Below are 144,179 nucleotides of genomic sequence, written 5' to 3' on the forward strand. Positions count from 1 at the left end.
CGGATGATCTGCAGGTTTTTCTATCGTTTCATCCTGGAGAGTTCGCTACCGCGGTTTTAAAGCTAAATGAGGATCTGAAACGACTCTCAGAATGGTCCTCTGCGAATTGCTTGGTCCTTAATCCTATGAAGTCTAAATATATGGTGCTTGGATCATTAAATCAAACTAATGCCATCATTGCAAAACAACCAAACATTAGGATTGATGACGTGAAAGTGGATCGTGTCGACGCAGCAAAAAATCTTGGACTCTTGCTGGATACAAATCTGCGTTTCGAAAAACATGTGGTGGACATTGTTCGAAATTGCTTTTATCGTTTAAAAGTCCTATATAATATTCAAAATTTTCTTACTATAGCCCTGCGAGTGAGACTATGTGAAGCTCTTGTTTTATCAAAACTTAATTATTGTCTTGCAGCTTACGGTTCTTGCCTTCACGCTCGGTCGTGGCGTCTTATTCAAAGGGTTCAGAATGCTTGTGCCAGATTTTGTTTTAAAATACCCCCTCGTACGCATGTCACACCTTTCTTGAACAATGCAGGTATGTTAAAAATGGCTGCTCGCCAAGAGCTTATGTTCGCTTGCCTGCTGTTCGACACAATTCAAACCAAGCAGCCGTCTTATCTCTATAAGAAACTCCTATGGTTTTCAAAAAGTAACATTCACCACCAAATGAGAGCGTCACGAGCGATAGTGTTACAGGTTCCTCAGCACCGGTCTGCCGCTTTTAAAGGGAGTTTTCGGTACCGCGCAACCAAATGTTGGAATAATATACCACCACCAATTCGTCAATTAAAGAGCAAAGCGACTTTCAAAATAAAACATCGACTTCAACTTCTTAACCAACAAAAGCAACAATTTTAAATAGCATATGCCTTAAGCTCACTCTTGCTCCCTTCTTTTTCTTTTTCTCCTTAAATTACTTTTTACTTAGCCAACCGCACTTTTTAATACTATAACGTAACCAAATGTCCAAAGATACACACACACACATACACTCACACAATAATGTACACATCACACACAAATTGCACAGTAGTTTTTTTTGTCTTATATTTCTCGTACCAACTGTTTTTTAAATAAGCGTTGCATATTTGTATGTAAGGTACTGGCAGAATACCAGCGATGTGGCTTGCCGCATCACAATGCTGAGCCAGCGCCTTTTCTGTGCCACGACACATGGCTTCATAATTTTTTAGTGTAATAGTTAATAGTTTTTAGTAATTAAGTTGTTTTGCATGTTCTTGTCTTGTACTTTTTCAATGCCGTGTATGTTGTGGGTATGAATAAAGAAATTATCTATCTATCTATCTATCTATCTATCCGTAAAACTTATTGAAAGGCGAAACAATGCGAAAGCATCAATTTATTTCAATTTACACGATGTGCATTGTTTTGTTAGGGCGGCGTTCCCGCGCTTCCGCTCTTCCGACACGTGCCGCGCCATCTTTGAATTGCACCCTACAATACCGGTGTTGCCAGTATAACATAAATAAACATTTATTCGAAAAAAAAAGCTACGCAATTTTCGACCATAGACAAGTATACTAAAGTTCATTATTGTAAATTTAAAAAATGTTAGTTACGTTAACGTTTAAAAAGTAGATTGTTTTATCTGTGGCACTAATGCTGTTTGGTAATTATTTGAAACGTGTTGCCGGTACGTGTATAGTATTACCGGTCGTGTGTCGTTTTTTGGAAAGCTGTTATTTTTGGTGAAAGTCAATTTAAAGTAATCAACGGCTACTGTTTATTAAAATATTGTATGTAATAAGAATCTTCCTTGTAGGTACTTAGGTACGTAATTACCCAAGTAATAGTCCTGAAACGCAGTACTTAAACCCGTAAGCATCGTTTTAACTACTTAAAATAATTATATAAATCCGTTATTTTACAAGAATTTCGATTGTAAATCAATTACCTAATAGACAAATAATCTGACCTCGGCTCGCGGTTAGATAGAGTCAGATCGAGAAAAGTCTGCAGCGAAATTATGCCATGAAATTATGACGTGTAAATAACACTTGCACTGCGTGGGCTATCAACATCGCTGCAAACTTTTGTTGGTCTAACTCTAACTAGTCGATACAATATAGGGACAAACAAAATATATACTTAGATGTATTAAGGAAATTCGAGAATTCCGTACACTTATAATATGTATATGACTCTAATTTATTTTAATTAATTACTCTTTTATTTTAATTAATTTACATTTGGATAATGGCAAGAGACTAATTTTGTGTAAAATAAACATGCGAAGAACGAAAGCATTAATTAACGTGATCCAACGTCATCGCCGGGGACAAGCAAACTAAAAATACATGAACCTTCCTCAAGATCATGATGCAATGGACTTTTTTTATTGAATAAATGCCAAAAGTCAATGTTACCTGAAAGGTAATGACAATGTATAGTGTCACGTATCGCTCGATCTACCGTGCGTGGCGGGCGCGGCTTCGCAAATGTTTGCGGGTGTACGCCTCTCTTGGCCCCGGTCTTGATTGACAATTTACTGTGAATACAGTAATTACAGTAGGTAAGGTTGAATTATGACAGTCAATCAAAAGCGTAAAAACTAGGTAAGGCTCACATTTGGACAATTAGGATAGGCCTACCCCGCGATTTGTATTCCGCGTTGCATTCATTGTCGTTATTATTTAGCTTTTTTTTTGTTTTTGCCTTTTGATATGAATGAAGCATGTTAGTTAAATTATCAACGTTATTCTTACTTGTGAAACAGCGGCGCAAGACGCAACACTATCAACAATTTCATCGCTATAATAACCGGTCAATTGTTTAGCCCTTACTTTATTCCTTAGGTTATTACATACAGGCGTCATTAGTTGGAAAAACTGGTAATTGTACGTCGACAACGTAACAACCAAGTTAATAAAAATATGAAATGCAGGTAGTTTGTAGTTTGAAAAAATGCGACTAGAAGATGTTACAGTATAAATGCCTTTCTCCAGGACTCTCCTAGGACCATGAAGTGCAATGTCGCGATCGAAGCATCGTCGGGAGTTATTTATTATAATTTAAATCTGATCAAGATCTATAATTGTAAAAGTTCACCACTAAATAATGCTTTCATTTCATGGCCTGCTGTAAGCACTGTTCCATTACAACAAAATCGACGCAGCAAGGGTGATGTGATGCGGTGCATCGATGTTTGTTCTATTTGTTACTATAATGGCGGCAGTAATTGCTCGCCGTCAGGTTAACTGCTGTTTGACTAGGACGCGTGATTTGCTGTGTCGATGTTGTTTGTATCTCAGGGGCATGGGCTTGGTTTGTTCAGTTATTTCTCTATAGCAATACTGCTTATATCGCGGAGTGAAAAACTTATCAATATATTAATTTTAGCACCGATAGCGATTTTTCACAGATCGGGTCACAAATTGTGGTGCGTTGCTGTGTAGGTACATTTTTATGGACAATTTGGCCAGTAAAATTACTAAACGTAACGTACATAGCGCACTTAAAACTTCCATAAGATTCAATAAAACGGATAGTTTGAAACAACTTTTACAGACTTCGTTCAAATGTGTTGTTTATTAAACTTGTCAGTTCAGAAAGTCTGCACATACTCTTCGAGTATTACTTCGAAAAAGTTTGTTCTAACAATGTGTAATGTTGCCATTTGTATGCCGGGCCCCGGCGGAAGTACCCAGAGGGATTGCGCAACTTGCCATTGTGGCGCCATCTACAACTGTCCGGCTACTGACGTGTTTCCGGCTCCTTCAAGTCGTCTCGAGCTGTCACGTCTGAGGGGATGTCTGCTAGTTTCCTTGAGGGTCTTTTTATTCAATGTTCGAGATTTATTTGTTTACGAAGTCTGTGAGAGTAGATAAAGGTATTTTGATGATAATAAAGTGTCTTAAATTATTCCGGTTCTAATAAAATGGGTTTCCTTTGATTATTTTCATCTCACTCTACGAAAGTAAATCTATGAGTGATTCATTTGCTTTTAGTTAGACTTTCACGTTTTGATCCAAGAAACCTGAAGTAGTAGGCATGTACTAACTCTTGTCAACTGGCCAGGTGAAATAATTGCATTCACCTAAATACGTAAGTTTTACTGCTTATTTGTCGTCTCTTAATTACAAATTCCACCTTGACTTGTATAGCATAAAGATAACTTTCAATAAATAATACGAGTTCATGAAAGTGTTTGTAGTTTCGCAATGTGCTTCAATTTAGCGTGACTATTTATTCGTCGTGAAATATTTCTAACCTAATACTGAAGTATCATGCTCTAAAACGCCACTAGAAAATTGCAGTAAAATTGAACCAGTGAAAATAAATTGTGTATTAAAATGTCTCTGGTGGATCCCGAAAGGTTTACAGTTAAATTTTATCATTTTCGTAGCGCTTGCTACGGGCTACGAGATCCTTAACTTAATACCTATAACATTTTCTAAAAGTAAGTAAAAAATGTACGTTAATTACTTACTTCTATTTTATCATATAACGGTCATAGATAAACTCCTTAAACTGCTATCAAATTGTACTCATTTTTACTTTTTTTTATAAATTCTTAGGAAAAAGAGGCATAACAATATTTGAATGTTTTAAATACAATCATCGAATCAAGACACGAGATTGGAAGTGTCCAATTAACGCGTTTAAGGCATTACGTGATGAAAACAAAATGTGACAAACGTGTCAGAAAAAACTGTTCGTTATCGCCCTGTATACGACCGTCATGGCTTGCTGAAATAATAATCAAGCCTATCAGCATAAAAAACATTGCAAAAAACTTTATTATCCGTAGACATATTAGCGCGTAAAAGTGACTTATGGCGCCTCCGATTTACATTATAAAATTGAATAAAAACTGTCTGTTTATCCGGTAAAGAATGACGCGTGTCGATATACGTGGGTGCTCCCGACATTGGTGATCTCTCTGTTCCGCGAGTTTAGTCATCCTTACGATTCCAGAAAGTCGAAATTACCATTGAAATCCTTAGGATTATGGTTCTTTTTTAAATCAGTAAGGTAGTAGAGGGAAATACATGAGGCGGGGAAAGGCATTAGATCGCGAAGGTCTAGTTAGCTGGTTGAAAGCTTGTTACTAGTTAAATAGCTAGTAGCATGAGGGCGAATTTGCACGAGAAGAACCAGTATAAAATTTGATTGCCTACGTAGTATAAGTTGTTAGGGATCTCGAGTTATAGTTACACTGGTTGAACCGAGTCAAACATTCGATGGGACCGGGAATGGGCCTGTAACACAATATCGCCGACCTTGCCACGAATAGCGCACGCCCACGCGCCGCCTCAATGTTAGTTACTCTTCTTTATCTTTGCGAGCTTATTAAAACCTACGCTAGGGTTTTTGTAAGCATGAGATAACACTGGATTATGTAATGGGTTTTGGGCACAATTTGTTTTTGCATCGCTGGTAGAGAGCGGAAGATCCCGCGGAAGAGCCAAAGGACTTAGTGTAGTGGCGCCAGTAGTGACCGATAGGAACCAAGAAAATAGGGGTAGGAAACCGATCTCCCAATACGGCAACACTATGTACCTGCCCTTATTTTCTTGGATGAAAAACAAAAGCGTCGGTTATTGGTTCCTGTCGGTCACTGGTTCCACTATGTTAGAAGCCTGCTCGCGAAAAGAACGCGGGAAAAGCCGAAGGCATGTTTTTGAGAAAAACTTGGGGCTTCTGGACTTGGGGCAGTGAATTTCAAACTGAAAAAGATGTCATATGGGAAAAATATTACCAAGGTGAAGACCGAATGACTATGTCTTTAGCATTCGCGGCTGATGCTATAACCTCGGATCACGGCGGTACCCGTCAGTCCAGTGTAGTTTGACCGAAATATGAATAGATACTTATTTGTCACCATTGTGCTGCAAAAATATCTCTCAGATATATTATGGTGAAACGCAGTAGAAACTAAATACAGGAAATAAAACTATAATTATAATGTGGCTTTGTTAATTCTTATTTTTGCAATTAGGATTGTTCATTTTTTTTAGACCCCCATTTTTATTTTATTTTCTGAAAATATAGGTTAATTTAAGATACCAATTTGAATGATTTAGTAATTCGTGGCTCGGTTGAATATTTATAATTTATTGAAAATATGAGATACGACTTCTCGTAAATTACATGTCGTCGGCTGATTAGGATAATGCACAAGCAACAACAAGCATTAAAAAAATAGTTGTCATTGTCAAATTCAAGGCCCCTACCTTTATTGTTCTATTTGACGGCGCAGCAACTAGTATCATTTCTCTCTCCTCGCTCTTTTAAAATGCCATTTGTCAAAAAAGGACAACTATACTGTTGACAAGATGGACTTCAAATCCAAGTGGCCCCTTTTTAGGCGACCCGGGTTGTGCATGTGTGCGTAAAAACGTATATGTGTGCTCTTTTAGGGATGTGAAAAGTCGATTTTAATCATGTTATATATCGATAAACGCTACACAGCGGAACAAAATAGCGATTAATTGAAGCTTCAATATCTTCGTTAAACATAAACATAATTGAAATGCTAATAGATAATGAATATATTATAATGTAATAAAATAATTCAATTATTGAGGACCACCTATTTTAATAGGTATTTATGTATTTTAATTAAATATCTGAACTTTCCCTTGGTTCTCTCCTGGGGCGTGACTACAAAATTGTGATCTGATAACCACAATAAAGAAAAAAAGCGTTTTTGTTCATTTTAGGTATAGTTAAACCTTTGAAGTAAAATTAAAATTGCAAGAAATGTCGGTAGTTTATCGATATGACTTTATCGACATGGCTACAGCAAAGTGGGTCGCTTTGTTAATCGTACACTAAACAAAAAGTGGTCCCACTGACAGCTCGCTTGGAAGGCATCTGTATATATTCTTATATCTATGGTCAAATTGATTGTAATGTCACCTGTCGACAATGTCAGTGTCACGTGTTTCTATAAATAACAATCTTCTGGAATGGAAAACTCGTTTATTTTGAATCATTAATTTCAAAATACCTACGCTATAAATTTGAGAAAGCTGATTCCAGAAATCTGCCTAAGTTATATAATATAACTTAGTTTTATTGGAGTATGTATCCATATAGCATCCAACTCCAACCATAACTTGGCTGAAATCAAGGGAGCAAAAATACAAATGTAAGTTACCTACATCGTATATATTTTAACTGATTCGATTTGTAAGAAGATTGGATTCATAAAATCGTTACAAGGGTCCATTGCTAAAGGTAGCTTAGCACCCAGTGGGTGCTTTCTGCCGGCTTGTTACCATTGTTTGGATATTGTACTACATACTTATACTACTATATTAGGAACATGCCAATTTCGCTAATTATATCCTATTATTTCAGGTCATCGTGATTCCTATTTAGATACAGCTGTGAGATATGTAACTGCACTTGGGCCCAGAACAAAGTTGAGCATTTTGTATTGAAACGAACGTCATATTAATTATTAATCGTCGTAATACTTTACGACCGTAAATAATGCCTGGGAACATAGTAAATAACAAACCATACACTTCTCTTCTGGATGGTCAACAACAAGCCATCATTGTCAGATGCTCATGCAGAACATGATAAACATACATTTAATATTAATTTACTATTTTTTTTTGGAAACATATATAACATATTTCCCAAATTAATAAAAAAGTAGGTAAACAAAAACATGTTTTATTATTCACAACTCTTTATTAAGTCTTGTCCACCATGATATCAGCAGCTTGAACTGCAACATGTACCTGGAAATTAGAAATTATATCTTTTTAAAGCAGTTTCAGGCTGAATTTTGAGTATGGCTATGTATTCTTGTATATTCCTTCTTTCTACTAGGCACCATCTCTGTTTAACGGTTTGCCTTTAGATACTCTGGCTACATTACCACAGAAAATAAATAGATACCACGACCCTACCAATAAAGTGAGCTTTTAAATACTTAATTGTAGTAAATTAATATTAATTTTATACTTACATCGACGTGATTCTCACAGCAATACTGTGTGTAACACGTGAAGTAGGTAGGTATTCCAAGTTTAATTCACGGCACCATCTTTCACGTCGTAGGTCTTCGTGGATTCGAACTATTATTTTTGTGAATCATTCCCACACATAGGAACAAGGTTTTTGATATATTATTAAGCAATGAAATCTACTGTTTAGGTATTAATTATAAATCAAATTGTAACAAACAAGCGCAGCGGTTTAACTGAAAAATTTTGTTATGACAATCGATGACAATGATAACTTTGACAATACGTGAGTGACGGATTTATTTACTATGGTTCGATAACTTTTATTATGCAATGACTTTACATTCAGCCCAGGAGAAGGTCAAACTAAGGTCATAAGGATATTTGTTGAAATATCTTCAATCCTCAATTATTATATCGCAGCAAATGTCGGAAACTGTTTAAAAACCTTATATCTCGAAATGGTTTTCGAAATAGAACATTTGAAAAAAAATGAACAATCCTAATTGGTTAAATAGTTCGCGAGAGTGATCGAAATGTTTCACAAGCATTCAATAAATAAAATAAAACTACAGTGTAAACTCCATATATAAAACGTCACTCGATATAACTATTCACTCCCTATAACATTGACAATTGTTGGCCGTAGTTGCTTTACTTTCATATTAATTTCTCTTCATATAACGAAAACTCTCTATTTATAGGCCCCCGTGCATGAACTATAAGGGGCAGCATAGGACCTGTCAGATTTTTGGAGCGAGGCGTAAATGTGTCGTTTATGATTCGTCGAGAACGGTAGATGGTAGCACTAGCTTTGGCAATATGTTTCCTATTCAGTACATGCGCACATATGTTTCCTATTCAGACCACAAGATGGCAGACCCTCCAACGTGCACAGTCCCTATAGCGTTAAAAACATCCGGTCCCTAGAGTGTCGCTATATAGAGTTTACACGTTGTATGTTTGTAAAAATAAACATTAATCATTATGCGTGTAGTGTAGATCATGTGAAAATTTGTTTCTGGCACAAACAAAATGCTAATTATAACCCGTTCGTGCTAATAAAACAAAATCCATCATTTGCCATGAACGAGAGCTTCGCCATGAAATGACGATGACACGTTTCGTCATCGCTATTCTCAAATATCTAAAACGTGACTGAACGTGACCAACGCCGTGCCAAAACCAGACAAATGCAAAGTATACAAACACCCTTAGCGCGGCGTTCCATTGATGCGGTCTCTGTGATGACGATTGTTTTTATGTTTGTAAACAATACTCGAATGTGGTGAGATTTATTTGTGGAGATTATGGAATTTAGACGCTAGAGCGATGGAAGAAATCAGTTGCTATTAACATCGCCTGTCCAGTAAATAAAAAAAAAGACAATCGAAATAAATTCCTATCGTTCCCATGAGAAATATGGAATATATTTTTATTAATTCATACTTACATTGATGTTCTTTTTGTATCTTGGGACAGTTTTTTCAAATTAGATTTAAGAATAACTACAGTTTTGCTGTTTCAAGGTGGTATGTAAACTTACGGCGGTTATTAAATATATTAATATTAAATAAATATGTATTCCAGAACGACCAAAGTTTACTTACCCAAGTTTACTGTACTGAAAGAGTCTGTGCGTAAAGAGAAGAGTCGTGAAATGTATGGGATCCAACGGAAAAATAGTTACGACTCTTCTCTTTCAGAACAGAGTAAAAGCTTTATGGGCTTGTGAATTGGCAATCTTTATATGTGTTTTTTTCGACGGGATATAGGTATTTTAAGTACGTGTTATTATATCTGTAAGATGTCTAGACTGTGCGTCCACATTGTTGCTCTAATATACGATGCACGCGTTCAACATACATTTATTGGCAATAAATTCTGTAATGCACTCAATCTGCTTGTATATTTTTGGACGGATAATATACACTAAATAGCTTCCTTGTCTCTTCTGTATTAAAAAAATATTAAAATGACTTTATATTTATACCCAGTATTAGTAGTCGTAGCATTTCGTTAGCACTTGACAGAATACCTACTGACAGGTTAGTGATGCGACAGTGTGTTTCACATGTGTTTCCTGCAAAAGTTGAAAAGGAAAATAAATAATTTAATCTTCTTGTGTGTAAATAAGATAGTCGTGGTTTCGTGACTCACAATAACTATTTATTCTAAATTATTAGTAGTTAGACTAGCCTAAAATGTAGAATCTGTATATATGTCGATAGTTATTTTATTATGTATGGGACCCAAAACATTCCACGACTCTTCTCTTTTCGTACAGACTCTACCTACGTATATCTAAAAAGTTTGACATTTAAATTAAAAGCGGTTTTGATTATCACAGTTACAGGAATAAAATTTATACCGGTTCTCCTGAAAATATGTAACAATGACTTTTGTTGCATAATGTATGATTTCATTATCAAGCTTTGTGTGAGGAAGGACAGAAAAATAAATAAAAGCCATAGTTACCTTCTTACTTTTCAATTACTTAAGCATTATGACTTTGTGAGTGAGGGATCGATCACAATTTCAAACCTTACGGAATCTAGTAGGTATTTGACATATGCCTTCTTGAATCTTCGCTTTTGAGAGTAATAAAATGATACTAATCCTTAAAGCGGTAGCTATTCTCATATTAACACTAAATCATTCGTAACCATTAACTCCCGGTTCCGGGAAGCGCCAAATGCAATGAAACTGCACGAATCGTACTAAGACAAGCTGTGTATTCATTATAGATACATAAATAGCATTATAAATGTTGAATCACATGGATTGAATGGGTCTTAGACTTATACACGGTGTAACATGAGGAAACCGAATAATTTTAACAGCGTCTTCCTGATCATATTTAGAGACAAAAATGTCCTATAAACTTTTTTGAAATTCGCCTAGTTTCGGAGATAATATTAATTAAAACAAAAACAAGTTTTTATTGTTACATAGTGTAAAAGGCCTTTTTGATGGTGATATTGTTGCTATGGGACGTAGTCTAAATATCCTTATTGATAGATGTCAAAAAGTGGCAAGTAACACTTTGCAAAAAGTAGGTTTTACGAAAAAAAAAAAGTAAAAATCAATTTTAAGTGACAAGTTTACCGATTTGTTATAAAGTTGTAAAAATGTTATTAAATAAAATTTTTTTTTGGTGAAATTGACCTAAACTCATATTACTTTTTTTTCCTTCTTTTGACCTCATAAATGCGTGGTTAAAATTATTCGGTTTCCTCATGTTACATCGTGTATATACGGGTTAAGAGATCAAGTAGGCACGTACGAGTAAAACTTGCAACAATCGCGCGTGCTTAAATTTATTTTCGTAACCTATTAAACGCCTCATTTACTTTATGTTACAACTTTAACAACGTAGTTTTTTATTTAAAGAGAATGTAGGATATTTCGCAAATATGGAAATTTTCCATTCAGTTAATAAAGGTAATTATAAATTACCTTTACTTTGATTGAAGCTTTTCAGTACTTAAGCAATTATCACACGCGCACCTGGCAAAGCACATAAAAGAACAAGAACGCCTAGCCAAGACCAGGTAATGGATGACTCTAATAAACAGTAACAAATACGTCCATCAAAACAATATAAATTACATTCGACATTGGAACGGCCCTAAGAATTAATTATTTGAGACAATAATGAATTGCAGTTTTAATAATAATACAACAATTCGTGGCGTACATAGTTAATTCAGAATCGCGATTACAACCCCGGTTGAAGCCATATCGTTGTTACTTTATTTAAGGCCATGTCACCATAGGATTGGTTTCGCTATGATAGGTATTGACAAGTTGCGTTGCGTATGACATGTTTCTAAGCGTACAAATTTCAGGGTGAAGATATCATAATGCATTGCATACGTTGCGTACGTGGGATAAGTGTGTCCCTGCCTTTAATATTTCGTTTTTATCTACCCTCCATTGAAGAAGATTAAACTTCAAGGACGTCGCTCCGATCGAATTAAATACATAGCATCCATCGTATCTATCTACCTAGTCCTACTTGTTAATAAAGTTTATAACGTAACCTACGTCGGATTCACGTGGCAATTAATTGCCTCTGGGCCTTTTATATTTTGCAACACGATATCAAAAACTTTTTTGTTATAATGATTTATTTAAATTTAAAAATATGTACGACTTATTTGAATATGTGAAGTCTCTATCTAATAGATATCTTATTAAAGTAATACAACACAGAACATGAGTCTATTTGTCTAATTTACATTTGGAAAAAAAGTATTTACCTTTAATTTTGCAATCATTCGAGACGCTTCACTAATTACTCTTGACAAAATCCGAGACTATTATTAATGAACGGATAATATTTACAACGTGCTACGGATGATTCCAATCTAAATATATGTCTCGTGTTTTGGCTAACACATCCCCGCGTCATAGAAGGCATAATGTATGGCGTACAATTAAAGCGAATGGCAACAACATAACACGATCCACGTTGCCATCTAATTCCTAAGACAATATCTTGAATTGAGCTCTGCTACAGTAAAATGAGACCTCGAAATCCCTAACAACTATGCGTATCTAAGAGATCTCACATACTGGGTACGTTATACGAAGCGCATAATAAAAGTTTTAAATAACAGCCCTGGCTGAAGCCAATATGACGTCATAGTTTTCACTTCCAGTGTCTGGTCATGTTTACATTTAGATTCCGATTCAAGACGTCACAGGAAACACAAGAGTGTTGCCTTTTTAGGCTGTGGTCGATAAAATTAAATTATCAATATTTATCTACGACTGGCGATAAGCGTTTGACTCGAGAGTAGTAACTGTAGTAAGTGGTTTTCAAAATATTTAGATTGGGTAATGTGCCAAAAAACTCTTCTGAGATAATTCTACTTCTCGCTATCACTTATCGCAAATTGATAAATGTTCGATCAAAAGTATTAATTATTATTCAGACTACAGTACATTAGGTTCATGTTGTATACCTAATAATATAATAAAGATGCAGAAGGCGGATATTTTTTTTTTGCCGGAGTGGGAATGCGTTTACGCACGGTGTGTGGGACTCGCCGCTCCTTTCCCCTCTCCTGACAAGAGAGGGGGAGAATTTGGCCCTACCCACTAAACCCACTCCGGCGTTTCACCCTCTCTGCCGTTCGTGAGGGCGCACTGGGATCGACTAGGATGACATTCCACCACGGCGCCCTCCGGCAGGGCTTATCGACAGGGCCCCCTCACATTGGGGGAGGATCAGAAACGCTTGATCCCCCCCCCCTTTTCCGACGTTCAGTACCCGCTAGCCCTACTGGGGCTCGAGGCGAGCATACGCTCTTCGCCCTCGACCCTGCCGTCTACGTCGGAGAGGAAGCGCGTCAGCAGCTGCTTCTCGCATCCTCTCCGCCGCCTCCTTCTGTGACATGATTTCTTCGCAGAAGGAGACCACCGCTTCCCATTTCCTCTCGCTACCCAGCATCGCCGCTATTATGCTGCGTAGCGAGAGGTCCGCTACCCCCGTGGTCGCCCTGAGGGCAGCTCTTTCCACGGCCCAGCGATTGCACTCTTCTAGAGTGTGCTCAGCCGTGTCGTCCGCCGCTCCACATTCGTGGCACTGGGGCCCCGGCTCCCTCTGTATCTTGTGCAGGTAGTGTCTGAAGCAGCCGTGTCCGGACACCACCTGCGTCACCCTATATGTCAGGGCCCCCTTGCCCCGATCCACCCACTCATCCATTACCGGGAGAATAGCCCCTATGGTTCGGGTTCCATAGTGGCTATCCTCCAGGGCATCTCTCCATCGATCTCGTAGGCGCTCCGCGGCTGCCCGCGACACCCTCTCGGCCTCTTCCGCGTCTGGGGGCTCCCCACGCCCCCTCGCTTGGACCCTGCCCCGCTGCCGGCGGCACCCTAGGTTAGGTTTTTTTATAATGTGTTTATATATTTTTGTAATGTTTTGTGTTTTTATATTTTACTTTTATACTCACATTGTAAAATCCTAACCTAAGACCCTATTTGAATAAAGGAAATAATAAATATTAAGGAATAGAAATAACACCCTATATTCTTTTGAATTTATATAGAATAGTTAATTGTGACCCAATAAAAAGTGACATAAAAATTAGGTTCTCTGAACATTATAGTGACCCAGACCTACTTAGATAGGAAATTTGTAATTTCGTTGGCGTCAAAAGCAAATTAATCAAACGTGTTTTTGAACAAGTTTGAATTTGTTTAATACGACAGAGGAAATGACATTCGTTTCAGGGGATTTCGCTAATATCAAAGTCTGCTCTTGAGATTTAAAACACTATTTTTATGTATTTTGGTCCTGAGCCAAAATTCGATAAAACGTAGTTTTTCGTGGTATTATTATCGTTTTACTTTCCTAGTGGCCGGACGGCCCATATACCTAAATACGTCATACCTACATTGTAAACGTAAATAAATGTGCTTCGCGTATTATTTGCGTGTTGGCTCAGACATAATACACTAACCAGAGTTTTCAATTGGATAATATGTAATAGGTATACCTAATAATGAAATGGAAAATTGAATTCCGTTAGGTCGTAGTCCCAGCCCAAAACTCGAACCCATTTTCCCCAGTCCCCAGGTATTCCGGTCACGTAGATAGGTAAAAATGTATACTTTGGCAATTCTTTCTTAGCGAATCAAAATGTCCAAAAAAAGGATTGGATAGGTTTTCCAAATTTCCACCCTCGGTTCCTTTATCAGATTCGGATAGGTAACCTATTAATGATTACACTACACTTAATTATTCTAATACAAATCATTTTAAAGGATCGGCCGGTTCGAATTCGGCCCAAAAGCGTCCGGCTCCGGGTTCGGCTCCGGGTCAGCGGTCAGCGATCCACGCACCGGGTCGTCCGTATAGCCAGAGTATAGCGAACGAGCGTGGATCGCTGCCCCTATTTCTATGCCGTCGACCAAGTTCCTTTACATGTGAGTATAATTAATAAATGATGTCATTAGATTACTTAGTTACATTATACCGGGTGTGGCCTGTAACACGAGCAAATAATTTAAAATTTAAACATATATATATATATATTGTACTCCTCAAACGGTGACACTTTTGACCAACAAACAAAATTATGAAGTATTTAGACTCCCTATTTTTCATACAAAATAAATATTATCTTCAATGGACGTCATCGCCACGCATTGACGTTGCTTGTCACGCCTTAAACATAACAAAATTCGCAATACGTTGCGTCTTAGAATAAACTTTAAAGTGTATTAAAAACCAAACCACAAGTTATTTTTAAAAGTCGCTGAACAAATGTTGATCAGTATGAGGAGTACAGCCTACAGTAAATTTTTTTGCTCATATTACAAGCCACACCCGGTATAAACTTAGATCTGGATTTTGTAAAAAGATCACCCTCGCGATATTATAGATATTATTATATGACGGTATAAAATAGATTATAAATAAGATAAGTTGACAATGACATTATTAAGGTTAATCGATGATTCTGACCTTGCTGGCGCTTTTACGAAAATAAAATGTATCTGAAAAGAAATATATTATCTCGTCATAAATTATTTTAAAACAAAAACCACAACCGGTGCTATATCAAACCTATGACGGGCTTTGCAATTTATTATACATGATTTTAGACATAAATTGTTTTATAATAGCGTAGATACAACCTCAAACTTTATCAGTTTAGTTGCAAAAACGGTAAAAAAAACCGTTCTTCGTTTTATTCAAGCGGTTCTAAATCATGCATATACTGCAACTGCGATGAAATAATGAAGTAAATAATGATTAACAGTTGTGATAGAGTTGATTATTACATTATTATACCATTCAAACTTGTTCAAAAACACGTTTGGTTAAAGTAGGTTTTAATTTCTTAAGTTTTGTACATATTGTAAAATATTGTATCCTTTGTGAGATAAATAAATGTTTTTAAAGTAGGTATAACTATATACTGCATAGAATTTCCGATATGAAGCATAGTTATTACTGCTGACTTCTTTCTAATGCAAATCATCCCAAATTGCAGCTTTCTAGCACTAACGATCACGGAGCAAATGCTCGGTCAGACAGACAGACGGATATAGCAAAACTAAAAAAAAAACATGTCTGTTGATAGGTAGGTACATGTGGTTGTGGACCTATATGTAAATTTTTAAGCAGATATATAAACCGCTTAGGCCTACTTATGCTACGTATTACGTTGCTCATTTCTAAACGCACCTATGTTAAGAAATGCTCCACACATTTGATCTATCGGTGCCATCCTCTTTGTGTTGTAAACGACCTCCTGGTATATTCCAGTTGAAACCAAAACAGCCATATCACGACCTCGGAATGTTTGTGAGTCACGCGTGAACTTGGGTCCATTTTCATGACTTTCAGATGAAACATGGCTATTCTGGGCTGTCATCATGAGTGGGAGGCCACGGTCATAGCGGTTGCACAAAGTTACACACCTCTCATTACCTCATTATGTCTTGGTAAAAAAATGCTCTAGCTCGGTTGTAAATAAGATGGATTAAAAGTACCTACGCTACGTATGTACATTCATACCCGGTTAAGGACTTTGATTCTTCCACGATTTAAGGAGTCATGTTAGACCGGATCAGGTCCGAGCCGGAGCTTCCGGCGCTTACTTATCTATGACAGATGACCGGTGATCACGTGATACTTTCCATAGAAACGAAGCGCCGGAAGCTCGGGACCGAACCCGGCCAGGTCTAATGTAAGTCATTCTTTAGTCGATTCCTATGGGCAATGTGTAACGACAGTTATCCTTGTAAACTGTGACTTATTTTCGTTAAATATAAACAAAATTGCATTGTAGTCGAATTAAGGCTCAATTGAGACTTACTCTATGTCACCATGGGGCTATTTCATATTTGAAAAGTCATAACGTTTTACTAATGGGCATTTACCACCTTACGCGCATAAGCTATTATAGGATAGCGTAGGTATTTCAGAATACAAATTAAGAATTCTAGTACTTAAAACAATTGTGTGAGAATAAATTCTGAAAGAATTAATACGTTTTAAAATTAGTCAAGATACAAAGTTTAATCAAAGTTAAAAAATTAATGTGACTTTCACTTAAATATAGCTCAAAGACAGCAAAAGAACACTAATAAATCCCTACAACGACGTCATGTTTACGCTTATAACGTGTCCTTTTTGTTATTAAATAAGCAATGACGGTTAAGAGAACGAGTGCAAAATAGACAGTTATTTTCTTTCAGCACAAATACAAGTCGCTTTTAAGAAGATTATACTTTAACAGTATGGATCAAGGTCTGTTATAGGATGGTAGCGTAAAACAGATACGTGATTTAGATAGCAACGTGTGAAGTCTCGGTATATCGCGTCCGGGAAGGCGTAGTGCGTGAGCGCAGAGGAAAAACGTGACTTGACGTCAGAGCTTAATGAAAGTTTATGTAGTACAGAATCTGTCCCTAGTCAAGTAGCGTTTGAAAACTTTAATCCAGACTACAGTTTATGTCAAAGCCGTAACGATAAAACGCCATCATAAAATGAATCAATTGACACCTCATTCGTTAACATTGAAATAATGCATTATATCTAGTATTCGGATCTATTAGGTAAACGGCATAGGTTAAGGAACAAAACCACAGACCAACCCTCCAAAACTAACTCGTCCTCGCATATCTTTGTTTAGGAGTGAATATTATTTGAATATCGCAGTTAACAAAATACCCAGCAGGCAACAATAAAAAGAAAATTGGTATTGTGACCATAGATAGTAATTACATATAATATTACTGGCGTATAATTGGGTTTTATATTAAACATTTTCTTTATATTTTTATTTTTTTTTACTTATGGAAACAACGGTTGACATACGAATCCGAAATCTTTTTACAAATTAATTTATGCGTTTTATAAATAGGGCGTTTGTCCAGTCATGTTCTCTGTTTATACTTAACAATTTATATGTATTGTATGAGTAAAAGTAGTGCACATCTGTACACAAGAATAGGAGTCAAGGTTGACAGTCTGCCTGTCTAATTTTATTCCTATTTCTAGGACAAAGTCTAATTTCCGCAAGCCAACCGCAAGGCCGAGGAAGGTCGCGCGACTCGATTAGTGTTTTTTTTTGTTCCAACATCAAACAATAAAAAAATATGTTAGGTTTTTGTAAGATGTTCGAGTAATATTGCTATTAATGTACCTATAGATGTCAAATACATAGTGGTCAGTTTTACTTTTGTTTTCAACGTAAGGCTGTGGCTAGAAGTGCAGCGGGTTTTATGTATAATGTTTAATGATTTCATTTTAGGTATACTGAACCGTACAATAGATGTGCGTGGAAAATTTACCCCATCTATCTATTTCCATAAGAAACACAGATGATTCAAAGTTATTCAGATGATTAAAAGTGTAGCAAATATTTTCGAAGCTCGTATGTGGCTCTCAATCTGAATTTTTTGTTGGAATTTCAGATAAAAAAGTTCTTTATTGCACTTGAAGCATTAAGGACCCTCCTGGAAAGCCGCATACCTATGTGAATCTAATCAATACTTTCGATGGAGTTTGTGATTGAACTGATTGACGTACTTACGATAATACTTACCTACCTACCTTTATGAGTAGGTACGATAATAATTTTTTAGCTTGTAAGATTTTACTATTGTATGTATGTTAGTTTGTAAGGTATGTATCTATGGGCCTTAGTTGCCTGATAATAAATGATATTTGATTTGATTTGATTTGATTTGATAATACCTACTCATAAAGTATCCGTTTCAATAATCATAGTGGATTTTTTTACAATATCGTCTTAATTTTGTTTATGTTTGTTAAAAGTTAGAAAATTAAATGTATGAAAACAATCAGTCCATCACAAACTAGAAGTATTTAATAACCGTTTTCCTCGGAGCGGCGATGTTCTAAATACACACATGACACACATCAAAGTTTGCGTATAAAATGTATATTCCGGAACTCGGAAGCAAAACACGAGATGTTATCAATTGCGACGGTCAAGCGTCCAATCGCTGACGGCGGGGCTCAGCCTTGGGCGCTGGGCGGGCGGCGTGGGGGCGGGCGGAGCGGGCGCCGGCCAGGGCGGCCGCCGGCCAGTGCGCGCCTGCCCCGGTCCGACACTCGACGTCGGCTCGTCCACGAATACACACTATATACGACCAGTTATCTATCGGTAAGGGAGTGTTACCTAAGCTAAAGTGTCGCAAGTAAGTCTAATTGTAAAGTGAATCGGGACCTGTGGACGTGACCCCATTTTAGAGCGTCATTCGAAAAATGTGCCGTATTCTAAACGGAACTGGATTGCTCGGGACGTTTTGTTTTCGTCCGATTTTGTGTATGAAAAACGCCCGGTTGTATTGTGTAGTTCAATTTTAGTAAATAATTACATTTATAAATCAAAATACAATCACATCTAAGATTTAATCTTCTTGATCATATAACACGAAGGAGTCTTAAAGCATCAAGAAAAAATCGCGTTAAAATCGCTCTTCTCAATCCGGTCTGTGAACGTACCGGATTCTTCTAGCGTTTTAAACACTACATTATTAGGTACTGCTCCACCATGGTGGTGTATATTTAGTTTGTTCAACTGAAATTTTCTAGTAATTTATGCTGCTATCACGCCATTGCCATTCTTATCAAGACGGTGTTGTTTTTTCTTATACTTAAATTGAAATGAAGCGTTTGAAGCGCTTAAAAAACGCCGGACATGACATGTTTCAGTTACCTGGCTCGTAATTTCAGATTCCCGAATGTTTGGTATAGGTCGGACGTCTCGCTATCGATGCACCTGTCGCGCGAGAACTCGATACGATCTATTTCGAGGCGCGGCGCGCGCGCGCCTAATTTGCGATCCCGCCAAATAGACGCCCTGTGTATTTTTGTAACCGTTTCACAACCACACTTTTAAGTACAGTAAATTGGATTTCAACGCTTGAAAAAACGCACACTCCAAGACGACACAAAGTAGTGTGAGATAATTGTTAGTTTTATGTTTTTATTACTGTTTATCAAAGACGTGCCCTTAGCTCTTCTATTCGTAATTTTCTAAAGGAATTAAACAAATGAAAGTATAAGTAGTTTTTTAGGTATGTGTTGCTTCCTGGCTTTCTATGGCCACACAATTGACATTGGCCTTCATTCTTGACCGAAAATAAGATAAAGTATCAGTTAGTGAGTCATTTGACACATTTAAAAAAGGAAGTGATGACCGATGATGTAGCTACGTGCGTCTAGACATATTGTTTGTGTCAACAACTTACAGCTAATTTTATTTAGGTACTTTTTGATACTTAATTAACGGTATACGATAGTAATAATTGAGACACATTAAATTAATTATTTCTTAAATATGATTTACTCTAATTTATCTAACTTTTAATGTACCTACAATAATTTAATATTGTTCAATAAGTATTAAATGATAATATTTTTTTTAATTACATAGTAAAAATATCCGTAGAGCCTTCTTGCATGTCGCGTAGAACCCTAATTTCGTAGAAGCGTAGCACTTCCGTAGTCTGCTACGACGAACACTTTTTCCATAACACTTTCATTTGATAATTTTATGAGTTGGAAAACGTTAAAGTAATAAATACATAAATATTATAGGACATTTTTACACAAATTGACTAAGCCCCACGTTTAAATAGCAACGTTTTCGTTGGAATATTACATATTTTTGATATTTCTACGAAAATTATTTTCAATCTACGCTCACTTTCACTCGATGTCGACGTTACGGATTACATCAGACAGTCTTGCTGGCATCTTACAAACTGTTTTGTAGCGAGCTTCATTTATACAATAATTCAAATATTATGAGATGAGATGGAATGTAAAAGCTTCCAACCATACAATACATGACACACAGTTTACATTAGGTGCATGCTTCAAGAGCACACTGGATGCTTCCAGACCCGCTAGTATCTATTGCACAGTTTCGACTCGAGACTGATGAATGGCACAGCCGTTCTAAATTAGAACCAATGACGTTGGTTCCGTGTAATAATCTTGCGAATCCATGGTTATGGTTAGCATTACCCGACGTGAGCCAGAAATGCTGGCATTACTGGCCGTTTAGTTAAAGTTTACGGATATTTCCGTAAGTCTAAACACTTTTATGGCTCAATGAATACGATCAGTGCATACGAACTTGACGTGAGGCATAAACAAATGAGAATTGATTATGTTTATGAACGCAGAGTATAATTAAACATCAAGTGCTCGTTAATGAGATTTCAAACGTTTTATTTAGCAAAGTTTTAAACAATGTGTCAATGCGATGTACCTATGTCCTGATATCTACTGCAATTTAATGATAACAATCTTAACTTGAGAATCCAAATGACAATCCCAATCCATCTCGCTCAATCCTGAAATAAAATCTAAACGCTTTAGCGAGCCCTCTATAAGTTTGTCATCGCGTTAAAACCGGAGTTTACGTAATCGAAATTGCGGCAGGCCGCTGACTTACCCGCTGAGAAACTCGCTGCAAGGTCGCCACAATCTCGAAAATAGCCGAGCGATGAGCAGACATTCGTAAAAACGAATTTTCAAGTTTCTCCTCGACACGGCGAGTTGGCGGCGGCCCAAGTACACGGGCTCAGCGGCTATTTGCAGTCCCGCGACCACTCCACGTCATTGCTCTATTTACGAGGAACGAGCACGCTATTGTACTCAATTATGTCACCTGAACACAGACGCATACCCGAACCGCCACACAAGGTTAACGACTCAAAGTAACCCACTAATCAACATTAAACAAAACAAACTTCAAAATACATGAAATGCTTTCTGTTTGTTGCAGACCACGAGCACGACATAAACCATCAAAATGTTTAAAAATCATTTAGAAATGATTGGCAGAAATGAGACGGCATCGAAGAAAGCCAGATTTTGGCAATCGTTCGTCCGATCTCTTAAAGGTAAGGTTTTATAATTATTTGGACTTATAACTATTTCGTTGTTTACCTTTAATATCATTACAATATAACTATTATAACAATAATATAATCAATCATCGAAGCGCTGGTGGCCTAGCGGTGAGAGCGTGCGACTTGCAATCTGGAGGTCGCGGGTTCAAACCCCGGCTCGTACCAATGAGTTTTTCGGAACTTATGTACGAAATATCATTTGATATTTACCAGTCGCTTTTCGGTGAAGGAAAACATCGTGAGGAAACCGGACTAATTCCAATAAGGCCTAGTTTACCCTCTGGGTTGGAAGGTCAGATGGCAGTCGCTTTCGTAAAAACTAGTGCCTACGTCAAATCATGGGATTAGTTGCCAAGCGGACCCCAGGCTCTCATGAGCCGTGGCGAAATGCCGGGATAACGCGAGGAAGAAGAAGAATATAATCAATCATCGCTAAACAAGCATACAGGCTAAATTGATCTGTAGGAATGCTTCAAGCAAACACCTGATTAATAAGTAGGTAGCAATGTGTAAAGCTACGCACGTGACATGACAGTTCCATGCATTCATAAATTTCATAATTCATACTCGTACAAAGGTGTGAAAGCAAATTACATCACAATTATCATACTTTATTCAAGTAGGCAGCCTAACATCACGATCACTCAAATCATCATTAAACGAATTATCAGAGCAATTTATTAATACCATAATATATTGTCTCAGGATCGGAAGACATCAGAGCTGAGGAGAGGTACAGGCCCACACGGCGCAGCATTTTCCCCGAGCTGACTTACCCGTACAGCACCCATTACACGTCTATGTACGACGACCCCGTCGCCGCCGCCGCGCGCATCAACGTCCCTGGCTACCGCTACCTGCCGGTCCACCGCGAAACATACGGCTACTCTCCCCGCGCCATCTACGCGCACAACTACCCTCGCTCCCTCGACCGATACAGGCCAGGTTAGTAGCTTTATTGGGCACACATCAGTAGCTTTATTGGGCACACATCAGTAGGTGGTGAAGATGCTTGTTGGTGTCTTTGTAGTAATCTTATCGGCTGTGCACTACCGCGATAAGCTTGCTAGGAAAACGTTATTTGAAATAATGAGCGATGCCAACAGGAATCTTTAACTGATGAAACCAGTCTGCCTAAATGTAGATAAAACATGGTGATAAGTATATAACACGAGCCTTGGCAATCATTTGTCGCGCTTTCATTGTGTAGTGTTTACTTACGTTGCTGAGATGATTAAAGAGTAAAATACAATTCCGTAGTTGCAATTTAACACTTCGATCACTGACAATTTATCAGAATAATGGATAAATTCTTACAGGAAATATACCTACCTTTTTACTCACATAAGTAATATGGTGAAAATTAGATTCATAACTATCATGCAATCAGTATTAAATAAAGCGTTTGAAAGAGGATCAACTATCGATTTCCTCATAAATAGTACGTTGTCAACGATGCGTTACTATCGACTCGAAACAAAAGGTCAGACTGTATGTAAACACGTCCAACACGAAAATAGAGCTTGGTATTGAAGTGATGAAAGATAACCCATTTTCAATACAGGAAGCTGGTAATTGATTGGCAAGTGCATCTTAACAAGCAACAATATACATTCGGTATTTGGCAATCGACAGAGCCATTAACACTATTTATCTTCTGAAATTTCCGATCACATTGATGGGAGGTTGTTCTAATCGTAGATAAACAATCTAACAAACAATTTTTAACTGTACAAAGCTTTTGATTGTAAGCTTGCTTGAGCAATTGTATTTAACCGGCCTAGGTACACACACCACTATTAACCAAGTCTATTAGTACACATTGGCATTTGACTTTAATTGTTTCAGCATAAAACATCTACGGCCAGTAATATTGTAATTTGGAACATCATTTACGGACGCCGCATCACTTTGTTGTCATTTTTGTGACTATATTGAATTGGAATCAACTTGTTATTTGATATAATTAACATTCATTTACTTTACGTCAAATACGCGGCTGTTATGTTACAACGCAAGACAATTATAATATGAGGTAGTCCTCTATAACACTGTGGGTTATTCTGCAGTTAATATTTTAATTTGTAATAATAATTTATAAATAAATATTTGGAAATTTTATATTGAAGCGAAACCTGCCGAAGGCTCGAAGAGACAATAATACAAAGGATCGATTAACACTACATGGAAACAACATAATCACAAACATAAAACTAAATACGCCTTTAAAATATTGGATCAACTGCAATGTTTCATGTACATACGTTCATACGTTATTTTTCTACTTTGGTAAATGTGAAGAGTCATAATGTCGAACAATTTGTCCGTTTTATTCGCTGATGGCATCGCTTCGCCGGTTCTACGTGATAATGCATATATGTTGGCATTAGATGTTTGCTTGCCGTTGCAACTTACATACTTATATTTATGCTATCATGGCTAATAATCGCATGTGTCATATATTAGAAATCACCTCTTATACATAACAAAACTTCACACATAATCCATGTATGTTATATCGACCTCATAGTTTATATCTACCGATCTTCTAGCATTTGTCAGGCGGCGCATTTTGTCTATCAATGAATCCCCCTATTCATGTAAATATATTATTAATGCCCTCCATAATTATCGTAACATGTACTTCCATGGATGTTGAAGAGGTGAGTTCTACGTTGCTGTATATATTTACGCACAGAATTTCATTATCATTTATTCTAACGACGCTTATGCTATGAAAGCCTCACTAACTTTATATATTTTATTTATGTACATCTCCATATAAAAATGGTACAACAATCTATGCAAATCTTAAACATTTAAAAGTGACTTTTTTACCAACTTGCAGCACCAAAAAACATTTTAGCGTAACTTCAAAGTCCTACTCAAAGGACGCCCTACTATATAAGTGTGTTTTGACAGAACCTTCTTCTTTGTTTACGTTTTGTTAAACTTCCGTTTGAATAATAAGTTAATTTGTGTCCAGTGTACCATGTGCCGAGGCGCATCCGACGAGGCGTCGATCCCTTCGACGCGCACAAGGCGTGGCAGGACCATCTTGACCGCCTGGCCGCCATCGACCGCCTGGTCCCCTCCCGCTACGGTCTCTACCTCAAGGACCGGGCATACCCCATCACCGACCTGAGCGCCCCCATCATCGACCCCCTGTCACCCAAGAGCCTGAAAGGAATCGAATATGAACCCGACAACAAGCCTCACTGGGGATCAGGTAAATATTACTAAACAAATTTATGCACGACACGCCCTAGGATAAGGCCTAGCTGCACGCGTTAGCCTCGACGACGATCGACCTGGGACGGCCGCTGGTCTCAACACTTCTTATTTGAACGAATATTAGACATTCCAGCTTACGTTGCGCGGCCGTCCTGCGGAGTTTTTGCGGGTAATGTGTAAAGCTGACATTAGAGTAAGTCCCGCCGCAGTTAGACTGTTCGTTATTAACAAGAAAAATCCATGCCAAGTCTTTCTTGGTGTCTCGGAAAGACTGATTACATTGTTGAATTACAAACAGACTAACTGTGGTTAAGGTTCTGTTCCACATTATGAGCTGTGGTACGACACCAGATGCTCGCATCTAGTTAGATGATTTACTAAGATTGTATTCAACTCTGCATGTACATTCAATGTAGATACACTAAGTGTACAAGTCTTGTAGGTACAGTCGCATCGCAGTGAATCATGTGGAAACAGCATATCGTTAATACTAAAATAGCGACACCGTTCACCTGTTCGGTTCGATCATCATTGAATCTAATTTGAGTTGAATGATAAAGTCCGCATTAATTTAAGAAAATTATATTTACAACAGAATAAAAAAATTATGAATGTAAATTATTAAAGGACATGAACAGGAATATAGAATTACAACAGTGTTATGATCGTATCTGAATATTTTTTATATTTATATCCCCATCAATAAAATATATTTGTAAAATAGAAAACTCATAATTATTTTTGTATTTATCATTGTAAACTAGTTCACCATTTTGTCAGTTTATTTTTTAAACAACTTGAAAATGCTTGTTAATGTACATACCTCAACACATCATACAATACATTTATTCTATAGTACAAAACTTTATTACGTTAACTAACCCGAAACGAATTTGTATTAAAACATAAAAGACCAACCCGTGTTTTGATTTAGTAGTTTAGTACCTTCCAAATTATACATTAATGGAAACACTAGCACACAGTCAAAAGAACAGATGACTACCAAAGAGAAATGTCCTTCAATCAAAAGATTGAACTTAACGTAATTAGGTATTTGCCTACATACTGTTAATATAAGCACATGCATGGAAGCTGCATTGTAAAAAGCTATTTGCATCTAAATTTTAATTTCAAATTTACGAAGAACAACTACACTCAGAAAATATTTAATGATTGACATTTAAATACCTACATTAGAAACCTTTGGTATACTGCATTTTTGGCAAAGTTCCCAACTCCTCAAGATCCTTTGTATTGGAAAACATAAACTTCCAGCTATTCTTACTCTCGTGCCTTATCTCTGAGCCAGTGATATTCTGATCGGTACTGATTGTAAGACTTGCCATGAAGGAGCGAGCCCGGAGCGGATATCGGACGCGTTCAAAAAGGATCCCTTTTTCGCTGACGCCGAAAAATGGGCGGATTTTGATCGCTCGCTCCGAGGGATGTCACCCACACCCGTGAAGCCGAGGATCAGCCCTCCGAGGGACTGCGAAGTCGCTTACGACGCCGACGGTAAGGGCCGCAGGCACCCGAGCACTCTGTACCTCGTCAGCTCCCCTATCTGAATGCTCCTAGTTGAGAAACTTTACAAAACAACTAAAGATTAAGCCCTGTTGAGTACATAGTTGGTTTCACAAACTATACCCGTATATATGCTTCCATTTCAGTAGTTAGATATAAATCCTTTTCTCAAGTAATCTTAGTGAATGAGACCCCATGACATCTTTATTCACGTTACTTATTCTTCTGTAACGTTGTATGTTACCTATGTCATTTTATCCTTCGAGTGTATGTGTTCTTTCAAAGGAAAATGTCTCCGATCAGCATAACTTCAAGCATGATGCATGCATACTCATCATAGGTGTAAGATCATCATCAGCATGCGAGTCCACAAACGGGAAACCATTACAAATATTTATAAAAATCTTCTTCAATGTTCCATAATCACTTCAGCCATGTTGGTTTCAGCTTAACGATGGCATGTGTTCGTCAATGTAGGTAAATGTAAGGCTTATTGGCTTGTAACACTTGTGGGCTATGACGAAGTACAAAGTGTGTGTCTGTGCCGTTACTGACGTGTTGTGCCGCGGCGTGTAGGTTTCCCGCTGTACACCGCCGGTGGAATGCGCCGCCGGCCGTGGGCGGACATTTTCAACCCGAGCCCGTCGCTGCCGATCCAGGCGATCACGAGGGACCCCTTCTGGTACGACTGGCCGGAGCTGAAGCCCCTCGCGCGGTGGGACCGCAGCCCTTCCTACATCCGGAACTCGTATCTGTCGCCAGTGAAACGCACCTTCCTCTGGGACAAGCACCCCATCAGGCCGCTAGGTTAGTGGCCCGCTGTATATACGCAAAATCACGCAGCTTGCCAAGAAGCTGTAAAAAGGCCGCTAATGCCAAATCGTTCATTATTAATCAATTATTGTGCGTTACTGTGCTGCGAAGTTGAATTTTAAAGATAATATTTTTTATGTCATGGCAGATTTAATGGTCGCTGACGCACTCACCGTGGGTGACCTAAGCAGCACTATGCCCTTCATGCGTAGTCTATAAAGTACACTCAGGTATCTGGCGATGAGATTATGGAGTCTTGCAACAGTATTTCTTTAGAAGTAGTACCTTTCTATAAGAGCAATATATTGTCTATACATGCCCTTATTAGCTATAATTATCTTCTGTTCCTATATTCCTGCACGCACCTGAAAAACCTTAATGAACAAAAGGTGTCCATTTTGAATGAGTAGAAGTCAACTTATACTTAGTTTCATTGATAAATATACACACAACAGTATATCAGTCGCCAGTACCTACCTATACCACCTTTAATATTCTTAGTTTCTGTTTTATTTTATTAATGGAACATGTGTTTCATTGAAATCATTACATATTAATGCAGTTAAAACAGTAATTATTCACTTCTCCATTTACCCGAACATTATTCACATCTCCATTCTCATAAAATAATTTAAGTACGTTAACTTTACATTGTAAATACCTACTGCAACGAAACATGTTTGGGGTGATTACATCCTATAATAAGCAGTCATGCACTTTATCATTATCAAACAATAAGTACAGGGATTTTAGATAAATTCTTTAAGCTCGTTCACCTAGGCCCACTTGCACCATCCCACTAACCCGGGGTTAAGCGGTTAAACCGTTAACACAGTGTCGAATTGTACTGGTAACCATGGTAACTCCAGGTTTAACTGGTTAACCCCGAGTTAGTGGAATGGTGCAAGTGGGCCCTATTCATCTAAAGAACACACGGCGCGATTCGGGAAATTATTTAAAGATTCACTCATATGAAATAGTAAAAATATGTGACGTTCCACGACAAAAGGTACCTTATTGGCGGCTGGCGCTTACGTTACGCTGTTATTAACGCCGCTCCAATATTCAGCCGGGGCAATGCTTACTTTTGCCGTAAAACGTCACATATTTTTACTATTTCATATCTATATAGTAAATATCTAATTCATTTCCCGAATCGCGCTGACAGTTTAGCACAAAGGTCAACCTACAAAAAACATTATATTTTACATATTTTTGCACGTAATATAAAAATTACTCCAAGTTTAGAGATAGGAATTAGGAATACATATTACTTTTATAGATAGCAAAAGAAGACAATCTTTTACATATATCTTTCTTTATAATAGTAAGGTCATATATTCGGACTATTCGGGGTACGAGTAGGTAACTAATTCTTTCTTCCTTGAATGTTGGGGAGTTCCGAAAATGGTCTCTAAAATAGTAATGGCATTTTTGATGATTTATGGAATCACCCGACGTTGCAACATATTCGAAATCACCCGAATATACTAAATGAAAATTGGGAAAGAACTAAATAAGAAGGTAACGTTTAGAATATTTCTGAGCGAAGATCGAGAATTATTCTCATTTGTCTCCAATACGGACTGAGACAATTAGTAATTTTCATTGAATGCTGTGTTGCTGATAAATCATATTTAAGAATTAAAATAAGGTATGCACTAAGCAGAGAATGTAGCAAAAATTATTGGCCAGGAGTTTAATTTACGATTTAGATTTAAAAAATGTTTTTTTTAAACCAACATAAACACCACTGGTGAAAACGGTGGACTCTACAACGGCACACCAAAATCAGGAATAACATTATGATTATATGTTTTTTTTTCAGCTGCTGCTTACTAAGGAGCTAACCATCGAACCTTCTACTTTAAGAATATACCTATGAGTACATTATACAATTTTTATAATAACTATCTACATAATAAACTATGTTTCATGCGTTGACTATGTTATCGAAAACATGACAACATAATTAAGTAGTATTCAAGGTCGCATTGCAATACTAAATTTTTAGTATTGATAACTAAATATTTACTTAATTAAAGATCTCAAAGACTGCTATAACATAGTCACTGCCGCGGAAATAAAAATATTTGTTACACAAATCTTGTTTTTATTATAAATTATATTTTTATGTATTTCGAAACTAAAAAAAAAAGCTAAATAAACACTAAAATACAATAAATGATTTACTTCCTCCCATTCCTTTTTCCCCCAAAATTTGTTATTGATAGATATACTAAGTGCCTAGGTATATGTTAACATGTAGGTACCTACTTGCAGTCGCGGCGCACCTTACCAATACCTACGTATAAGTACGAGCGATACACGATCGAGGTAGTGTACACGGGCGAGTTCAGTCCAGATGAGATCAAATGTGACGTCCCACGGTTAAAGGTACCTTATGGCGATTGGCGCTTACGCTATTATTAACGCCGCTCCAATATTATTGCAGCGCTGAGCGACGTAAGCGCCGGCCGCCATAAGGCACCTTTTGCAGTGGAACGTCACAAATTGACTCATCGTAAGTATCTATAAATTGTATATGCAGATATCAATCACAGTTAAAAAATCAACGATGATCGTTGATTTTTTCACTGTGATTGATATGATCCTACTGCCCAACGTGGGACTCGGAGCCACATCTTTGCAGAATTGGTAACGCATAGGACCGGCAATCCAAAGATGTGGGCTCCACGTTGGCCAGAGTTGATCATCGTTAATTTTTAAAACAATTATGTGGTACGTCCCACAATAAAAAAGGAAAAATATATTATCATCTTAAGTAGTTAGTCTAATTAAAGTGGCTTCTAACGTAGGATTAAGATGGTCGCCTATTCAGAGCGGCTACCGCGAAAACCGAAATTCGCAAATTGCGGGGATCTTCCTCTTTACTCCAACGAAGGCGTAATTAGAGTGACAGAGAAAAATCCCCGCAATTTGCGAACTTCGATTTTCGCGGTTATAGGCCAGAGTCTGCGACCATGCCTGTCACGTTCTAAGAAGTGGGTAAGTACGAAAGTGACGCATGACACGACAGGCGATGAAACCGCGACCATGATATCAGGGCTGTAATGTTGAACCCATTCTTTACCGACGAGTCAGGGCTATAACCGCGAAAATCGAAGTTCGAAAATTGCGGACATCTTTCTCTGTCACTCTTATTACGCCTTCATTGGAGTAGGTAAACGAGAAAAATCCCAGCAATTTGCTAATTTTGGTTTTCGCGGTAGGTTAGGACAAAGAAAATCAAGCCATATGCTCTAACTACAGAAGTTTCAAAAGAAACCAGTCACATCTTTCGAAAAGTGTTATTACGTATTTATCTACACAATAATGTGGCGTTCCATGACAGAAGGTACCTTGTGGCGGCTGGCGCTTACGTCGCATAGCACCGTAATAATATTGGAGCGGCGTTAATAATAGCGTAAGCGCCAACCGCCATAAGGTACCTTTACCCGTGGGACGTCACAATTTTCATAACCCTACGATGCGTTCAAAAAAAGCCAGCCAGCGTAGCATAAAAGTTGACAGAGAAAAAACTCTTATCTGAGAAAATGTTATTAATTCGTAATAATAAACCCCTTTATTCATTAACCTTTACCGACCTGATTAAGTTAAATTATGTTTTATCCTTTTCTTACAAATATATAAGTCAAAATCATAGATAAGGACAAACGATTATTAGCTAATTGAGGTTAAGAATAAGGTGAGGAGGTGAGGAATAAGGGGAGGAGAAAGTCGATATCGATATAATATTGACATAAAAATTTCGATCACCTCTGAAAAGCAAAGGAATTTGCCTTGACCTCATTTCTAGTAATTAGGCGTATCTAGTGGGTGTTTTATTCGCAATGAAATGTCAATTGGACACAGTGTGATCAAATGCCGCCATGGCGGCCGTAACTTGCGGTTCCTGATCATATCATGGAGAGCTTATACTATGTATGAAGATAGAGTCTGTTCGGAAAAAGAGAAGAGTCGTGGAATAGGCCCTATACATTCCACTACTCTTCTCTTTCCGCACAGACTCTATTTAAAGCAGAATAATGTCACTCCACATAATCTCCAAACCACTTGCTTATTTAAAATGACTAGAACGGTTAGACTAAGGCGTGCAATCCGGCTCGAAGGACTAAAATTGGTATGTATCAGACCGACTGAATTTGATTTGAAACTTTGAATGAACTATTAGAATTAAAAGATTCAAATCAATAGAATTCAAACCCCTGTATTTGCGTCCGCACCTCCTGAATCGATCGGGCAAATGAATCAGATTGGCGAAAAATTTACTAATCTGGATACGCCTTGAGAATACATGAAGAGTAGATAAAGAGGCATTAGTCTGTTCGAGAAACGGAAAACGGTGAAAAATAAAGATAATACTCCTAAAAATACGTGTGATACCTCATTAAATTCATAATGATGTCTAGAAAAATGTAAATAATTCGAAGTGTGTAGCACATAAAAAATTACAAAAGTTATTAACAAGAAAAGGGAGAAAAAAGTATATTTTACTTATTACCCAAATATCTCAAAAAGTATTAATATTTAAGAAACCATAATTGATATTATAAAAGAGGAGGATATTTACAATCAAATATTCCATACTTCCAGAACTGTATCTCCATTATTTATACTTTTTATTCAACGCTGAACACAGCCCTCCGCGCCTCATTTTCGGGAAACGCGCGCGGCGTGAAAAAACGATTACGTAACATTAAATATCATTTTAAATGTATTATCCATATTTTTCACCGATTTCCGTTTCTCGAACAGACTACATAGAGAAGAGGCAGAGTGATAGAGCAGATAGGTAACGAAATTTCGATTTTTGTGTTTCGCGGTAGGTCCTCTAGTACCTTGGACACAGAATAAATAGTTATTTGTTTTACAAGAGGGAAAAGTTGTTTAACCGCTCGTGCTAATATTGATACCTGAGCAAGCGAAAGATTCCAAAATTGAACACGAGCGTAGCGATTGGTTCAAAAAATGGAATCTTGAGCGTTGCGAGGGTTTCAAAGCACAAGGGTTAAACAAAATTTGCCCCCGAGTGAAACACAGGCAGGCGTGTTTCACTCCGCGATTTCGTCGCTTTGCTACAGGTAGCTAAAAGTGCATCCGTTCGGCCCCAATTTTGGGGTTTGCCATAAGCCGCGCGTGGCGCTGTCGCCACCTAGCGGCCATCTTCTTCTTGTCCTTGCCCATATTCCCAGTTCATCTGGGGTCGGGCCTCCTTGTGCAGCGGCGCCAGGACCTTCTGTCCCGGGTTGTCATTGGCGAAATGTCTTGGGCCTTTAGATCCCTCTCGACAGTTGACCACCACGTGGCTGGTGGCCTGCCTCTACCCCTGGGCTGTGTTTTGATGTTGAGCACAGTCTTTACAGAGTAGCTCTCCTCCCTTCTCATTACGTGGCCATACCAGCGGAGTCTCCCTTCTTTCAGCTTGTCGATTATTGGGGCTACCTTAAAGGATCCTCTGACGTATTCATTTCGGATTTTATCCAAGCGTGTTACCCCACCTGCCCATCTCAGCATCTTCATCTCTGCCGTATGCACTTGTTGTTCGTGCTTCTTAAGTGCAGTCCAGCACTCCGAACCATACAACATGACCGGTCTTACGGCAGTCTTATAGATTTTGCCTTTTGTTTTAATGGGCATTCTGGTATCGCAAAGTACTCCAGATAATGATCGCCATTTCATCCAGGCTGTGTTGATCCTATGGCTTACATCTTCATCGACTCGTGCATCCGTTGTCAGGACCGACCCGAGATACTTGAAGCGAGTGACTCTGGGTATTGCGGTATTTTCAATGTTTATGTTGCAGCAAAGCTGTTCTGTTCCACCCAGGTCACACTCCATATATTCGGTTTTTGTACGGCTGATTCGCAACCCGTGCCTCTCCAGTTCCCTGAGCCAAATATCCAAGGTTTTCTGTAGTTCAGCCGCCGTTTTCGCTATAAGCACGATATCGTCCGCATACAGCATACACCAAGGTATTTGTGCTTGAAGGCTTCTGGTGATGTAATCCATGCTCAAATTGAATAGCAGAGGACTCAATGCCGAACCCTGATGGACGCCAACTTTAACCTGGAATGGGTCGGTTATACCAGCTGGACTCTTAATCTGTGTGGTTACGCTGTGGTACATGTCTCGTACTAGCGAGACATAGGTTTCAGGTATGTTTTGAGCTCGCATAGCTTGCCACACCAGTTTCCGAGGGACTCTGTCAAATGCCTTTTCCAGGTCTATGAAAGTGAGGTATAGGTTCTCTCTGTTAGTCCGGCATTTCTCCATCAGGATTCTAATGGTTTGTATGTATGCCACCTAGCGGCCATATCTGGCCTATAACCGCGAACATCGAAGTTCGCAAATTGCGGGCATTTTTCTCTGTCACTCTAATTAGGCCTTCATTGGAGTAAAAGAGAAAGATCCTCGCAATTTGCGAATTTCGGTTTTCGCGGTAACCCCTCTGTGCTGATCGCAACAGACACGTTTTGTTAGAAAGTGAGTCTTCTGTACTTATTAGTACTATTTATTCTGTGACACAGGATTTTTCACCACACCAACCCCGACCCGAAACTCGAAGCAAATATTAAATGTAAAATATCATACAAAATCAAACCAAATCAAATCCAAATGAATGTTATTAAATATTTATCATCCAAAATCATCATTTAAAAGTCAATTCTACCAGCAAACATAGGAAAACAACTCAAAATTTGCATTTGATTACTTTGCCTCACATGTGAATAAAATGCAACTATGCTATCAGTTTTTGAAGTGCTAAGTAAGAATTTCCGAGCTGGTGTGGTGAAAATAATATTATTACCGCCTTGCATTGAAAACGCTAGTGAAACCTTTACTACTAGCGCCATCGTGTTTCATTTTAGGGCAACTTTATGAAGAGAAGAGAAGCGGCATGTAGCGAACATTTTTGGAACTATATGGATGAGGTGAGGACGACGTTTAGGCCCATTACACACGATGTTAAAAGTATCGCATCTCACATTTTGCTTAATGAAAGAGTGAGACGCAGTATATATAACATTGGACAGATAATACCACTCTAACAAGCGGGCGTATAGGACCGTGACGTGATCTTGGTCCTATCAAAATATCTCTTTATCGCTCTCAATAATAGCTGCGTCCTTTGGCCTATTTTGTAAAGCTAGTTACAATTTACAAGGGGAAGTCTCGTTCTAACAATGGGTTATTAGAAACAGACTTCCGCTTGTAACTTGTAGCTTTATAAAATAGGCCACTTAACGGATGTACGGCGGATCACCACACACGAATATTTTACACCATGGTGCAATGAAAATCGAATCGAACAATCTTTTAATTATAGATGGTCAAGCAAATTTTGTCAGTAGAAAAAGGCGGCAAATTTAAAAAATGTAGGCGCGAAGGGATATCGTCTCATAGAAAATTTGAATTTCACGCCTTTTTCTACTGACAAGATTTGCTTGACCAAGTATACAAAAAAAGTAGAGAATTTAAAAAAAACGAAGATATGTCTATGGTGCGAAATATTTTATCCACTTGAATTATATCAAACCTTATTGTAACCAGATAAGATGTAAATTCGTGTGTAATTCATAGTCGCAGAGGGCAACATCGAAATTCAAAATGTCACATGACGCGCTCATCTGTCAAAAATGTTCGTTGATAGATGTTTTAAATCAAACCAAACAACCTAAATAACTCGATTCAAACAGAGTTACTGATATTTGTGTTTTGTGAAATTACAAAAATGGAAGAACACGTTAACGAATCAATGAACAAATCCGATGTAACGTTTGATAATCTTATCATTCTAAAGGAATTCAGTAATATTGTAAATCATGTGAGGTAAGCTGGACAAAAAGCCTTCTTTATTAAACTGTGAATTAGAATTTGATAAACAAGCTGTTGGGATGTCGTCATAAACATGCTTTATTTTTCCAGCGATGAGGAGTTTCTTGAAACGGTGCCTAAAACAAAAATGAAGCGAGTAAAATGGGTGCCAATGTTCAACTGCTTGAAACAAGGAATTCTGGATGAAATGATACAGGAAATGAATGCTATGTGGGCCTCAGAAAACTTACCACAAAAGTTGGAAATTTTACAGAAACAGCAAGCGAAATATAGTCACAAAGATTCAAACACAACATTATGGTAAGCTTATACACTATTCTTCATATACATTATTTATATACATAGAAGACATCCATAACTCAGGAACAAATATTTGTGATGAACACACAAATAAATGCCCTTATCAGGATTCGAACCCGGAACCTCCTGCTTTGTAGGCAGGGTCACTACCGACTAGGCTAGGAGGCCGTGTAATATGTATACAATGTAGGTATGGTTTTAATAATGTAGTCATATAACTCACTATAACTTTGGCAAGATATAGCATGCAGGTAACATAATGTGAAATGCTATCATCTTGCTAGTATAGTAGAAAACTAAAAGCTATTTAATTATGCTGAAATATAAACTGATCTATCTTATTATTTAGTCAATAACTTCTATCCGGGACTTAGTCTGCATACAATGATGGCATTATGATTTCTGTGACTAAAACTTATCCTATTTCCTCTCCTTACATAAATTGGTTCAGCGGTTTAAGCTTGAAGAGGTAACATACAGACAGACAAAGTTACTTTCACGTTTTAATAGCAGTAGAGATACCTATATAAAACTGATTCCCAGTTTTCTTAATTTAACACTTTCGGTGCCGGGTGCCCCGTCACAGTATAAATAATAGTACTAGGTACAGAAGACTCACTAAGAAAATGCGTCTATTACGATGAGCACAGACATGGCCGCTAGGTGGCGACAGCGCCACGCGCGGCTTATGGCTTTCCTCAAAATTGGGGTGGAACGGATGTACTTTTAGCTACCTGTAGCAAAGCGACGAAATCGCGGAGTGAGCCACCGCCTGGCCCCGTTTCCAGTACAAAATGAACACACAATACATTTCTTCTTTCAAATAAATACTATTTTTATACATGTTCTTTGCAGTGAATGTGTTAATTTAAATTGACTGACTGCTAACATGTTCTTGGCAGTGAATGTGTTAATTTAAATTGACTGACTGCTAACTTTCTTCATATTTTAGCTCTCCAGTGATCTGTATATTTTACTTTAATATTACAGGAGGCCTCAGCTAGGTGATGTCAAAAGCCAATTGAAAGCTCATGATGTTGCAAACTTACAAAAACAAAAAAAAGTGCTGGAAGGCCTAGCGAAAGAGTATGAAGCCAGAGTCAGCAAACTAAAAAAGATTCTTTCTGCTAAGCGAGGATACATCAAAGCATTGAAAATGGATGTTGCCAAATATCAGAAGAAGAATGAAAGCACTGTTTCTAAAATCAGTGAAAGACTTGAGAGCCATGAGCAGCGAATTAAGATAATTATACCCACCAAGCCAGATCTTGAGATAAACTGGGCAGATGTGGACCATGATGAGGAAATTGAAAATGCATGACCATTTTATTGGAATAAAATTTATATTTCAGAAAATTGTACACACCTGAGAAAAAGTACAGTGAATTTTAATAATAAGTGTATTTATTTAACTCAATTACTTCAGAATCTATGTAATACGTTTACTAAGATGTAGATGAAAAATATAGATAATAAAATTTTAAATTTATAATATCACACTGATTAGTTAACACAGGTGTAATCTTGGAGTGAACGTTTATCAGCTAACTACTTAGAGAATACACAAAATGAGGACTAAGTGTACTTGAATTTTATAGTAACATTAAATTGATAAAGAAAAGCTTCCAGTGAATGATAATGACTCAGAAAAATATACTTTGAAAGAAGAGTACATAAAAACTTCATACACCATTCATTAAACTACAAAGTTACAAAATGAAAAAAATATCTTAAATGCAAACCTAACTGAAAATAAAACAAAATAAACTTATTATTTTTAATAGCAATATTTATTCATGAAAATTATTTGATATTGTTAACATAGCTAAAAAATATAATTGTACAATGCAAAATTTGCATATAATTTTATGTTATAATATAGCAATTGCACTATTGTTGCGAGGACTACACTGCTCTATCACCTCAACTGATATTGGTTTATCTAGACATACTGTAAGCTGTGAAGGGAAAAGCCTCAATTAGGAGATCAATGCCAATTTGTACAACAAAACAAATTTTAGATTATCTACTTATTTTGTAAGAGTAATACTGAGTGCAAAATATCATCAATTTCACTGGGACTACTCTCCCCGCCGTAGTGATAGCAATGAGCCAGCATTCCTTTCCCGACTGGCTTTCTAAGCAACTAAATGTGTGCTCCAAGTCAAACCAGAAATACAATATAATCTAAGGGATGACCCTTTTTAAATATAAACAAATTTAAATAATATCTTTTCGAAACAACTATTATCGTCACTTATACGAGACCTATAATAATATACTTTACATTTATAGGCACATTAGTTACAGAATAAACAAAGCGAATGTGCTTTCGATCCACTACAACTCAATAAACATGACCGTAATGTGAAAATGTAACTACGATTTTCTTGTCCAATGCCCGCATCTTTAGAATTACTTGCCACTTCAAACTCTTCAAAATCAACAAAACAATTTAACTAGGACACCAACATGTCAAAGACAATAAGGGGCAATCCGATCTTAAAACTCGTGTCAAAATGGGGATCGAAAAAGCAGAAGTCACGAGGCATCGCCGAATAGATCATGCTTGCTCTTCCACGAAATCTCTGTAGAACTAAATTCATAAATTAATATCACTCACATTAATAATAAAAATTAAAAATACGAAGGCACAAGCAAATTGATAAATAATTTTAACAATCCATGACATACTCGGCTCTGTCCAGTGACCGCACTAAACAATAATTATAATACATGATATAATCAATTATTTTGTAGCATTCGTCTCACTGTGCAGCACACTGGATCCCAAACGTCAGTTATTTCTTTTTGGGCGGCGACCGCTGTGGCGTGGCGGGCCTGCCACTGTTGATACCATTGTATTGATATTTCGCCTTTTTCTCAGATGGTTTCAATATCTATGAAGGGATTTTCATCATTAGTCGCTTGGTTGGAAAAAAAGTCAGCAATTGAATATAAGCAATCCACTTTAATCCGACTTCTCATACATTTTCGAATTTACGAAGAGATGTTCAATGTTAGTTTCTTGTTAGTAAAAAAAACATCAATTGAAAGTTAGTGTTCCTTTTTTATAGTCTTCTTCTCAGACGGTTTCAATATCTATGAAGGGATTGTAGGGGTTAGTTACTTAAAAAAGCAAAAATAAATAATCGACAATGTTATGTCTGGTAGGGTAAGTTTCTCCTAGACAAGTGTCACTACCTGTATAAATACGGACAGATAATTAAAACTAGGTAGAGGTAGGTAAAGACCTTTATATGAGTACAGTCACGCTCCGTGATTGTTATGCCACGGTTCTAGCTAAATTGGACATTCCATAGCGGAAGTACTGAACAATCAATTTACCTAGGACCTTAAATGGCTCAACAATCGCGGAGCGTCATGGTACCAGGGAAGAGACACCTGGCGGAGAACACTTGCCACACCAGACAGCAAGAATACCAACCTGGAACGAGCACATGAGCGTCTCGTCAACGGACATCATGCCACCGGCATTGTCAAACTCGCCACAGTAATTGGGGGCGGAAAATAGCGTGACAAGTTGCCTTTTCGCAAAGAATTCGTAGCCATCTTCTACTACCTGAAAACCGTGACTACGTATTAGGATTAAAGTTGGGTTTTGAGCCACAATAACGCAGCCTAATGGAGTCAACTACCAACTGGTTGCTTTAGAGGGCGCTGATATGTCCAATAGTGTTTGCGGTTCCTTGTTATAGAGGGAACGCTACACTACGTTGATTTTGTTTCTATTCTATGATTCTAATACGGCGCCCTCTGCAATGAGCGTTTGGTTTTTAAACTCATAGAGTGAAGAATAATGTGGTTATCACACTGATGCGGTTACGCACGCCGCTCCGGTGTGTAAGCGAGACATCATTATATAGCGATGTCTAGTTCGCACACAGCGCCGTGCGGACCCTTATTCAATGTGAAGATCGTATTACCTGATGGGCTCGACAAATGAGATCCAAGTCATGTCTATTGAGAAATTTGCTGACAACATCGGGGCCGAATGTGAATGACACACCGCGATCATTTTCACCCCATCCTTGGACGTCCTTGTCTGGATCTGACCACAGCAAATCGCAAAGCAGACCTGTCGAAAAAGAATAGGTCAACCGTCGACTCTCACAACGAGCAAATTTAACATTAAAATTATTCACTGTATCGTCTCATAATATTAGCGCCGCATGAAGTGTGCATGAACTGTTAGGGGACCACACAGGAGCTTCCGTTTATTAGGGTGAAGTATGGTTTAATGTTTTGATTCAGGCTGCTAGATGGTAGACTCTACAACGCGCTAGGGAAGGTGCATGAACTGTAGGGGGCAGCACCTGGCTAGAGACGTTAGCCCCCATTCGCACGAGAGCTTTTCCAACGCGCTTTAAAAAAGCGCTTGAATCTGTCCGCACTCTAAATATGATTTAACGACCAAGGCTTAAAGTCGAAAATCCAACAACGCTTGATAAAAAGCGCCACCGCTGTCGCGTGAAAACATACATGGTTATCCATTTGTGTCACTCAAACGCTTTATTAACGCGCGTTGAAAAAGCTGCCGTGCGATTGGGGGCTTAACCCTTTACCAGGCTGACAGTTCAAAAATGACAATCGAATGTCAATCTTATTAACTAAAATAGAAAACATGTTTGAAGTGCCGTATGTGGGAAATATATATCCCTTAGCCTGGTAAAGGGTTAATGTTAACCCATTTGACCGCCTATCGTGTGCGACTCATCGCCGTGAACCTTGTCGGAATGCTTTGGGCTTTAACCGCGCGGGCCATTGACGTCAAACCGTTAAAGATTGTGATTAACGCCATGACGTGGCAGTCACAAAAGAAGTCAAGAACAAATAGCTAGGCTATTGATGTTCAGTAACAACTTTCAATAAAAACATAATGATTAACAAGTATCTAATTAGGGGTCTTTCATTAATTACATCACACATTTAGGGAGGGAGGGGGGAGGAGGAGTCATAAACTTTAACTTATTTAATTTACTGTACAGTTATTTAACAAGTTTTTGGAACGAATCATTTTTATTCGTTTAATTTTCTTTCCTAATCAGTTTTGGTTTACAAAATTACTAATACATATTTCTTTTACACAAATATTATGATAAAATATTAATAAAAGGTACAACCTACTTATTCGATTTGCCGATTTCGTTTGAAAATATGTGACGTCACACCAAGTTTGCTAAATATGACCAAGTGTGACAATGCTGGGGAGGGGTATAAAAACCTACAAAGTCGTGTGATGTAATTGGATGACCCTTTACCTGTATCAGGCACATCAGTAGGTCTCATTATCCTCCTGATCTGCTCCATGCCCTGCAGATCCGGCGACAGCCCTCCGTGACAACAGAATATCTTCTCGTCGATAATGGCCGCGATGGGCAGGCAGTTGAAGCAGTCGGTGAACGTCTTCCATAGCTTTATGTTGTACCGGCGTTTGCACTCGTCGTAGAAACCTGTGGGGGAGCAATACAATGATGATAACCTGAGGCGAAAAACGAATGCCTGCCTCTATCGCTCGAATATGCAAGAGTGATATAAAGGGAGGTAAAGATTTTTCGATGTTGGTGGTAGGCCTTCAGGCGAAAACGCTTCTTTTAAAATTCAGTATGTAAAATCTTGAACGGTTGGAAAGTGGTGAGCGATGTGATCGATTTTCGAAATCACCCGAATACACTGTACTACATCCTGGCTGGCGTAGCAATGACCTCGTCGCGTGTACCTCTTTTTGAACATAAAATACACTATACTCGTGTCTACTTCGGTTGAAGCCATAAAAGGTAGTTTGAACTTCAATTGACATTGGCTGCCTTTGGCTGGGTCTTGAATATTTATCTTTTGTAGGTATTAAATGCTATACCTATCATGTTCCTTAGGTTGGTATTCCACCTGTCCAATTTATTGGTCCAATGTGTATTTGCATCTCACATTTTGCTTATGGGGTCATCCAGAAATCATGTAATCATATTTGACCTATTTTAATACGTAAGTATAAACACAGTAACACTTACCGTAAATGCGGTTTATACTAGCGCACTCATGGTTGCCTCGCAAAAGGAAGAAGTTCTCTGGATATTTGATCTTGTACGCGAGCAGGAGGCATATGGTTTCCAGCGACTGCTTGCCGCGGTCCACGTAGTCTCCGAGGAAGAGATAGTTGGCCTCGGGCGGGAAGCCCCCGTATTCGAACAGGCGTAGTAAATCTGTGTACTGGCCATGAATATCACCTGAAATAAGTTTTGGTACAAGCTTTTATCGCTGACTGTACCTACTTTTCTTACGACAGACAACTAAAGGCGTGTCTCCATATTGCGCGGCAAACTATCGAACATTGGCTCGCGAGGCAGCCGCGCCCAATGGATACCGGATTGGCTCGCGAGCCAACGCGATCTGATTGAGTTGGTTGATTGGGTTGGCTGGGAGTTGAACGACTCTTTAGAGTATGCTGATTTGACTGGTTACCTAGTTCATCTACCCTCTAGAACTCTAGAGATGATAGTTTATTTCCACACCTACCTATAGGTAGGTTTTTCTATAGCTATAGCTACACAACACAGTTCTACAGTACCCGGCGATAAATATTAAATTCAAATTCAAAATATATTTATTTCAATAATTAATATTACAAGAGAGGCAGTACAGTGATCCCCACACTAGGCTCAGCCTAGGTTTGTGTCAAACAAAATGACAACTCAGCAGCCGAAATTCCGATGTGCAATATTTATCGCCGGGTACGGTACTTGCCTTCTTATGCTTATACTACCTGCCTCCGCCCTACTTGTACAGTCGACGTCAAAGATATGTTTACACTTTTCGCCTTATTACAAAGGAGTAAGGTGCAAAAGTGTAAACATATCTTTGACGTCGACTGTACCTATAACTTAGCACCTTACAATGTTATTATACAATTACGTATTTGGCACTATTTGGCTACGTGAGTGTCAGGGGAATGAAAGGCGACGACAGCAGGGGTAATGACAAAAATTTAAAATATGGCTGGCATGTATTCACTAATGTCATATGTTAATTGTTTGTGGGTTAGATAACTAATTTGGCCAGTAGCCACCAGTCGCGAAGATGTGAACGTACACATAGCCAATAAAGTACCTAGCTACAAGAGGAAAAAAAACCCATGCAATTTCATAATGAAATACAAGAAATAGTACATTGTGCAACATGGGGCGTAAGTTGAATATTGCAAACGAGAGTAAGTTAAATCGCGACGGCTTGCCGGAGCGATTTATAGACTCGAGTTTGCAATATTATTACGCCCCGTGTTACACACAATGTTTTTCATCACACTTGCGATACAAAAATTAAGTATAAAGACAAAAAACTGTTAATTATGGCACTAGAAACTTCATAACTCCCTAGGGAGAACGCTTTTTCTATAACTCCCGCAAAACCTGCGTGCAATTCCACATTTACTGAGCGCGTGTGATGAAAAGTATATATCTATGTATGTTCTTTCTTGACGGAATTACACTTCAAAAGGACTTTATCTGAAGATGTATTTGTGTTTTAATTCAAACCACAGATAGATGAAAAGATAAGTGGCTAATATAAGTCTGTATCTTTAGGTACTCAAATAAAAGTAAATAAAATCTACCCTCAAATGGCTCCTTAAGAAAACATTACACGGTTAAATAATGTAGGTTAAAGTCAGGTTGTTCAGTAACAGATCGAGGCGGTTTTGTACTTGGTTGGTTAACCAATAAATGTTATAACTACCCGAAAATTTAGTAATTATTTGTTTACTTTTATTGAAATACCTAAAGATACGGAGTATAGTGACAAAAAATGACACCCAGTACCACTTTAAGAACTGCAACTAGGTACTCGTTAGTCTGGTAACGTCGCATATTTTATCATTGTCGTTAATTTCCGCGCTAAATAACTTTTTAAGTGCCACAGTCATCAGTTGAGTCATTACGTGTGACTGCATCAAGAATCAGTGATAATTAAGTGTCAAGTTTACCACATTTGTCATTTAATAATACTACCCACTCAATCAAACACTACCTATGAAGACACAGACATGTACTGTACTTTAATAGATGTCACCGTTTCAGTTGTATCAAAACCAAAAAATATGTTAGCTCACAAAGTATGGGTTTGCTTGTTCTGTTTAGATATTATCTATCTATAGAATAGAAGTCTGTGTAAAATGATTGAATGCTAATAAAGTGTGCTAAAAGTAGCTAGTAATAATCTAGTCAAATAGCTTTGTTTACTCTACTAGCCTTCAAGAGTCAGACTGGCAAGCATCTATTTATAAACAAAGTCTTAATTTATGTTCTTTAAAGTTGTTTTAAGAAAGGTGCAGGCCAGATGCAAACTACCAGGTGTAAAATCTATTTTGGCCGACTTCAATGGGATCCAGAATGGCTAAGATGATTAAGGTGTCAGTATCAGACAATCTAGCAGAGGTTATGTCCTGCACATAGTAGGTATTCGTGCGGAAAATTATCCGTGTCCTAACATTATACGTGTTTGTGTAGCAAGCGCAAGTTGCGTGTATACCCAATACACGCAACTGATTCTACAGTTCACGCACAAGGTCCGAAGAAGCGTATAAATCCCAGTTTCCACAGCCCCCTAATCCGCAGACCTATTGCGTTATCTATATGTATGCAGTCATGCGTTTTCTTTCTAGTTTGCAGGACAGCTTGGACTATTTCATGACGACTTGACAAAATGATCTCCATGACCAGCCTCGTGTATATTTAAAGTGCTTCAAAAATTCCTAATGAATATAAATCAACTTTGACTATGTCTCTTCTTTTAGCCTTAGCTCAAATATATTCATTGGAATTATGGCAATAAAAAATTATACTACAAATTGCAAATCCTTACCACAAATTTTTAGCGGTGCCTCCAATTCCAGTAGTATTGGCTGTTGCAGAAATATTTCCCGAGACTTGGTGCACAGCCCACGCACCTCCGACTCGGACATCTGCACCGTCTTCCCAGGCCTGCATCCTCGAACTGTGCCAACATTACACAACAAGTGTTAACAGGATTATTAAGAAGCCTGCCTCAACGGCTGGCATTTAATTCTTGTGTAATTTATTAGTCCACAATTAATGCTTCGATGCACTTGGAATGATTCATTGTGAACTTGAGAATTAGATTATGATCAACCTATTTTGATACATGTATGATTAACTAATGGTCAATAAGATGAAGCAATGAATGATATGCATGATAAGAGTTTCAAGATATCAATGATAGACTCAACAATATTCAAGATTACTTTACAATACAGGCAGAATTACCATATGTGATGTTTTCAACCAAAAGGTACCACATTGTAGATTGTCGATAAGGTTGATTTCAAATTGAAGCTATACGGAAATAGCGCCTTATTGACAAACGACAATAAATACCCTTTTCGTTGATAATGGCACATATATATATATACATATTATAGTGTAGCCAGAAGACAATTTTACAACAATAGGCATTTACAGGCAAGACCTTCAACTATTCATACACAAATACTTAATATTCATAGGTACAATGCATGCTATCAGCACTCTAGGTATAGAATGCTTAACATATTTTTTAAATACTTAACGGACATACACTTGGGTTTCATCAAAGCATTACACATTACCACTGTTGTAAGCACATGCTAGAGTAATTTAAATTATAAACAAAAATCATAATTTGTATGCCTTTAGCAAATAATTATTTACTTATGTTACCGGTTCAGTTTGGTAGATACATACTCGTACCAACAGCGCCAAGGACATGATTGGCACAAAACTTGTTGCCAAGAACAAGAAAACATTGAGAAGAGTCTGTGGCAGTACACAGTTACAACTCACGTGAATCATACAGTTATTATTTGGTTCATAGAATGGGTTATTTTTAGCTTGATTGGAATCTAGATCAAATTGCAAAGGAAAGAACTGAAACATAAAATGTCTTTATATGGGAACAAGCCACTTGTCAGGTCATACAAACGCAAGAATAAAATCAATCAAACGTATCTAGCGCAATACTGTGGCCAAGAACTATGCAGATAACCATACATTCTGATGAAAAGATGTCTTTGAATTTCCCTTTCCGCCTTGCTGTTTCCTGTTGCACTCTGAATACTGTTGTAACCCATCAAAAAGCAGCATAATAAAGTGAAATAAACATGTTTAAATCAAGTAAAGTAACATACAATGCGAACAAAGCATAACAATAAGCCCTAGGAAGTGTTCCAAGTAATTTGACATCAGCAATAATCAAAAGTACTAGTGATACTAGATTATTGGATTGTTATTCTATGAGAACATCCCTTTACGGCAATGAAATAAGCCGTCAGCATCTCTGGCAAACGATCATCAAAAGTGGAATCAGATAAGAATTGAGGATAATCGATTTATTTATGAGTTTGACGTTTCTGTACCTACATACTTGTGATAATTACGCAACAAACAGCGCGAGAACATTCATATGTTATTTTGAATTATAATGTTTTAGTCTTATTACTAAAATGTACACTATTATAAACAATAAAATGAATCTTTACCTTCTAAAAGTCTGTGAATTAGACTGTCAACATTGAGTTCGTCAGCCATATTTACTACACGAATAATTTACGTCAAAATCTTTCGACAACCACCGCCGCGAGCAAACTTGTGATTTTTACACTCATCCAATTAGAATGGACCAAGGTACAGCACATTAAGCCTTGTTTAGTGAAATGTACTTAAATATTAATATCAAAAATGATTTCAGAATAATAGATTATTATTATTGAGAAATATCGTAAGTAAAACATTTATTATTTCTATTTTAATAAATTCAAACAAAACTGTTTGATTTTACTTAAGCATCTGTGATACAACAAAAAGAAAACGCTTAGTCTATGGTCAGTAGGTGCTGCCATGTTTAAAATCCATAAACAAATGTACTATCTTTTAAAAATCTCTACGAACACGAGCAAAATGTCGCTGTACTTGGCTGTCAAGCTATTTTCTCATCGTAATGTGCCGTTCTGGCGCATAGTATGTATGAAACATTACGATTTGGCGTGTGCGTTCTATTTTATTTTAGATGAGATTTGACGACCGCTCAAAATATCTTCATGGCTTTTTATTCGACTTCTGTGTACCGTTGTTTTCGGTATTTCGTAAACATTGGCAAAACAACGCGATAATTCAATGAAGTGTGCGGAAAATAGTCGTTATCGCGAGTGAGAAAGGTATTTAGTGCACAACGGAAGCAGACGGTGGTCGTTTAGTCGGTTTCCGATGGAGGAGAAGATGGAGAGTGAACAGAGTTATAGTGGCGAGAGTAGCAGCTCCTCGGAAAGTTGTAGTGGGAGCGGGAGCGGCAGCTCGGAGCCCGAGGAGGAGCTCACGGAGTCCGTGCGCCTGCTGGGCCAGACCCTCGAGCTGCCGCAGGAGCTATGTGAGAACTATGGACTCTTCAAAGAGTTTTTCTCCTATAAGACTTGGGAAGCTTTAGAAGATACACATAAGGAGCAGCTCATGAAATATTTGCCTAAATTTGTACAAAATGAAGAAGAGGAAAGAGAAAAAACGATAAAGATGCTGTTTGATCATGAACCATTTCATTTCACATCACCACTAGAAGTGTTTTACAGCAACTTGAAACAGGGAAACTACCGGCCAGACATAGCGAAGATGAGAAAGTTTTTGCAAAAAGCAAGGGCTAAGCAACAAAAGCACAAGGTAAACAAATAATTACACCACAATAATGATAACATAACAATTTCACACAAATGATCACAGTAACTAAACTCAGTGTTTCAAACTTTTTCATGACGTGACCCCCTTAGTACAAACAAAATGTTTCGCTTATGTATTGTTTTAAGGGTGGCAGAAGCTTCATGACCCCATGAGGTTGCAACCAACAGTTTGAAAACTAACACTGAACTAGAGTGTTGAGTCATGAATTAAATTGATAATAAAAACTGAATATTATTGCACCCATTTTAAGGTTGCAATTTACTCTTAACTGTGGCACCCGGGGCCTGTCAAGTAAGTTCAATACTAGTGTCTCATTTTATTTTCAGATAAAATCCTACTATGCTAAACTGATGCCAGAGGTGTTAATATCTCGGGAACGGTTGCTAGCAGCAGCCAAGGCTGCCCCACCTGGCCCCACCCCGCGCCTCCCCCTTCTGCCACAAAAACATTCCTCCAAAAACTCCTACAAACCCCTGTACTTGCGAGCAAGGCAGAGGTATTTTGAGGAATTGGCAGCTATCCGGAGTGAAGTGGGCGGTGATGAATCTGACGATGATAACTATCCTGAGGGCCCTCCAGAGCCTTCCAATAAAAAGCGCAAGCACATGCATGCTAGTCAGGTATACTAAGCAACTATTGAACAATATTAAAAAGAATTTGCCAAAAAAATTGTTACAACATCAGATTAGATTATATACCTCCCACAGTATAAAGATCAATAATTTGTCAGTCCTATTTTAGCTATCAAAAACCTAAATAAAATCAAAAATCAAATTTTGTAAATATCATAACAAAATTGCCTTTCCCCAGAATTATTATACAGTCTACCTAATTTAAATTTGTAAGATATGGAATTGTCCAGGCTGATGTTTTTGACGTTATACAATTGTCCAGAGTTTTTAAATTTTGTGCATTATATTTACCAGAGAATTTCCTGAATTATATTTACCAGAGAATTTTTCATTGTTCTTTATTTTACTATGCCATAACTAATACAAAAAAAAGAAAATTGTAACTTGTTTAACATAGTTTTGTAAGTGCTAATGATTGTTATCTTGTCAGAATCAGGACAGCAATGTTTCCGGTACTCTTGGAGGCACAGAATCTTCACATCCCACATCTCTGGATTGTCTAAAGAATGTCTTAGCAGCTCATAGAGCTAGAAGACAATATAGAGAGGTAACTATTATCACTATGCTATATTAAAATATGTAGTAAAAAAAATTTACAGACAAACATACATTCTCTGGTGTTGTTTGCTTTTTATCAGAAAGATCACCTCTGCTTAAATTGCTGTATTCTTTGTACAGTCAGCAGCAGATGTTGCTAAGCGGGCGATGTGTTCAAAATTACCTTGACGCGCTCTTATTCTCTATAACAATAAAGTGACATCAAGATAATTGTGAACACCTCGCCTCCATAGCAACTTCTGCTGCTGACTGTATTAATTTGTTATTCTATGTATTAAACTGTATGTTTCAGAACCATCCAGAACTAAATACAACTGGTTTAACTTTAGAAGACATAAAGCAGAGAGTAGCACTTGTAAATGGTACAAAAAAACTCATGTTTGGTGGTCAAAAATCAGAAACATCCACACAGAAAGTGAAAAGGGGACCTAAGAAAGAGCCAAATCAGAGACAAGTGAAATCTGATGCCAAAGCCAGTAAGAGAAAGGAAGAGGATATTGAACATAAACCATTGTTACCAAATATTAAAATAAAGTGTGAGCAAGAGGAGTCAGACTCAGAGAGTTCCTTCGCAGAGCCGAAGGGTGCCAAACATTCTAAAAAGCTAGGTGATAATGTTGAAATTAAGCAAGAAATTGTGGATCCTAAATACTCTGATACAACAAAGTAAGTGTTATAATGTGCCTATTTTGTATTAGCTCCCCAGCTCCCCTATTTTGTATTAGTGCCCCAGTATTAGCTCCGAAATTTGAAATTTATAAAACTGTTGGAGCACAATTACCTAGTGGGGAGGAAAGTAGGCACATTTTACGGTAATTTTAAATGCTTACCATAAGTGTTGTGTCAAGATCAAGACCTGATTTAAAAAGTCTTATTATAACTCATGTATATTTTTTCAGTATAAATTATAATGATCCGAAACTGGAAAGTGTCATCAAGCAAGAGCCTTTAGACCCCACACTTGCACTACAGACTGCTGGTAGAATAATTCAACCAGTTCCCATCAAATTGGAAGACCTCGATGGTATTGGTAAGTTTAAAAGGCTCTTTGGTATAGTTTTATCATGTAGATTGTTTAAGTATATTGAGAATCTTTAACCTAGAATATTGACTATCAACTATTAACTCTGTGCTTTAACTAAATAGGACAAGGTCATGTGTAAATATTCTATGTCTAAGAAAAAGCGAGCGTATTGACGGTTATCAATAACACGCCACTGCCATAAAAAGTCAGTTTAGATTCAGAAACGAGAGAACACATGGAAATGTCAATAATATTTTACACAGATAAAGTCCCGCTTAGATAAAGTAATGCATGAAAATCATAAGAGTTCTAGTGCCTGCACTTTCTTAACCACATCTCCACTAACATTCCTGTAGAAGTAGAACTAAAACCACATATAATTTCTATCTGTCACAGCATCTCTAAACGATATATCTATAACAGACATGATGGCGTTGCCCGTCGAGTTAGCGGACGACGATCTCCCGTCGAATACGGAGGAAGCGGTGGATACAGACTCGGCGCTGACGGAGACGACGCACGCGAACTTTTTGTCTCTGGTGCGCGCGCTGTTCCCGGCGCGGGCGGCGCACCGCGCGAGCAAGCAGCAGCTGCACGCGCGCTGCGCGGCCGTCATGAGCTCGCCCATAGCGCCGCTCAACACCTGGTACAGCTGTGAGTTATTATTATGTCAATAGAATCATTATAGTAGTTTATGTGACTGCTACGTAATGAAAGGCATTAAAACTTGAGTGTGGGTTTATGAAACGAACGCAGTGTGTTTCATAATAGTATTATATTTCACACGAGTGTTTTAATGCCTACCTGTGTTTCGACATTATTACGTTACGTTCATAAATATCAATGTAAATTAAATACTAACTACCTACATTTGTACAATTAAATTTTTAATAAATAAATCTAAATTAAACATAAATAAATCAATGCGGGTTCGGGACTTCACATATTTCGCTTCACTTCACATTGTTTTTCTTCACCAAAAACTAGTGATAATTATCAAAATTAAATGATAATAGAATAGCATATTCCGTACATAAGTTCCGAAAAACTCATTGGTATTGTTAGTTTTTTCATTATTCCTAAAAATTTCGGTTTATAAAACTGATCGTCTAAGAAATTACAGAAATTTCACTTACAAGACAACTTATTTCATGTGAATAAATATTTTTTTTAAATGTTAGGTTTTGGTCCTCAGTGTCAGACGATTGGTGCGCCGAGTTGGATTCCGCGCTGGATTTCCTGGCCGGCGAAAGAGGCCCGCACCCTGACGACTTCGTGCCGTACCTACAATATATTCCCGAAACACAGGTAAACAACACATAGTTGATAATTGTACTACGTATAATTCTCGATATAACGTCACGAACCATGTTGTCCTTTCCTATCGCGCCATACGTTCTCATTCTGACTTACATTACACAATTACTGCTCGGAGCGGTCGCGATATTGCGGAGGTATGCCCGGGAGTTGGGAGGTAAGCCCGTCAACTGCGTCCGTCCCGATATCGCGTCGGTAGAAAAGATACTTCTACGTCTTCTGCCTCCCACATGCTATTTTGTAGAATATAAAAAATAAAAATAAAACCTGGGAGTTAAGGTTTTGGACATTTCAAAAGTACTATATGAGTTGACAGCGGACAGAATTCATAATTCATAATTCTTTATTGCAACCATGGTACAGTATAGATGTCAAGTATAATATATGTACAATGTCTCACATGGACCCTGTAAGGGCACAGCATAGCTTACTTATAACATATAATTATTAATTTGTTTGTATGTAACATAATTGTATTGTATATATTACATTATCAGGTTCAGATCGCTAATAAGTTTATTACATTTATAATTAGAATTTAATAAATTAATTAATATAGGTACAATATTCATATAATAGGATTAATACAATTTTTAGTTATAATTTAGGTAAGTATTTTAATGTCATTATTTTTATCATAATAAATTATTTAGAAGGTGTCTGTAACATTATCATTGAAAAAGTCCTTTAGGTCGTAATAACATTTATTTATTAGAAAGTCTTTCAACATTTTATTAAATTTTTTGTCATTTGTTTGAGCTTTGATGTCGTTTTTAAGGTGATTATATATTTTAACTGCCATGACGTTTGGACTTGTACTATGAAGTTTTAGTTTAGAAGTTGACGGCAATGCTAGATCATGCTTAAACCTTGTTTCGAAGCGTCGGGGCTGGTCTACTAACTTTGTAAACAGGTCCGAATGTTTTCTTACAAATTTACAGATTTCGTAAATATACATAGAAGTTAGGGTTAGAATTTCGTACTTGATGAAGTATGGTCTACAGCTTTCTGGAATCCTAATATTCGCGAGGATGCGTATGCATTTCTTCTGGAGTAGAAATAAATCATTTACGTCTGTGCTATTTCCCCAAAGGATAATACCGTACTTGAGCCAAGAGTAGGCATAAGCATAATAGGCTATTTTTGCCGATTGTAGGCTAGTTGATCTTTTTAATTCTCTCAGGGCATAAATGAACTTGAGCATTTTATTTTTGATTTTCGTAACATGTGCTTTCCAGTTTATGCCTGTATCAATATCAAAACCTAGAAGGGTGAAAGTTTCTACACATTCCAGTTGGTGTCAGAATGGCGCAAACGTGTTGTGGAGGGTCGCAAGTTTTGGGATAAGACCTGGTTCGCCGCACTCGCTGACAAGAGGCAAAAACGACGACTAGTCTCAGTACCGGTTTCCGCAAACTTCTCTTGTCTTGTCAGACCTGTGGTAGATCATGTCGGTCTCGCATCGGTCTATTCAGCCACCAAAAACGGTGTTTCTCCGGTGTTACACCATAAATAGTCTGCAATAAACAAAAAGGCCTATGATGCTGATGATCATACCTCGCAATCGAGCTAGCAAAACCGTAGCAGTTGCACATTGAGGTTGACGCATATATGTGTATTTACTAAGTCAAATACAAAAACTATGTTTTAAATTAATTATTTAAGATCTCTTTCCGTGTCATTACGCTAAATAAGGTATTTACATCCTTGTGCTATACACACATCATTACGTTATAAGTAGGTAGAATTTATTTTGTATTTCAAATTAAGAGTAAACAAATTGAGATCAAATAAACAAAAATTTAAAGAAGTAATTTAATAATTTACTTTCCTGAAACACAAATTTAACATAAAATTTTTAAAAATAGTGACTATGTTATCATGAGTCATGATGATGATTCATGACATATGAACGCTAACCTTTACATTCAACTGTCATTTGCTACGGTTTTGCTAGCTCGATTGCGAGGTATGCTGATGATATGAGTTGCGGAGTTTAAAGTTAATGTAAATTATCGTTTGTGTTCAGATGTACCAGTGGATAGGCGCGGGCCGGGACTGCGACGCGATTTTGGGCCGGCTGTGCGAACGCTGGTTCCGCGCCGCGTCGCCCGCGCCGCCCGCCAACGAACCTCCACCACCTAGGTTTGCTTCTTTAATTTCGTTTTTACTTTTTTGTATACTAACATAGACTAAGGCATTGTTACTAAGAACTTTTTATGGGCCACGGGCCTGAAATAAACGAACATTTAATTTTTTTAATTTAAAATACACTATAGGTTGTTTTTAGGGTTCCGTAAAAGAAAAAAACGGAACCCGTGTGTCTGTCTGTCGGTTTGTCCGACCATTACCCCCTTTATCTCCGAAACTTCTGGGTTTACAATTTTGAAAAAAAAAAATACACAAAATAGTTATTTACCTATAGATGAGAAATGTGCAGTCAAGCGTGAGTCGGACTTAATTACTTAAATTTTGATCAGACCCCTACGGGTTTTTTTTTCATAATTTTTGTTTGTTAAAGTTTTTTAAAGACATTACATTCACGTGCGGAACCCTTGGAACGCAAGTCCAACTAAACCGGTTTTTTTTTTCAGTGGGACACTGAGAGGAAATACTAAACTATAAGTTCCGTTTTAGACAGACAATTTGATTAGCCAATTAATTATCCAGTCTGCTTTGTACCAATTTTCTATTTTACTGACAGATCGGACGGGTAAATTGGTGCAGTTGAACTGTCGTTTTAGTATCTGGGATATAAAAACAAGGATTAGAAGATAAATGGAAACATACATATTTATCTCTGTTTAGGGTTCCGTACCTCAAAAGGAAAAAACGGAACCTTTATAGGACTCGTGCGTCTGTCTGTCTGTCCGACCATCCCCCCCCCCCCTTTATCTCTGAAACAACTGGGCCTAAAATTTTGAAAAAAAAAAAACAAAATAGTACTATACCTATAGATGACAGGAAAACCTATTAGAAACGCGAATCCGACTCGCACTTGACCGGTTTTTTTTAATGTTTAGCAGAAACGTCTGCGAACGATGCTTAAGCTTACAATAAATTGAAAAGTGGAAAAACTTGAACTCAGGGCCTCTGGATTTAACGCTGGAGTATAGCCAGCGTTAAATCCAGAGGCCCTGAGTTCAAGTCTCACCCAAGACCGTAATTTTTCCACTTTTCAATTTATTCTGGTGTGGAGTTAGTCGGGGTGTCGGGGTTGTGTGTTGAGTTGTGGTGTAGTTGTTGCTGTAGACTTGTAAAAGCATTGAAATTGTGAGATGTCTGAATTTTGGTCTTTAAACAGGTATCCTACGTCATGGGTTGTGCGTCCTCTTACTAGCGCGGAAATAGCGGATTTCCGAGCCCAAGAGAGAAAGAGATATGCGGCTTCAGCGAAACCTTTCACTTATGTCCAACACGGGTAAGTTGAGTTGTAACATAATCATTAAAACTTCGCTCGTGATTTTGGAGACACAAATAAAATTCGTGTGTATCATCACAGACTACATAATAGTACTAGGTACAGAAGACTCACTCCCTAACAAAACGCGTCTGTTACGATCAGGACAGGTATGGCCGCTAGGTGGCGACAGCGCCACTCGCGGCTTATGGCAAGCCACCAAAATTGGTGTGGAACGGATGTACTTGTAGCTACCTGTTGCAAAGCGACGAAATCGCGGAGTGAGCCACGCCTGGTATCTTTTCCAGAACAATCACACCGTCAATCGTGTTGTCGAGGCTATCGAGGTCTTCAGTAAAGTAATGAATACAATATCTAGCAGCTAGATGAAATAGAATTTAAATAATAAAAAAATGGGAATTATTTATTGAAACTTTATTGCACAAAAGAACGACTCAATGAGGCCACGAGGCATATAATAGTACATTATTGTCGAGGCTCGGAAGTAGCTACTTGCAGGCTGAGGATTCGTTTTAAACGGACGACCTTGGGAGTCCGTTTAATTGAATCCGAAGCCAGCAAGTAGCCTTCCAGCCGAGTCATATATAGTGCTTTTCTCAAAAATGGTGCAAGAAACATAAATATCATAGAAACATTTTACAAAAGCAACGTTCTTACGTATATATTTTCACAGAGAAAAGCCCTTGCCGCCTTTTTATTTTTTTAATAAAAAAATAGAAGTGTATTTTTCTGCCGAAAATACGCCAACCTATTTGAGACAACTAAATAGTCGCGGTACTAATAATCTGTTTGGCTGTTTAATGGGCCTGTGCCTTCATTTGATATGGCCATTTGAACTTTTAAAAAGTTTGGAACTCGACAAATAATGGAATTTGTATGCAACATTGCAGTCCCAAAATCGAGACTGCAATGTTTTTAACTTTTTAAATTTTGACTGACCATAAACTCCGCGCTTCGCGACCTATTTTTTAGACGGCATAGTCGACTTTGCCGTCCATTTTTGAGAAAAATTTATTATCGAGGTCGAGCTGCAAATCTTTTTGTGTGCTGACCGTTTTCTTTTGTTACGTCTGTGTTGTGAAATCCAGGTACCGAGCCGTAGTGGGCCCCTGCGCGCGGTGCGGCGCGGGCGGCGGCGCGGGCGGCGCGCTGCTGGCGGGCGCGCGGCCGCGCCACGCCTCCCTCCTGGCGCTCGTGCGCGACGCCGTGGCGCGCCTGCCCAACGGCGAGGGCACCCGCCACGACGTGCTCACCCTGCTCAAGTGAGTCACACTATACGTCGCTTCCTGGCTGCCTCGGCCGGCAAAAATATTACCAAGCTTTGGATTTTTCCTAGCACGGTAAGACTAAAGTGAGCTATGAAGTCGATATTCATCATCATCATTATCGTCATCATCATCTCAGTCGGAGGACGTCCACTGCTGGACATAGGCCTCCCCCAAAGAGTGCCACGATGACCGGTCTTGCGCCACCCGCATCCAGCGGACTCCCGCGACCTTTACCAGGTCGTCAGTCCACCTTGTGGGGGTCTACCCATGCTGCGCCTTCCGGTACGTAATCGCCACTCGAGAACCTTTCCGCCCAAAGTCGATATTCACCCCACCCAATTCTCAACCCAGTTGCATACACTCCTATCCGACTATCGACTGGGCAGAATATCTTTACTCATTATACTCTTTCAAAATTGTGTTAACCGCAACTTTTATCGCAGGATGTCTCAATGGATCTCAGCGTGCAGTGACCAGGCGCTCCTTAGCGCGCTATCGACCGCTTTAGACAGACTATTGTCTGCCAAGCGGGACCCCGTTGTAAAATATGACCAGAGGACGGCCATTTGGACATATTTGCACAGAAACAGGTATAACAATGCTTTCTCTCAGTAGGTATTTTTATAATGTTTTAACAGCATTTATTTCAGCGATATTTTTGATGAATTCATTTACCAGTCGCTTTTCGGTGAAGGAAAACGTCGTGAGGAAACCGGACTAAACCCAATAAGGCCTAGTTTACCCTCTGGGTTGGAAGGTCAGATGATGGCAGTCGCTTTCGTAAAGACTAGTGCCTACGCCAATCCAATTCTTGGGATTACTCGCCAAGCGGACCCTAGGCTCCCATGAGCCGTGGCAAAATGCCGGGACAACGCGAGGAAGATGATGATAATTTTTGATGAATTTATAGATTTTTCAAGCATTTTAGATTATTTGTCAAATAGCTTTACGAAATGAGCAGGAATGATGTTATGTAAATAAAATAAACGTCCTTTCTGAGTTTGGACTAGTTAGAATCATCCTCTATGAGTCTTTGTCTGATAAATGTAAATATAGTATGGTGGGAGGTAAAAGCTTGTATTTCTTTTACTAATTAAAGCTTTTTGTCGCATCTCTGATGAAGACAAATTAAAAAAGTTAGCAATATCATAAAGAAAAAAACCGGATAAGTGCGAGTCGGACTCGCCCACCGAGGGTTCCGTACTTTTTAGTATTTGTTGTTATAGTGGCAACAGAAATACATCATCTGTGAAAATTACAACTGTCTATCACGGTTCGTGAGATACAGCCTGTTGACAGACGGACGGACGGACGGACAGCGAATAGTCTTAGTAATAGGGTCCCGTTTTACCCTTTGGGTACGGAACCCTAAAAAATACATAGATTGATAATGATAAATGTTGTTGAGCATTAGACTTTCCGGTCGGTGCTACATCTATTGTCAAGTAGCAGTAGTGATAATTCCGCTACTCGATGCTAGATGTCGATTATGAAAATAATAGTCGTTTAATATTACCATAATATATAATTTATAATATTCTTTATGGTACAGTCAGCAGCAGAAGTTGCTAAGCGGGGGAGGTGTTCAAAATTACCATGACACGCTCTTATTCTCTTAACAATAAAGTCGCGTCAAGATCATTTTGAACACCTGGCCCGCTTAGCAACTTCTGCTGCTGACTGTACCAAAACTGATGTACGGAGTGAGCACTCCTGTCTTACAATATTTCTCTATGGCAATATTGTGTGCAGGACGGAAGAAGATTGGTTGAAATCCACGGCGCGAGGGCGTCGCGCGGCGGAGAAACGGGAGCCCGAACCAGTGACGCCACCGCCTGCGGTAACCATCCCCCTTATTCATAAACGTCTACTAAAGTTGACAAGCCGATAATAATCGTTTCTCCCTTTCCGACGTGTTGGTATGGAAAAGGACAAACGATTATTATCGGCTTGTCAACTTTAGTACACGTTTATGAATAAGGGGTTATTTGTTTGTTGTATCATTCTTAAGGCGATTTAAGACGAAATATTCTGCTGTTGTTATCCCTAGGCACTGGTATTCTGTAAATGTAATTTTTTATTGTTTTCTGTTTAGTAAAATCAGTTTTTAGCGTGATTAGAGTGGGCACAAGCTCACTGCAGTGCAATTTGCTATTTAACAGACTCGTTGACGCAGAACGAGTTGCCTCGCGAGGAAATTGCCGCGTGAAGGATATGCGCATAAACACGCCCGGCCCCGACGAGGCAAGTTTTCATAGACCGAGGTGCTCGAGCGAGGCAAATTCCTCGCGAGGTGGCTCATTTTGGACGAATCCGTCTATTTAGTAATTTTCCAAATGCATCTTTCAATGTGATGTCCAAGACCCGTACGACTACTTATTACAAGAATTACACACTGCAATTAATACTTAATGGTCGGAAAGGCATCGCCGGTTGGACTGTTGCCTACTGATACTATTTACATGGATATGAGACCACAGACAAAACATCCTCCAGACAGCATAGTCGCGCTACCCCCTCTGCCATGCATACGGTAATTTTACTCCATGTTCGAGTCGAAAGTGTCTTTGTGTGACGTCCGTGTCTTTGAACGGACCAATCACGGCACGGGACTTCGTTCACCTCGTTCCGCCCACCCCCGCATTTTTGGCATCATCCGTTGTATGACATAATTGCTCTAAACTCGGTCTAGGGCAGTGGTGGGCAAACTTTCTTCACGGGGGGGCCAGAAAGTTTAGAAAATTTAAGTGGAGAGCCAGAATTGTAGCCAATATTTATTTTGATTTGTGATAAATTGATAATCGTGGGCCAATGCCATATACTAATTATTTCATAGGATAAAATCCATGAAATAATTAGTATATGCCACGCGTAAACTAATTATAAGCGGCGGGCCGGATAAAATCCATTCGCGGGCCGCAGAAGGCCCGCGGGCCGTACTTTGTCCACCACTGGTCTAGAGGATTCCTAGTCTATGCATGAGACTTTCTTTTAGGTGGAGCTAGAAGTGGGCACGGAGGCGTCAGTGTCCGACAGCGACGTGGACGTGGACGTGGAGGGCGGCCTGGGCCCCGGCTCGGCGCAGCTGCTGCTGGCCGCCGCCACCCCCCTGCCCGCGTCCACGCCCGCCCGCGCCGCCGCGGCCACGCCCGCCGCGCGCGCCCCCCGCGCCCGCGCCCGCGAGCGGCCCAAGACCAAGCCCACCAAGCCGGAGCCACAGGTACTGCAGTGGTCTCTACTATGCTTGAGGGTACTAAGCCTAAAAAAATGGTTTAAACAAGTATTTTACATTCTTTTTCCTCGATTCCTCATGACTGAGACGCTACCACATGAGGTCGTCATTTTCTGCACCGAGGCTTTCCATTCTGCTTCTTAATAATAGGCGCCTGTCTAGATCCCTAACAGACCTTTACAGTGTCCTCCCGACGGGTTGCTATTTTATATCATTAATTTTAAATAAGCAAATCTAACCTAATTGATATATTATTTCAATACTTGTACTAAAAGCTTTAATTCTTACAGGCGCGGCCGACCCCTACCCAAGCAAAACCCACCGTAGCCCCACCCAAGCCGTCCCCGCAGCAAAAATCTACACCAAAGGCGGCTCTCATGGCCCAGTCGGCCAAACAGGCCAGCCTGGTCGCCCAGGCCGTGAAGAGCAACCTCATAGCTCAAGCGGCCAAACAGGCCAATCTAAGTCAACACGCGAAACCCGTTCCAGCCAAACCGGTCAACGTGGTTAAGGTATAACATAACCCATTCATTGCCAAATAAGCCATCAGGCTGCTCGCTTAGGCCGTGAAAACCAACCTAAGCTCAGGTGGCCAAACAAGCCAATCTAAGTCAGGACGCGGAGCCCGTTCCAGCTAAACCAGCCAACGTAGTTAAGGTATAACATCACATTGCAATTGAGTACATAAATAAGCCAGCTACTCTCCAAACGCGAGGAGGTTCTTATCTTATACCTTTAAGTAATACTAACTCATTTTAGTTGTAGTACCTATTAGTTTAGTATTTAATTTTAAGTTGTAATTTTAGTTTATATTTGTTATTTTAAGTACGTACTAACAATACTATGGACGTTGTTGTCTGAAAAGAAACGCATTTTATTTTATTTTATTTTTTAAACGATCAATTTTGGTATAATATATTTATTTATATATTTCGGGGATCTCGGAAACGACTAACGATTTCGGTAAAATTTGCTATATGGGAGTGAAGGGTTTGCCACGGTGCCCTAAATCGAAAAGTTTATCTTAACTTTGACACTTAACGCCGATACTTAGGTGCTACCCTCATACAATAAAAGCAAAAGACGAAAACTAAAATTTGACACTTTTTATCAATACACAGGAGTTTCCTGTACTCGTACTTACATCTGCATCTACATTAATTATCTAACAGGTCCAGAAACCAGCTCAACCAGTGAGCCAACCGGCCAAGCCGGCCGCGAAGCCGCCTCCATCGCCCAAGCAAGCCGCGCCCAAGCCGGCGGCCGTGCCCAAGCCGTCCCCGGCCAAGCCGCCGCCGGCCGCGCCGCCCAAGTCCTCGCCCTCCGCCGTGCAGCAGGCGCCGCTCAGACAGAGGACGCTGCTCGTCGAGGCTCCACAACAGAGTGTTAGTTGACTTTTTTGGTGACATTTTTAGGATCCTTTCATCATCGTCATATCAGCCAGAGGACGTCCACTGCTGGACATATGCCTCCCCCAAAGAGTGCCACAATGACCGGTCTTGCACCACCCGCATCCAGCGGACTCCCGCAACCTTTACCAGGTCGTTATTCCACCTTGTGGGGGGTCTACCCACGCTGCGCCTTCCGGTACGTGGTCACCATTCAAGAACCTTTCCGCCCCAATGGCCATCGGTTCTACGGGCAATGTACCCCGTCCACAGCCACTTAAGTTTAGCGATTCGATAGGATCTTTTACTTGGTTCCAATTTCTTGTCCGACGAATCATTCGACATAGAAGGTACGCATTGTCAAGCGATTGTAAAAAGAAAATAAAAACAGACAGGAAAAAATGCATAACAAACATACATTCAATAGAAAAATAAAAATTCGTATATAAACCCTGAGCCTGAAGATTCTGGCTTAGGGTGGTAGGTATTCCATCCGTCCAATATCTTGGTCCAATGTCATTGCGTCTGACTCCCTTATTAAGCAAAATGTGAGACAAAATACACATTGGACAAAGAAATTGGACAGGTAGAATACCACCCTTACGAACCTCGCATTCTATTTTGTTGACCATTTTAAATAATGTTTTCCGGTAATGTCCGTTTTTTTTAACATTAGAAAGAACTTCTTTGTGCTTAAGCTTGTGGTTCCCAGTGTTGCCAACTTGGCATAATTGATGCCAGATCTGGCATATTTTCACTTGCTTTGGCACCAAAATTTTCCATTTAGCATCTGGCATATTTTTTAGCATAATTTAGTCTAAGCCAAGTTTGCACCAACTTGGCAGCAACAATATGCGCCGTCGCCTTATGTGGTTCATATTTTCATATGAATTTTGACTTTTGTGGACGGATAGACGTCGACGGACTATATAAAGTTGGTCAAGCAGATCTTGTCAGTAGAAAAAGGCGGCAAATTTGAAAAATGTATGTGTTTTAAGTATCTAATTTCAAGCTGACATTTTAGCATTTTTTTTAGCATATTCCAAAAAGCTTTGGCATAATTTTGGAATAATCGAGACATTAGTCTAGCATTTTTTCAAAATCCGAGCTGGCAACACTGGTGGTTCCAAATCCGGCACTTTTAGCGGTAATAATTTGAAGTAAATTATATGTATTGACCATGCTACATAAGATAATTCAAAAATTATTAACAATTAAAGAGCCTGATAAAAACTGCACGCTTGCTTCTGTGAAGTTCTTTCTAATTCTAAAAAAAACTAACATTAGAAGGTACTTACCGTTTTTGGTTCGTTGTCAATTAAATGTAGATCTCGCGGAACCCAGGGTTTTATAGTATGCAAAGGGAGAGTACGTTAATAAACAGACAGGCAGAGGAGTTACACTGTGATGTCGTCTTTCAGATTACCGCTCCGGTAGTGACGAGTCAACCCACTGCGCCTGTGGTTTCCATCGTACAACCTGTTTCCACCATAACGCTACATCCAGCACCGAACAAGGTAATTCATTAAAACAAAATATTGTTAAATACTTAAAACATAAATACAACAACACTTAAAACATATTGTTAAATATTTACCATATCATGCAAGACCATAGAGGTACAATAATATAGAGATGACACGAGGGAGGGGCCAAACCGAACGAGATGCACTTATGGAAATTTCAGTAGGAGTAGCAGAGAAAGCGGTATTATTGCTTGTCCTTGTCACAGTCTCACTTTTTGTTTGTTCCCCACCAAACATTTTGTGTGGTTTATGGTGGGCAACAAATAACCCGATCGAATTACGTAGATTGTTTTTGGTATGTTGTCAGGAATGTTAAAACGTGTTTTTAATATTGTCGCTTTGCTTATGTTTTGTTCCTCACTGAGGCACTCGTATTGCTCATCTATGTAATACTAGGTCTATGTGCACGACCAGATTTTTTTCGTATCCATATGTCCATACTTAGCTGAAACTAGTTTCCATATTAAAAGAAAGCGAACTAAAAAGGTTAATAATGTATGTATGTAATTCACAATTAATTCACCAGCAGGTAACTCAAGGCACTAGATCACTGCTCATAAGGCCACCCGCAGTTCAGACTACTGTCACTGCGGTTGTCTCTACGCCTATTTCACAGGTATGTAGATTTTATTTTCTTATACCTTGATAAGAAGGAATAACGTAAAAGTATGTTAAATAGAACGGATACGAATCGAAGTCTATTTCACGTTTGATTCTTAATATGCCTGGAAGAGATATTATTAATTCTAATACTGCAGATTGTCTGGCCATCTTCGTAGTTAATTTACATTCTGTGGGTACAATCTATTCGTAGTTGCACGGTGCCGGTCGCTCGCGACTGGTCGCGGCCATTGGCCTTCTGAAGTTCTGATATATATGTAACTACAGTGCAGATGGTTCAAATTTCTTTGACCTTAATAAGCCGTGCTGTTTGATATAACCTGTAGGCGCCGTGCAGGTCAGGATCTCGACGACTCAAATAAAAAGCTTCAATGTACAGTTATACAGTAGTTGTATTCTTCAATATGTACTGGTTTACAAGGGCTGATTTAGACGATGCGAGAACTCGCATGCGAGTTTCATACCATTGCGGGTTTTGATCGGTCGGTTGAATTAGACTTAACCAACAGTCCGCAATGTAACTAAAATCGCATGCGAGTTTGCGCGCCGTCTAAATCAGCCCTAACTCATGTTCCAATGTGTTCCACACAGCCTGCCGGCAGCCGGCGCGGCGTGGTGCGCGTGCTGAGCCCGGCGGCCGGCGCCAGCAAGTCGCTCATCTCCCCGCGCGCCCTGCTGCACCAAGGTTAGCTTATCATCTACATTACTTGTACGATTGGCTACGTTCTAAACCAGGGCTCTCCAAACTTTTTTACCTGAGGGCCATATGGCCCCTCAGAAACTTTCGCGCGGGCCACCGTCGGTTTTTGCGCCGGGGGAGAGTGTCTGGTTGCTGCTGTTAGGAACAGTTACACTCTCAATGAATGCTAAACCCCTGGAACCTGGTTCCCGCCGGCCGGACAGTGGGCACTCACTTTGGGTGTCGGCGGGCCGGATCGGAACGCGTCGCGGGCCGGATTTGGCCCGCGGGCCGGGGTTTGGAGAGCCCTGTTCTAAACTATCGAATCGACTCGGATGTTTAAGTAATCGTCGCAAACAAGTTTATCTATGCGTTTTACGAAATGTGTTCCGTGTCCATCCATTCCTCGGTGGATGTGGACTGTAGTTCTTGTCGATGAATAGTAACAAATTACTTATTGTTGCATACAGCCACCCCGACGACGACGAAGAAACGGACTTCTGTGCCAAATACCAGCTCCATTACGACCATCGCGCAGGTATTGATTTTCATTTCATATATTATATTTAAAAAAATGCTAAGATACATTTTTTTGCAGTAAATTTATCATTTCGTTTTTGAAATGTCAAATATTTGATAAATGAGTAATTAGTTATTCTTTTTAATACTTATTAACAATGTATCATCCTTACAGAGTTCCCCCATGACGACCGTAGCCCTCAGCTCAACCAGCGCGGCCACCGCCGGCACCCGCACCGTCCAACTCGCCGGCGGCCGCACTCTGCAACTAGCAGCCAACCAAACCGTGCACCTCCCCGGCGGGCAGCCCGTGCAGCTGGCAACGAGGACGCTGCAGCTGACCAGCCTGTTGCCAGCTCGCGCGCCTAAGCCCGTGCCGGCCTCCACCGTGCAGCTGACGGGGCAGACCGTGCACCTGGCCGGCCAGAGCGTGCAGCTCGCGCAACACGCCGTTAAGAGCGTTCAGGTATGATTCAATGAAAAACTTAGAAAGAAGCCTGAAACCGTGCACCTCCCCGGCGGGCAACCCGTGCAGCTGGCAACTAGAATGCTGCAGCTGACCAGTCTGTTGCCAGCTCGCGCGCCTAAGCCCGTGCCGGCCTCCACCGTGCAGCTGACGGGGCAGACCGTGCACCTGGCCGGCCAGAGCGTGCAGCTCGCGCAACACGCCGTTAAGAGCGTTCAGGTATGATTAAATGAAAAACTTAGAATGAAGCCTAAAACCGTCCACCTAGCTCGTGCAGCTGGCAACTAGGACGCTGCAGCTGACCAGCCTGTTGCCAGCTCGCGCGCCTAAGCCCGTGCTGGCCTCCACCGTGCAGCTGACGGGGCAGACCGTGCACCTGGCCGGCCAGAGCGTGCAGCTCGCCCAACACGCCGGTAAGAGCGTTCAGGTATGTTTCTTCCGTAAAAAACTTAGAAAAATGCTTCAGTTTCGATATATCTTTCATAAATTTATAGAGAAGCTGCTGTTGAATTGCAACTTTACTCCAAAACCGTTTACTGGTTCTTTATCTCTTGGATCCTGCTAGTGAAATATGCTTTTCTCAAAAATGGACGGCAAAGTCGACTTTGCCGTCTAAAAAATTGGTCGCGAAGCGCGTAGTTTATGGTCAGTCAAAAATTAAAAAGTTATAAACATTGCAGTCTCGATTTTGGGACTGCAATGTTGCATACAAATTCCATTATTTGTCGAGTTCCAAACTTTTTAAAAGTTGAAATGGCCATATCAAATGAAGGCACAGGCCCATTAAACAGCCAAACAGATGATTAGTACCGCGACTATTTAGCTGTCTCAAATAGGTTGGCGTATTTTCGGCAGAAAAATACACTTCTATTTTTTTATTAAAAAAAATAAAAAGGCGGCAAGGGCTTTTTTCTGTGAAAATGTATACGTAAGAATGTTGCTTTTGTAAATTATTTCTATGATATTTATATTTCTTGCACCATTTTTGAGAACAGCCAAACAGATGATTAGTACCGCGACTATTTAGCTGTCTCAAATAGGTTGGCGTATTTTCGGCAGAAAAATACACTTCTATTTTTTTATTAAAAAAAATAAAAAGGCGGCAAGGGCTTTTTTCTGTGAAAATGTATACGTAAGAATGTTGCTTTTGTAAATTATTTCTATGATATTTATATTTCTTGCACCATTTTTGAGAAAAGCACTATATATGACTCGGCTAGAAGGCTACTTGCTGGCTTCGGATTCAATTAAACGGACTCCCAAGGTCGTCCGTTTAAAACGAATCCTCAGCCTGCATGTAGCTACTTCCGAGCCTCGACAATAATGTACTATTAGGCGCGCTCAGACACCGCTTTCAAACCTCGTCTGATTAACGTCGGCGCGGTGCTATCTATAATTAACACATTCATTACCACTAAGTGCTACGGTTTACGCTCGTAGCGCGTAGCCACGGTTTCGCCGTATGTAGCGCGTAGTCGCTACGAACAGTGTACCCGACAGTCGGGTTCTTGGTGTTGAATGTGTTAAAAAATCTAGTTAGCCTTTGTCACTTATGTAACAAATCTCTCGACGTAGAAGAAGAGTTGAATTTAAACTTGGAATTAACGCTGTTTTTATTTAGATTCTGAGTCAACACAACAACCGATCGTGCACTCACACATGCAACATAGCATTAGAATAGTGTGTGGCCCTATATTGTCATTTTATAGAAGTCTATTTATTTTTGGTTGCATTAAATGTAAAAATGCTTTGTTCGTTGCAGGTGGCCGCCCCGGGAGTTCTTCCAACGCAAACGGTGCAACTACCAAGCGGTCAAACAGTCCAACTCGCAGGCAGAAACCTTCAGACTGTACAACTAGCCGGTCAGAACGTACTCACCAGCCAGAGCTTACAATTAGGTAACTTCTTATCATTTTAGACAGACAGTTGACACTAGGAACCTTAAAACAATCTCAATTTTTTTATTTTAATTCTCTTTTACTGCATTAGGATGGTATTCCATCTGTCCAATATTTTTGTCCAATGAGTATTTGCGTCTCACATTTTGCTTAGTGAGAGAGTGAGACGTAATGCACATTGGACCAAGAAAGTGGACAGGCGGAATACTATGCTTAGGCACAATTTCTCTGTTAAATAAATAATTGATCGAACTTAGCACTAAATAAGTAGTAGTCGGCCACTTTCTAATCTGTAAAATTACCTGCTCTAAAATAGACAGAACCTATAAAATACTAGACATTGATATTTATTCCAAGTAATTACATAATGGAGATTCTAATTCTGTTCTTAGGTTCCCAGACAGTGCAATTAGCTGGCCAAACCCTCCAACTACCGAGCGGTCAGACTGTTCAGCTTTCCGGTCAAACGCTTCAGCTACCCAGTGGTCAGACGGTGCAACTTTCCGGTCAGACACTGCAGCTGGCTAGCGGTCAGACGGTGCAGTTGGCGAGTCAGACGCCAAAGTCCATGGCGCAGGTAATTCAGACCCTTTAACTACTAAGCGATCAGATTGTTCAGCTTTTAGGTCAAACGCTCCAGCTTTCCAACGGTCCCGTGCAGGATTGGGGCTAATGGCAGCAAACAAAATAACTCTATATACAGTAAATGAAGTATATTCATAAAAAATGTAAAAATATGGGCGCTTGATGCGCGGACGCGACATGGTGTCATGCCGGTCGTTCGTGGAGTGTGTGGGCGGGGAGACGGCGGCCGCGCCGCTCTGGCGTCGGTGCCCGTTGCTCGCGTCCGCAGCCCGGTCTCGTCTTTCGTCTTCACGCAGTGATGGCGAGAACAGTTCTAATTTTCAGACGGTGGAATTCTGCGGTCAGACCGCAAATCATGGGCGTCTGATTATTATTAGGCGTATAAATTAACTTTGTAATTATATTTTAGAGTTTATGTCTGTTTTTACTTTTTTTCTATTTCTTTTTTAGGTAGTGCGTGGTCAGGCGGCCGGCGATAAGTCCGCGCAACCAATCAGAGCCAAACTACTTACTAATGCTCAGGTACAGTTAATAATTTGTAATTTTAATTTAGAAAATTTACGGGAGGTATTTTTTTATTTGCTGTCGTCCTTTTCTTTTATCTCTATTAGTAGTCACATACTTCGGACAGGCGCCGCGGTTGAAAACTTTTTTGTCGCCATAGTGATTTTTAATTTTCTCCAGCACAATGTAAATATAAAAGCGCTGTATAACAGGGGCAGATGATCTCGCTGGAGAGCATGGTGGGCGCGCGCATGGTGAGCGCGCGCGCGCGCGCCGCCGTGCGCGTGCTGGCGCCCGCCGCGCCCGCGCCGGCGCCTGCTGCCGCCGCCCGCCAAGCGCGCCCGCTGCTGCTCACCGCCGCCAAGCCGCTCCACAACATCATCCTGCAGGTATACCTAATGCTAATGCTGCAGGCTGACACGCTTTGACACTATCCGATCTACCTGCTATTGTACAATGTTTGTCCTATAATAGTCGTTGCGGTACAAAATTTCTACAATTTACAAACGGTCGTTCCGGCCCGGCCCCGACGTCGCCCGGCGGCGGCGACGAACTGTAGCCGTATGCAAAAAAACCGGGCAAGTGCGAGTCGAACTCGCGCACGAAGGGTTCCGTACCATAAAGCAAAAAAAAAAACGGAAAAAATGCAAAAAGAAAACGGTCACCCATCCAAGTACTGACCCCGCCCGACGTTGCTTAACTTTGGTCAAAAATCACGTTTGTTGTATGGGAGCCCCACTTAAATCTTTATTTTATTCTGTTTTTAGTATTTGTTGTTATAGCGGTAACAGAAATACGTCATCTGTGAAAATTTCAACTGTCTAGCTATCACGGTTCGTGAGATACAGCCTGGTGACGGATGGACGGATGGACGGACAGCGAAGTCTTAGTAATAGGGTCCCGTTTTACCCTTTGGGTACGGAACCCTAAAAAAAAAACAATTATTTTACGCTAATCGTGTTCAATTTCTATTAGCATCTAAGAATGATATTCCACCTGTCCGATTCGTTGCGTTTCACTTTCTCATCAAACAAAACGTAAGACGCAATACACATAACCAATGTATTGAACCGATGAAATACCATCCTTAAATATCCCTTAAAAAATATAACACAATTTACAATAATTCTTCACACTATTCGTTTTCCGCCAGCAAAGCGACGGCAGCACTATACGTGTAACGTCGAGCGGCGCCGCGGGTTCCTCGCAAACTATAGTATTAAGCAATATTGGTGAGTCCTTTACACACAATACTACTCTAAATACGAACGAAAATACACCACTAGTTCAATTGACTACTTTAATTGTGTACAGTACACAAATTAGTACCTAAAAACTCTTGCAATTAATTTGTCTAATAAAATGTTTCATATTTTCATTTCTCAAACCTAAAGGCAGCAATCCCAAACTTTATGTCCATCAGTGGACCGTATATCTTTGTAATAAGGTATACAAATTATAATAATAAATAAATAAATATTATAGGACATTTTTTTTTTTTACACAAATTGACTAAGCCCCACGGTAAGCTCAAGAAGGCTTGTGTTGTGGGTACTCAGACAACGATATATATAATGTATAAATACTTAAATACATAGAAAACAACCATGACTCAGGAACAAATATCTGTATCATAATACAAATAAATGCCCTTACCAGGATTCGAACCCGGGACCATCGGCTTCATAGGCAGGGTCACTACCCACTAGGCCAGACCGGTCGTCAAAAATTGTTAATTAACAGTGTGGATGATACTTAAAAGAATGTAGTAGTGCATAATTGTTTTCCCTCGTATTTTCTCGGAAACGTTCGTATTTTTTATGCTACTTCCGTCAACCTCAGTACTTTTTGTACCGAAACTGACTGAAATAGCAAGGCCCGTTCGTACGTTTCCGTGAAAATACGATGGAAGATAATTATTATGCACTACATCTTTAACAACATAATTATTATAATGATAATAAATCATTTCAGGCTCGCAAGCAGCTACAACGTCCACTGCTTCGGCGCCGTTGTTAAAATTGCAACAGGTATGTACTACGAATTTACTTGTATGTTGTTATATGTTGCAGTACATACAGTTAAAAAAGATTATATGTATTATTTTAAATCATTACACACGACTGGGTTTTTTGTCAATGAATCATACAATTATGGGTGTAAACTGAATTAACGCTAATTGTGACGTTACATCAACAGCTATTCTGTTCTGCAGAAAAATTATAATAGCTCTTAAATTTCATTCTAGGTCAATCCAATACAACAAGTTAAACTTCCCCAAGGAATTAAAATTCAGCAGGTGAATTTTGAGACTAAGCATGTTTGAATGATTTCCTTATAGTTATATATAGCATGCATAGAGTTTATGTTGATTTGAATTTAGGGCGAAATGGTTGTAACAAATAGTGCCACCAATATGACCATGCCTTTTATAACGAGGGGTTAAAACATTAATTATACGTAACAAACTAAAAATAAATAAAGCATACATCTGAATACAGAATCTGTCTTTTTGAGAGTCAGTTAAACATATAATAACATTTTGGTGATGGGTATTTTTATTTATTTTACAGCCAAAGCTAAAAGTAGTATGTTGGTAGATAATGATTTTCTTTTTAAACATTACCGCCTGATTTTATATTATTCATCTCAAGATTCTACATTAGAATCCCTGTAATGCTCGCTGTATTTCTTATTTTCCTTTCAAAATATTAACAGATTGCCATAGTTTTCCTATTTTTTTTTGCACGAGGACAAATCTTTCTAGGTTGTTTATTTCTGAGTAGTTTTCTAGAGCTTTATGCATTTCAGTTTCTATTTTAAGTTATTCTTTATCAAGTAAATGCATTTTAGCGGATGTTTCAATAGTTTTATAGGGTTTAGTGTGGTGCTAGTTTATAAAAAATATACAATTTTGATTGACTTTTACAAAACTTGGCATTTAAAAACTATACATTTGTGAAATAAACATTCGCCAATCAAGAGAATATGTCACTTTACTGAATGAAATTATGTAAAACGGTTCAACTAAAGCAAATTATTTGATTTGGGCAGGCGGGAGCGAACGCCACGGTGGCGACATCTAGCGCCGTCAACGCAGTGCGGAGTGTCCTTATGGACGGCCAGCAACTCAAACTCGTCGGCGGCAGGCACGTGCTCGCGCGCCTGTTACGACCGGCGCACCCGCCACAGTGAAGTGAGCTTTAACCATTTTGGTATAAGGTTCAAATTAGCATAAGCTAGACGCGGTGCGGAGCATTCTCATGGACGGCCAGCAACGTAAACTCATCGGCGGCCAGTGTGCCCGCTAAAGTCAAGTGAGCTCTAACTCTAGTGGTGTAAAGTTCAAAATAGCTAGCATGAGCTAGCGTTCTAGCGCCGTTAACGCGGTACGAAGGTTGCTCATGACAACCATGCGATGTGTTGACAGTTTGTATACCTAGTTTAATATACATAGACTGAGGACACGACTAGTACCACGTACAGCCGCCACATCGAAGTAATCTCTTAACAGGAGTATGTAAGGACATGCAGCCACGTGCGAGGTTGCCTATTTATCGTGATGATTTTTTTTAATGTTGTTAAGTGGGCAAGATTGGGCCGTGCCCGTAAACCGAGTCTTACTCTATTGTCTCATCTAAAAGGTTCATTCTTAGTTCTAAATATGTGTACCCAGTGTCAAACCAACATGTTGCGATAATGCAGAAGTGGTATTCTTGGTAACCACCATCTTTCAAACTTAATACTAATTGCATAGATTTTACTGTAACTATATGTTTGTATGGAAGAGCTAACTACAAGAAATAACTCTTATTTAAAGTAGAGCAGCATTATTGGTAGATTTATCCATTGTAATTAAATCTTTAGTCGTAGCATAATGCTCGAGTGTGTAAATAAATATGTACATAATTTTGACTAAATTCAAAAGAGCTTACTTTTGTTTTCAAATGACAAGAAGGATGCGGTGTGAACATTTCGTTCGTTATGAATGTTAGAATACATAGTTAATATTGTCTGTTTTAGTGAGTTTGATTATCTATGAAAATCTGCAGCTACAAAAAATATAGCAGAAGAAATATACAGCAGTTTTTGGAGAAATGCTAGTTTGATTAACTTTACAGATTATTGAATGAGATTGCTAAAATTCACTCGTAATTGTAGAAGTAAATAATCTCAGTTTATGAATTCTTTGATTCTGATTGTAAGTAAAACTAAATTAGCACTTGAGTTTCTAACAACTAAAACTAACTGTAAAGTTGTTTTAAATTCAGATTATTTTCATATGTTAATATGATATTTACTTTGATTGCAAAGCAGTTTATCTTAAAGGATAATATTAAGTTTCCATAGAAGATTATGTTAGTAGATTGGCTCGAATCGAGGTTCTTAATGAGTTAAGTGTGTGAGTGTAAAAAGATAGTTTCCTCAAAGAAATTGATTATCTTATTCATATCATAGAAGGATAGCTAAAGTGTCATTCTATGGAACTTGCTAACTATGTAAACAAACCGCCATATTGAAGATGTCTCTGAATGATGAATTAACTAGTGACTTTTGTTTACATAGTTAGCAAGTTCCATAGAATGATATTTTATGTATGTTATATATAATACAATATTGAATGTACAAAGCCAGTATTTTGCATTGTAAATGGGTCGTAAGGCTGTAATTTTTTTGTATAAACGCTTATGAGAAGTGTTAATTAGTTGTAAAGATTTTTAAAGTTTAACTCAATATTAACAACTCTCAACTTTTTGTATATACCAGTGTCAGTTTTGGGCGAGATAATGTTATAATATTTATGTTATTATTTATTTTAAAGTGCCAAATCAGTCGATCTATCTACGTAGATGGTTGAAAGTGAAAATATGTACCTTGAAAGGCCTTTTTTCCGCCAAGTTCTTTTTCCAGTGTGTTATGTACCTAGTTTTTTTTTTATAACTTTAATGCACAAAATGAAAAGGTACTCAATTGTAGAGCCAAGCAGACACCCATACTAATGGTGTAGACAGAGTTTTGAACAGCACAGCCGATCGGTCGATTGCTTTGGCAACGTCTTAACTCGGGCATAAAGCCACGCAGAGATCTGTCCCTGTCCGCGGAATCAGAGAAATAAGTAAGTTTACAGTGCTCACTCCATACATAGATAACAACTCATAGAGTAAAGAGTGAGCATTTTAAGTTCACTCATTTCTCTATCCTCCTAAAGCCCAAAGTCAAAGTCCTACCTATAGTACTTCTTTAGTTCGATGAAGTCTAAATCATATTCAATTGGAACAGTCGCTTTTGCTTTGTTTCGTTCAATTTCCAAACAACGCAAAATCAACTCTATGTCCTACAGTATACGTTCAAATTTCAGTGGCAAATTTTGGATTTTTCATTTGTATGGCTGAGCCTTTGGAGGATATGGCGGAATGCAATACTATACGTCACAACAGAATAATTATTTATTTCGTTGTTTTCATATTATACCTGTTTCGACATGAAATTCAATTACGAATGCAATATATTAAGTCAATTTAATGCTGGTCTTATTTTTTGCGCTTTCTGGAGTGATAGGGGATGCTTCCATTTACTATAGTCCAGATTGAACTATGAGAATCATAAGGTTTAAGTTTGTATCGTGTTGCTTATGTCCATGGGCGACGGTGACCGCTTCCCGTCAGGCGGCTCGTCTGTTCGTTTGCTGACTATCATATACTAAATATATAAAAAAATACCACAATATTGCGATGGTATAAAATAATCAGATTCGAAACTTACAGTAGCGACCAAAAGTATTTTGACAATGATAATAACGTTGGTATTGTATGAAACATATTAGTTTTTTCAAATGATTTTTTGATAATTTAATCAATGGCTTAAAAGCTTCTTGAAACACGTAAAAAGCTTAGTTTCATCGAATGAAAATATAAACTTGGCAACAAAAAATGTCAATTTACGGGTTCAAAAGTATTTTGACACGGTTCTTTTTTACAATTTTTTTGAAAACAGAGCCGCAGAATTTCAATTTTTTGGAATTAATTACATCTGGATACTTCTCTTAATATGCCAAACATAAAGCATATTCGAACGATTTCAAGCAAGCTGGTGCGGCTGCACTTTAGAAAGATAAGTAGCAAGCTGAGGTTTCGCGGACTTTTGGTGTATCACTGCATCTGATTTGTGTCTGAAATAAGCAGTTCAAGGCTCGAAACTGCATCACAAATAAGCATAGAAGCGGTTGTCCTCGAAACACTACTTCTACAACTGATCGTGTAATAAAAAAGATTTCAGTAGAACACCCATGGAAGCGTACAGTAACAATTAAAAATTAACTAAAAAATAACTATAATGTAAAGGTTGTTGTTTTTACTATTAAACTACTCTTAATAGAGCATGGATTACATGGTCGACGCCCATTAAAAAAAAATACATATTTCAGCAAAGAATAAGGTATCCCAATTAGCATTCGCGATTCGTGACAAGTTGTGGACAAGTTCCGATTGCTCAAAAACTTTATGGAGTGACGAAAGCAAGTTTAATTTAATGTCGTTGGATGGTATCAAGTATGTGCGTCGTCCAAATAACAAAAGACACCTTGTGCGATACCAGGTACCCACCCAGTCTAGCCTGGTGGAATTGGTGGCCTTAACGTCATTGGCTTGGCGATATTTTTCTCGCCATGGAGTCGGGCCTCCCGTACGAATTGATGGGATAATGGATCGATATGTAAATGAAAATTTACTCTACACACAAATGATACCATATACAAAAGAAAATATGCCACTTCGCTGGGTTTTTCAGCATGATAACGACCTCAAACACAAATCCGATCATGTAAAGGCTTCTTTAATGCAAAAAAATCTAGGTTTTTGAGTGGCCTAGTCAAGGTACTGATCTTAATGCTATAGAGCTTTTATAGAAAGCGTTGGATCGTCCAGTGTGAGGTGCAGAAATAATTCAAACCATGGGGTTTTTCCAAGGTCTTCAGTCAGAATGGGCGAACATACTATATGATCAATGATCATATACAGAAGTTAGGGGACTCTATGCCGTCTCGATTTACTGCTGTGAGGAAAGCCAGAGGATATGCCATTAAATATTAATGAAATGTTTTTTTTAACCGTCTTGCCAGTTCAGCAAAGGCATTTCATTAAAGTGTCAAAATACTTTTGATCTACCTGTAGCGCAAATTATCAGTTTTAATTCTAAGTCTGTTGTTTAGTTTTACTAATCTAAGTGGAAACGTAACAAATGAAGGGTGAATAAAATATAATCGTAACGTAATGATTAAATATATACCCTATTCATAAACATATTGAAAGGAGTTCGTTTGTCAAAATACTTTTGATCGCTACTGTATGAATCTTTGATAGCGTACGCCATAATACCTATAGTTGTCCATGGTGCTGTGGTTAATTATTGCTTCAGTTCGAGTTGGCTATGTATGAATCGCCTTAATGTACATCCATGGGGCCGATTTTTGAATTTCGAGCGCTGGTCGAAAGATCCTTAAAATTTTACGGATATTAAAACCAGTTTTGAGGTGGGAAAACACAGTTTATTTCATTACTTATGTACATGGTGGGTGTAAAAACAACGGCGTATATAAAAGTTACGCGCATGGCATCACGAACACAATGTCGTCACAAAAGCTAATTTAACTTAACAACTATTGATACATTTGTGTGCGATCATTTGCAAGATATAATGTTTACTAGCATGATTGATATAGTGATCCATGGCATTACATTGAATTCAGAATGTTACACAACTTAAGGCTATATTTTAGGGCCAGACGATGGTCCCATTCAAGACGTTTGGAATTAACTGGTGACATTGCGGAGTTTGTTACTAAATATGCTACTCTTAATGACAGTGATATTGGGTTGTCGCAATATAACGTTACGTTTAAAGTTTTGAATGGGGTCTTTTGTCTTGACCGATGGACCGTTCCTTCTACAGGGGAATCACATTGTCTCCGATACTACACAGGTATCACATTTGAATATCTAACTATTTAAGTCCTACACAATCCCACTCGTTTCCCCTCGATCTTACACTCGTATTCTAACATTGAAGTACAATACATATAAATAGATTTACATTAAATAGCACACGAAAAACGCATTGCTGAAAAAACAATTGAAACAAATAGTGCCGTTATAAAAAATATTTTTCAACGAATCGCTACTACCTAGGTATCTAATAACATCAAAATAATCTAAACGCAATCCTATATCAGTCTTATGTCTATATTAAAAATAATTTTATTGAAGAATAATAAAATAATATAATATAATAAAATTGACGTTTAAACGGTACAATATTATTAGGTACACCAAGATTGATATTTTCTCCTTATCCTATCATCCGACTACTAATAAAATAAATAGGGGAACACTAAAAAAATCCGAAAAGTTTTTTCTCCAAAATATTCTTCCTCTCTTTATATCTTTATATTTGCCTCCAGCAAAGATGTTTCTAGAATCAGAATTCTAGCTAGAAACATCTTTGCTCGAGGCAAATATTCATCATCATCATCATCTCAGCCATAAGACGTCCACTGCTGAACATAGGCCTCCCCCTTTTTTGGGGGGGGGGTGGGGGGTGAGGCAAATATTGCCATGTATAATTTAGCAGATAAGAAGGAAAACATTTTAAAAATCACAATTATGCTTTCAGAAAAAATACTTTTCGGACTTTTTATGTAGTGTACCCAATAAATAAGTATTGCATGTTTAACGTCAAGTTAATACCACAGGGTTGTTTTAATACTGACGAGTCATACAATCGAACCTTCAGAGATATGATATACATAGTACGTGCTATGTGAATTGAATTTTTCATATACTTGTTGAATACTTAATATGTACTGTTGAATTAGATGCTGACGGTGAGTTTACTTATAAATAATTGTACTAAGAGTGGAAACCTTTTTATATAAAGTGATTGGGTGTAATTTTGTTCCTTTATTGTATTACATAGTTAAATATTAGTAGGCAGCATCCATTATTATAATTTACCTCAATCAAAAGTTAATCTATGATGATAAATAGAAAATATAGCAAACCTCCTAGCCATTTAATAATTATTGAGAATTATCTAACTTCTAAGATAGGTCCTATAAACATTATCATAGGGGTACGAAAGAAGCTACTAAGAAGATATCTTAAAAGGAATCAAACAAATTGTGATAAGCCCCGTACAATAAAGTTACTAGCAAGCTCATCAGTATTCTACTATAATATATCTAGTAATAATACTTCTTAATAGGATGGCAAATGACATTCAATAAATATTTATAGATTATATTTTGTAACAAAAATAAGTTAGCGACATTGGCATTTGACGCATACCTAATTTACAGTCCAATATCTAATGTGAATACAAAATATACTTACATATTATATCGTATCTCTGAATATGAAGTCCTCGGCCGGCACGGAGACCTCCAAACGTAGGTACATTTTATATACAAACAATAGGCACTGAAAGTTTAAATATGACCGTTATGTACGTCAGAGGATACACCTCCAAGAATCTATGGCAGCTAAATCATTACAAGGTGCGTGAATGCCTCGTGTACAATCGAGGACAGCCTACGTTCATATTTCATTAACTATGGCTGTGTTGTGTTAACATAGAAGAGGCGGGTGTTTAAATAATGTTTCAGCCTTTCTGCGTCCGATTACCAACCGTGATTATAGGACTTCTTAACAATCTCCCTCACAGTTCCAAATCCGAAACATTGCTTGCAAGCTGCGCCGTGCCACAGATGATATTACAGTACCTAGTTAACACTAATAATGTGCGTCTGTTGTATAGATAACGTCACAGATACTGCACTCAGCAATAGTATAGGTATGTAACTTACAATTTAGCTTTACAGCACAAGGTCTTTGACATATTTTGTATGATGTGGTTTCTCTTTGTCCCTACACAAAAATCTTGAAATTGAGTGCAGATACCCTGGGTTATAACCGCGAACCATTTCGTTCGTTCAACTATTTGCCTCTATCGCTCGAATAAGCTAACGATTTTCAAATTTCCATTTTTGTGGTACCCGTGTGCCTCCCCACGATATGTACAGAAGCATTCTAGGATGGATCGAAGAAGCTTGAAGCGCGGTGACTCGGAGCTCACTCCTCGACGTCCTCCGGGTTTTCAGCCGTGAGCAGATTCGTGTTGTCGTCTGGCTGCAGGTCCGAGGTGAGCTGTGAACAAGAAAACATGGCTCTATTACACTGGACTGGTCACCTATCACGGCTGCCGCAAGAACAAGGATAGGTGAGCTAGTAAGTAGGGAAGAGTGTACAGTAGATCACTTTTTTTTGTGTTCCGTCACAGAATAAATAATAGTACTAGGTACAGAAGACCCACTCTCTAACAGAACACGTCTGTCACGATCAGCACACAGATATGGCCGCTAGGTGGCGACAGCGCCACGCGCGACTTATGGCAAACCCCAAAATTGGGGTCGAACGGATGGACTTTTAGCTACCTGTAGCAAAGCGTCGAAATCGCGGAGTGAGCCACGCCTGGTTCCGTACCCAAAGGGTAAAACGGGACCCTATTACTATGACTCCGCTGTCCGTCCGTCCGTCCGTCTGTCACCAGTCTGTATCTCGTGATCTGTGATAGGTAGATAGCTGAAATTTTCATAGATGATGTATTTCTGTTGCCGCTATAACAACAAATACTAAAAACGGAATAAAATAAAGATTTAAGTGGGGCTCCTATACAACAAACTTGATTTTTGACCGAAGTTAAGCAACGTCGGGCGGGGTACTTGGATGGGTGACCGTTTTTATAGATAATGGTACGGGACCCTTCGTGTGCGAGTCCGACTCGCACTTGGCCGGTTTTTTATTAGAGCTGTAGTTACGTCATTTTCACTTTAAATTGTATTTGTTTCCTTATCTTATCTTCCTATCTATTTAACTCTAAACTAGTTAGCTATGGCAACGCTTTCTCACTGGTCACTGTGTAGGTACTTATGTAATAAGTACCCAAGGTTCATGCATAACCTAATGTAAGATATCCCGTTTATTCAAGGAATCATCTCGCAGTAGTAGGTACCTTAGTACCTACCTATGATGTTGGCAGCTAGTACCAAATAGTACCTATTTGTTATTCGGTCGAACAATACAAATCAACATAATAAGCAAGTTTACCATCCTTTGCCAGGTTCTTATCCCAGAGGATGTAAGAAAGGCTTCTACCATCCGTTTTAGCCGGCGGGCTTTTAGGTAAATTATTAATTTAGTTGCCTAGGATATTTCAAGTAGGATAGCCAAGGAAGTTAGAATCGTGTTGTATTTTCAATTACTAGGTTGAATTTCATTTGTTCGATGATTTTACGAGAGAGGAGCACCTACTTTGTTTTTAATTAAGGTTGACATTCCATCGAAACTGAGTGTACATCCTAATGTACATTGGGTGGCACAAGGATAATAAATCTAAGTACTTCAATCCTCTGTGGAGTTCTTGAAATCAACCCTCAGGATATTTTCATTTATATTTTTTTTACTTATATTAGCTTCACTCTGTAGGTAGGTTTTTGTTTATTTGATTTAAATATTGTACGAGAAACCTAAATTAACCACTTGCCGGTGCTTAATTGAGTTGAAAAATAGACTTCTGTAATTTTGACCTTCCTATAAATTAATCATTTTTTACTGAATAACATGTACCTACTTTTTCAAGTATTTTTCATTTAATAGTCTATGAATATACGAGTGAATTGCAAGAAAATTGTAACTAGGCGCAGTTAAGAAGCTGTGATTAGTCTTAATTGATTCATTTGATTCATTTGTAAATTGTATTGTATTGTACTTAATTCGTACACATATAAGTCTATAGCATACGCTAACACACTTTTATGAATCTAACTTAAATAGAAATGGCTTAACTGTGGTAACACAATGGGATCAATTACCTAACTTAAGACTAATTACAGGTGCTTAATTTTTTTTCATCTCTCCTGTTCGGAAAGTTCACCTTTCATAGGCTGATAACCGGGTAGAAAATTGCATTTCCCATCCTAGGGTGGAAAGTAATTTTTTTTTTAATTTTTACTTCGAGCAACGGCTAACAGCCATATTATTCAGTAAAAAGCTCTCATATTAACTTCCGCATGACTGAAATTGGCGCCGTTTACATTTTCAAGTGATTCGAGTGACTTATAGTTATGTGGTTTACCTATGTCACAGAATAAGTAATAGTATTATCATACCTATGTATCTGTTAATAATTTGTTCTAAAGAAATATAATTTCCAATAATAAACCTACATTTCTCGTGTTTGACTTTCCTCATAGTCGAAATGAAAAGTAGAGTGTTTAACTCGGGTAAAAGTAACCATCTCACCCTCGAACTATGGGCGCTCTCTCTTCGTTCGAGCGCCAAAATATCTCGGGTGAAATGGTTCACTTTCCACCCTTGGTTAACAATCTACTATTGCAGTTCACTCATACATTAGTTATATGTCATCACAACATCGGTTTCTCACATTATTCCGTATCTTACGCATGTTATGTTTCAATAAAACCTAGCAACGTTCACGTTTTTGACTTGCCACGTGGGCGTGGGTGGCTGCTAACAATGAAGGCCAAAGAGCAACGGCTTGACCTAAGATGGCAACATTTCATACGCCTAAGATGTTATGACAACACTGCTTGAAATAACTTCGAGGATTCAAGTAGGTATAGTAAGTACTTATATAGCGACATCACAGTAGCATCATCTCCAAACATTCAGAAATTCACATTAGACCACAGATCTAACGTAGGTAAGTACGATTTCACGCAAAATAGGCACAATGGTTGTCGATTTGCGGAAAATGCCCAGGATAACTAACTAACTAACTAATGTAAGTACGAAATTGTCTGTGAAATGGCAAAAGTGCGACCAAAATCAGAAGATGTCGAGTATCATTGAAACCAAAAATAATTACTTATGTGACTGAGTAGGTATACATATTATCTGCTTTTGTAACAGTATATTCCAAGATATATTCCCCACCAATCAGCTACGGTATCTCCTGAATGCAGCTTTTCGTATTTTCCAGTCCGCTAACTTTACGTTTTGGTGTAGCCTGTCCGATTTCTAAGATCAAGTTCGCCATACATTTGGGTATACCTAATGGCATGGCGTACTTGATCTTAGAAAAAAGGACAGACCATACGGTATGCCGCTTGAATGTAGGCGTAACGTAGTCATTTAGAGAAAGCTCTATCACTCTTCCATATTAGTGCGACAGAGACAGTTGTGTTTTGTTCGCTACGGAGCGTAAACGATTGGCACGTTGGCTACGCACCCTGTGTCTCGGGCGCCTGCTCGTCTGCCTCGTCTCTAGATACTAATCGGCTAGCCCAGTCTATCTGATCTGAGCCGTTGTAGCGTTTGTCGTGACTTAGCCCGCCCTTGTTCTTTTATTATTTTAGACAATTCTTTAAAGACTCTGGAACTCTGTTCAGATTTAACAAAGGTGTTATAGTTTTGACACGACCTTAACGATCGGCTTGGTCGTATCAAAATCACAACAAGTTTAGATCTGAATGGGGCCGGGCTCCTTGTTTAAATGTGTGATTAATTAACTTTGTAACATTATGGCTCCTCTACACGATGGGCCAGCGCCGGCCACTCCCAGGGACGCAGACGCAGCCATGTGGTAGAATGAGATAGCAGTCACCCTCTAACGCATAAAAACGTTCTTTGGAGTGGCCGGCGCTGGCCCATCGTGTAAAGGAGCCATTATGTTAACGCTTTGCTGTGTGTCGTTTACCTGGCCGCTTATCAACGGTCAGTGCCAGTGTAATTTAAACATCAAACTTCTATGAAATTATGACGCATAAATATTATAAATACCCCAATCGCTGAGGCGGTCTGGCTCCGCTTCCTCTTGCGCACGGCGAGCGCCAGCAGCAAGACCAGCGCGATGGACGAGAGCGCCGCGACCAGGAGCGGCAGCAGCAGGTTGTCGCCGGGGGAGTAGCCCTGCAACAAATACACCTTGCTTATTGGGGCACACAATAAATACCTACCTAGGTAGGTATCATAGTGTAATAAAACATGGTCTTCTCTTCCCAGAGTGACACAAGCCTCCGTGGCCGCTATATATAGCGCTATCGCATATTATCATATAGCGCTGTCGCATGATGACGTAGGCTTGTGTCAGTCAGGTGACCTAGAAAAGACGGGAAGAGAGTACCAGGCGGAGTATATTATTATACCATGGTAGGTACCTACTATCGTACAGAAATGACACTTCCTACAAAACCGAAGTTTGACAGCGATTCTGGGACGAATCATGCTGTGATGCTGTTCCTTTCACCTCAACTACTAGATTGGGGTATAAAGACAACTGCGGTCACACGACATAAAAGTGCTCTTGTATTATGTATTACCGTTTATATCCTTGTGTATTCCTGTAGGTATTCTGTACTGTACCTACCTACCTACCTACTGTATTTATATTCCATATTATATATAATGATGATGATTTATATATCATCATCAGCCTCACTCAACTCCGCTCACAGTCACACTGCTGGACACATGCCTCTTTGGAGTCGTACCAAGCTGACTGTACATGGCAATTGCAATGTCATCATTAATAATAATAAGTATCTATGTAAATATGACATTTATAATGGCAAAGTAACGCCTCTATCATTATAAATATAACACTATTTATAATGACACTCCATCGCTTTGTTCTGTTCAAGTCGGTGCAAAATTAACTTAGTTAGACCGGCTACCTAAACCTACCTACATACCTACCCCACCTACCTACCTCCCACCACCTCCCACCTACCTGTAAACCACTCGTACGTAAATAACGTGAATCCGAGAAAATCTTATAAGAAAACTCAAACAAACTTTTGGGTCACCTTTTAGGGTTACCTTTAATACCCTCGCGGACACATCAACACAAAACCTTTAAAACTACGAAGTTAAAGCTAAAGTTTGTTCGATTCAGAGAACAGGAGGCCGATTCAGATTCACCATCTTGTTGTGGCTTTGATCTGGTTTTGATACGACTTTGACGATCGTCTTGGTGATTGGCGCGCAGCTCACGCACGACGTAGCTTCATTTTGCGAGCACCAATCAGCGAGCTAGAGCTATCTTCAAGGTCGTATCAAAATAAGATCAAAACCAACTTGTTGAATCTGAATTGGGGCTCCAGCTAAATAAATAAAATCTATATCCACAAATCAGACTAGTCCGAATAGCGACATTCCAATATTGGCTATGGGCGCGTATAAAATCAGGAGTTGAATTTATGTTTTATGTAAGTTGGCCGATGAGTGTTCGAGATAGGAGCTGTTCGGGTAGTAGATTTGATTTGAGATTATTTTAATTGGGTCATGTTTACGATATGGTCACGATGTCACGCTCCGCTGCGTTGTACGGGCTTTTGTTTTGTCATCCCTCCCTCATTCAAATTTCGAGAGACTCTTAACTTGAGATGAAAAGACACGAAGTGTTTAGAATTTCAGGATAAGTTGAGTACTGAACACTGAAAAGAATAGGACAAAAGGGAAGGTGAGAGAAAAGTAATTGTTAGTAAGAAAGAAATATTAACGGTCCATTTACTAAGTAAATGTAGCATTGGCACTTTGTCATTATGTAGAGCTTCGGGTGTTCTTTCGCAGTTACTTGTTATTTTTCTCCAATAGGTAAAAAAATAGGTACGAATAGAAGATCCTCTATCGTTTGTAGTATGTATTTACATATATAATCACTATAAGATATAATATACTAAGTAGGTACCTATCATAAAATGAAGCGAACAAGTTGCTGTTAGATATCTAAAGAACATACATAAACGATAGGTAATACCTAAATAGCGATATAATAAGTATATATTTTAGTTTAAAATTAAAGTTAAATTACTGCGCCACTTGCACCATTCCACTAATCCAGGGTTAAGTGGTTAAACCGTTAACTCAGTGTCAAATTGTACTGGTAACCATAGAAGCTCCAGGTTTAACCGGTTAACCCCGGGTTAGGGAGATGGTGCAAGTGGCGCTTATGAATTACCTTTAGGGTAACATTCCATTTCTGACCGCAGCTGCACTATTAGTACGAACGCGTCGGTGTTATTGTCAATTTCCATAGTAAAATTAATGGTAGTTCTGCTGTCGTTGGAAATGGACTGTACCCTACTTACCCAAGGCAGGAAAAGGGAAATAATTTACAAATGCTCGTTTTGTAACCAAATAGGTACCTAGCTTACTTAGGTATAAGTACGATAGTACTATTCGTTATTCTGTGCTATAAGTTCACGTGTGATTGGACAACCCTTTGTATTTTTGGTAATTTCGGGGCATTAAGATTTTCTGGGAATACGGCTTCTTAATTTCGTTATAAATCATACCGATATCAATCTTAATTACAAGTAGCGAAGCATCGGATTTTAAAATGAATTTCGGCTTTAAAGATTATATATGTATATGATATTGCTTGAATACGGCTGACAAATAGTAAATAAATTTGCTACTTATATGTACAGTCACCACACGGGATTGTTATGCCATTTAGGGTTCTTGCTAAATTGGAATTTCTATAGCGTAAGTATTTAAAAACCAATTTAGCTAGGACCCTAAATGGCGCAACAATCGCGGAGCGTGATGGTACATAAGTATTATGTAGGTCTACGCCTAGAGGTTGCCCAAGGTTGCTAAATTGTAAACACTGAAACGCAATACGGCGCTTAGTTTGTAGCAAACTGAAAAGCCGGACATTTCATGAATAAATCATTATTCTACGTCCTTGCACCCTATGAAAGTACCTACCTATATATAATCCAGGTATTTAGGTACTTTGAAAACAAAACACAGTTGAGTAGATAATGTCGTAGACTTATATTAGTGGCGGTTTAGTACACTTCAGGCTCGTTGTAACGAATGTAACGTGCGAGAACAAAATACCAAGGCTGAAGAGTTGCCCGGGGAAACCTAGCTCTTGCAAAACAGTATTCAAAATAGGCCAAGTGCGAGTCGGACTCGCGCACGAAGGGTTCCGAACCATTACGCAAAAAACCACAAAAAAACATCACGTTTGTTGTATGGGAGCCCCACTTAAATATTTATTTTATGTATTTTGTTATGTTTGTGTGTTGTTATAGCGGCAACAGAAATAAATGATCTGTGAAAATATCAGCTGTCTAGCGATCACGGTATATGAGATACAGCCTGGTGACAGACAGACCGACAGTGGAATCTTTACTGGTCCTGTTTTTACCCTTTGGGTACGGAACCCTAAAAAGGGGCCATTGTGAGCTTCATGACATCTCGCGCGTTTTCACGTTTGCGACACGCGTATAATACACGAACAGATATTACGTGTCAGGCAACATTTCACACTCACGTTGCGTTGTAATGACACGGCTAAATGTGTTCTGAGGTTTTAAACTCTCAAATTAACTTGGAGTGGAGAGCAATATGCCGCTCCGTAGACGAGGCGCCTAATTTATGAGCTGCTTGGGAGAAAATGAGCGGAGCCTCATTTCAGGCTTGCTATACCTAGATGTTTTCGTTGGGAAAGGTAACTTCAAGCGAAATTAACCCGGCGGGCGGGACTCAAGTTTCCTAGTTAAGGTATGTATCTTAGTGTTCTCAGAGAGTAGGTAAGTATAATATTATTCCGTAGGTAAATACCTACCTATTCAAAGAGTATGAAATTCTCTAAGAGTAAAGCATTCGGATGCCTAGTTTTTGTCTGCCATAAGTATAGTATGAAAATAGGGTAATCTAATATTATAAAGTTATCTAATCTTATTTTTTCTCAATCTTTAAGAAAAATAAAACTAGAACAGATTCAATGCTGGAAGAGAACCGGGAAAATTGTCTCTCGGGAGTATCTAGTTATATGTATTAAAACTTTCTCTGCAAAGTAATCGTGTTATGTAATTTGTGTCCTCGCCAGGGACTGACTGTCCTCAATTCCGTGCAACGAGTATCGTGTGTTCGTGTGTTGATAGGTACAACATTTTATTTATGATATCATATTTGTCTCCCAATATGTGAAGTTTGTTACGAGTTATCTTAATGTGGTCATTTGCAATGTTGCGTCACCTCAAAATTCAAACCCAACCGCGATTACGGTACCAGAACTCTATTAACTTGTAGCAGCGGTTTTCATGTCCGCTTTCGCAATATTTTACATCTAACTACTTACTCTGAAATGTACCCAATTGTAGGTATGGATACATGCTTGGTGCACGCTTCGATCAGACATGAGACGTTTCTTACGTAAGAAAGGAAATATTGCAATCGTACTCACCGTCCATTGAAAGTATGATGACGTGTCGACGAAAGGCCACCGTGCCCCGTACCACGTACCGTCGCCCGCCTTGGACACTGTCACTTCGTCGCTGTCGGCCGCGCTGTTCGGCTTCAGCGGCGGAAGGGAAAACACCTCATCCACTTCCAGTGACTTGAAAGTCTCGTCATCATCAACCGATAGAAGAGTATCCTTCCATTCTTCACTCATTCTAGAGCTGTCACTGGTGGTCGCGATCTCGGTCGTCACAGGGGCACGCGTCGTAGTACCCTTCGTAGTAATTACCACATCCTCAACTTTTGGAGGATCAGTTGGTGTTTTAACTGACGGAACGAATGACCGAGAGTAGTATCTATACATATTCCGCACTGTTGGTTCAGGTGTTACAGTAGGTTTTAGTGGTATTACATTATTACTATTTGTCGCCCATGGTTTATTCGACATGTACTGATCGAGCCGTCGAATGCTACCAGAGGGAGTGCCTATAAGGGGAATCTCCTCAATGTCTTCAGTCGGAATAGGAGGAATAGTTGTAGAAGATGTCGAGCTTTTCCACGACCTCAAAGCGGGCATAGTCCACGGAGGCGTCGTTGCTCTTTCACTAACTACAGTTGTGGCAACTGTCGTGGATGCAGTGGTGGGAGATGCAGTAGTCGATGTCGTTTCAAGTTTTGATATTAGTGTTGAAAGCAGTTCTGGCGATATCTCCTTAAGGTCCTTTTTGCGCGACTTCACTATATCCCTTCCACCTGGCGTATGAGGCGAAGACGTAATCACGTCTTGCTGGCTTCTGCGAGCGTACAGGGCTCCGTTCATAACATAGAGTGGAATAGATGCCAGCGCCAACGCTACTATTATACCAAATATCACAAGCAGAATATATTTCACTGACGATCTTTTCCGAGAGTGTCGAACGTGGATCGAGGGGCTATAATCACGGCCTTTGCCTTTAAGGCCGCTGTTGTTGAGCACCTCCTCAGTTTGCGGCAGGATGGTGTACTGCAGGCTGTTCTCGCCATGCCGCACCGTCTTGTACATGTTAGCGGAAGTTAAGTATTGTGAAAAGAAACACTACAGTTACGTTGTCACATGCACTGCTATCACATATTTTGTCTCGGCTGAGGTGGCAGCAGTCGCGGTCGCTAGCGTGGCGAGGGCTCGACGCCTGGCATCGCGGTGCCGTGGCTTTGTGCGCCTTGGGGGCTAGTGCGGGGCCGACGCATGCGCGACAACATTGAGCGGCGCGCGCCCTCCGCCACACAGGACACCCCCAGCTTTGAGGTTATGATTGAAGCCGGTTGCTACATCACACGGCACGACCATAACAATAACAATACCGTACTCGTTAAACTGTGCAGTATCTGCACCGACACCGTTGCACTAGGAAACCTCGGTAAAATACAGACAATAACTCGCAACATGGTTAGGTCTGTTAGTAAGTGGACTTGACCGTAATTTCTATAGGTTTTTTGATATTTTACCCGGGTGTCAAATGAAATGGAAAATGGAGTTTGGGTTCACATAACGATATTATTGGGAGCGGGCGAAATGGGTCAAACAAGAGGGTACGAGTATATTTTGCTGCCGTCTTTATGATTTTGGCATTTTTGTGGAACTTGTTTTACGCTAGCACATTGTGCATTCCTTCACTAATGTCAAACGGGTTCTTAAATCATTTCAAAATATTTACATTCGTCTTTCAAACTGTAGGCCAAAGGTCAGCGCGACTTTAAAAACGACTGACTGATTCGTTATTTTCTTATGAGTATAATTTTGCGTAATACCTATTAATGAACATACTTACTTACATACTTTTGTATAGTTCAGACTGGAGGATAATAACCCTTCAATGATTCATTAACCCGCGTCGTAAGTACGGCTTCAGGAGTTCGCACTCACAACTTGACACTATGTATGTACAGTCACCTGCAATAATATGTTACTCTTTGAACGCCGCAAAAATATGTGACACGCTCTTATGGCTCTACAAATAAGGTCGTGTCAGATATGTTTGCTGCCTTCTTTGTGTAACATATTATTGCAGGTGACTGCACGTTGGTATTTAATATTTACCTACAGGTATGAGTCATGAATTTCCCGTAATCTCTGAAGTGAAGTCTCCTAAATCTTCAAATCACTGCGACCTATTTGTTCATTATTTTATCTAAAATGTAACGTATGTGGTAAGGCAGGTATTGAAAATTTTCCTATTAAGTTAGTTTTAAATGGACAAATGTCACATTGAAAATATTTGCATCAATTGTTAGGAGGTGGCCTAATACATACCTGTACCTTACATTTATTAGTTAAACACTTGTATCTAATAAAGGCAAGGTTGGCAGGTAGCTAATAAAGAACTTGCGTTGGGTTTTATTGTAAGAATTATATGGGCGGGTATCAACTGCTTTATATAATTTAAGGCTAAAAATAAGACTGCTCATTTTGCTTGTTGGTCTCCAACTAAATCGAAAACACATTGTTATAATCACGATTACGACCGATTACACCCGAAAAACGAAGATAATTCTTTAAGCTCACGGATTTTACACGCCTCACCCAATTTTCTACCCCAAAACTGACTATCCCGCTTAATGAAAAAACACTAAAGGAAAAAAACGAAGTCGCAGTTTTAACGATATGAAAGTAAATTAGGTACTTACCAGGAAAAGTATAGGTACAGGATGCAGAGAAAGAATTCTGAGTATTCATGGCCTTATTAAAGGTAAACCACAAAGCAAATCAATTTTCGAATTCATCACTCAAAATAATTGCTCAATTTCCGATGGCGATGACGGACGTAGCTGAATTATGCATCCTCTATACGTCAGAGCAACCTGTGTGGATGTATGTAGTAACTGCACATATTGGCAAACGAGGTAGGTACAGTACGAACCATAATATGCCATACCATAGCTAAACAACCATAAACTCGGAAATGAAATATCGATGACGAAACCTGTGTAACTATTGCTTATAAAAATATCGTCTTAATTAATTGTTGTTTTGGTTCCTTTGTTACGATTAACGCTGGTTAAACCCAATAAAAGCTTTTTACCATAAAATTAACGATCTTCCTCACATAATTGCAGAGGTGTGCGTGCCTATTAAATTACGTTAGTTGTGTAATAGCGAGGTGTTAACCAGCCAGCGCGGGCGCAGGCCATACTAATCAAGATTAGAAAAAGTCGCAGGACCGTCCGAGAGTCGGCAACGAGTTTTTGCGTCCGGTCAAACAGTGAACACGCCGCACGAATACTAATTTGCCTGACCTTGGACGGAATCACGTTTCCTTTCGAAATTCATTCGTGAATGCGATATTTTTAGAATAAAAGTAAAAAGTGCTCGGCCAAGCAAAATAAAGGGGTTGGGCGAGCGAATCGTCTTTAGTTTTTTGTTGATCAACTTCTACGTTCTAATTTAGAGGGTCCGGAATAGGTTCACCTTGTATGTTTTTTTCCTTTTATCGCCTCGTAGCGACTCAAGCCTGTGTTTACCTATAGGTAATCTTCAATAGGGCCATTATGTAACTTAAAGGTAGGTTAGATAGGCTATCTCTTGCACCGCACTGTCTTTATTTAATGTTCTCATTGACTTAGGTCTTAACGAATTTTACTGGGTTGTTTATTTCTCGTCTCCCTACACCAGAATTACCTACTTCGTGGTTTAGATATTTGACGGTATCTCTAGGAGTAGATGGTACGGGAAAAAAGTTTAACGAAGGTGAATAATATTTTTTATCGTGTACCTTATATTTTAATATGTATATCTTATGCCTCTCCCTGACATGAGAGGGCCGAGTGACTTTATTTTAGGGACAAGGTATTTGTGGTTTGTTGTTGTCTCCGATCGAATCCGTTAATCACTTGGAAAGTTAGAGATAAGTCTGAGGTGATTTCTTTCTTTAATCCTATAAATGTCTATAGCCGCGTCTCCACCAAGCGCACGCGCCCGCGAGGCAGCCTCGCGAGCCAAATGCTCGGTCTGTGTGGACGTGCCTCGGGGCCGCTCGGGCGCACGTTGGCTCGGCCGAGCGTGCCTCGGGGTCGAGCCATCCGCTGTCGGTAAATGCGACATGCTCAAAGGTGCCTCGGTGTGCGCTGCGCGTTCGGTGTGGACTGGTGGTGGTTTTGGCTCGCGAGCGCGAACATAGTTTAAATAATTATGAACTCTTGGGAAGACTGTTGGAGGGAAATGTCTAAATTAATGCATTTTTGAAATACTCTGTTTCGATACTTGAAATAAGAAATGCCAACTGGTATATGAGTCTCCGTTTACTAAAAATCTTATAAGTAGTTATTAAAAATCGTTTCTCTCACAGTTATTGATTCTCTATAACTTGCGTCGCATTTTTTTAACTTACTCAGTCAAAATTTAAAACAAATTTTTAAATTCTTCAATGCATGTAAAGTTATGTACGGTTTTATCAAGTTACAATTGTTGAAATAATGTACATATTTCCGTGTTAATTGCGACGCTCATAAAGTTTTTTTATCCACCAGCGTTTTGTTGGTATTTTTTTAAAACGCGAGTTTTTCCTCTTTTTTAAACAATAAGCCACCAGAAAAATTGCAGCAGCAGAAAATACACAACTATGCATCGTGATTTGCCTCGGACTTCTAATGGCTCGGTCTGCCTCGCGAGGCTCGCCTCAGTGTCTCCGAGCTAACCTCGAGGCTGGCTCGCGAGGCCAGGCTCGCGAGCCACGCATCCGAGGCTGCCTCGCGAGCGCGTGCGCTTGGTGGAGACCCGACATTTCGCTGAAAAAATTCTTGGTATTCCAACCAAAATTATTTGGTTATAGGTATATGCGTTTTGTTTAGGTACCTATAGAACGAGTAGGTATTCCTGCATTTATTTATTGCATTGACAAATTGACTAAGGGCATAGTTTTTAAAGGGTGAGCAGCGAAATTCTCTTTAGGGCTGCTCTAGTACAATGACATCGACAAAGCTGCTATTTCCGTGGGTTTTTGGACCAACGCCAGCGCCGCGGGGCATCGCGTAAATAAACGTACACGACAAACGCACGCTAAGCGCACTTCGGTCCGAATTCGACAAATTTAGTACTGCCCTGCGGTAAGTCCGACCGAGGGGCCGCAGAAATAGCAAGACAATTGCCCAAAGCGATATGGTTAACGATGATTTCGAATGGTTCGATGTAATTTACTGTTTAAGTGACAGTGTGTTAGTAATCTGTGGCAGCACGCAGGATGTAAAAAGATAAGAAGTTGTACGCTACGGTTCACGCGTGTAGTGTAGAGCTACTGAACGACGATTTGCGAAATGTTTGCGCCAAAGATAAGAGTCCCGCTATGCCTGTTACTTGTGCTTATTTGTAACTTAGTCATTCAAACCTAGCAATTGTGTAAATAATTTTGAATCGTCAATTTATGGTCCCTTCTTGCTATAGCATTCGCTTTGTGGTGTTTTTAAGAGCCAAAAGCGACATAAACATGGCGTTAATTAGCTCAAATAAGCTTATTTTAAACTTAAATACTATGATGATAAGGTGTAATGTGTTTTAACTTAATCCGATTACACGAGTTTTGCTCTAAATTCGGAATTCATTCTGGCAGAATGCTCGCGGAGATTACTCCCAACCGTGCTATCGCGCTTAATGTATTCAAGTGCTAAAAAAACTTAGTGCCCACTTAATTTTAAGAGGAAACCAGTTTCGTGATTAGATACCGATATTTCGAGGGTAAGACTGCGTTATTAACACTAATACTCGAGATTACAAATCCTTTACAACCTTGAGTCCTCAAAGCACATCCTGCCTGGGCGTTTAACGAGTTCGCCTAAATAAATATTATGTTAAACACATGGCCGGTTTCGAACGTAGCTAAAATCGACAACGCCGACCTTTGTCGAGGCAGTGTAAAACTAAAATTACTATTTATTGCCCAGCGAATATTGTTCTGGTATCTAAACAAAGAAAAGGTCCGAGTCCCGCTGGGCAGAAGGAGACGGGTCCTTTTTTTTGGCCATTAAGTCAGCGCTTTCTAAATATAATGTATTATCGTTTCCCCGAACCTTAGAGGGCTAAGATCTATAAAAGAGATAGCCCGGTAAGTCTGAGATTTGGCTGTCTGGTAATTTGAATAAACACACCCTTGTTGGAATTGGAACTACAGTTTTGGTTAAGCAAACTGCGCGCCCTAGCGTGCACGTTCAGTTTCGTTGTTATGACCTAATCATGTCTCATTTTAGTCATTCCGATGCAAAACATACGTAAGAAGGTTTTTCAACCTATCTTGGAGATTTATATTCATGAAGCTCGCGGTCTAATGTAATTTTTATCCTGGCTGAGCTTCTCATAACGACGTCGTTTACATGCCCTGAATAAAGAGCCAGGGCGACTCAAAATAATGCTTCTTAACTAATAATAATATATGTACATTGTACATACATATTTAGATTCCGAGGATGCGGAGAATAAACAAGGGTAGCATAGTATTAAGTATAAAAATATCTGGGAAGATATACCTAATAATTTATACGTATCGTATGAAGGACTACCTACCACCACCTACCTACCACTCCTGCTTGTCCGTAGCCGTTTAGTAAATTCGACACATGATATGCATAAGATAATGGCAATTTTTATGATCTGGCTAGGAAATAATATATTATATTATTATCTGGCTAGGAAATAATATATTATATTATTTCCTAGCCAGATCATAAAAATTGCCATTTCATGAGTTAGGTCAGTTTATTATATAAATTGACCCGATTTAATCGCACTCGAACACAAGTTCGAGGGAAATATTTACCTGAACTCCACTGATGAGTGAGGTTTTTTAAATCTCGTGTTAAGCATTGAAAATTGGGTGCATCGGCCGCTTCTGACCTTGGTTGGCAACTTCACTATAGTCACGTCAGCACAAGGCACAACCAAGCTGGTGATGATGAAATATTTATTTTAAGTCTCATGTCAATGCTGTATGATACCGAACATAATGTATAATTTATTATACCCATCTACCTACGTAATAAAATATGCCTGGCTTCCGAAGAATTGTTTAATGGAGAATGAGCCCTCCTGACAAGTTTTTGGTCGCGCTACGGAATAGTGTGCCTCAGTAATGGAGTTTGTATATTTTTCATACGTCGTAAATGTGCCTGTTACAACCCCTGGAGTTACAATTTAGTAGAGCCCATTCGCCGAATAGCATCTAGCAGGACGTACTTCTACCAAAATGGAAGAGCTAAAACGCTTTTGTTCTCAAAAGATGTCGTATTAAGATTATTTTTAACACTTCGCCTAGCTTGTTTAAGGGCTTGTGCACCACGCGAGGTACGAGTATGATGGGGGGAGGGGGGTCACGAAAAAATCACGATAGATCACGTTGGGGGAGGGGGGTATAAAGGAAACCTCACGTGTATTTTTCTACAGTAAACGAAACTAAGAAAAAAAAACCTACCACATAAGTAGATACTTTTTCTCGGTTTCTTTAAACATTCTATTTAACGAAAATATAAAAATAAACACGATTTTCTATATACAAGACTATTTATCTTAAAATTAGGTCGAATGAAAGAACTTCAAAAAAATACACGTTAGGTTGTGTGGGGGGGGGGGTCTTAGCCAAAAACCTCACCAAATGTCACCAAGGGGGAGGGGGGGTCAAAAAGTAGCCGAAAACACCTCGCGTGATTTATGCAGAACCCCTTACTTCTCCATATCTAGTATGCATGTTTGACCAATGTGTAAAAAAATGAACGTGAATCGTTGCCGGCGGGTGCATCGGCCGCTCCTGACCGTGGCTGGCCCAATGCCACCATCTGCAGCGCGGGCGCAGCGCCAACACTCACACCCTTCCGCGTCGCGAGCGCACCGACTTCTATTCCATACTTGATGTAGCTGCCATTTCGTTAAATATTTTAACTCGATTATTATCATATTAAAAGTGCTTCTCTCTAACTCTGTTAGTCTTTTTAGTGTTAAGGTGACATTCCATTTCCAACGACAGCTGCATTACTGTTCATTTTACTATGGAAATTGACAATGACAGCGACGCGTTCAGTACCGGGAGTGCAGCTGCGGTTAGAAATGGAATGTTACCATTAGTATTGTGCGAGTTGTGCGAATTGATGTAGCTGAGCATCTGACGGCCATATTCGAACAATGTTTATTAGATCTCAATGCGATACGATACCGATCTGTCAGAGTCAAAAGTAACGTTTTTGGTTCAAGAAACGCAGGAAGTCATTGATAATACAATAGCAACAAATTCTATGAATACTGAAGGTCCGGATAGACAAATATCTTCCATTCCAGTATGATTTATAATTATTTTCTTCTCATGACAAGTAACAACTTTTGGCCATATGACTTTACGTCTACAGAATACGGATCCAGTTTTAACTGTTGAGGAAATAAACAGGGTTTATTGCTTTCATACGTTGACCTGTGAGGCGTAGAGGTGAACTGCTAGGCTGAAGCTGCTGTTACACAGACAAAACATCCTCCAGAATGAGCATAGTCGCGCTACCCCCTCTGCCACGCATACGGTAATTTTACTCCATGTTCGAGTCGAAATTGTCTTTGTGTGACGTCCGTGTCTTTGAACGGACCAATCACTGCACGGGACTTCGCTCACCTCGTCCCGCGCACCCCCGCATTTTTGGCATCATCGGTTGCATGAAATAATTGCTCTAAACTCGGTCTAGAGGATTCCTAGTCTATGTGCTGTTATAACCAGTATCACTTTAAATACACCGCATATACCCAATGGATCCTTGTAGCTACATGCTGAATGTCACATGCTGGATACCCTACCCATATAAGAAGAGAGCTTAGCACACTGTTCACCCTCGTAATACAACACAAATATTTTGTTCCTGAGTTATGCATGTTTTCTAAATACATACATATTTAAGTATTTAATTTATCTATATCTATCTATTACAATATATACATTGAAAAGTCTAGTGTACCCACAACACAAGCTTTATTGAGCTTGCTGTGAGGCTAGGTCGATTTGTGTAAGGTTGTCCCATAATATCTATTTATATACTTACCTTGCAAAGTAATATATATCCATAATACTAGTAAATACCTACTTGAAATCTTTTAGGGGTAGACAACGTAAATGTCTAACAATTTTAGGTTTCTTCTTTGTAAGTATATAAATAATAAATGAGTATTTAATATAAAATGTAGCTATATTATATTAAATACATATATGACTTTGGTCCCATCGAGTATAAATTCAGATTTAAACATTGAGGAAATAAATACGGTTTATTGCTTCTATATGTTGACCCTGCAAGACGTAGAGGTGAACTGCTAAGTGGAGCTGCTCTATAAATAGGATTACCAAAAATTGAAAAGCTTTTTACGACTAGTTTATAGGTACACTGCATGAGTACCTACATGAAGTGAAACCTAAGTAAACAAATCTTTTTAGATTGCTGTGGTGGTAAACATTTGTTAGGAGAAAACGATTTTACCTTATTACTTTGAAAAAACCTCACCAAAATCCTGCGTTGCTAAGAAAGCTTTTGATTCGCATGACTGTTTAGTCATGTCTGTTTTTTACTACACGTAAATTTAATTTAATGGATAAGAATATCAGATACGAATAGCCTAAACTGTGTTGTATAAACGACATGTGTTAGCTTTAATGACAACGCATATAGAGCACGACTAAGCTGAAATGACGTGTCCTCTACAATTTACATAAACGCCTAATGGCGTGACGTTGATGTGGTGCCATGCGGCCGAACATGGACCCGATATTAGGTATACCATTTATTTAATCATCAATTTATTTATCTCTTTAATATCTTGTTATTTTTGCTACTCAGGTTAAACCAGAGTTCTTAAAAATTAAAAGTTAGAAAATACCATAAGATCGACTTTGAGATCAAAAACTGGTTGCAGTACCTAGTCGGTTGTCAACACCGTAACAAAATGGTACTCATATAGTATCTACGTACCTACGTATTTTTTTTACATGTCTGTCATGTTAAATAGGTAGGTACAATCTATACGGCACAGACAGAGTTAAGTAAATACCTACTAGAAAACAAATTATTATATGCTTATTAAGATATTAAAAATCAGAAATTTAATTAAGATATTTTGTATATTAATTAGTTTTCTGCTATCAAATTACCAATTATATATGATTAAACATTCAAAGCCGTGCACGATTTTCAAGACAGGTATTTTATGTTATTCCATTAGCAACCATAACACACTTTTGATTAGCTCTATTTTATATTTCAAGGTCGATTGTATCAGTATCTAAAAAGAACCGAACTTAATACGAGTTCCATAGTGACTTCGGTTGTTTCCAAATCAACCGGCACAATTCAAGGAACGTCAAGTGGCTGAAGGGCCGTTCTATTTCTGTTTGATACTCTGAGAGCCAATATTTTTACAATTTTGACAGGAGTTGCGTAGATGGCCGAACATGAGGCCAGAATGGCCAGATGTTTATTAATATTTCGAGGAAACATCAGTAGTTTATTTTACGTTATGCCTCGGGTTGGACTGCTATTCTTACATACCTATTGAACATCCTTGCTAACAAGGAGTGACCTTGCAATCTGTAAAAGCTATGGGTAATCGGAGATCACACTTACGCTGGTTATTCTTGGTAAGAGAGGGGAATAAAGCCCTGGTTTAATGGACTCGTAAAAAGACCTTTCAAGGTTATTAAATTAGGAACAGTGCAATTCACGACCACGTGTCAATGCTTTTGTTATCTTTAGACTGGGATGCGAGAACTAGACGATATTTATGAAGAAACTAATGAAAAGCCGCTGTTAGTGATACAGGTATATGTATCACTAACAGCAGCTTTGTATAGTTTTGCCCTGTATATTATAATATACATATATTATTACTTATAACTTGTCGTAAACACTGTATTCTACGAGTAAGTTAGGCGATATAGCGTAATAAAATATTTGCCCTAAACTATGTAAAGTGTACGGTAAACGGTATTGCCGACATAAAATATTCTTCTACAGATAGCAATGCACTAAGGGACAAGTTCTTAATGCCTGTTTTTTTTTGGTTTGCTTGATTTTTATTAGCTTTATAGTGTGGAAATTGGGTCTGCGTTCAGCGACTAGGTTTAAATACCATTTAATTCAATTGAATAAAATGTAACTAACAGTGTTCACACTTTCGCATGGTTCAGGATTCACATGAGAACAAGTAGGCTTGGGTGAATCAAATGAATATACCTACCCAATAAATACCTATTTAATGAAATTCCAACACAATTAGGGAATCTTTTTGTCTACGTAGAGAATTAAACGACCGTTAATGCCGCCAAATGTGTGGAAATATCTGATTGACACTTCAACTCTGCAGACTGCAGAGGTGCAGAGTAACATAGGTTAATCTGCATTATCTGCAGAGTTTAATTGTCAATCAGATTAATGCACCTTTTGAAACTATATGCATTGTGCATCCATTTAAATATAATTGTAAATATGGGGAGTAGAGTGATTAAATTTACACATACATATTCTCATTTAGAAAATCTAAAGGTTCGTCTATTGAAAAATTAATGAATACATAACTTCTGCCTGTCCAAAGTTTGAACAAAATCCTATTCCACCGTAAAGATGCGTCTAGGTACCTACATGCTTATTGCTCTTCTTACCGTTATACAAGAGGATAGGGTCTTAAAGTGTATATATAGGTATATATTTATGACGTCACCACTCTACGATTTACAATTTTTCGTTATGGGGCTAGTAAGTAATTAATGAATAAAGTTCACCTGACATTAGCGTGACAATAACGCATATTTACAGCTTGGCAAAAAAGAGTAGAAATTAAAAAGTGGCAACACTTTAGTGTCGTCCCTTTCAAACCAATATACTTAAAAAAGAAAACGGGTCGACACTATAGTGTTGCCACTTTTGAATTTCTACTCTTTTTTTGCCATACTGTAGCCATACTTTACCGATTTAAATTAACTGTCGATTTGGCAATAGTCTGTAAGATTTGTTGGCATTGGCATAGGTCCGGACTCCAGGCCGATGAACTGAGCGACGAGAGTGCAAGTGCATATGCGTATGCTAATTTAGATTTACTGTCGTCGTAAAGCTCACGTTATCTTCGTATTGTTTATATGGAGATATGGAATCGGGTTGCTCGAGTCTTGTTTAACCGGTTTCTATTTGCGATTTCAGTTCGTGGATTTGGATTAGAGCTGTGACGTTTGTTTACTTGAATCGAGTTAATTTATTTGATTAATTAATTGGGTACCTACATTTGTAGATTATTTATACATATGAGTATACCTAAACATCCGATATCCGATGATAATATAGTATGTACCTATCTATTAATTTGGTGTGTATTTAAACTAAGGATGATTTCTGTATTTAAGAAGTTAGTATTACTTATACCTACATAACATAGGTATATCTCAACTAAACATCATATTCACAGTGACGTAATTGTTCAAAAATAATAGATTGAAGTTAGCAAGGCACTGAATTTGAAGTATGTTATGTTTATGTCTGTTTGTGGAAATCTTTTCAGAATCTGTGTCAGTTTGTTATTCAAACACCTGCTTTTCAATCAGCCGCCAGAGTCCTTTGTATCACCTGTCGCCGTCCCTCAATAAGGAAAACATCACAAACTTTCAGAGTCAAAGCTTTGCTTACCTTTGTCGTTCTTTCAAGCGGCCTCGTTAATTTCACAAAGCAGGCACTTTTTCGCAAAAGAAAATTTATTTCAAACCCCGTATTAATATAAATTAGTGGGAAGGTAAAATGTATCTTTATGAATGGTTCCCTTGGGAACGAGTCCGGGAAAAACGTGACTTATACCTACTTAAAGCGAGATAACTTTCTTGGAAATACTTATAGAGAAAGAATTAGTTTCAGGTTCAATAGGTATTGGTTTTTCGTAAACCCCAGTGAATGAGGTCTCGCAAATAAAAATAATAAAGCTGGATATCTCGTTCAGGACAGTGTCCATTTGGAGTGCGGCTGGGATGGAACTTTATATGTTTTAGTTTTACGTTTATCTGCTTTATAAACTCTGCTGAGTATAGGTTATAGGTTATAGGTTTTCGCGGGCTTGGTTTCCGCAACTCGACGTCATAGTATTGCGCCTATTTTGCGTGATGGGTTGGCGACACTATTCCTGCCAACCCAGCTCTACCAAGAAGCCTAGCAGACCCTTGACGTTGCCGACGACTTCTGGGAGAGACCCCGGTGAGCCGAGGTGTTGTGCCCGGTATTTTGCCACCCCTGGGCATTCAAGAATGACGTGGGCGGCTGTCTCCTCTGCCTCCATGCATGCTCTGCAGAGGGGGCTATCTGTAACACGTATGGTTAGTAGGTGTTTGTTAAATGAGGCGTGTCCAGTTATTGCCCCAGCTATAAGCCGGAGCTGTGGTCTCTTCAGCTGTCGAAGCCTCCGCGACAGATTGGGGTTGAGTGTCGGGAGGGCTTCCTTCGCCTGCCTGCAGGTGCCTAGGTTAGACCAGTATTGTTGGTGTTTTACCTTGGTGTTGTGTCGCAGCGTGTTCCGGAGCCAGGCATATGGCAGAGGTAGGATTGGCTCAGGTCCTGCCACCTTCAGTTCCGAGCCACCTCTCGCCAAGATGTCGGCTGCATCGTTACCTCGTGAGTTGCTGTGTCCTTTAATCCACTGCAGAGTTACACCATTGGTGGTACATACCTCTGACAGAGCTTTGTGACATTCGTAGATTAGCCCTGAAGTGAAAGTATAACTTTGTAGAGCTTGTAGTACTGATCGACTATCAGAGAGTATGCGGATGGGGTAGTCCATTACTTCCCTTGAGACGATTGCGTGTGCTGCCATTATAATGCCCATACATTCCGCCTGGAAGACTGTGTTATGGGCACCAAGTGGTGTCGAGATGTGTATGTTTAGGTCCTCTGAGAAAACCCCAGCGCCAGTGCCTGACCTTGTTTTTGATCCGTCCGTGAAGATTCTCAGCTCCCTTGGGTTGAGTCCTTCATGGGGTTCTTCGTGTAGTTGTATTTTGTATTTCTTGTCGAAGACGTACTGCTTGGGTATCCTGTCAGTCACCGCTTCTATAAGCGGTTCCTTACCTATGGCCTCGTAGAGGATTTCGGTGTGTGGCACCCTAGGCAGTCTCCAGAGATTAGATTTTTTGAGACGTACCGCCGCAGCCAGCGCTTCTTGTTGTATAAAGAGGTGCAGCGGCGGGAGGCCCAGTAAGGCTTCCAGGGCCGCGGTTGGTGTTGTCCTCATGCAGCCCGTTGTCGCCATACAGGCTAACCTCTGGAGTCGTTGTAGTCTAGCCTCCACTGTGGATAGTTTGGTGCGTGGCCACCATACTATCGCACCGTAGCTTATTATTGGTCTTATCACTGCCTGGTACAGCCATAGAGTTAGCCTGGGAGTTAATCCCCAGGTTCTACCCACCATTCTACGACACTGCCAGAACGCGACTGTAGCTTTATCAATTTTGCCATTTAGGTGATTACTCCAATTCAGTTTGTTGTCAAGTATTACCCCTAGATACTTTACCTCTGAAGATAGTTGGAGTTCTGTATTGAACAGTTTGGGAAGGTGGTAGTTTCCCAAATTGCGTTTGTTGGTGAACATTACCAGCTCCGTCTTGCGGGGATTGACTGTGAGTTCGTTGTTGACGCACCAGCGCTCCACGATGGCTAGTGCAGAGCGGGTGACATCGCATACCGTACCTGAGTGGTTGCCGCTCGTTAGTATCACTATGTCGTCAGCATAGCCGATTGTGTAGTAGTGATTGTTGTTTAATGTTGTTATGAGGTCGTTCACCACTAGGTTCCATAGAAGTGGCGATAGAACTCCCCCTTGGGGGCATCCCTTCGCCACTAGTGCCTGCTGTGTCTCGCCTGTCCCAAGTTTTATGACCCTCTGGCTCAACATGTTGTTTATCCATTTGGTCATAACTGCATTCGCACCGTGTCTTACCAGTGCTGCTGCAATGCTGCTGAACCTAGTCCTGTCGAAGGCTCCTTCTATGTCTATAAAGGTTCCTAAGCACATGGACCTGTTTTTAATAGCTACTTCAATTTTGCTTACCACTGCATGAAGCGCCGATTCTGTAGACTTGCCAGGGCTGTAGGCATGTTGGTTGGGATGCAGGGGCACGTTACTCAGCACCCTCTCCCTCAGATGCCTATCGCACAACCTCTCCAAGGTTTTAAGCATGAAGGAGGTCAGGCTTATGGGCCTGAAGGATTTGGGATCCGAGTAATCGCTTTTACCTGGTTTCGGTATGAAGATGACTTTGACCTCTCTCCACCGTTTCGGCACGTACCTGTGAGCCAGACAGGCGCGCAGAACGGTGGTCAGCTTCAAAGTGAGATTCCTCCCGCCCCATTTGAGTAGCGCAGGAAAGATCCCGTCCATTCCTGGAGATTTGAAGGAGTCAAAACTGTTTATGGCCCACTGCGTGCGCTGCGGGCTGATTACCTCATGTGTTTGCTGCCACTCGTCCTCCGACGGAGTGGTCTCCTCCTCCTCCCAACTTACTGGGTGCGATATCACGCAGTCCGGGAAGTGTGTTTGCACTAGGACCCGTTCCGCCTCCTCCGGTGAGTTGGTGAGAGAGTTGTCAGGCTTACGTAGGGATCCCAAGGTTAAGGTTGAGTTGTTGGAGAGAACCTTCCTTACCCTGTTAGCCTGCGTGGTGGTCTCAATGTCTGTACAGAATTTGCGCCAGGAGCTTGTGCTTCTGTACCTGAGACGTTTCTTGTACTTGGCCTTGGTGGACTTGTAGTTATCCCAGTCCTCGTCAGTGCCAGTGTTCATAGCTCTGTTTAGTTGTCTCCTCATCTTGCCCCTAAGTCTCTCCAGCTCGGGTCCCCACCAGTTGTTCTTCCTTCCACTTCTTGTTGGTGGGGTAGTTAAGGGACATGCCTGTTGGTAGCAATCCAGGATGGTGTTTGTAAGGGTGCTTACCTGTTCTTCTATCTCAGCTATGCCTACTATCTTCAGGGGACCCTCCTGCTGTTCCAGTATTGTGTTTAAACGCAGGGTGTAGAGGTCGCGATTCGTCCTGCGTGGGTCCCTTCTAGGCACTGCTGAGAGTGTTTCTACCTGAATGTCGAATCGAATCCATCTGTGGTCTGAGCACGACACCTCCTCCGATACATGCCAGCCTGAGATGTGTTTCGATGCTTCCTCAGATGCTAGGGTCAGGTCAATGATTGTCCTACTGCGCCTGTTTATAAATGTCGGTTTCGAACCTGTGTTAAGGAGGTTGAGGTTTGTAGTGAATAGGTACTCGACAAGCTTCTTACCTCTCTCGTTACCTGTTTCCATGCCCCATAGGGGGTGGTGTGCGTTCGAGTCGGTTGCCACGATGAGTTCGAGCCCCGCCTCTTCGCAGTAGTTGACCAGCCTTGTCATGTCGTGTGGTGGTGGGTCGTCCGCCTCCGGCATGTACACAGAGGCTACGACCAACTCCTGTAGGCTGGTGTCTTGCGCTCCGTGTAGCCTTATGGCGCACACGTCTCTAGAACAAAAGCTCGTTAGAGGTTGCACATGTATATCTTTAGTTGTGTAAATGCAGGCCCGGGGGTTATCCGGACCCGAGTAGACTGTTAGCTTACCTCCTAAGTTACGGAGGCCGCAGACAGAGCCCCTTCTGACCCACGGCTCCTGGATCAGAATTATGGCTGTGGTGTTGACCTCCAACCACTTCCGGATCTGAGCCGTTGCGGTTTCGCTGTGGTGGAGGTTGGCTTGGAGGAATCTACCACTGGGCGAAGGGGGTTCCTCCACAAGGATCGCCCTCCTCCGCCGACATCGGCTCCTCCTCCCCCTTGCCTATGGCCAACTTGCCTAACCCTTGCGCGCATTCCCCTTCACTCTCCGAGGAGTCACGAAGAAGTTCTTCTTCGTCCCTCTCGGGGACCAAAGGGGACTGCACTGGGGCTTGCGACACAGGCTCCTGGACTTCGTCCACAGGTGCCTGTGTCGCCACGCAAGTGTCCATGGGCTCGGCTGGTGTATCAGCTGCGCCCTCAATGACAGCAGTGCTACTAGGGGGCGGCTGCTCCCTGAATTTACCCCGTGACCCCTCAAACTTTACGTACACCGAACCCAGCATAAAGCCGAGCCGGCGTCCGCGGTTTACGAGGGGCTGCACTAGTGTCTCCGGCACACTGACCACAGCGAACGTCTCCGTTCCCTGCACCTCTCGCCGGTTGAGCAGCCAGCGGTCTATTTCCGCCCACGGGTTCTGGTAGCGGAGGGCTCGGCCTACTTCGCCGAAGTCCTTCCAGACACCCGGGAACAGGATGCCGCAGCGTACCCGTTTGGGCACCTCGCTCTGGCGCTTGACCACCACCTTCTCCCCCTCCTCGAGGGTGATGGTAGCCACACTGCGCTTGAGCCATGCCAGTGTAGCCTGGTCCTCGCACCACAATCTCAGGGAGCCATTCGCCCATACAGGCTTGCCCCTGAAGATTGGGCCTGCGGGAAGGCTTGAGGTGGGCTGCTTAGCTTCCTGCGAGAGCAGGGCTAGCAGCTGCCTCTGGACCTCATCCGACTGCTGCGAGGTCAGGTGTCCCGAGGTGGCTGTAGTCACCGCCACCAACAGGTCAGCCTTTGCCGCCTCTGCATAGTCGGCATGGGGGCTTTCACCAGGCAAACCGGTCTTCTGCCTCTTAGGCTCGCCTCTGGGAGATATCGTCTCATCCAGGCGGGCCCTCTTGGCAGAAGATCGGGCACCCTGGTTACTCGCCCTGGGCCCCTTCGCTCTCTTTTCCTGGGGAGGGGCACGGTTCGCTGCTGGTGGACCAGCTGCTGCCTGCGCCTTACCCTTCCCAGGGGCGCCCTGTTGAGGCGCCGGAGCGGTGTTGAGAGCAGCTAGTCTCTCTCTGCGCTTCCGTCTCTGCTTTTTGTTAAGCTTGTGCGGCTTAGCCGCAACTGTAACAGGGGGAGGCGGGGGCACGGGAGCTTTCACCCGTTTATCGGGCTTCCGCCTCCGCGCCTTCCTGGACTCCTGAACGGTCCAACCCGCCTCCAGTTGAGCAGAAACGGGGTCCAGCGCTGGTTCGATCGTCGGGGTCTGCTCCGTGGCAGGGGGTTTCCCTCCTACCGGAACAGCACCCGTCGATGTCCCCGGTGTTGGCAGTAGGGCCTGGGTACGCTGTGGTACCGGGCCTACTGGATTGGGCGTAAACGCAATAGGTTTGTGAGCCTTCGGTTTCCCGGCGGCTCTTCCTCCTGTTGCGGGCTGCCCCTTGCGAGGCGGCACCGTCGAGATAGCGCCGCCTCGGTGTGTGCTACGTGTGGTGTTGAGTGTGTTGTGTAGTGGTACTGTCGGGACAGCGCCGTGTGTAGTTGTGCTTGGCAGGGTCGTTTGTGCTTCCCTGTAAGCACGTGATGCAGAGGGAGGAACTGTCTGGACAGCTCCTTTGCCTCGTGCATTAGTATGTTGGGTGGAGGTTCCTGGTACAGCCGAAGCTGCGCCGTTTCCCTCCGGTGTTGGGACGCCTTCCGGTTTCCCTTCCGGCACCCGCGGGGTTTGGGATCTAATGTCGTCCATTATTTAGTTGTCTAGATTTCACCTCTCGAGCTTCCCACCCTCCATGGAGCCCGCACCTTTGGGGATGTCACTTTGGACACCAGGAATACCCAAGAGGTATGTATATAGGTGTGTAGAGGTGAGACTCATGCGCGACATCGGGAGCTGCAGACACGTGGCTGAGAGAGACGATCCTATCTCCCCCAGTGGTTCCACGCGCCCTTGCCCCGTCAGCATGGCCGAGTCCCTGGCATCCTCCCAGAGGACACCCCTCCCCACACCTCGCCTGCGGACCGTACCACCTCGACCGTACGGGACGCGTGTCCAATACCCTGCAGTGGCTAGTTGCAGGGCCACCGTTTCGCCGGAAATTCGGACCGAAAAGGGCATATTGGCCCACAGGGGATAACTAACCCCGACCCCCTGCAGGCCTCGGCCCCTAGGACTCCTGCATCCCCGCTTACGGCGCTCTACTGCGCAGGACTTACGCAGGTAGGTGAGTGTAGTCCGCCTAAGTCACCTACACCTTAGGCGGAACCGGGAGGTCCGTATAGCATGGCTAGCAATTCGATCGAAATCTTATTACTAGCCATGCCGTACGAACTATCCAAAGTTGGTCATACTCCGCTCGGGTTTTTAGGTCCTCACGGGTTATGACGGAGGTCCGTATAGCATAACTAGCAATTTGATCGAAATCATATTGCTAGCCATGCCGTACGGACTCTCCAGAGTCTGTCATACCCCGCTCGGGTTTTTAGGTCCTCACGGGTTATGACGGAGGTCCGTATAACATAGCTAGCAATTTGATCGAAATCATATTGCTAGCCATGCCGTACAGGACTCTCTAGAGTGTGTCATATCCCGCTCGGGTTTTTAGGTCCTCACGGGTTATGACGTCGCCTTCATACTTAGCTACTGGTGGCCCGGGGCAGATGGAATGTGCGACGCCCGACCAACCACCAGCATTACCAGGGTGTACGACCCACCCCACGAGTGGGATGGGTTCGGCCATGGCCTGCGGCGGCAGAGCCATAGACGACGGGGACGTGTATGATAGACTTGAGGGAGTAGGCGTTGTAAGCCCAGCGTCGCACACCTGAACTACGTACCTACCCCCCCCTACACCCCAACTCTGCTGAGTAATACGAAATGTCTCGTATAAATGGCTAGCACCACAAGTTGATAAAAGGCCGAAATAATGGTCGTTATACAGGACGCATTTAGGTAATAAATCTATTAAAAACGAAAATTTCTTGTTTTCTATATAGGTATACATCTGTGTTGTGCATTTTATTTATATATTTATTTATTTTCCCACATAGATACCTATACAAGATAAACTTGTGTCCGTCGTGTACAATACATTGTTGTTACATATCAGTTTGTATTATTACTTAGTAGTAATTCTCGTAATTATACACTTATACAGACTTAGTACTTATCTACTCTTTACGTTACAATATCACAATCATCCCTACACATTTTTATGTATGTGTGTATATGTCACCAGGCTATTTGGAAATGTAATAATGTAGTTGCCAGAAATCTTATTATACTACAGTACAGAGCAGTCAGTTATACTTGAAATCTTGCAATAGCGGCCTAACGGTCGAACCGCGAAATTTAGCTCGTAGGAATACACGGCTAGTAAAATTCCGAATAGTTTTGGACTCCGTCCAGTGCCATCATTCAAAATACCCTGCCTTGAACTTGCCCAGCGGTCGTCCAGGTGTCGTGCCAATTTCTGTCACCTTTTCAACGTTTGACGACTTTTTCTTGGAAATGTTGCGAGATATTTTAATTGGCTTTTAGTTGTGATGTATATTGCGCAATTTTGTTCCATGTGACACCTATATAAGTTTCGAGATAAAATAGACTCTTCATTAATGAATGTATGTTTATGTTTACATACCTGTCATCAGCAAATAAACTGGCGCCTTGAACCACTCGCTCATGGCGAAACTATAAAGTATAAGGGTTCCGATTTTGGCTACGGAAGCCTAAAAACGTATGACAAAAACGCTACGTAGGTAGGCAGAAAGGCATAAGCCCATAATAAAGTGTTTTAGGTAATTGTATGGAAATTATATTTGAGTCGGTACGCAAACTAAGTAACTATAAGATAAGTACTTACACAACGAAGTACGAAAACTAAACAGGCGTGTCTGCTCTGCGCTGATAACCCGCTTAGACCGGTTGATGAAATTTTGAAAGAACCCCAAGTTTTTTATTTTTCCGTAATTACGAGTATACCTAAAAAAAAAAAATACCTACGAGTAATATTGTATAGAAACATACCTATACTGCACATAGGTACACCAGTATTTGTAGGCATCACGGAACACTAAAAAAATGATGGTTATCATTCAAAGACGACGAAGACGTTATCATTTGAGTCGGTCGGGTTTGGGCTAGACGTCAAAAGTATCTACACTATCTACCATTCTTGAAAAGTTTTACAATAAGAGATGTCTCTATATTCTCTATACAGAACGATTAGACATTGGCAGAATGCTTTTGGCAGTGTTCTATCCGATACTATTACTGCTGACTGAGCGTTTTGCATTTTATCTTAGTACTTATATTAAATTATATCCATCAGTAATCCTCTTATGGTTACGAGTAATAAACCACGATTATTATGCTCTAAATGAACATCGTTGCCACGAAGGGCAGGCATATTTCATAAGCTGCCAAGGTAAGCGTTCTCACTTAAAATGCCCGCTCCAAACTTCTATTTAGCATATAAATGTAATAATGTTGGTAACAAACACTGCTATTAAGTATCATTATTAATTGCACCCCAAATATTTCCATGTTGGTGAAAGAAGACCTTCGTCTGGAATATGCACCTCGAATTCAAGCCAAGTTTAATGTAAGTGGAGAGGAGAGATTCTCTCATTCGAAATTCAAAACTTTATATGAGCTCATTTTATGTTAGGCTAGGTACCTAGTTTCCAGGCGTAGGTACTTACTGGAGTTTCTGGTTCGTAGGTCCTGTTTCATAAAGTAGGCACTGCGTTAATAAACTCTTTGATATTATCTGGTGTCGTTTGTACTGTAGACATACTTAGGTATATCTATCAATATCACCTCGTTTTCTACTGATTACAGAATTTCACTATTATTTTATTTTTGACACGTTCGTTGTTTCATAACAAACTACCTTTTAAATTCAAAAACATATGCTATCCGAATTCCATGGGACCAAGAGGGTTAAAAGTTAATATTGAAACAAAAAATGATATCTGTTAAAAAACGACAGAGTTATGAGTTGACAACAAAAAATCATACACTGGAATTCAAAACGCCTGCTTTCTGCTTTCAAAAGGTAAAATATAGGTAAGATGGAGGTACCTTCTAGCTATATATTAATGAAATGCAAAATCTCTTTGATGCGACAATAACCGTTAAAAAGTACTTACTAAAACTAATGCCACCAGATATCGCGTAACTTTAATAATTTGCCTCAACAGTTCATCTGGCTTTAACTTTTTAACAAGTTTACAGAAACTACAAAAAATAAAGCTACAATATCCTATTCAAAGAACGAAAACAAAATCGAGTCCCGCACATGTGACCTAATAAATATTATCTTAATTCGACCCTTCTATTCTTGAAAATTAATGTTGGTGTTTACAATGGTTTTCGTAATATTCTTTGATTTTTTTAAGCGTCGGGTTTCTGAAAATTTTACAACAAACACCATGAAACAGTCTTTAGATTTTTGTAAATAAATGTATGCCGATTTTCTTACGATGTTTCAGAGCTATTTCTTATGGCCGCAACTCTTACTACACTTGCCCAAATATGTACGAGTAATTTTCGTTAGCGATGCGTAAAAAGATGCAACGTAAATATTTCAGCAAATAAGTAGTGCAAGTTTGTCCACTGTAAAGTCGAACGTATACTTATAATCCGTTTGAGTGCCCAAAAACAATAAGGTACTGATTTTCGTGACCAAACATGATAATCAGAGCCAATAAGTGTTGTTGATGGCCCTTAGACTCACGCGACTAATTTCCCTATAACACTATCGTGTCGTTATTATTATTAGAGCAAGATAAAGCTGCTGTGCATATGTGCGTGGTTCCCACGCCGCGCCATGTGGCGGCCAATGTCGAAGAGCTTTATGCACAGAGTGTGCCAATTTTTAAACTCACGTAGTGTAGTCACGCTGAAGTTGCGACTTCCGAGAGTTCCGAGTGACTAACAATGGGGTAGATTGCAGATCAATATATAATATCATGTTTAACTCGACTGTCATAAAAAAATTTGTAGCTTTTATTCCACTTGTGTCTTCTTATTTCAAATTTGTAATGAGTAAAGTGTCATCCTATGGAACTTGTTAACTATGTACACAAAAGTCACTAGTAAATTCATTCTTCTTTGACAATTCCAATATGGCGGTTTGTTTACATAGTTAGCAAGTTCCGTAGAATGACACTTTGGAACATTATGGCAGATTTTAAGCTACATATAATCATAAATCCACGCTGTACGTATCGAGCTGCCTTAAATAAAATACATAATCGATGGGCAGGGACCAAGTAACGCTGGGCCGAGTTCACCTCCCGGGTCCTCGGTGACGGCTCGGCTGATCGATGCATTAACTAATTAAGCGTTAACAGAAAAATCCCTACAACATACTAATGGATCGCTACGATAGATTAAAAGTTTATGTAATTAAGAATATGTACCAAAAATGGTCGAGAAATTATGAATCAACTACTTCATTCAGGGGGGTAGAAGTCTATTCATCATCATCCTTACTCTTATCCGGTTTTCTTCATGTAATGATTTAGCACTTTGAATGTGAAAACGGGTAACAAACGGCCAATTTTTGCATTTCGTAAAATTAAGCTGTTATTATGTATGTCAGTGTTGCAAGAATAATTCGCGGGGCCATTTTTATATTCTAGGAAACAAAATGATGCATTATGCTGTTGGCTAGTCAGGAAAATAAATAATTGATGAGTAATTGTGTTTCTTCTGGGAACACGGAAAATATTGCTTACATTTTTGTGAAACGTGTGGCCAAAATAATGAGTGGTTCAAAATTATACCAACTGAATAGGTAGGTATTACACTAAAGCATCTATATAATACGTACCTACCGACTGTAAATATTGAAGAGATATTGCTTATAAATTTAATGTACAGTTATGGTCATAAACATTGATCGTACATTTTCCCAACATATTTTATTGGAATAAAATGCAAAAAGCTTTTATATATTATGATTACGAACTCGACTTAGAGTTAGAAAATGGGTTTTAGAGAGATTTTGACGACAGTTCTTTTCTTAGGCGGACTACTTTTCCGAGGCACTGTCGGTGTGTAAACCTAAAGGCGGGATTCCACCAGTGTGCGACACTGTGCGGCACAAGCATTTTTGTAGAGATGCCACGAATATTCGGCAACTATTCGGTATTCGGCCTATTCGGCCACTTTGCCGAATATTCGGTATTCGGCCGAATGTTGCCTACTATATACAAAAATGACCAAAAACGAGGTATATTTAATATTAAAAATGTATTCTTGGAAACTAGTTATATACAGGTACGTTTTTGGGAATTTGTTGATTACAAAATATTTTATTTTTATGATAGGTCCTATTTGATTGACTCTAACTACATACATACACTAATTCTGTTCAACATAAAAATATAACTTAGCAAAAATTGTGCTTTGTTGATGTTGGCGAACAGTTTTCATAATAATTGTGAGTCAAAATGTTCGCATGTCATGCCGAATATTCGGTATTCGGCCGAGAGAGGGGCCGAATATTCGGTATTCGGTATTCGGCCAAAATAACTATTCGGGGCATCTCTACATTTTTGTACTGAATATGCTTGTGCCGCACAGTGCCGCACACTGGTGGAATCCTGCCTTTACGCGAAAAAGATAAGCTTCTAAATTCAAATGACAATAATATGAGTCTACTTAGCAGGTTCTCAGTAGCGAAATACTTAACTTCAACAATAGTACACAAAGGATGTAAACAGCGCCGAAAATGCCTACATCTAACAATTTACATCTAAGAATAGTTTTGCAGTGCTATTTGCTGTATTTACAGAGTTCAGCGATCTTTATTATTAAGGAAGTGACATGCGGCGATGTCGTCGCCTACATGCAGCAGTTTGGCATAAGGGAACAATGTGCCGTGAGTCAGATATTCTGAAATTATGCGCCCTCTGGCTAGCCGATGATTCATTGTTTGGCTAGACTTAGCTTAGAGGGATCACTTCAAAAGTTTACAGCTCCCATGTGAATTCAAACCTTACTTGTGCCGTATAACATCGTAAGTGACATTGGAAAACCAGTATGATTTTGGATTTTATTGCGCGGAAATACGGTAAATAATTGAATGAGTTTTCAAATTACAGTTGTTAAGCGTTGTCGAGTAGAGTTGCACGGAGTACGATTTAAAGAGGTAGGTACGTATTATATAATTGGCGTATGATTTAATATGACATTTGGATTGAATGTTCTATGAAAGTGAATCACGCGCAATCGAACTTTGTATTGAGTATGATCAAACATTATTATACATTCAAGAATGAGTCAGTAACATCAAAAAGTGCTCCGATCCCTTGGATTCGTGACATAGCCTCTATTGAATATCTACTTTTACTAAATTTTGCGTCTGTTCCACCACTCCTGATGTTATCTAGGCATAATATTATGAAAATATTTTAGGAAATGTAACCTATAATTATGTAGTTATAAATAACAAAAAAAAAGTCAATACTGAATACCTATACCTAAAGTTCTGTAAAAAACCTCATTAATCCTCGTTTTGTCAACGATATTTTGCTAAGTATGTAGCTTTGCAAGTTTATTTTTTCACGGACAGTGATTGGATCAGTAGTCCAGATGCTGTACCTAGTGAATCACTAATGGGTAACGGCTTAACTTAATTGTAAGGTTTCGCAGATTCGCGGATGCGTGTTTTTGCTCTCGTGCAATTTAATACGAAGAGGGTGAGCGTTTTTCGACATCCTTCTGCGATTACGCACGGAATTCAACAATGGACAGTGCAAGCTCATAATCATTTAATTTTAATTGTCGAGTAAAACAGGCATGATAATGAGAAGTATGTGTTCCCAAATTACATACATAAGTATGTATAATATGAATATTATGAATATCGTACGGATCTATAGCAACATTTTTCTACTTTAACATTATAAATAGTTAAGGTACCTACCTCATTAATAAAGTGGTCCATGGTTATGTCCAGAGTTGATGATAAGTAAGCAATATATGTACATATACGTACGTACTAATTTAATGTTGCCGTTCAAACGCGTTTTGTAAGCCTAATTTAGCTAATATGATATCTAATGGGCCGCATAATGGAAACGATTGACCAAACCGCCAAGATTGAGTAAAATGCGTAACAGTACGAAATCGGAGACCTTGATACTGCAATTGTATGGCTTTTTACGTTCTTGTAAAAAGTATTTGTAACATTTGGGAGACGCAAAAAATTGCCAACATTTTAGGAGATTTTAAAGTTGCAACGTAATTGGTCCAAATGAGCTCGGATTAGTGTCTTGCGTTATTTATATATATACCTACAAATGGCGGCTCCACGACTATTTACCATTTTATATTTTACAATTCGTAATTTAAACTTATTTGCTAAGTACATCAAAGGATTTCCCACTTAACTATGGAAAACATACTGTTAACATCAGATTGGATGAATCTTTCTCATCTTTATGAGACAATATCACTTTTCAAATATTCTCGAGAAATCGCCAAACTTGAGACACTGTACAAGTATGTCTCATTTCAATTTTGTTAAATATACACCTGTGTTTCATATAGATAGCGTCAATCATGTTTGCTTAAAATAGAGGTATTTTTATTGTAAATTGATAATATGATTAATATGTATAAGGTATGTATAGTAATGTAGGTACTCGCAGCCATCGCAGCTAATGTAGTCGAGGAAAATATCGTTTCACACGTGATTACTTATTAAACGTACCAAACTTATAGTTTAATGTTAACGCAACTCTATGCATAATTCAAAGGCTATTAAAGTTATATAGATGTAAACTACCTCATGAATTAATCGTGGGTATTCCACTTGTTTGTAATAGGTACGTACCTCACCTTAGATAATTCTCGTGATTATGTATTATATATATATATAAAAGGAATCTCTTACAGCGTATATATATACAGGGTGATTCATGAGACGTGAGCAAGACTAATCCTGCACACTCAGTAACTGATAATTAATCGATCACCGTCGTATTTAGGTGAAACAACCACAATTTTTCCTATTTTTTAACTTTTTGGTGAGGGCAAATTTAATTCTCTACAATTATGGTCACCCTACAAGACCTAATTAATAAACATAAAACCTCTGTAACCGTAATGACAGCATAATGATTACGAAGAAAATAAACTGTGAAACTTGAGTGAGATACGAGTTTTCAAAAGTAACCAGACCGTGATGACATTCAATTTGACACAGAATATCGGTAGTTTAGTATTCTAATTGTAGGCTGACCATGCATCTCGTAAATAAATTAATAACTTTTTTTTTCAACCCGACTAGAAAATTAACGTTAACCTCACTAATACTGATACGAAACAGTTGCTTATAATTTACGAAATGCGCAATGATAGTCCTGCTCACGTCTCCTGAATCACCCTGTATATATACGCTGTAAGAGATTCCTTTTGACTTTTGTAGTTATGCAGCAGGGATGTTGCGGATGCAGATTTTTTGACATCCTCGGACACGGATGCGAATATTTAAAGCCTCACACCCGCGGATGCGGATGCGGATGTCAAGATTTGGTACTTAAAAAACGTCAAATATTACAGTTTAAGCATTTTTAGAGCACCGTACAAAACTTTGTTCACGGTGCTCTTATGGGATCACTTCGGTCTTGCAAATCGGTTAAATGCGTTTTTCTCAAAGACCGTTTGATGTAGGTACCTGAAATTTGGAATAGTTATGGCAAGTACCATCACTAACACTGTGAATAAGTCGAAACTGCTTATTTCTGATTTTAGGGGGAAATTTAGGGGTTAAGAGGGGTAGGCTGAATTTTATTTTCAATTGTAAGAATCGTGTGAGGTACCATTAGAAAGCTTGCAAAAAATTGAGTCGATGGACTGATTTTGACTTCATTTTAGAATGCAATAGTTTCGATAAAAAATGCATTTAAAGTTGCAAGTTTTCATACAAAAATTTTCACCTCTGTCCTGGCGATTTTCGGGAAAACTATAGCTAACAGGCAGCTGACCAGTCAATAACCAACTAAAACGAGTATGGAGACGGCGGGAAAATTATCAGGTTAACTCTAACTTTATTAGTTTTTAAACTGCAGCCTGATCTTTGGTTGCTTAGGGCTAGCTAACTGATGCTTACACTGGTCATTCATATTAAGAAGTAATTTAGTATGAAAGAACCTTACTTAAAACTTTGACATTGAAATTTATGACTTATGTCTTTGATACAAAGTTTAATTCTACTTACTTACTTTTGTGAGATATTTAATTTTTTTCCGGAATAGCCTACTATAAGTATGAGAGAGTAAAAGATCTGCAAAATGCAACCTTATTATAAAGCAAATAAGTTTAAATTTCGAACGGGCTTTCCAACCAATGGACTATCGCAGTGTGCTCAGTAAGAATCATATTTATTATTGGAGTTTATCAGTTCAAATTTAAATTAAGAATTCCGTTCTTCACTCTCGTTGTGTTTTTTTTTTTCACATTAGAGCACATAGAGTTAGTAAACCGATAGAATAGAGATAATAAAGTCATTCAATATTTATTAACAGCTATGGCGTCATCTACCTATAGATTTAACTGAGAGTATCTGATTCGTAAAAACAGTACCTATTCCTTTTCATTAAGTACCATTACATTTATGTATTAATTGTATAAAGTATGTATATTTTTGAACCGATCGGTGAGAGCAGCAACTAGATACTGTATTGTTACGAAAAAAAAATTAAAATTCACAATTCACAGTTTTTGGAAACAAAGGTAAAGTTGACGAAATATAAAGTAAGCCGATCTTGATCAAACTTGTTTGAGTGACAAAAATGTCAGTTAAGATTTGGTACTCATGAATTCCAGTTCTACTAAAATATTTTTGCTTTTAAAAACTCATGTACAATAAGTCCAAAATTGTCCGGTAAGTTAGGTTTATATTCAAATTATACGCAATTCTTTGTAGCAACTCCGCCAAGTGGACGGAAACAGGTACTGGATGGCAACCTGACGCAGTTACCCTACTTGTACTAAAACTTAGACATTTATTATTAGGTACTTATTTCTGTGACTTATATGAAACATGAGCAAATTGATTAATACTTTACGTTAATTATATTTTGAGTCAGAAACAAGCCTAACGTAAAAACCGAGAAATGCCGAATCACAGACTTAATTGTAATATTATTCCTTTTTGAGTCGTGCCTGCCCAGTCTACAAGTTTAAAATACAACAATTGCGACTATATCAAAGATTATGAGGTTGTATGTATACCCAGTATTTTTGACGGATTTAGTTTTTCATGTTCGAAGTTGCCTGTCAACTCTGACGTATATTAAATTGTCAACTATTTTGGTGTTTGAAAGAATCAATAATTGGCAAAGTGCCGTGGCAGAAAAAGCCATTCTCACAAAAAAGAATCAATAATAATGAAAATGTTCAGACAAGTGGAAGAATATCATACTTCAATATGTTATGTATGCTAGTAAGATGTAAAAACAACAGTTTAGCGGAATGTCAGTTTACGAAATGGTTTGTACAAATTACAGAGAAATTCATAATAATTTGTTTCTAGTTTCTACTAGAAATGTGCCTTCACCAAACGTTTTAGATAAACGGTATTAGGCCTATATTATATAAACGTTCTTGATTTCGGTTGGCCGAAATGGGACTTACGATTTTTCCTCTTTTCACCTCCAAGATGAGGTTGATTGTTAGTGTTAGAAAGCTGTAATTTGGTATGGATATACAATCAACCCGACAAGGTGGTAAACAAAATCTTTAATCTCTAAAAAATATATCTAAGGTAGAAGCTTTGTAACTTCTACATTACCAATACTAGCCCAGAGGACTTTAATAAAAGTCCAAACTCCAAGGTCCCAGAGCTCCCAGGCATTACGTTCTTATTTCCTAGTCAATAAAATGTACTTATGGGATAAATTAGTATTAGTATCCAAACTTAAAACCACCTAGGGATGTGTCGTACGGTGCTCTGAACACCGTAGTCTTGACTTCGTGCTTGGCCAATTATTATTTAAAAAAAACGAAATGTTTAGTATTTGACCAATAGGTGCATTTTATTTAATAAACAGTAACTTGGCCAACTTTTTGGGATCTAGACGACTTCGTTATATACCTATAATGACGAAATTACCAAGCACTTACGCCGCCGGCGTTGCCGCTAATACGTTCCTGTTACCGACTTGGTCGACATCCGCATCTTGATGTTGAAAATAATGCGGATGCTCCGTGGATGCGGATGCGAATATTCGTATCATCCCTGTTATGCACTAATTCGTTCCTTAGTTTCTCCATTACTATAGGTATGATTAAACACAAAAATAACATTGGTCTAAAATAAGAGCTTTTGCGATGTCACGAGATTTCGAAATTGCTTTTATGTTTACATCAACAAACAACTACTGTACATAGTTACTGGACATTGAAAATTGTATACCTAGCCAAAACAATCTTACAGGTGTAGAGATCTATTGTTAAGTTAAAACTTCAGATGGAATTTAATATACCTACTCCATGTTGTTACAAAAGTCCTTGCATTGACCGCAAAGTTAAACAGACGATGCACAGCGTGTTTTTTTCTAGCACAACACAAAGCCCGTCTACGAATGTAATGGTATGCATGTGTATATTGTGTGCGGTGCGGCACCTGACCTAACGCAACCCTGCACTTGTGAGATGACTCCCGCTGGGATTGGCTGCGGCTGCGCCACGTGCACTCGTTAATCGATATCGATAGAAACATATGTTGTAAGATGTAAGCACATTAACTGTGACTGAGTTAGTTTATCTAAAATGTGATGTCACTTACGTAGGTATGTAAGAGCGTATTTACGCATGTATAGTCAACCTGCAATAATATGTTACAGAAAGAGGGCCTCAAAAATATGTGACTCGCCCTTATTGCGCTACAAATAAGATCGTGTCAGATATTTTTGCGACCTTTGTTGTGTAACGCATTGCTGGTGACTGTACAATGTATGATCGAACTGATTTGTGATCCACCATAGAAAGTTTTCACGGGAAGTGTCGAATTAATTTTACCTTTAAGTAAATGAATGTTATGCCAATGACGTAGTAAATATGTAAGTATATAAAAGTTTCACAGTGGCTCAGGAATCAGGTATCAAGTTATTCGATAGTACTTACGTAAGTACTTACACTTACTGAAGTGCTCGAGTTGACACGATAAACAATCATATTTGTATGGGTCGAATTTACTAATTGTTAGGTAGTAACAATTAGTAAATTCGACCCATACAAATATGATTGTAAATAACAATTGTTAGTTATTTTTATGTATGTATGGAGATAAAAGTATCTAGCTAATACATTTGACCTTGCTACTACGGGTAGGTAGTAATAAAGAAGAGACAGCTTACACTGAGTAAGGGTAAATTTTTGTCCCAAAGAGTGGACTGTCAGTTTAATTACTTCGCCGTAGCTACGGCGTCTGGCGAGCTTGAACAAACGATGTGCCACATAAATAATGGCAGTCTTGACGTCGGCATTACAGGCTCCAGTGCCGTTAATTAGAACACCCCCGTGTAAAAACGAGGTACCTACCTACAGACAAAAACTATTACTATGTTTCATGAACTTTATCTTTAACTTTTATAGAATATTTAGTTAAAGTAAAGAACAGTAAAATAAAAGTTCTTTATTCACATAAAATAGCATCGCATTTTATTTACATACTGCTTCAAAGAACCACAAACCAAGGAACCAATATTGCAACACCCGAATCGGGTAGCATGTAAGATCCTAATATAATATTTAATATCTTTTGTACCTACTACATGTATGCAATTATGGAAGAATAAAGAATAAAGAACCTTTTAATTGTTTTGTTGTTTGAGATCAGCACAGATATACTTACAAATAAAACTAACCAGCTAAAATAAAACTAACCAGGTAAAATAAATCCTACATCTAAGTTTAGGTACCTATTTCTTTTGTATGAATATAGGATCATTTATTGTTAATTACGTTAAAAATTGTCCTAGACAAAATCCTGTATTGACAAAATTGCATAACATGAGATAACATCGATAAATAAAACAGCCATAAGAAGCCCCATCACTCTATGCTTACTTTTTACGTGAGTGGGGTTGACGGGCCCGACTAAAATATGCCTCATACGGCGACAACGATTTTTTTCAACAACTCCCCTTAAGAGCGACTTGTCATTTCGTTATTGAATTCCTCGCCCTTGAGTTCTTTCGTTGCGTTTCCTAATAGGCTATAAACAAGACCACGGTTAAACATAAATTATTTCTTGACAGCTGAAATCACTTTTAGCTTTACGATTTGCAGGTTAATAAGTGCTACGCTTTAAGTTACTATGGAGCAAGGCGAGATGACGTAGCCTCCTGAGTCCCAGAGGCCTATTTAAATGATTCACTTACTCTAAATCGAATTTTGAATTAAAATGGAATACAAGAAGGTTCCAAATTCAAAACTGCAATAATGAGTAATGACAAGGTGGACTCAAAGAGGGTAGGCTATGGAATGGTTCATATATATTTTTTACTATTTACCAATCAGATCTTATTTTACCTGATGGATAATGACCATAGCGTCAGAGATATAGCTCAATAGTTCATTCAATCGTTTTTTTACTCATGCCGTGAAAAGTCTCAACGTTTATTACGTACATTTGTTACGAAATAGGTACAAGAACTCCACTCTTAGCTAATCAATGGAATTTGAAAACAAAGTATTATAAAAAATGTCGGTTTTTTATCTATATCGGTTTATCTGTAGAGATACTATATCATTTCAATTGACAGAAAAAGTTCAAGGTAACAACGAACGAGTGCCTTTTTTGTGAAATGTGGTCACGTTTTCACAGGCGGATCTTTGATTTCTTTTGTGCGTGCGTCTTTCTTTTTATGTAACAGGTAAAAAAACTTTGTTTTCACATGAATATAAAGCAAAAGTAGGGATAAACCCTACGGAATTTAAAGAGAGAAGTTTATAAAGCTTCCCCGAGCCATTTGCTTCAAATCTCAAGTAAAAATAGGTTAGTGTTTTTTAATCCCCTTAGTCTTGCGGGTCGGGAGTTCGGAGAGTTAAAGTAGAAAAAGTGGTGAACATGACACTGAGTTAAGTAATAAGTTTTTTCCGTTCCATTTAAAGTTGAGTTGCCAACAGAAGAACATTGAGAGCTATTTGATTTTATCTAAAGGTGTATGGACAAACGAGGTCCGGCTTAGGTAATATACTTTAGTGTTATGTCTCCCGTGTGTGAGTACGCCAAAAACCTGCCTAGCATTCAGCCTTTGTTATGGTTCGGAGAAACGACGGAGGCCCAGAGCCGAATGCAAAGTGCCTTCAAAACGATGTTGACATTGGCAGCCGTTTGATATTTTCAAAATAAATTTATTCTAGACAGGTCGCGTTATTTATTTTCATCGCTGTTTCAACTATTATTCATAGAATTTTAGTGAAATATTTGATAAACCTAAACCACATTTAGGTAAATAAGTACATGTATAGGTACACTTAGTTTTAATAACTATGACATTGTCGGTCTTTGGTGTTTAACTAGTCAAAATGCACTTGATTTTTTCCTGGATAATACATATTAGTATGGTTGGTATTGACCAGATTAACTGACAAAATACATCTGCTTATTTCTGTTTGTAGTATGAGTCTCAGTACCTAATAATAGTAGTAGCAAGCTACTAAGTAACTCGAATGATAATAGACACACCAAAGACTATATATCAACTCAGCAATTCACTTTCTCATTGTGTGAAGGAAATTCATCTTCCTCAATAATAATACAGACCACGATGAGATAGCAAACTCGCCTCGCACTTTTGAACACATCCTATCAGTGATTTTCCCATACGTTATGTAAATGTGTGTAATTATACATATGTAAATGTTGTTTTGAGATGACGTTGCATGATTTCGAGCCCAAGTCCACGCACACACCGGTACAATGCACTTTTATAGTTATGCTAACCGCGTCAGGTTGACTCTATAGGGATGTAAGCAGCTTTTGTCGATAACATTTATTTCAGCGGTATTTACTCATTAAAAACTATACGTTTTTTATTTAATTAGGACTGTCCGTTTGTATATACCTATATTACCTACTTACTTATTTGGTGAATAATTTGATGTACGGCCAGCATCAATAAGTAGTAGTGTAGGAAACAACGCGCCATATGTCATGTGCCACCTTCGAATATCTCGACAATTCGTTCAAATTATGTACGAGTACGTGCAATAAATGATACGTTTCTGCACTAGAGCATTTTGCGTTCCAAGTATGTTTTTTTTACTACAAGCAATTGAAGTTTGAATTTTAATGGATTTATTATACAATTTCCATTCTGATATTTAACTCCTCGCATAAATAACGATAATTTTGCCTAAATTGTTAATTGAAAGTACCCTCCAGAAATACTATAAAAATGTATACTCAGTCATGTTTTTAAAAACACACATGCATTTTGCTTTCCTCGTATTCGAAATGAAAAGTAGAGTGTTTAACTTGGGTGAAAGGCATCATTTCAGCCTCGGACTATTGGCGCTCTCACTGCGTTCGAGCGCCAAACTACCACGGCGGAGGTAAGTGCCTTTCATCCCTTGGTTAACAATCTACTATTCATAACCATCGACAATCGTGCTCTGGCGCATACTGCGACTGCGACCGCAAGTTGTGAGGCGCGGCACGCACTTCCCCAAACGTCCCGTACATTGTCTCGTCCCACAGAAGAGTCTATGTACTGACCCACTTGTTATAAAACACCTTTGTTTTCGGTTTTAAAAGAAAGCGCGAAATTATAATATCAACAACGGAAAGTATGTAGGTAGGTACCTACGTAAGTTTTGCTTTGGATGACTTTTAATTACATATTTACCGACCAGCAGCATTGTCATTGTGTTTCCTTTTAGGTAATGTTGTTAGAGTTTATATACTCTTAACATACATAACGTCGGGTGACAAGCAAAAGTCACTAAGTACTATCAAAAAGTTAAAGTAACAATGCACTTTTTTACACTTGTAACACGGTTTATTGTCCAATAATTTCAATGGTGTTAATAGTTAGTGACTTTTGCTTGTCAACGGACGATAATATATCTATGTATTTGTAACAGAACTGTATCTTATATAGCGTAGGATATAAGTATATAGTTGTAACGGTATAGGCAGATACCTTCAATGTTACTTAGTACTAAACTAGAGGAAGCTCCTAGCCAGCTGATGCAAAATTTACGCAAACAACCGTACCTTTCCTGTCGGGGCCCGCATGGATTGACCACAGAGCTGGATTCAGTATTTAATAGCATCACTACCATTATGGATACAGCGAACTTAGATAGGTTTTGCGAGAAATGTGCAACAAAAATTTTATGACACATAAATATAAACTATAAAAACTATACCTATTCATGTAGGGGCGGTAGGGGAAAGGGGGTAAATCCTGACAGTCCTGACTGATGCCCAATGGTCCCCTACCTCCCCTACCTACTTACCTACCTACAACCTCAACTTGTAATATGGAATTTGGCTTGCCCGATAACACAATACGAAGGTAAGGAAGGTTACTTATATCACAGGCGGAGCTAAAACGCGAAAGCAAATACTGTTGTCTTTGTACTAATGTCTTTTAAATAATTCTCATTTAAATAATGTAACTAATTTGTCAACCTCATACCATAAAGTTAAAACCATCTAAATTCCCATTTTCAAGTACCCAATTACCAGTTTTGTAAGCTGTCGTACGACAGCTACTAAAAGCCGTCAATATCTCAAAGGAATGAGGATTTGTACTATTTTAGTAAAGTGACTATTACATCCCTGTAGAGCGCGGACACCTGGGGACCGGTCGCACTCGTTCCGAGTGTTCCGACCCACGCAATGCTCCCTACCACGCACAAACTGCAACACGACAACTCCAAGAAAACAACTGACTACACCGCTTTGTAAGTAATCCATCGACGCGTTAACTAGAACCCGCGCCAGATATAGGGAATATGTAAAGCAATGTAAAACAAATAGTGGGCATTGTCTGTATAGATAATTTCACTGCATATCGTAAAAGCGCAGTTCTCTAGTGGCCGGCTAATGACTGCAAGTCACCAAACTATTTGCATTTTAAGGCAGTATTTTTCCATCCAACCGATGAGCTTTTAACTATTGTATGTGACTGTAGAATATGTAGATAAGACTCTTACCTATTACTGCGCTAATGATTGGTTTCCAGCATTATATAGGTAGTTAAAATAGGATATATAAAAATAATTATGTTTTTCCAGAATCACTGTAGTATAAGTACTCATTAGGTACATTTAATACATACTCGTACTTATAGTAATAGTCTGTAGAGGTTTTCCCTTTCGAAAGATTCGAATGTACTACATGTCTATTTTGTAGTAGTGATTTAGAAGCCATTCACGGATATCTCAAGACGATCTATGGCAGCCACGCCCACTTCAAATAAATAACAGAGCAACAGAGCCACAGCCTAATAAATAATACTAAATCGCTATCCCAGACTGCAAAAGTTTAATATTTATTGCATTTTTAGAATAGATTACTTATGAATCAAAATTGTGATGCAACAATTTTATCAATTTTTGCATAGGTACATATTTGGAAGTAAACTGGTTATAATATGAAAAAGCCAAATACGTGAATGTAGCAGAAAATTCGTTTAAGGTACCTATTTGCACACATTGTATAATTGCAAATTTAAACAATATTTGCAAATATTTGATCAATTCACACTTTTTGTCGATGTTTGCCTTAGCTAGGGGCAACCAACTTACAATTGGCTGATTTGAATTATGATCACTACTAATTAACCAAAATCAATTATTTTTCAATATTTCAGTTAGTGCGTTCTCAAATAAGTTTAGTTGAATTTGAAAACTATTAGGTAAGTACAGCCTGATTTTCATGGTCGTGAAAAGTGGTTTCATTATATATACCAAGGTATGCATGCAAGGTACCCATGGAGACTGCATCAAAAATTGAGTCAAAACGTCGGCGGCAGGCCAGGAAGTTGCCTACTTCCGCGCCCGATCTTCCGCTCGGAAGTGCCGCCTTCCTGGCTCTCGGAGGCCGAGCAATTAACTTATGTCGCATGCATCGTTTATCTTGCGATGTTGACTTTCCGGGCGTATTTAGGGCGGTAATTAATAACAAGCTTAATTATGTTTTCAAATGTTTACATCATTTACATGTACAATTTACGCACGTCAATTTTAGAGGTCAGAAATGAATCCCGGCCACGAAACGCATTACGAGTACCTATACAGCCAAAAAAGGAAAAGATAACAAAAAATATGCTTTTGTTTTTTGCAGAAATATATTGTCTATATACTTACGTACATATTTTCTCACGTCAATCGTAACCATTTAGATGACATAGATTCTTTATGTTCGCCTAACTAAAGCTTTTTTTTTACTGCGACAAAGTAGTGAGAATTTCCGGTTAACTGTACTTAATGAAGCGATATGAGTTTCCTGTTGTAACTACTTATTGAAGGAATTTGCATGGAAATATTTGCGTGCGATATACGAGTAGTACACTACTGTTTTAATATATTTATTGAGCCCCTGGCTTTTTTGTTAATTAAAGTAAGCGAGCTATGTAGTTTGGTAACTATGTAAATACACAGAAAACTGGACTATTTGAGTTATTCATACCTAAACGTTTGTCAACTCTTAAGGTGGTTCGCTTTTCATACAAAATTCAATCAAAGCTCATTAAGTAACTACACACTATTAGTACACAAATATTTCCACATTTATCTTCTTTCGAATATTCGTTTGCGCGAAATTAACAGGAAAACAATGTTTCATACAGAAATCATGCAAAAATCATAGTTAACTTTTCATCAATTTTACGTATGTGTGTGTCACAAATGTCGTGTACAGATTACATTTGCGACGTTGCCATACCATTTCCAACGTTGCCGGGCTGACCACGGCTCGAATTTGGAGTGCCGTCATGTTTAGTGCAATTTTGTTGACACTGATATTTGACAGGTAGTTAATTGACCTAAGCGAGAAATTCGTCAGTTTAGCTAAGAACTATCATGGCGTGTTATACAAACAGTCGCTTTTTTGCTTGCAAACGGAAGATTCCCGGTTCGATCCCCAGTCATTGTATGCTAGAACATAACTTTTTGTATTTTTGTTACACCTAAATTTCGTATTGTTTTTTTATTTTTATTTAATTTTTCTTATTATCATAAATCGATTATTAAGTATGGGCTACACGTATTCTTTTATTTTTACAAAGATAATTAGAAATTATACTCTTCCTAATCTCTCTGATTTTTACAATCAGGACATCCTCACTGCAATAAAAACCGGGCAAGTGCGAGTCGGACTCGCGCACGAAGGGTTCCGTGCCATAATGCAAAAAAAAAAGCAAAAAAAAAACGGTCACCCATCCAAGTACTGACCACTCCCGACGTTGCTTAACTTTGGTCAAAAATCACGTTTGTTGTATGGGAGCCCCATTCAAATCTTTATTTTATTCTGTTTTTAGTATTTGTTGTTATAGCGGCAACAGAAATACATCATCTGTGAAAATTTCAACTGTCTAGCTATTACGGTTCGTGAGATACAGCCTGGTGACAGACGGACGGACGGACGGACGGACAGCGAAGTCTTAGTAATGGGTCCCGTTTTACCCTTTGGGTACGGAACCCTAAGAAGTCTTAGTAATAGGGTCCCGTTTTACCCTTTGGGTACGGAACCCTAAAAAGAAGTGTATAAAATTTCCTGTGGTTAAAAATAATGGATTTTGTCTATGAATGAAAAACACAATTATTACTATAGTTTGTTTTTTTTAGCATTAGAAATAAGGTAAACAATCTTGACGTGTCTTTTAATTGGAAAACACATTTTAAAAATAAGTTACGGCTAATATGTAACAATTATAAATCTAATACGATCATTTATATTCTTCTGCTTTCATAATTAATAGTTTTTGATTTTTAAAAAACCTGATAACACTGAGTATGTGGGGGAAGCGCTGCTGGCCTAGCGGAAAGCAATTCGGAGGTCGCGGGTTCTAACCCCGGCTCGTACCAATGATTTTTCGAACTTTTGTACGAAATAGCATTTGATACCTACCTATTTATACACCGATACCTATTTTTCGGTGAAAGAAAACAATGTGAGGAAACCGGACTAATCCAAATAAGTTTACTCTCTGGGTTGGAAGGTCAGGGCAGTCCCTTTCGTAAAAACTAGTGCGCATGCCAATTCTGGGATTAGTTGCCAAGCGGAGATTGAATATCTGGGAGACCGACCAAAGCTTACAAAACATAAAAACTCAAAAATGCGCGTTTTCTCATAGACCTAGCTAAGAGATCAAACCCCTTATAGCAAATTTCATCTAAATCGTTAGAGCCGTTTCTGATACCATCCAAATATATAAATAAATAATTATATATCTAATAATATTGCTCGTTTAAAGGTAAGATAACACAAAGGAGAAACAAAAAGAAATTACCTACTCGCACCAGTCTTGAACCCCAATCCTCTTGCACGTATTTCCACGAACATACCGTTACGCTATTGCAACATACTTACGTTGTGTGAAATTGTCTACTACAAGGATCACGGAAACACTGTTTGCATGTGTGAGTAATAGTAGGAAAAAGCGTGACAGCAACACTCCGTCGAATTAAAAAGGTGGTTTTTGCACAATGAAGTATTCAATGTTTATTTTAATAGTTCAATATTTACTTAAAGAGTGCGCGAAACATACTTTTAAGTATACAAATACCAAGACCATTTCTCAAAAAAATAAAATCTGAAATTTTGCAAAAGTGGTGCCATCTAGCGAGAGTTAAGTTTTGAGTAACCTAGGCGAACCACCTTAACAAGCCGTTATTACTATCTGTGTATCATTTTGACAATATTTTGTGCTTTTTATAAGGAACCAAAATTCTGCTTGTTGTTCATTCTATCAACTCTAAAACTCCCAGTATTCTGCAATGCAACCTTGTTTCTTTGTACCCCAGAAGGTGGCTAATTTGAACTGTCATTTTAGTTTTAGCATGCACAAAGCCGTGACGAGTAGCGAAAGACAGGGGAGGCCTTTGCCCAGCAGTGGGACACAATATAGGCTATACAAAAAAAATTCAAAGGAAGGGTACGATGTTAGATGTCAATTTAATACAATTTTGCGACATTTGCCATTTTTAGGTTATAAATTTAGGGATCTACCTATCATCGTGCCCTTTCAGTTTGAAAAATATTATAGTAGGTATATGGAATATAAAACACAGAGGCTTCACGATCATATTAATGGGGGGCAAACTAATGCAGATCGTGATTAGCTCACGATCGCATGCGCATGTGACGCACACAAATATTTATCATATATTCTGGTAAATCGCCATGGTCGCTTAATGCGTACATTGAACCCTGGAGCGTAGTACAATATGTTTTGAGAAACTACGTTATAACTAAAAATAGGAGATTTCTACAATGTGTTGATCAAAATATTGCGATGTGGGAGAATACGCCGGTTGTTCATTTGTTTGAGAGAATGGTTTCTGCTATTTATAAACTAAGATACCTACGCCCTACATACATCGAATAGTTTTGTTATCACACGTGTAAGTACATTTAAGTAGGTATATCATTAAAGCATCTAAAAGATTATTCTTAGTCATTAACGATAGCGTAGACACGTAGACACTGTTAGCCATCATTCGATTTTTCTGTTTAAATCTACATATAATACGTAGGTGTTCAAAGACATACATAATTTAGCGACATTATTACATTCATAATCTCCTCTACAAGTACATACCTACAGTATTTCCTTAAACAGAACAGCATTCTCAAGTTGTAATCGATAAGGAAAGGCGCCGGTAGAACTCAAGATCCCGCTGTCAATACGCCAATCCCCTACTTTTACAGCGCTTCGTATTCAATTTCCAATCTTTCATAACGTATCGATTACAAGCCCCATTCAAAGTGCTCAAACACACCGATTCTATATTTCTGCTCAGACTTGCTACATCCTTATTCCAAGGACAACTTGGCAGTGAATCGCCGACGAAATGCTAATGCGTCCGCTATGGCGAATACCTTATGCGGTGTTAAAAAAAACACCGTGGCTACATACTTGCCGAAGGAAAATGCCAAAGATACGCCCTGTGAGGCGGTGATGTCAAAATGTAATAGTATCGGGTTTTAACGTTGCTTCGGTGCTGAGCATCAAATTGGAAATTTATTGAATGCATGTTTTCAACTGCTTGCACTAAAGCAAAAGCAATTTGCGTGACGAATTGACATCAGTGTGAAATAAAATTAAATTCGAATAAAATTGGCTGTCTTTGGAATGCAGCGGAGTTTTAAGTGGACTTGTCCATTCATTTCTTGCTTACGGAAAAACATATACCCACGAGTAGGTATTCATGTCTTGTTTACTATGATTCTTGTGAGCCCGTTGTGAGCATCTGAGCATGTCTGGTACGACACGACATGTCCATTATTATAAAAATATTGATGACAGTCGCGTTATGCCAAACATTGTAGTTCTAAGAAAATGTAAACATTTCTCACTTCGAGATGAAAGTAATTTTTTTTATGTAAACAGATTATAACTTTTTTGTGATTAATTACTGTTTGTGATAAGAATTTAAAGGACATCAAAATAATTTTACTAGGGTAGAAATTAATTTATCTTGCTCTGGATTTAGTAATAAAACTGGGTTTTTGGTGATAAGATGTTATCCCCAAAATATGGTGCTATATCAGGCAATGCATAAAATATATCAATAATAAAATAACAGATCTATTTACGAGTATAAGGTAGTTAATCTGTTAAATTTAAAAGCTTAGAGACGTTACGCGAATGTTTCTTGAATCAGAAGCGGCTGCCAACGGGCACACCGCCGCATCCGCCAAAAATAAAGTCCTTGACCTTCTTGTCGAGTTTATCTCACTTAAAAATAAAAGTAGCCATGAACTTCTCGTATGAGCGGGTACATTGCTCGTGTATGTAGGAACTCGTTGCTGGCGGGCCGGTCGGCCTTCGTTGGTTCACGAACAAGGCTCCTTTGTGCGATGCTCTGTGCATGTGTGACGTATAAGGCTGTGGATTGAGGAAGTCGGTAAATAAGTAGTCTAGCTTGGATACGGCAAGGTTTATGGTGGATTGATTAGGGCCCGCGAGCCTAATGACAACTGCACGTGCATTAGACGCGGTGATACACTGGAGAATTACGTTGACCCTAGACTTATCCGGTTTGATCCCTGTTCAACATTATTATTCTTATTGTGGCCTGATCTAAGTACTGTGTATGCAGTAAAATTAGGGATCGGATCGAGATAAAACAATGTGAACTTATCTCGGATCCTGTATAGCGCATCCGTCTTGAATTAAAGTAATTTAAATTAAAACGGATCCTTGGAAGGATTATTGAGGGATCAGGCCTATTTTTATCGCAGTATCGCTGTCTCACATAACATTTCGGTCTCGCATTCACTTCTGATCATTTTATTTTTTAAAACCATAAACATACTTACAATAAAAACAAACACAAACAACAAACAAACACAACCAAACAACAAACTTACAAACTTAGAATAAAAAGTAACCTAAAATTAAAACTACCTACAAAACTAAAACTAATACCTAAAAAAAAAATATATATATATAACATGATGTGGGTGATCTAGCAGAATATGTACTCGTATATGTATATTAGGCTAGATCACCCAGGTCCGAACCCTTTCCCGTTTCTGATCATTTGATTTATTTCTATTACGGTAAATTTTCATGTGTAGGTATTATCTAACGAGATAATACGTATATGGCTGGGATGGAATGGAACTCGTCCCAGAATCAACCGAATAACCGTTTAAGTGTCTTCGGTAATCTAGGAACTGTTGAAAAAACAGTACCTTTGGTAGTCCTAATAACATTACCTAATGTTCTAGTTGCGTTGTTTTTGGGCGGGTTTTTTCATAATTTTCCAATGTTGTAATTGTAAATGATTTAACTTTTTTTTTCTATGAAAGGTTGTGAAAAAACTGTTAATTGTTATTTATTTAACTGGTTTCTATTTATCGACTGTCACCCGATGAACGCGATTAAGTATTACGTTATCCAACCTACAGTCATGTAAAGATCAGTCAGCGCAAATCTTAATCATAACCGTGTTAAGTCTCACGCCGCCTCAAAAAAAAAAAAATAATCATTAAATACAGCCGATGGGTACAAAACATTAAAAAACACATTCGGTGTTTCTTGCGATGTGAATCCGTGGCAGCAATTAACTTTTTAAGAGTCTTGAAACACTGAGTCTTTGTTTCCACCGAAAATTTGGCACGACCGAGCTATTTTGGTCCATTTGATAATATCGGCCTCAGAAGCGCGCCACCCGCGAGCCACGTTTATGAATATTCAAACTGAAGAAAAACCTTTTTGTTAAATATAAACTACTTAAATATTTAATTTGAAATTGTAATCAACCTTATCAACTGGTTTAGGGTTAGTTAAAGGTACCGAGGAAACGTGTTTGACGATGATTTATTTACTTATGCAAAATAACAGGGTCAACATGTTTCAACATCGCGAAAATTCATACGTTAATTAAAATTGACGATGTTCACAGAATATTTAGTTACTTACGAGTATATATTAAATGCGGATGTTATTTAGAACCATACATGAACTAACACTTAAATCCAAAGGAGATGGTTCCAGCATGGAAAACTTCCATTTGAAGTCTCCGAAGTTGCCATATTTACTTATGGAAAGTCTTTATAACAAACATTTTATAGGCACAGTTATCAGGTTGTTTTAACTCTTTGCCTAATATTTATGTTACCTAAATAGTGCCTAAATATAATAAATACTTATCTATTAAAAGCAATTTTTTTATGCCGGCCGTGAAGGTTTCTAAAAATCTCAAAAACATTTCTAAGATCGTTGTAGAACTTTACGCAATTACTGTTCTGAGATAATAATGAAGATAGTATCCACAAAAGGCAGTATAAAATAAACTGATTAACCCAACAGCCCTGAGCATTCTGAGCGTCCGCGGACTGCAACAAAGAGCGCCGCAGACCAGTTTTTGCCCACCAATTTTAATAATACCGCCTAATGACAGCCTGGGCAAAAAATATCACACATTCTATAACTAGGCACGATTATTCAAAATCATGTTCAGATATCTGGAAGTGCGACTGTAGCAAACATAGACATTTCTATGAAATAATTATTTTTAATTCTTCTAATTAGTACCAATTTTACTAAGTAATTAGGACCATTATAGAGAAAAACTCATAAAATAGCGCTGGTACTGATGGTAGTCTAGTGGTAAGAGCGTTCGATTTTCAATCCGGAGGTCGCGGGTTCAAACTCCGGCTTGTACCAATGTGTTTCTGAGCTGACATACCTGTCATTTGATATTTGATTTTTCGGTGAAGGAAACATCGTGAGGAAATCGGACTAATCCCAATAAGGTCTAACTAGTTTCTCCTCTCGGTTAGAAGTTCTAATGCATGTCGCTTTCGTAAAAACTAGGCTGGGATATGCCAAGCGGACCCCAGACTCCCATGAGTCGGGCGAAAAGCCGGGACAAACGCGAGGAAGCCGATGATGAAGTAATTAGGACCCATCGATTTAGAATACTTACCCTGAGTCGATGTTAGGATCATTAAAGCCTGATCGGATATGAAGATTCATAAGTTACATTTTTGGTTATTACGTTTACTTTCTGGTAATATATCCAGTAGGATATACAGTATGTGTCTGACCATGGGGCTTTAATTCCAGGGCTTGATTTTACTCGCTAAACTGAGTAACTTTTACTATGGGACCAACCCTAAAATCGGGGAAAAATGTATGAAAAAGTAAAATTTTTTTTGGTTGGTGCCATAATAAAAGTAGCTCAGTTTAGCGAGTAGAATCGAGCCCTGAATTTAAAGCCCCATGGTCAGTAACACCCTGTATTACCAGTGGCTGAAGTGGTAACTTCAGCCACTAATAAAAAGCAGGAAATGAATTAGAGACCCGCTAGATATGAAATAGTAAAGATATACATATTATCTTTACTATATCGTGTCTAGTTAATCTCTAATTCATTTTCCGAATCGCGCCGACAGTTATAGCCAAATACAATTTAACAGTTCTAAAATATAGGCTACATATCTCAGTCCGATTATACCAGCCATATGCGGCATTTTCATAAAACACGGCCCAAGATTTACGATCAACAGTTATACAACGACATCCGCCGAGTAACCTTTACGTCGTCTGGTTATTATTCTAAAATTAATATGGAGTATACTTAGACACAACAAAGAAGCGTGCATCAAAATGTAGGAAACGGTCCAAATAAACGTTTCTGTCGCTTCCTAGTGACACGCGGACATAAGACAAGGCCGTGGATTTATAACTTGCCGGGTGCAGGTGAATCGAACTTGTAAGCGAACTAGCATACCGCGTGTGTTCTGTAATATGAACAAAAAATTAAACTGTGGCTGTACTCCTCATACTGACCAATATTTGTTCAGCGAATTTTAAAAATAACTTGTGGTTTGATTATTAATACACTTTAAAGTTTATTCTAAGACGTATTGCGATTAAGCAACGTCAATCACAATGATATGGCGTTGCGATGGCGTCCATTGAAGATAATATTTATTTTGTATGAAAATAGGGAGTCTAAATACTTCATGATTTTTAAAAGTTCTTGAACAATAAGTGTCACCTTTGAGGAGTACAATCTATATTTTAATTATTTGCTCGTGTTACAGGTCACACCAGGTATAACAGGCACTTGGATTACGTGTGTTTTTCGTCAGTATCTTTTGATAGAATGATCGTGGCTATAGGGTATTCATAGCTCTCTCTGTTCCTCCCATATATCCTTTTGCATGGCGTTGTTAGAGCATTGGGTGACGAATTCTTTCGTCGGCGATTTGATGACAGTCTGTTCATCTTTCTTGTTAAGAACCCATCGCAGAATTTCCCGCCTTCCACCCGGCCCTGCACTACCAGACTTTCAATTAAAATTGCTGATTATGTTCCCGAAAAACTTTCAGGATTAATAATTAATGGGCAATCGGCTACAGACATTGTTTGATCTTAAGCACCCATAACGTGTAGTGATTAGAGATCTCGAGGTAGCACGTTACACTGGTTTAGCTAGCCGTTGGACTCGCCTACTCTAAACTAAACAATGGGAACACAGCAAGGGCGAATGGCTTCCTATGGGCGGTCACGTCTCGAAATATCTATTTGCAACTTTAAATCTTACACGTGAGACATACGTTCTAAAATGTACCCGCATGCATAGCAAATGCGTTATTGTTATCATTTAGTTTCCTGCTTCATTGCAATATGCATACATTATTACCTACACATACTGAGATAGCTTTTAATGACCTTATGGTATATTTCCATTAACCGTTTACAAGACTTTCTCATTTTAAGAACCACGATCTTGTTGGCAGAACTATTATTGTCCTCTTCTGTTGTCCATATTTACCTATCCTTATTTTTAGCGAAGAACGTAAAGAGAAGAATCTTTTTGTATCTATAATTTACTGCTTTGTTGTTTTGTTGCAGTTTACTGCTCTGTTGTTTCGTAAAATAATATTATAATAAAATAACACGATATTGTACCTACTTTTAGTAAGTACAACTACAGTTATTTTTCGATGAACTTTCGTGTTTTGTATGCTGAATAAAAAAATTTTCATCTTTTTTTACAAACTGAAACATAGATCACTTACTACACTATGTAGATGCTCTACCTACTATAATTACGGAACATGTAAGCGAGAAGACTCGCGGACATCACACATTGACCCAAACTCATTTTATGCGGCTACTCATTTTATACTTACTATTTACTCGTATACCTACTCAATGTGTCAATTAATTAGACGAATTTACCTAGATTTATTTATATATTGTGTATGTGCCCTTGTAATGTTACCAACGTTTCTTTTGTTTCTATTTAATCTATTAAAGTCTTACAAATCTGAGTAGTCTTGAAAATGCATATAAAGTTTGATGATACGTATAACTAGTTTGAAAGTTGCACTGTCAGTTGAAATGTCTTCAACCTTGTTATTACCCAATGTAATATTTCATCGATTTAGTTATGGCCAAATATAAAGTAAGATAGTGATGTAACCTTATGATGAAGAGGATCTTGCAATGTTATCATCAACTCGTTTATTTGGTGATTGTAAGTGGCCATCTAGGCCAGACGGTAAGTTAATTTCATTTTGAAATACTGCTGTAAAGTGTTTAAGTAAATGAAGGTTATTAATTTTACTAAGTTACTGTATTAGTATTGGACAGTAATGAATGCAGCTTTATTTATATGAAGCTAAGGCCTACCGGTTAACTGGTAGCCTTAGCTTGATATATAAGGGAAAATTCATAACTGTCAAATATCAGTTCTTACGTTGTATCGACTGTAGTTAATGTCAAAAGTAATTAACGTACCGAATCATAAGGCCTTAGAAATCAGAAAAGCGTCATCTGAAGTTTTAAAGTTATACATACAGGGTTGACATTAGATTAAAGTTGCTACTAATGTAGGAACTTTAAAAATGTAAAGGACCCGTAATTGCACTTACTTTAAATGTATATCGGTTCTTCAAAACGGTTAAGTTAGGTTAGGTATAAGTACTCGTAGTTTTAGACCTAAAAATAAGTCACATACTGGATCAAGCGCGTAAAAAATAAGACGATCTTATTGGCTTTGGCTCTACTAATATTATTGGTGTTAGATATTTTCAGGCGCTTCATTTTGTAACATAGTATTAAGTATGCGTTAGTTTTGAAAAACATTAGAAGGTTCTGATTTTTCGAACCAAGATTTAACAAAATTTTATAATATTAACAAATCTCTTGCGCTGAATACAAAAGTTGCATAACCTGAAAATATGAATAGGTGACATAATAGCAAACCTACCGCAATACAGTGCGCTAAAACTGCATTCGTGACGTAAACCGCAGGTATGACTGACTTGTTACTAGTTTAACGACCACGGTGCTTAGGTATTCATAATGCTTGCGTGATCGACGATTCGAATTTTCGAGCAAACTACCAAGTGTATTTAACGTAAATTCGAGACTGATAAAACAAAAAAGCGTCAATATATAATACGGGCAACATGACACCAGAACACCGTGTATAACACTGAAATATGTACGCGTTAATCTAATGACTAGTTAGTATTCCATTGGCTGTTAGGGCAGTTACTTATGCGTGGTTGGCCAGAATATGAAAATCGGTGTTTATGTATTTAGGTACGTCGCTTAGACATTGTCATTGTCGGTAAAGGTGACGCCGTTGTATCTGTCAATTTCTTTGATAAAATGAGTGAGGTTCGTGCCACGATTATGACGTTCAATCCGTCACTCATTTGATCAAAAGAATTGATAGATACAGCAATAGCATCAACGCCGCCGCAGTACCTAATGTCGTAACAGTAGTGCACTGCCGGTGACATCCGAATGTCACCTTATAGGCAGTGTGAATGTTTACTGCTTTATCGAACGTTTTTAAACGGATTAGGTACGCAACACAAACACAAACACACACAAAGTAACAGACTATCTTGCATCAACAGACGGTCTCTGCTCAGATTTAACTTAAATCTGAAAGCGTTCATATACTGGTTGGAGTGAACTTTTGACTCTCCCGTGTTCGGTAAACGACTGTAATTAATGTCCGATAACGAATTAATACTGCTTACTTACATTGCCAATGCAAGTACCTACATACAATACTTGTTATTAAGTATCTATCTATATTGTATGACATAACTATTGGGACCTAATCCTTTTCATGATCTTTATTAATCCTCGCATCATACTTTTAAAAAATTGCAAATCAATCCCATTGACACCTCATAAATGTAAAATTACGCATGAAAAAAAAAAGAAAAGATGATGATAGAATTCTATATTGTAAAGGAAAAGTGACCTCCTTATTATCATCTTTTCCGAATTAAGGGTTAAGGTGTTATATGTATATAGTTAACGACATATATGTAATAGTTTACGTGTAAAGTAATACCTACTCTTAAGTACTTTACGGCTACCATCAGTTTGGCATTGACACGCTATCGTGAACGTAATTTACTTTCTATATATTATGTATTTCTTTCGCAGTAATATGTCAGGACGAGCGAGATGCATAGAAAGTAAATTACGTTCACGATAGCGTTTATGTCAATGCCAAACTGATGGTAGCCGTACTTGCATTCAGTGGCAGATTTGCACTTGACCTGCTCTTTGCCGCCCTAGGCCTCAGACCCTGTAGCCGCCCCTTTCTAGGCACCCATAATATTGACTACATTTTGAGTTATTTCTTGTCACCATCAGCAAATTTTTTGTCACAATTTGCCGCCCCTAAATATCTTGCGCCCTAGGCCCGGGCCTACTGTGCCTTAGGGCAAATCCGCCACTGCTTGCATTGGTTAGTGTACACTTGTGTACACGTTCTTTACATAAACTGTAGCAAATTTTCGACACCGTTTCAAGATAGTGTAACCCTGGTACGCCATAAAACTCACTTTACGAAACGTTGCATATATTTCGTACATCGTTACCCCGAACCGTGCAGTTTTGCATGTTGTAATGAACACGCATATCTTGGACGTGCTTTATCTCTAGTTTGGAAGTGTCAACCTGCCTTAACGTTGCACTTGCATTACCTTGAAGACCTGCAAGTATTGAATAATTAGCAACTTAGTATTCTTGACAGTTCATAAGATAAAAGTTTTTTTGCAAATATATGCAGCCTGTGCATAAACTTTCTTAGTATGCGTACCTAATTTATACAATACGTTGCTTTGTTGATTTTTCGAAGGACTTACAGTGTGAGGGTATCCGGGAAAGGCGTGAACAGAACAGGTTTTTTTACGTTTGGCAACCCCTAGAGGTGCAACCGTCCATATATCATAGGGTAACCTCAACCCAGGTGGAATCTATTTGCGAGGTAGTATAAATTGTCACGCTATTTCCTTGATCCTTGCTTAGTTAGCGAATAAAAGTATGGTTGTTAAACCTTTTGAAGGTTTAACAAAATCCAGAAAGTAAATAAAAAAATCCATGTACCTACCTAATTATCGAGCCTACTCTAGTAGTGAGAAATACGACTTATACGGCTGTAGAGAAGAATACCCAATAATAATAATAATAAGCGCTGTTGGCCTAGCGGTAAGAGCGTGCGACTTTCAATCCGAAGGTCGCAGGTTCAAACCCCGGCTTCGTACCAATGAGTTTTTCGGAACTTATGTACGAAATATCACTCGATATTTACCAGTCCCTTTTCGGCGAAGAAAAACATCGTGAGGAAACCGGACTAATCCCAATAAGGCCTAGTTTCCCCTCTGGGTTGGAAGGACAGATGGCAGTCGCTTTCGTAAAAAATAGTGCCTACGTCAAATCATGGGATTAGTTGTCAAGCGGACCCCAGACTCCCATGAGCCGTGGCAAAATGCCGGGGTAACGCGAGGAAGAGAGAAAGAAGAATACCCAAACAATCGGACAGGAATATGCAGGAACAAAAACAGGTACCTACGCTTCGAGCCCACTGGGGCAATATTTACGATATATTTCGAAATTACAACACGGTGTTATTAGGTTTATATTGCCGATTGATTTAGTCTTCAGCTCAACCACCTGTAAACTAAACCATTAAGACAAACAAGTCGATAAATTAAGCTCAGATTTATACGTTTGATTTAACTAATGCGCGCTCTACATAAATAATCGATATTATTGCATCATGTTTTGTAATATTGTAAAGGGGATTTAATCATAGAAATGATATGAAGGACACTGCGGTCTATAATCATCATTTATTCGAAAGCATGAGATTGCGATATACCTATTACATTTAGTCGATTCGTCGTTAGTCGTTAGTTGTGGAATTGTGGATGTATGTACGAGTAAAGTAAAATCAAATATCGCCCCTACAGTAGAGAGGATTAAACAACACCTCGCACATCATCATCAACTTCAGGGGGTTGAGGGGGCCTAGCCAAGACGACAATCGTACATCGACAAACGCTAAACGAAAATATAAAACGTATCGGGATGACAACTGTTACGAAAAGCCTCGTGACTATTTCCATAAACCTACATATTATTTAAATTTCATTCGTCATTTTTTATCAACGATTGTCATGTTGGCTAAGCCTCAGAGATGCCAAAGAAATATCATCATCATCTCAGCCATAAGACGTCCACTGCTGAACATAGGCCTCCCCCTTGGACCTCCATTCGTACCGGTTGGAAGCGAGCCGCATCCAGCGAATTAAATTTCAAACATTGCGTAGGTAAAAAAATACTTCTCTGCAAACAGCTGTCTACTAATTATTAATAATGTTAGAAAGTTTTTTTTTCGCAATACCTAAATTTAGCATCTACTTATGGGTAAATGGATATTAGGTACCACCTTTTTTATTCGTTAATTTATCCATCGCACCTCCTCGACAATCCTGCCAACGCTAACATTAGAATATACATACCTACTGCATAATAATAACTTAACATACTATGACAAGAACATGACTTGGGTCCTTATTGAAACATAACAAATGTTGGTCAACAGTCTATCGGCAGGTTGGATAATCGTAGGTATGTCGTCATTTATTACGACTATTATCACATTATTGTGCTATAACGATCACATAATTATCGCTTTGCACGCCACTCTGATTAGCGTTTAGAGTGTAAGCAATCGACTCGATTATAATGGTTACTGCAAGCCTATTACGGATCGCTTTATCCACATTTATCCACGTGATAAAACAACTGTTACTTTTTAACTCTGCGGGATAGACAGAGACGGATACCGTTTTATCACGCTGTCACGTAGACAAATACGACCATCATATCCGTACTGATTAAGATTGTTTTACTATAGAGACAAATACCGTAGTTGGATAAGTTTGCAAAACGTTCACAGTCACTTGGAAAAACATTTCGGATAATATAATGAAGCGCGCAAAAATAGACTCAGGGGTATATCATTTAATTTCTGTATTCTTCCCTTTTTTGGGGTGATATTACTAGTGTAAGAAAAAGACCAGCATGATTTTTCTGCCTCTCCAGTGTCTCTTGCCAAACATTAGATGGGAGCTTCTTAAATAAATCAATACATAGTTAATTTGACTAGTAGAGCGGTGAAACAAAAATAAATGGCAGGTTATTTACAAAATTTTTCCTCTTGGATTTAAATTATAATAATTTTTAATGAATCCGCAGATTATCTCTTAATACCTACTGTCTAAGCCTAAGCCTACTTGCAGGTTCAAAATGAAGATGAGGTGACTTAACTACGAGTATGTAGTAAGTTTAAGTAAATAATTATATAATGGTATCGTTGTTTATGAAAAGAGGCCTTAATGCAGGTTACGATAAAATCGAAAAGGGTAAACATAATGCGCCAGTCTTTTTTGCGAACAAAGCATTTAACCATATTTACCTAGAAGTGCCATGGAGCCAAAAAAACTTTATACTTAATTAGGAATAGTTAAAGGGTTGAAAAGCTCGCGATTATCACCGCTAATAATTATGAAATCACTAAACCAAAGAACGGCAAGCTCAAAAAGTAGGCAGCAGGCAAGACAGTGTAATATTTAGCCAGGTTATAAGCCATAAGGGGCACACTAGCGTCTCCCGAGCGTCGGCGTCGGGGCGTCTAGTTAACTCTATGGCTGCTGCTCGACGCAACGCTGGCGCAACTGCGCAGCGACGCCATTTTTCATAGCGCTGACTAGACGCCCTAAGGGCCCCCCCACATCTGGCGTCTTTCGAGCGTCGGTGTCTAAAATTCTATGGCCGACGTCGACGCAACGTCGACGCAGCGTCGACGCAACTGCGCAGCGGCGTCATTTTCCATAGCGCTGGACCGACGCCGACAGACGCCGACGCTCGAAAGACGCCAGATGTGGGGGGACCCTAAGATCCAGCATAACTAGCATAAACACAGTGGAACCCTATTCGTTCGTCGTTTTGCGTGGTTCACGTATAGATTTAATTTTAACAATGAAGTAACTGTTCCGAGTGCAATGTTTACAAGAACTCAAAGGTGACTCTTCAAAAATGTAACAGCACTATGACGTCAGAAAACTAGACACAAATACCGCTCACCTTCCAATGTATATTTGTATCTTCATTGCATAAAAATGGCTCTCGTCGCTACCATAAAAATTACAGTCTTTAAACGGATACTGTGCTGAGCTACCAGATGTCATACGCATCGAAAATAAACGAAAAAAATCTATGTAGGTACTGTTATATTTCATGCTTGCAATCTGGAACTCGCCTTCTTTATCGTTAATTTATGTAGTGAATATCGGACAGTAGGTTGCATAAATGCTAAAATATCACATTACCAGTATTTAATATTAATGCTGATATAGTCCCCATCCCCACTAAGTAACAAGTTTCAGCTTCAGAGCTGTCAATATAAATTAGTCCCATCCTATTTAGCGTCGTATAATTCTGTCTGAACTAATTTGCAAATATTACTACACTGACCAGTATCTATTACAAACATGAAAAGCTAAATGCCTGATAATCTATATGATTTTTTATTGGCTATACTGCATCTGCATACGAATTGATTTTACCTCATCCATATCTGGTTATTATGTTTTTTCCCCAGCAAGTCGTTTGCGGAGCAGACTCGAAGGCGTAACGCTTGGAACCAGTTTTATAAATTTAACCAACTTGAGCTCAACTTGAGAAACATCGGAACACATTGCATTTTTGATGGCACTACGAGATTCTCAGAGAGCTCAACAACTCTCATAGTACTAACTTTAACGCTAAGTTTGCAAATCCTTTGGATAAGCAGCGCAGACGCTGACTTAATAACTTAGTTTCGAAATATGTTATATTATATTAGGTACCTAATTTAAATATAAAAACGGCCAAGAACATGTCGGGCCATTCTCAGTGTAGGGCTCACCCGTGCGTCACACAATAAGTAAACCAACTTAAAATACTTTTTAATACCTAGGTATTATGGACAGTATAATAAGCAAAACGAAGTACCTTCACCTTCGCAGCACATACACATACGTTCAATTTACTAAGAAGGGATGACTTTTAGCGAAAACCTAAAGGGCTTAGGTAACCAACCATACCTACTCAAAAAAGTGTCCATGGAAAGCCTTTATCAGGTTCTATTTTCTTGATTTTTTCAACTTTCGTAGCGAATATTTCTGAAAATATACACTTCACCGAAAATTCGGTTTTGAAGACCCCTATTATTTTCGAAAGACATATCCAATTAATAATACCCAATTATGAATTACGAATTATTAATTCCTTTGAGTATGTATGTGGTAAACCTGCGTCAGAGTGTTGTAAGTAAAATAACACCGATTTAACATTCGAAACTGAAATAAATCTCCGAATTGCATACTTCACGCTGCAGAGGACAGACATGCCACAAATGCTCTAAAATTTAGAGGATTGAAAATTGAGCTCGGACGTGCAAAGCATCGAAATAGGTGTAAAACTGGGACGGGCCGTAGAAATTTATGTCCCTTTATTTACTTAATCCAATCTCGTATACGTACCATTCTTAGGCAATGCTTAAAACAACCTTGTTTCATGCTATATAAGCTTCATATTTCATTGCGATGACGAAGCTAGATACGATATTGATAAAATAATAGCTGGGGTCGGTTACTTCTAGTTCCGACATTTGGAATCCGAACAAACTGAGGCAAAGTTTACCAACAATCGGCTGAAGCGATTCATTACTTCGATCCCACATCCCATGGCTGACAGGGCATAATGGACGGCGAACCGCTGTTCAATGTTGGCAACCACTGGCTTCCTTTTCAGACTCCTAACTTAATCAATGGCCTCAATTAAAAAGCAATCCTGTGGTGTATGAAATAAAGTTTACATTTGAAGTAGGAAGGGCATAAAAAAATATGAGGAAAAAAGTTAGAAGTTTTAATCAAAGAAATCGATTCTTACTGGAAAACTTAGTCAACTGAGACCCAAGTTGATGAAACTGAAATATTTAAATTTGATTTTCTTTTAAACCGAATCGATATTGATTTACGTAGTAGGTAATCAAAGTTGGTGATGTCATGTCATGAAATGGTGTTTGCGTAGGTTTCGTTTAGGTAGGTTTGCTAGAATAAATTATGACTTGCATTGCTCCGTCACTGTTTATTCTCTTTATCAAATACGTTGAATGGGACTGTGTTCTTATTTGGACAAATAGTGATATGGTATAGAAATAAATCTAATTTTAATTTTATGCAGGTAGGTTCTTGGCGATGAGAAAAGCGCCAGATTTATTAGAGATGTACCCTGGGTACCGTTTTTTTGAAGGTGTAGTAGGCCTTGTTTACTCATATAGGTACACAAAAGTATCCTGCGATAATTTAGATCAGAGACGAAGTCTTTCCTTAAGCCTTAGAGGATCAATATTGCTTGTGCTTATCTCCACGAACACGAGTTTTATTGAGCTTACTGTGGGATTTAGTGGATTTGTGTGCGAATATACTACATGTAATATTTAGATGTTTATGTACGTGATACTTTGACTTCGCGTCTCTAGATCTTATTCATATTCTGTTATAAAAATCAGACTGTGTGTTGCATGAACGATGCGTATTTTTAATCTTTTGATGCATCATTCATTAATCATTATAGACTTGTAATAGGTGAGGGTGAGCTCAGGATAAGTGGTCCAGAACCCCCAAGATCTACCTACTTAAAAATTCAAAAATGCTTACGGCTAACTACGGGCATAGATAGGGTCGTGGTTTCTGCCACTATGGAGTGAGAATAGATATCCAAATATTTAAACTAGGACGCCAGGATACTATACTCATCAAACGTATGACATATCCAAATGAAAATACAAATTTATTTACTAAATACTTTTATTCACTTTACATCACAATAAGACCTGCTGCGGCCTCGAGACTTAACATTTAAATTACGTACCGTAACTATTACTAATTAAATTTAACTTAAGTACATCTCAGGCCTATTTGGGCCTGTAATACACACAAAATCCTACATAGGAATTGCAGGTTTCATATTAATAATAGAATTTACCATGTAGAAAGTTCACGTTAAAAAGAAATTCAGACTTAAATATTGTTTATCCTTTCCAGCAAAGGAACACAGTCACTAATGTAAATATAAGTTTTTAACTCACAGTTTTATCGAATAAACACTTCACCTCGAGTCCAAAAATTAAGTGGAGAAGACGGCTTCCCCTCTAGCATGGTGCGACACCACCCTAGATCTTCCAAAAGCCATAGGGCCAAGAAGATGAAGAAGGCAAGCCAAGGGACAGGCCAAGCCAAGAAGGGACCCTAGAAACAAAGAAAATGTTCTAGGTTTTAGCGAGGTTATGTTATAAAAAGTTATATTTATATTTAATTGGGACAACGCGCGATTTAGCTTGCGGAAATAATGAGATTAAAAAATCCTTACCGGTTTCTAAGCCGAGTCCCTTATATTAGACACCAGACGTGGCGACGTATGCGCACGCGGTGAAACAAAATGATGTCTCATCTTTGTCAAGGGATTGCTGGAAAATCACACCAAAACACGACATTAGCTAATTGCAATTGACAATAAACAACTTCGCCTTTCCTTCCGTATATTTAGAAAGTGGGGACAACTCACCAAGTTGGTTTGAAAGAGGTGAACAGGTTATGCCGCCATTACCGGCGCATAGGAAACTAGGTTAATCATATTTTGGGCCAAGCTGGAACAAAATATATCAACGATTAAAACATTGAACACCGAATTTAACAGAGTTTTAGGAAATACAATCTTTAAATAAAATACATACCCCATGAATCAATTGCCGACATAATCGAAATTACGTCTCACATCTTGTCACGAAAGATTCCGTGATAAAGCGAAATTGATATGACAAAAGCCACAGACAAAGTGGTGAATGGAAAACCTCCCATTCAATGACATCGCAACTGACCGGATCCAATTTACAGAAAACCGAAGTCACCAAAAATAAAAAGAATTACTAATTTCGAAAGCTAAAAATAAGGACATTATTCATAACTACGAATTGCAAAATATAAAAGAACACATACTAAATGTTTATTCATAAATACTCTTTATGTATGACTGATTGTCTGTGCCAAACCACAGACAACAAACCGACCGACATTGACAGACGTCAATGTTTACTGCGACAGTAATAAACAACACTGATTCAACCCGTTTTACCAAGTTAAAGCTATTTCCACGTAGTATTTCCATGTTACAATATATTTCAATTGTGAAATGTGTAAACTCCAAAGAAAACAAGGTATTTATGTCCCAGCACACTGCGGGAACGAACAATGGATGCGCTAAATGCGACGATTTATAGATGATTGATGACCTACCATTCCGGTAAGTTTTATCCTCTAAATATAGCCAAAAGCGTATATGTGAAGATTAAAAACAACATTTCTGGTCTCCGATCTTGACCTATCTACTCTAATACCCGTGTAGAACGTATATTAACCACCAAATTCTTACCAAACAAACATCTACTTTTCTAACCTATAAAGTGCCTATCTATAATAACATTCAGACGTTTATAACACTGGGTGCCTACCCTAAAGTGTTACAGTTCATCTTTAGTTGGGTTAAAAAAAAAATTTTTTTTTTTGAAAAAAAAAAATTTTTTTTTTTTTTAAATTATGCGTCTAATATGAAGTTACACCTTAACCTACCAAACTTAACCACGAGAACACAGATAATCTGTAAAGAAAACAAACCTTATGACAAAACTTATACCTATGACTTGGTGAATGGCCAATTCAACCAAGGAAAACTAACAACTAATTTTGATCCGGATCTACTTATTCCTAGTGAATACTTACCTAAATCTAGAAGAAGATGTCAAAGACGGCAACCCGAAAAAAAACTTTCCCTTTATTAAAGAAATTGCCTATCACCGACAAAGGTGGAACTAAGTAAAGAGCTGCATCATCTAGCCAATACACAATTCCTATATCGACAAACAAAAGTTTAGTCACAGTACAGAGTTTATTGAGAACGTAGTCTCGTTTCACGATTTAATAACGTTTTATAGAGTAGTCCCACTTAAGGGTTTATAAGTAAAGTAAGTTTCTGTAGTTTATTCAGATTATTTATTGTTTTATGTCTTTATAAGGACATATCAAAGATTAAGATTGGTCCGTATGCATCCGGTACCAATATATATAGAATCAAATACATGGAACAATTACCCGGTCTGATGAAAACAAGCTTGCGCCAGGCTGCATTCAGTTCAGTAGGTAAGTTCAGTATTTTGTATCATATAGGATATTTCAAATTTAAATATTGAGCCAACAAGTGAAAAGACGAGTACCGCTACGAAGACGGCTCGGCTTCACCAGGACGTACAATATCTTTTATATGAAAGTTACCTAGAAGTTTTCCTTCTAAGGATTTTAAAGAGTATACAAGAGGACTTAATTTTTTGTGAATGACACACTTGTCATAACGGGGCGCTAATTTAGCTGAGAAATGTTTTGCTGCATTTGACAATGGGAAACATCTTTTATAAACGATTTGCCCTTCTTCTAGTTCTACGTGACGCTTCCTCATGTTGTAATACCTAGCATTACGTTCATGGGAGGCGATCAACGAGTTACGCACTTTTTGAAATATAGTTTTGAGCTCTTTAAGTTTTTCAGAAAAAGCACCACTGGTATCTAATTCGAGCGCGTTTTGATCTATAGGACCTTCACTATTATAAAGAGAACCATCTAGAATCATCTGACGACCATGTGTTAGAAAATACGGTGTATCTTTAGTTACTTCGTGACGAGCTGTATTTAATGCACATTGTATTTCCGATACGTTCTTATCCCAGTTACGGTGATCAGAGCGCACGTATGAAGCAATAGTTCTGACAAGTTCACGGTTCACTCGTTCCGTTTGATTCGTCTGAGGATGATATCTAGGGTTATAGAAAATATGAGGGACATTATATTTGGACATTAAGTCTCGAAAGTCTTTTGAAGTAAATTGAACACCATTGTCGCAGAATATATATTTAGGAACCCCATGTATAAGAAATATCCCTTTTTCCATACACTTAACTATAGCTTTCGCAGTTATGTTGCGTAGTGGAAACA

The 144,179-nt window shown here is 38.9% G+C and overlaps 6 protein-coding genes across 13 annotated transcripts; 3 read left to right on the forward strand and 3 right to left on the reverse strand.

The window, feature by feature from the left end:
* Nucleotides 1-13,244: 13,244 nt before the first annotated feature.
* On the reverse strand, nt 13,245-13,670 carry LOC134671574 (uncharacterized). The gene has a single exon (XM_063529434.1). It carries the CDS (start codon nt 13,668-13,670, stop codon nt 13,245-13,247), a length of 426 nt encoding a protein of 141 aa, XP_063385504.1.
* A 5,292-nt stretch (nt 13,671-18,962) lies between these two features.
* Nucleotides 18,963-29,636, forward strand: LOC134671248 (uncharacterized). Of its 6 annotated transcripts, none has more exons than XM_063529051.1 (8): nt 18,963-19,116; nt 21,754-21,871; nt 22,586-22,825; nt 24,867-25,109; nt 26,465-26,629; nt 27,215-27,445; nt 27,600-27,681; nt 29,280-29,636. In XM_063529051.1, exons 2-7 carry the CDS (start codon nt 21,781-21,783, stop codon nt 27,668-27,670), a joined length of 1,041 nt encoding a protein of 346 aa, XP_063385121.1. In that variant the 5' UTR covers nt 18,963-19,116; nt 21,754-21,780; the 3' UTR covers nt 27,671-27,681; nt 29,280-29,636. The 6 variants fall into 6 exon arrangements, with proteins under 6 accessions (XP_063385121.1, XP_063385123.1, XP_063385124.1 ...); XM_063529052.1 differs by lacking the exon at nt 18,963-19,116 and adding an exon at nt 19,128-19,150; XM_063529053.1 differs by lacking the exon at nt 27,600-27,681.
* Nucleotides 29,637-35,139: 5,503 nt separating this feature from the next.
* On the forward strand, nt 35,140-37,519 carry LOC134671258 (uncharacterized). The gene is made up of 3 exons (XM_063529071.1): nt 35,140-35,305; nt 35,402-35,611; nt 36,602-37,519. Exons 1-3 carry the CDS (start codon nt 35,208-35,210, stop codon nt 36,930-36,932), a joined length of 639 nt encoding a protein of 212 aa, XP_063385141.1. The 5' UTR covers nt 35,140-35,207; the 3' UTR covers nt 36,933-37,519.
* LOC134671250 (serine/threonine-protein phosphatase PP1-beta catalytic subunit) lies at nt 36,936-46,311 on the reverse strand. Of its 3 annotated transcripts, none has more exons than XM_063529059.1 (7): nt 46,158-46,311; nt 44,486-44,617; nt 41,641-41,856; nt 40,894-41,085; nt 39,559-39,710; nt 39,060-39,194; nt 36,936-38,511 (listed from the first exon to the last, which is right to left on the reverse strand). In XM_063529059.1, the coding sequence occupies exons 1-7, from the start codon at nt 46,204-46,206 to the stop codon at nt 38,413-38,415; spliced, it is 975 nt and encodes a 324-aa protein (XP_063385129.1). In that variant the 5' UTR covers nt 46,207-46,311; the 3' UTR covers nt 36,936-38,412. The 3 variants fall into 3 exon arrangements, with proteins under 3 accessions (XP_063385129.1, XP_063385131.1, XP_063385130.1); XM_063529061.1 differs by lacking the exon at nt 46,158-46,311 and adding an exon at nt 45,670-45,693; XM_063529060.1 differs by lacking the exon at nt 36,936-38,511 and adding an exon at nt 38,563-38,713.
* A 212-nt stretch (nt 46,312-46,523) lies between these two features.
* LOC134671576 (nuclear factor related to kappa-B-binding protein) lies at nt 46,524-72,504 on the forward strand. Its single transcript, XM_063529435.1, has 29 exons — nt 46,524-47,325; nt 47,670-47,963; nt 48,406-48,522; nt 48,826-49,199; nt 49,433-49,563; nt 49,981-50,211; nt 50,753-50,865; nt 52,904-53,019; nt 54,179-54,295; nt 55,384-55,557; nt 56,007-56,153; nt 57,316-57,403; nt 58,559-58,783; nt 59,086-59,307; nt 59,968-60,180; nt 61,605-61,700; nt 62,236-62,325; nt 62,922-63,015; nt 63,480-63,547; nt 63,704-63,994; nt 64,064-64,213; nt 65,757-65,892; nt 66,285-66,469; nt 66,928-66,999; nt 67,194-67,370; nt 68,135-68,213; nt 68,956-69,011; nt 69,230-69,280; nt 70,036-72,504. Exons 1-29 carry the CDS (start codon nt 46,882-46,884, stop codon nt 70,174-70,176), a joined length of 4,692 nt encoding a protein of 1,563 aa, XP_063385505.1. The 5' UTR covers nt 46,524-46,881; the 3' UTR covers nt 70,177-72,504.
* A 1,998-nt stretch (nt 72,505-74,502) lies between these two features.
* LOC134671244 (mucin-2) lies at nt 74,503-86,466 on the reverse strand. The gene is made up of 3 exons (XM_063529048.1): nt 85,258-86,466; nt 80,835-80,963; nt 74,503-77,180 (listed from the first exon to the last, which is right to left on the reverse strand). The coding sequence occupies exons 1-3, from the start codon at nt 86,293-86,295 to the stop codon at nt 77,106-77,108; spliced, it is 1,242 nt and encodes a 413-aa protein (XP_063385118.1). The 5' UTR covers nt 86,296-86,466; the 3' UTR covers nt 74,503-77,105.
* Nucleotides 86,467-144,179: the final 57,713 nt, after the last annotated feature.

The sequence above is a fragment of the Cydia fagiglandana genome, chromosome 15 (genome assembly GCF_963556715.1).
Source record: "Cydia fagiglandana chromosome 15, ilCydFagi1.1, whole genome shotgun sequence".
Taxonomy (NCBI): domain Eukaryota; kingdom Metazoa; phylum Arthropoda; class Insecta; order Lepidoptera; family Tortricidae; genus Cydia; species Cydia fagiglandana.

What these genes read in the sequence shown, in the direction of transcription:
- LOC134671250 (XM_063529059.1), bottom strand. Translation starts at nt 46,206, where the DNA reads ATGGCTGACGAACTCAATGTTGACAGTCTAATTCACAGACTTTTAGAA. An exon ending in AATTCACAGACTTTTAGAAG is followed by an intron (nt 44,618 to 46,157) that starts GTAAAGATTCAT and finishes ATGTTGGCACAG; the next exon opens with TTCGAGGATGCAGGCCTGGG. An exon ending in TACTGATGTGCCTGATACAG is followed by an intron (nt 39,711 to 40,893) that starts GTAAAGGGTCAT and finishes CTTTTTCGACAG; the next exon opens with GTCTGCTTTGCGATTTGCTG.
- LOC134671244 (XM_063529048.1), bottom strand. Translation starts at nt 86,295, where the DNA reads ATGTACAAGACGGTGCGGCATGGCGAGAACAGCCTGCAGTACACCATC. An exon ending in CATCATACTTTCAATGGACG is followed by an intron (nt 80,964 to 85,257) that starts GTGAGTACGATT and finishes TATTTGTTGCAG; the next exon opens with GGCTACTCCCCCGGCGACAA. An exon ending in AGACCGCCTCAGCGATTGGG is followed by an intron (nt 77,181 to 80,834) that starts GTATTTATAATA and finishes TCTTGTTCACAG; the next exon opens with CTCACCTCGGACCTGCAGCC.
- LOC134671258 (XM_063529071.1), top strand. Translation starts at nt 35,208, where the DNA reads ATGGAAGAACACGTTAACGAATCAATGAACAAATCCGATGTAACGTTT. An exon ending in AATATTGTAAATCATGTGAG is followed by an intron (nt 35,306 to 35,401) that starts GTAAGCTGGACA and finishes TTATTTTTCCAG; the next exon opens with CGATGAGGAGTTTCTTGAAA. An exon ending in GATTCAAACACAACATTATG is followed by an intron (nt 35,612 to 36,601) that starts GTAAGCTTATAC and finishes TTAATATTACAG; the next exon opens with GAGGCCTCAGCTAGGTGATG.
- LOC134671574 (XM_063529434.1), bottom strand. Translation starts at nt 13,670, where the DNA reads ATGGATGAGTGGGTGGATCGGGGCAAGGGGGCCCTGACATATAGGGTG.
- LOC134671248 (XM_063529051.1), top strand. Translation starts at nt 21,781, where the DNA reads ATGTTTAAAAATCATTTAGAAATGATTGGCAGAAATGAGACGGCATCG. An exon ending in GTTCGTCCGATCTCTTAAAG is followed by an intron (nt 21,872 to 22,585) that starts GTAAGGTTTTAT and finishes ATATTGTCTCAG; the next exon opens with GATCGGAAGACATCAGAGCT. An exon ending in CCTCGACCGATACAGGCCAG is followed by an intron (nt 22,826 to 24,866) that starts GTTAGTAGCTTT and finishes ATTTGTGTCCAG; the next exon opens with TGTACCATGTGCCGAGGCGC.
- LOC134671576 (XM_063529435.1), top strand. Translation starts at nt 46,882, where the DNA reads ATGGAGGAGAAGATGGAGAGTGAACAGAGTTATAGTGGCGAGAGTAGC. An exon ending in ACGCCGTTAAGAGCGTTCAG is followed by an intron (nt 63,995 to 64,063) that starts GTATGATTCAAT and finishes CAACCCGTGCAG; the next exon opens with CTGGCAACTAGAATGCTGCA. An exon ending in AACTACTTACTAATGCTCAG is followed by an intron (nt 67,000 to 67,193) that starts GTACAGTTAATA and finishes GCTGTATAACAG; the next exon opens with GGGCAGATGATCTCGCTGGA.